The sequence below is a fragment of the Chamaea fasciata genome, unplaced genomic scaffold (assembly GCF_029207755.1).
Source record: "Chamaea fasciata isolate MVZ Bird 193981 ecotype frontalis unplaced genomic scaffold, bChaFas1.0.hap1 SCAF_2, whole genome shotgun sequence".
NCBI lineage: Eukaryota > Metazoa > Chordata > Aves > Passeriformes > Sylviidae > Chamaea > Chamaea fasciata.
Window position 1 is genome coordinate 24870218 of NW_027094087.1, and position 119424 is coordinate 24989641.

At 45.9% G+C, this 119424-nt stretch overlaps 2 protein-coding genes across 2 annotated transcripts; both read right to left on the reverse strand.

Moving 5' to 3' along the window:
- Nucleotides 1-3880: 3880 nt before the first annotated feature.
- Nucleotides 3881-37447, reverse strand: CASQ2 (calsequestrin 2). The gene is made up of 11 exons (XM_066177361.1): nt 37019-37447; nt 22883-22967; nt 21317-21417; nt 18973-19084; nt 17530-17603; nt 16924-17054; nt 12312-12357; nt 9525-9579; nt 8741-8841; nt 8280-8354; nt 3881-4553 (listed from the first exon to the last, which is right to left on the reverse strand). The coding sequence occupies exons 1-11, from the start codon at nt 37250-37252 to the stop codon at nt 4347-4349; spliced, it is 1221 nt and encodes a 406-aa protein (XP_066033458.1). The 5' UTR covers nt 37253-37447; the 3' UTR covers nt 3881-4346.
- A 33616-nt stretch (nt 37448-71063) lies between these two features.
- On the reverse strand, nt 71064-72755 carry NHLH2 (nescient helix-loop-helix 2). The gene has a single exon (XM_066177362.1). It carries the CDS (start codon nt 72678-72680, stop codon nt 72249-72251), a length of 432 nt encoding a protein of 143 aa, XP_066033459.1. The 5' UTR covers nt 72681-72755; the 3' UTR covers nt 71064-72248.
- Nucleotides 72756-119424: the final 46669 nt, after the last annotated feature.

Below are 119424 nucleotides of genomic sequence, written 5' to 3' on the forward strand. Positions count from 1 at the left end.
CCCCCCAAGTCCAGGCACCAGTGTGCAACCAGCTGCGTGTGGGATTTCCTCAAAGCCAAAGCTTTGCTGCAGTGGAGAGGAATCCAGGTGCAATCTTGGCCTCTTTTCACAAGACTGCAAGTCAGTGGCAGCTGGGAAGTGATATGTTCCTGTCTAATTAATTATTTTCCTGGGATTAAAAGGCGATGTTTTCTGTTTGGTGTCTGTAATGAATCAATCATTTCTTTAGGTATGATGTGCAGACAGACATGGAGAAGCAGCCGCTGTCCTTGGCTCTGTGTTCCCGCTGGTGTCTGGCTGAGCAGCTTCATTCTGGGATGGGAAGCAGCTGAGATCTCTGGTTTCACTGTGGGGACATTCCTCTCCCAAGAGAGACAGGAGACTCATCACTCCTCAGAAACATCACAAAAACTGCTGACCCTGAAACCATGGAGTAATCTGCGATTTCCAGAGTGCCTCCCTTGTCCTTTCCTCCTGCAGCTGTTTCCCAAAGAGTTCACATAAACTCAGAGCACTTTTGGATTTACAGAGCCTCTACATCAGCGACTGCTGAAAGGCAGAAATTTTCTCTTCCATACTGCAGAATGAGAGCTGGTGTGTTTCCTTCTGCCTTGATTGTTGCCCATGAGCAGCACAGGATGGGCTGTGGTACACATCCCAAACAAACCCCTTGGCTCTGCCTTCCAGCCCTGTGTCTGGGGACTGGGAGGAGGTGCTGTATAACTTGGTGCTCTTGCCACATATCACATGTTAGGAGGATCCTCACTGTCACTGGGGACAGATAAGACCAGGTTTTGGAGTACTTTGGGTATTAATTTGACAGTGGTGGGTTAATGGTCAGACTCAATGATCTTAGGGGTCTTTTCCAACACAAATGATTGGATTATTCTGTGAATAAACCGATCAGCTTGCAGCACTCGTGGTTGGATGAGAACAAAATACAATTCCTGTCTTTATAAAGACCTTTCCATTATGTCTAGTTAACATGTTGGAGCAAAAAAACTATTTGTGAAGAGAGATTTGCTTGTTAAGCACTTCGTGCTGCCCACGTACACAAATTTATATTTTTTTAACAAAGGGTTTTTTTGCAGGTTCCTCATCTAAATGTGCTGACCTTTTCTTCTCAGTGTATAGTGGGCAGGATTAGGCTGGCTTTGCTCCTCAGGGTCACCAGTGCCTTTCAAATGCCAGGTGCTCCTACGTGTGACAGAGGAACCCAGGAGCATCTGGGCCTGGCATTCTGTGTGTCATCCCCATACCACTGTCTTACCCCTCCCTGCAAGCAAAACACTCAAATTCAAGCTGCCATCTCCTTCACAAGGGGCATTGCATCATTCAGCAGTTTGGTTATTAGCATCTTGGGGTGTTAGGGGTAGATGGGAAAGGCTTTGCTGCCTATCCATCCTTATTGCTGCAATCCTTCCTCTGTGGCAATGCTTTCCTGGCTTTTTATGTGATTGTCCCAAAAGCTGGCAATAAACAGTTCCTGTTTGTGGGCAAGGACAATGATGAGAACTGTAATGGTGGACTGAGGGAAGAGAGAAAGGGCAGCCCCATCCCTGGCACCATGAAGGAGTGGCTGCTGTAGGATTAGCTCCTTCTTGCAAAACTCAAGGGAAACTTTCTGTAAACCGCTGGCACCACTCCCCAGTATGAGTTTAGCCTCTACACTTCTACATTAATGATTTCTTTTCTCCCTAGAGGTCTGTTGCTTTGAAGTGTTTAAGTGCCTGTGGAACACCTGTGCACTTGAACATGTCCCTGGTGCTGTTTGCAGGGTCTGCCTGCTCTGCTGGGGTAATCTGCGCCTCTCAGAGCATCTAGAGTGGGGCACTTCAGAACACAGGGGCATCCACAGTGGGAGAGGGGCGCACAGAAAGCACTCAGGCAATTGGCACGTCTGGAGATTGTGCCAGTTAGGAAAGACAGTAGAGGAACTTTTCATTATTCTTCATGTTTGGAGTGACTGATGAGGAGGTGCATGGCCAGTACAGGCCTTACCTTATGCAGGGTGAAACTGCATGTTTTGCTCCTGGGAAGAGCTCAAAGATAAAGATGAGCTAGTTCTTTTCTCAAGGTCAGTAGTTATCTCTTAATCACAGGCCAAGAGACTACCAGAGGGCTACTTCTGCCTCTTCTTGCTCCTTACCAGTACAGGTGAATGAGACCTTGAGTCCTGTCGCTCCCTCTCTGAGCTCCAGCAAACCTCTTGAGAGAAAAGCAGAAGGACAGTGCTGGGCACCCTGTCGGCCAGCAGAGAGTAGGGTGTGAGTGGAAGAGGAGGAGACCTCCATGCTGAAAGCACTCTGCATTTCAAAACTTTTGGAAGTTGTTCATCACTCCAGAGCAACCAGTTGATTGTTCCCCCTGAAAAAACTTGGTTCATCCTCCAGGCAACCACAAGGAAGCACGGAAGAGCAAATGGTTGAACTGGGGGCTTTGCTGCCTTGTCTACTCTTCTAATAGGCTGTATCTGAAAAGCACATGTTGAGGGTTTGATGCTCAACAAGGAACTAACTTGGCCTACAGTCATCTACCATGTTAGCACAGTATTCATTCAAGTGCACAGAGACAGAGACAAATCCAGCTCTGTGTTGCTCATGCTGACATTTTCCACCAAGGGGATATGGCACGCATGGGAACATATCAATACTTCAGCTCTTTTATACCAGTAGTTTCAAATTTCTATTTCAGCTAATATAGAGAGAAAGTCAAAGAAACTGATCAACAGGCTGGGAAAAAAATGTATAAAATCTTGCTTTGCAGTTCATCTGATAAAGGAAATATATAGTGTGTAAACCTTGTTCCTCATCAGACTGATTCACATTTGTATAACTCTGATTTTCCTGTCCCTCGCACTGTTATTTTGCCTTACATCACACACCTCTGTCCTAAGCCAGTATAAGGACAGTCACAACAATGTTTTTTTGTTTGTAGTAAGGGAGGAGATGCGTACACTACCTATGCTAGCAACTCTGAACAACTGGAGAACATCTTTATAAATGTATTTATAAAGATAAAACCACCTCCAAACTCTCCATTCATTGCACTATTGCCAAACAGAAGAAGCTAAGACAATTGAAATCTGCCAGCATGGCAAAGCAGGGAGACCTAATGCTGCCACAGGTGACCTGCACATGGTTGGTGCTGCACTCACCAGGGCCGTCGTACAGACCCTTGTACCCTTTGTGAGTGACCCCCTTGACTGCAAACTGGTACCCCGAGCTCCTCCTCAGCCTGCAGTCAAAAGAGGCTGCTCTCATGGGATATCTGAGTCTCTAAGCAGGGAGTAACTGTGCAACTAAATACTCAAAAGCCAAACAGCTTGAATCCCTCTGCTGTTCACACCCCAACGCACCTCATGCACTTTCTGTTTGCATGGATGTGTTCCCTCCCAACATCTTGACAACGGGAAAAGATGCAACACAGGCTTTGGGTGAAGAGTCAGCAAAAGCTGGAAGGTCATGGGGAGTAGGAATGCTTCAGGGTGGGCCCCTATGAATGTTTCTATTGGCTTGGCTCAGTGCCATGGTCTTCAGCCTCCAGTGGTTTGGACTCACCTTGGGCTCCGAGCTGGACCAGCCCATCCACCAGTTCGGGGACTCACAAGCTTTGTGTCTCACATCAGGCCCCCTGGAGTGACTCCAGTTGTGGCCTGAGCTTTCAAGAAGAAAGAGGTTCAGACAGGGGACCCGGTGTTTGGTTTTGCATTGCACTGCCAGACAAGAATATCCTGTCGTTATGTGGAATCACTGAAAACTTTAATAGCATCCCTAAAACCTCCCTCCCCTCCCAAAGCATTTTTCTGGCTCTTAGCATGTTAGGGAGTAGCTACAGACTCCCACAGCAGAACTTGCAGGATTGAGTGGTCTTGGCAGAGTAGCTGCAAAGGGCATTGTGTTTAATAAAAGGGCTAAACTTTACAGTTAGGGTTTTCCCTATGTCTTGAAGTGAGATTTGGTCTTTGGATGTTAAGTGCTGGGCTGATGAAGACAGAAAATACAAACCGGCTCCCTGCGTCCCTCTGGCAGCAAGCAGGCAGGCACTTTTCTCCTGCCCTGGGACACTCGGGGCAGATTCCCTGCAGTTTCCTACTGTCCTTACGAAGGAGGCATGATTGGCAGCGGTGCTGTGTGCCTGCAGGTGCTGCCCTCCACAGGGGCAGTCCCGGGGGCTCAGCACCGCTGGGAATCAGGCGAGGGGCTCCCGGCAAGGGCGAGGGCAGGGCGGGCGGGGGAAGGAGGAGCAGCGGTGCTTGCTGATGCTCAAACAGGTCTTCCAATGGAGGGACCTGCCGCAGGGCGAGGGCTCTCGGGCCCCACAAGTCAAACTGCACAGAGCCACAGTTAGTCATCATCATCGTCATCATCGTCGTCGTCGTCGTCGTCATCATCGTCATCATCGTCGTCATCGTCGTCGTCATCGTCATCTTCATCGTCGTCGTCATCTTCGGTATTTATCTTCCCAGAAAGCACATCCTCTATCCAGTCCTCCAGCTCCTCGGCTGTGGGCAGGTCGTCGTCGTCTCTGATGTCCATCCAGATGCTGTCAGCCTGTGGGGACAGGTGATGAGGGGTTAGCTGCCCTCAGGGACACGGGGAAGAGGCGGGGAATGCGGCTGCTGGGGGGCTGAGGGTTGGAGCACGGGTGGGATGCAGGGCATTGGCTCCCTCTTTCTACAGCCTGTGGAAGGCTCAGCCAGAGCGTCTCTGCCCACGCATCGGGATCACCACTTCCCCCTGGAGTGCTGCTGTGTCTGAGCAGGGGCAGCGGGACTGGTCAGCAGGTTTACAGGGGTGTGGTGCTGTGTGCCCTGATGAGATGCGTGCCTATACCTGTGAGCAGGAGCGTTGCCCACCCGATGCATTCCTCACTCTATCTGGACAGTTCTGTAGACTCCAAGTCTACGAAAAGAGATACCAAAGAGACCTCTGCCAACACCCACTGCATCACCCCAGTTTGCAGGACATCACAGTGTTTCCCTCCTTCCGTCCAGAGCCCTTCTGGGACCTCTTCCTCGGAGCCTTCACAAGCCCCTGTCAGCACCCTTTCTACCCAACCTCTTTAACAATCGCCTTTGCCTCAGGACCTCGCTCTGGACACTCCGTGTGTGATAATGGTTCCTGCTCTTGGAAGACCCTGCCCTGAGGTCACCTCAGCCATGCTCCCATGCATGGCTGAGATGGCACAGCATGTATCTCAGCTGAAGAGTGGTGAGAAACACTGATGCCCTGGGCTGCAGGTACTCTTTCCCTCCTTGTCATTACTTCCATAAACCAAAGGGGATGGGAGAATTCAGCAAGAAGACAACAACAAATTTGTGACTGCTACCCAGGGACAGCAAGCTTATTTGGTCTCTGAGGTCTAGAAATGAAAATTTTCCTCTCTGCTTTGCCATAGGTTCCTTGGGTAAATGCCTGGATAAGCTCCTTTCTGTTCACTGTCTCCCCTCCATAAAACAGGATCAGCCTCCTATTTTGCTGAGGCACTTTGAGGTTATCTCATTCAGCATTTGATGTTGCAGAAGCATCTTCACATATCAGAAGATAACTACCAGCTTTTGCAAATGCATCCAACTCCTTTCCCTGTCTGTCATACTTAATTCTTTTTGATTTATTTCTTGGTTAAAAGCCAGACCAATTTCTGCTCAAGGGAAGCTGTGTCTCCCATACATTATTTTCTTCCTAAATCACCAAAACTGTAATGAAAAAGAACCCTGGAGAGGCATGAAGCTCTTGCTTCACTCAAATGTTGATGTCCTTAACCTCAGGACTGTTCGTGCGGCAAAAAAATGACACTTTTAAATAATGGGAATAGGAGGGGCTCCATTTCACCTGGAGAAGGTGCTGTGCAAATAAAGCAGTGATATTTTGCAGGGCATCATGGCCCTGGTCCTGAGCCAGTCACCACAATGTGATGAGCCAGTTGGGGCTGCAGGGAGCTCTGGTGTTTGCATTGGCAGGTTTTTACAAAAGTGATGGGGTCATGAGGGTTATGTCCACTGAAGTCAACAGCAGTGTTTATTTTCACTCTGTTGTGTAAGCCCCACTTTGTACCTGTGTAACTTGGCTGAATGCAGTGGTATAACACTGAAATAACAAAATGAACTCAATGTTTGTTTTAGATATCACCCACCAAACTGGAACTTCCTTAAATCTCTCCCGAGAAATAAAAAAAAAGACTTAAGAGGAATGAAATAAAACCTGCAAATACTGTAATCAGCAACCTGAAATATTTACTATATCAAAGCCAAATAATGCATGAGTTTTTACAGGTCTCTGAGTGGCTGCTGAATAATAAGGCACATGTTCTCACCTAATTCTGCTTTCTATATGATTCTCATGCTGCTGACAATCCAACTTCAATGAATTCCCATTGACTGCTGTTTAATGTAGTTTTGACATGACTTAAACATGACCAGTCACAGTAAATATAATGAAGGGAGATACTGTATTAAGGGCATAAGACTGGAAGAATTGGGCTCTCTTTCTGGCTTGTCCATTCGTCTCATGATCTTAGGTGGCAGGTGCTATTTTGCCCCTTTTTTCTTTTGTCTCTCCCTTAACAATTCTGCTAAGAAACGTCAACTCACTGGGTCTTCACTCCCTAGGTGTCTTCCCCATGGTCTGGCGGAGTACTGCTCTATTACAGGTAAAAAGCTCACATGCAGCCAGGGCTGAAACTACTCTGTGACTCCCAAGTCAGCCTCTCATCTCCCTTGGTGACATTAGCAAGATACAGGGACTCTGCTTTCTTCATGACACCATTGCTTTGCCTTCCCCACCACGTCTCCCATCTGTAGTCTTGCAGCATCTGTTATAAAAGGAGGCACAACCATTGCTGTCCCTCTTTTTTCTGGGGTGATGCAGGAGACAGGATGTGGAAGGCTGGAAGCAAGGTCAGTGTTGACCCAAACCAGCAGCCAGCCCCACACACTTGTCTCAATTTTAAGTCCCTCACTGTTCTCTTCTGTTGAAACATCAAGTTCACTTATGACTCAAATTTCAAACATTAAGTCAAGCACCAATTTACAAACTCCACTTCTGCAGTGGAGAGACACTTACATACCCACACAGGCTCGTTTTAAAGAGATTAAAGCAAACACCCAGCACTTAAACATTAAAAATAAACTAAGGTAATAGGTGAGCCAGGCAGGAGCATGCTGCATTATGGGCTGTCTGATCATCTGGACTTTCAGAGTCAGGAAGAGGAAAGAAAGATTTTTCTCTGTGTCAGGGCTGTGAAGCATGGTACGTTGCACTCAGCAGCTCCCCTGAGATCTCTACTGGTGAGGGTCAGACAAGACCCTCTCCCATCTGCCTTAAAAGCTCAGAGTGTGTGGGCAACATGAGTCAGTCCCATGGCTTTCTGGCTTGAAGGCAACCACAGTGAAAACAGGAGCTGCTAGAAAGTTGTCCCAATAGCATAGCTGTGGCTGCTGTGGGTACTGTTGCTCACTCAGCTGTGCCAAAGTGCCACCTGCCTCTGCAGGTTTCCCTCTGCAGCTGCTGCCTGTGGGATGGTGTGGAAACCTTCACTGACACCAGGTGTGGGGCAGGCAGGTCTTCTCTTCCCACCCAAATCCCTCCAGCAGTACCAGCACAGGAGTGGCTGAAGGGGATGAGGGCCTCGATAAACTCCAGTGCACCCTCTTTACCACAGCAGGATCCCTTGATTACCAGTTTATGCTGTACTTCTGTTAAAGCTGTGTATTTATTTAGCTTTTTTTCAAGCTGTGCAGTTTCTCCCTGTCATCTGTTGGGGACAATCTTTCCCTCCTACACTCAAGCTGTGCCCTTTTGCTTCTGTAGAAAAACACAACCTCATTTTTCTCCTCTTCTTCCCTAAGCATGGCTTTCTTTCCCCCCTGCACACACTTTTTCTCCACAAAGCCACCATGCTGTCAGATGAGGGAATGGACAAAGCTGCGTGCTGTGAGTCGGGTGGAAATGCAAGACCTTGAAACCAAAACTGAGGAAAGCCCTGAATCCCAGGCCACAGAGGCTGGTGCTGTCCTCAGCAGATGTGGTTTGTGTGTGATTTGGCAGCAGAAACACACTCAGGCTAAAGCCCTCAAGCCCAACCATGGAGGTGTTAGAAACCCTGTGGCAGGTGTTTCAAACTCCTGGTGAGTTCTTCATATTTTTTCCCCAGGGAAAAAGTCTGTTCTACCTGCACTTAACAGTGGAAATCCAACTGATTCCAGTGTATCTCAGGACCCAACCTTTCCAGCACCCTAATTTTGGGGTCACTGAATTTTCTGGGCACGTGCTACTCACGTCTGTGACGTTCACCACCCCGATCTGTGGTCTGAACAGGTCGATCTTGAAGGTCTTCTCCCAGTAAGTGATGAGCTGCAGGAGTGAGACACAAGGCTCAGACAAGGGTGTTTGCAAGGCCCCATTGCATTAGTTCACTCAGCTGGGCTGTGGAGCGAGGATGTGCACCCATGTGTGCACTGGAGACAGGAGAGGCTGAACACAAGCTTGGGCTGCTGCACACGGCACAGGATAATGCCGACTCCGGCGCTGTTCCCAGGACAACGCCTCCTTGGGAGGCAGACCCAAACAAGCAGCTTCCAAGGGGATGGCCTGTGGTCCAGTTTCCCATTCTTCCCTGTCCCAGATTCCCTGGAGCAATTCCTGCACGCATGCGTGCACATGCACACCCCCACACACCCCCCCATCATCACCCCATCCATGAATTAAACCAAGAAAGTCAAAGAGCCTCTGCCACTCACCAGAGGAAAGTCGTCAGGGTCAATCCAGACAATGCTCAGGTCGGGATTATCGGTGTTGTCCCTGGCAACCTGCTTCAGGATTTCCAGGAACTCAAAACCATCTGAAATGATATATGAACCACTGCGACTCTCCTGCAAATGCACAGGCACTTTTTGCTTGTGGGGTTTCCAGCTTCCCCGGCTCCCCTATGCACACAGGAGTTGTTTATAGTTCTCATTAAAATGCTGTCTCCCAGCGCTTTCTTTTGATAATAAGGCTTTTAATTTCAAGCATCCTCCTCGGGTATTGAAATTAGTTACACATGAATTAAGCCCCATAATCCTTCCGTGGAGTGGAACAATGTCACTATTTTCTTGTGGTGAGAGAGGAACTGAACCCCAAGAGGCCAAAGCTTTCCAATTTGCTGATGGCTCTGAGAAGCACCGATGCCACAGCTTTTCAGGAGTTAGTGGCTTCGGGTTCCCTGCATGCTTATCCCACACCCAACCCTCAGCACTCTGCCAGAGCCACACAGCAAGATGGGTGCAGAATTAGGGAGCGAATCCTGGTACTGGGGTGGAGGGAATGACTTTTTTTGTCCCAGGCAATCATCCATTTCTATCCAAAATCTGAGTCCTGGCTAGCACACCTGCTAGCATAAACACCCAGAAGCATCCTGGCTCCCACTCCAGTAGGCTGGAGCTCCCCATCCTGGCCAGGGTGCTAGGCTCCACAGTCAAAGCACATGAAAATATGCTTTCTTGAAGGATGGAGAGTCACACAAGGAAGAAAATGGCCTCCTACCTGGGTCATCTTCTTCAGCAAAGGCTACAATGTGGATACCCTCCATGTCATCCTCCTGGAAACAACACAACAATTACTGATGGGCCAGGGAAGGAGGACAGAGTCTGGACGGCTCCTGAAGATGAGAAGCAGTGAGGTGCTTCAAAAAGGACCATTACAAAGGGAGGATTGACTAGAGCCCCACTGAGAAACCAGAAATGGGATCTGAGGTGAGGCTGACGCATGAAGGTATTTAGTGCTGAAGGGTAGCGTTAGGGTAGCGTAGGTAGTGCTGCTGAAACTCTTCAGATAAAAATGAGGTAGGCACCATGACGGCAATGGCAAGGGAGCTTCTGATGATGTAAGGCAAAAGCTTCTCTGCAGGAAAGGTCAAGGGCTCCCTAGCACAAGAATAGGGGCTCCCCCTTCATGCGTGAGGCCACCTACCCTCATAAATTTTCAGCTCCCACGGCATGGTTTGCCAGGAAACAAATACCTGCCACCATGCTCAGCCCCAAAACATGCTCCTTTGGGGCTCACAATTGCCTCACAATATGAGAGGCAAGGTGGCTCATTTGGGCCCCTTTTTGGAGGTGAAGGGTCTCTGCTTTAGGTGAGGGTCTCTGTGAGCAGTGAGGGAAATTGAGTGGAGGGGGTCATTTCAGGGCTCCAATGAGTGGAGGACAAAAATTACAGCTTGGTGGATTACTTTTCTCCATGAAACACATGAGGAATGGTATTGGCAAAGGCCAATGGATCTGCTGGCCAGTTCATCATCTGCCTGCTATGAATGTCATCTCTGAATTATTCCATGGATCGGTTTCGCCTTCCTCACCCGCTGTCGGTCCCAGTTTCCATTTCAATTGGTTTTAATGCAAGAAAAAATTCCCATCTAAATGCTAATTTCTTTTCCCTTCTGAGCCCAGAGGTGACAAAGCCACCATCAAATACTGAAAGGGAAAAAGCCCCCTGAAAGATTAAGTGGAAAACATTATCTTTAAAAACAATAGCGGATGCTCAGCCTTTGTGGACGTCTTCAGGGAATACATTTTCACCGGGACATTCTAGGCAGATTTACTTGGGATCCAGACCACATAGAACTGGCAAAATTTACACTGTTGCTTTTTCTTCGTATTTGCCAGCAGCATTGTCAGACAGCAAAATAAAGAGTATATATCTACATGCCATATGTAATCACATGCATATACCTATATAATGCAGCTCTATTCTGGCGTACAAGGCAGCGAACAAAACTGGACTAACTCCAGTGAAGGCAGTGAGGATGTTGTGAACTTGCAGTGAGATCAGAATCCAGCCCCTTGTCTTCTGTAGTTACGAGCCCACTGCTCGTAGTCGTGGCAAGCTCTGTATTCCCAGGCTGCTGGTTGAGCAAGCATTCCACCACTGGGAATTCACACTTTTCATGAGGCTATTTTAAAACATGGTCATTATGAAAGTGTAACCACTGCATGTGAAATTTGGGTCTCACTGAAGCTCCATTAAAAACCTTGGAGGGGTTTTGGTGGATCTTGGAAGCTGTGTTCTAAACAGAATCTGTATTTCAAAACAAAATGAAAAGCTATTTTACCTAAGTGACTCATAACTCTTGGTTCAGTTTTATTACCTCTTGCCTTGCTGTATTAAAGACTCCCAAGGCTTTTGCCACTTTGGAGTGCTGCGGCGTTTCATGTTACACAGCCAAGAAGGGGATATCTGAATGCTGTTATAAATGTGCTGAGCCTTTTGGAAGAATGACTGCATCTTTCTTAGTGTCTGTAAAGCACCTGTTCAGCTTTGTTTTTCAGCATTCATCTGGCACATGAGAGCCCCTGACTAGCTTTTAACACCATATTCACTCACAGTGAGGGGGTAATTTGTTATATACAATTTTTCTTTCATTTTCACCCTTTTCTTCTTCCTCACCCCTGCAGACCACAAGAGTCCTCTGTGTGTGATAGGGGCCAAAATGTGGGTTAGTTCTTCACAGTCACTGATTTGCATTTTGCTTGCTTGAGAAGTGCAGTCAATACATGGCCTGCTTTGAAATCTGTATAATTAACTGTGCTGCCTGCCTTCCCTTCCATTTTGAATTGTATAATTGCTCTGGTACCTTTACAAGGACATCCAGTGACAGGATGGGGGAGAATGGCTTTAAACTGAAAGAGGGTAGATTTGAACTGGATCTTAGGAAGCAATTCTTTACTGTGAGGGTAGTGAGGCACTAGGACAGGTTGTCCAGAGAAGCTGTGGTTGCCTCAGTCCCTAGAAGTGTGCAGGGTCAGGTTGGATGGGGCTTTGAGCAACCTGGTCTAGTGGAAGGTGTCCCCGCCACAGCAGGGGGTTGGAATCAGATCATCTTTAAGGTCCCTTTGAAGCCAAACCCCTCTATGATTCTGTGAGTTTCCATGAGACATCTGCACAATCTCCATAGCTCACCCAGCTTGCAGGCCACAGAAATCACCCCACCAGCAGCACTGATGTCCCTTAGCTGGGATGGAGCATCCTCAGGCAAGATCACTACACAGGCCCCACACCTGTCTGGCACACTGCTTAGCTTTCCCTCTCCTTTCTATGAAGCAAGGAGAAGCCAGCCCAGCTCTCCACTGCTGCTGCACAAGGCATTAGAGCACTCTGTTTGAACTGAGCCATTAGGCATCACAGCCAAGGCTTTCCCTTTTCCCCAGAAGTGAGGGAGTAACTTTGCAAGGAAGGGTAATGTTTTGCCCAGCCAGAAGCTGGAGCTCTTGAGCAGCAGTTTCTTGTTGGAAGCTGGCAGGGGACACAATGGTTCCCACCACATGTGCTTACCCATGTCTCAAACATGTCCTCTGGGCGCAGCTTCCTCAAGGTGGCCCTGAAAGAAAGACAGAAATGCTCTTTGAGGACATGCCCAGCACTGCCACACATGACACTGTCAGCATCACAGGAAAGGTCACCATGGCACGCTTGGCTGGTGGCTGGAGTCAGCCACCACATTTTGAATGCAAGAATGGGGGCACTGTAGGTCAATTTATGCCTTTATTTGTGGTGATAAAACCCTGCCCATAGCCCCATTGGAGTCACTGCAGCCACTATTTCTGCTTGGGAAGATGAGACACCTCTCTGTGCTGGGATGTGCTGACAAATTAGTCCCACACATAGCAGACTGTTCTGTCTGTGCTGAGAGCATGAGACAACAGTCACTTTTGTTTTGGAGTCCCTGGGACATGCCTAATGGGCTCTGCCCCCCCTTTCTCCTGGTTTCACCCCGGCATAATTTCAGAACAGAAATCCTTCCCACCTCTGCTGAAGCAAAGAAGACAGAATAAACTCTGGAAAGGAAATTGGGATCCTAACAACCACTGACAAGAAAATTTAAACCCTAAGACTGGTCAAAGCAAATTTTTTTGAGAAGTAGTTCATAGAGGAAAAAAGATTCATAGCAAATATATTCAGGCACATCTGTAGCAAGAAGCCTCTCAGAAAGCCTAGCAGGCTGAGAGTTGACTGGGGTGTTAAAGGGGCACCCCAAGGAACACAAAGCCACAGAAGACAAACACAAATCATCCTTTGCACATCTGCTTGCTGTTCGGGGAGGATGGCCCAGCAGAGCAGGTCTCCCAGGATGACCTAGGACCCAGGACCTGCTGCAGAGAGAAGTGTCAGTCTACGAGGTTTTAGAACAGATTGGTAGGAGTGGCAGCATGTTGCCAGAAGCAGGTGGAATAAGTGAGATGTGTAACCTGTCGCTTTGGTTTGCCTCACAAACAGAGCAATGGAAACAAGGGAACAGTTTTTAGAGGTTTCTAAAGGACCTGAAGAGCCACAGAATTGAGTTCCAGTTAGATCAGAGGAGGAGAATCTCCTGTGGATTAATAACATTGAATATCATGGAAATGAATGGCCAGTTTTCATGACAGAGGAAATTATCCAATTAAGATTCATAGCATATTCCTTGGCATGATCATATGCATAACATATCCTCACATAATCTGAAAAAGATGGGATATAGGAATATGGCAGCATTTGCTTATCATATCCAATTCTTTGGCAACCAGCAAAGGCCTGACTATGAGTTGGTACAGAGGATCTCCTGAGACTTGAATGTCTGCATGATAGACAGACACATAGCAAGTAACACACTTGCAGAAAACCAGCCCTGATTGTACAGGTGCAGCAATTGGTTCTAAATTAGCTGTAATTAAATTTTGCCTCTCAGGAAAGGGGCCCAGGTGTCACAAATTGAGAAAGAATCAGCTCCAAAGGAAAAAGGCCAAAAGAAGGTCACAAACAGTTGGGAAATGGCCAAGGAGTAAAATAGACCATCATGGCAGTGGACAGCTACACTGTGAGCCTCCACACTGAAGTTATGTGTAGTTCTGGTCATCCTATCCCATAAATGATATGGACAACTGAAAAAGGCACTTGGAAGCATGGGAGTGGTGAGTGAAGGTATGGAATGGCCTCTATTTGGTGAAGATTAAATAGATAAGAATTCTTTGTTTTGTGAAAGAGGTAACTGAAGAAGGTTTTGGCAGGTATGCTAAAAAATTTGGAATGGTAAAGAAAACATGAATAGCTTAGAACATGGCCAAGGTTCTCATACCATCAAGGTTGCAGGTTTGATTCCTGCACAAGTCATTCACTTAAGAGCTGGACTTGATGATCCTTATGGGTCCCTTCCAACTCAGAATATTCTGTGATTCTCTCCCCATAGATTACATTAAGTGTTAATTGGTGTTCCTCTTAAGACAAGAGTTAGTAGGTGCCCAGAGAAATTATTAGGTAGCAGGTATAAACTAAACAACTAAGAATGGCCTTTTGATACAATGCATATTTTAGCTGCTGAACTCATTACGATTTGGTACAGTCAGCATCAAAACAGAAGTAAGGTAAAAACGGCTATAGAAATTGAAGAAATAGCCACTAAACACAAGATCAGGGATACAATTTTTGAACCAGCAAGTCCTTTCATTGTTGACGGTCTAAAACCAGAGACTAAATCAGGTGAATACATATTATGTATTTAGGCAGACTTGTACTTGGCTTTTAAGACACTTTCCCTAGCTGTTCTCTGGGGGAAGCTCTTGGAGAAAGGAAACTCAGTGGGAAGGATCTGGCCACACCCACGTCTACTGATTGCTGTGCTGACTCTGGATATTTCCCTGTGTTGGAGGAGTAAGGCAAGTGGGGTTTGGGTAAGCAAGAGAGAGCAGAATTCAGCCCCCATGTCACTACACCACAATAGCAGAGAAGTGGGGGTCCAACCCCAGCATTTTGCATGTGAAAGAGGCATCAACCCAGAGGAGTGCACCTTGTAATTTTTATTTGTGCAACTGAGAGTGAAATCTGGGCTTAGACCTTGGAGTGGCAGTGACCACCAGGCCCAGATGGACACCCATCTGTGCAGCCATGGACGAGTCACCCCATGGTGCTGAGCAGCAGCTTCCTGACCTTCTGTGGAGAGGATGAACTTTCCCACCACAGCCTGCAGCTGCAAAGAGAAGCCTCAGCTGGGAGGCTGTGCATGAGCTCAGGTTCCTGCTTCAGCTCCTGTCTTAAGGCTGCAGTGAAAGCTCAGCAAATTCCAGTTTCTGTGCAGGGTTGGAGGAAGTGGTAGTGAACCCTGACTGAGCACAGTAGTGAGAAAGCTGGTTTTGGAAATGCTGTTTAAGGCATGCCAAAGAGTCTGGGTACAGCTGACCAGTGGTAGCTCTTCCCAGTGATGTGGCTCCTTCAGTAGGATGGAGAGATGGCAGTGGGGTTTTGCATGTCCAAGGAGGGATAGTCCATGTCTATGAAGAGAGAAAGTCTGCTGTGTGAGGAGGAGAGAGCCACTGGTTCTCTCTACCTTCCTGCAGGAAATATCCTGCTGAGCTGTCTATAGGGAACCAGCACATGGAAGCTGCTGAGGTTGCTTCATTTTAATCTATAGGTCATCTCCATGTCTGACTAATTCCAGCCTGTGGAATACCTTAGGTCCTTTACTGGTGGCAAGGCAGGATGGAGCACTTCTGCTCTGAGAAGCTCAGCATGAACTACTAGGAGCACATCACTGTCACTCCAGGCTTCTTCCCCTGCCGTGGCAGCACCTTGGCAGGTTTAGGATTTCAGACATATAGTTTTATGGAGTCCTTTTAATTATTTTCTGAGCTTTGGCACTTGCAAAATACATGGTGCACCCCCTTGCTTCTACCAAGCACCAAAAAACATCTAAGACTTGGGGGAAATCCACTGCAATTTTGTGCTGGTGAAGAATTTGCCTTATTAGGATAGCATTTAGATGGCTGTGTTTAATCAGCCTTCTGATGCTGTTGCTTGACAGAAAGAACTTGGGGAAAAGAAAATGGGAAGGACTAAGGCAAATAAGCCTAGAAGGTCAGCAAAGTAAATTGTGGGTACATAGAAGGTAGAGGAGCCCTTCATATTTCAGAAAATGCAGAGAACTGTTTCTGGTGAGTTTCAAATTCTGGAGATGATCTCCTGTCTGAGTGAACACAGATCTCCAGCTGAGCCTGATTTGAGATTTCCCCCCTCTACATATACGGCCCTGCTTTCTCAAACTCGTCTGGTCCCTTGACTGTCTGCTGAGAAATGCAGTTGTAGGAGCAGCAGGTAGCCAGTGTCACTCTCCTGAGAGGTTTTTCTAAGGTTATAAAAATACAGCATCTCCAGGAAGTTGTGCCCCTATTCTTAACCCTGTGATTTTACACAGGATCAACCTCTCTGGTGACTTACAGACTATTTCTGTAGCTGAGTCCCTAAACAACAGTGCAAGAAACCTGATTGCAAAAAGCATGAGCATCCACAGCTCCTGCTGAGTTGATCAAACACTGTAGGTGCTCAGCATTGTTCCCACACAAGATTCAACACAGCCATAACAGCTGTGCCGCCTTCTCTGTGCCTGTGGTCAGCAGGAGCCTCTTAGTCCCTTGTGGTTCCTCTGAGCTTGGTCTGAGCTCAGAGACTGCCTCCAGACATATTTGACATCAGGAAAGGGATACACCCATTAGTAAAGCTGTTTTTGGGAAGGAGGAGATAGGACAGGACTTGGATTTGGCTTGAGAGGCCTTGGAGAGGGTCATTTTCTGTACAGACCTAAATTAAAAGCATGGGCAATTAGGGCAACGATTTCACTCTCCACTGCCTTCCAGCCTCACTGCTTTTTGAGTGGACTAATCAGGGAGGAGGAAGAGCAGGAGGAGGGAAGCTGTGATATCACAGGTCCACTGTGGTGAACTATGACTGCTGTGCAGATACTTGCACCTTGGGGGAGTAGGAAAAAAACAGGAATTTCACAGTTTAAAACCTGGGTCAGAAAATCATCAAAAATGGTCATCATCTTAATTTTATTTAGAGAGATGCCCTAGAGAGGCAAGGTCACAATGACAGACACCTTAACCCACTTCCCTTGTCCAGGAGGATCCCGTGTGCTACATACCTTCTGTGCTCTCTCACAAAATCAACCAGCTCCTCTTCTGAGTAAGGCTTATCAGGGATATGAACAGGCTCATCCATAAAGGGTTCATAGAAGTCCACCTCATTCATCTTTAGGCCCAGCTTCTTGGCAACCTGTTGCAGTGCAGAGGTCACAGGTGAGAGAGCCTGTTGTGCCTTTTTGCCTGCCCAGAGTCTTTGCTGGTGGCAGAGCTGAGATCAAGGTGCTTGCTCTCTCTCTCTCTCAGAGCATGCGCTCCTAGGGGTGGCCCACAAAATAGAATGTATCCTTTCTTGTTTAAAAACCCACTGATGCCCCCTACACTACTGGTGTCAAGCGGTGAGGCAGAGCAAAGCCACAGCCCGGGGCCTGCAGACGTAGAGGGGCTGGGTTCCAAACTCACATCGGGACCTGCCTCCATGCTGCAGAAATGGCCTTTTATCTTGTGACAAGGCCAAAATATCAATGCAGACAACAACACCACAAAATCCAGGAACGCTGAAAATGAGAAGCTGAAACCAAACAATAAATCTGGGAACATTCTGAGCCCTCAGAAAACAGGTGGTGGCATATGTGAGCTACCACGAAGATGTGTGGATGCTTACTTACCCCTTTGTCAAAAGTGGCAAAGAACTTGATGTAGGGCTGGAATTGTTCAGCAGCTTCTTCAAATGCCTTGAAATCTAGAAGGAGAAAAGGGAAATGAAGAAGGTGTTTCACAGACAGCTGTCCACACTCTGATCAGCCCAGAAGGTATTGGGGAAGGACAAACACAAATTACTGCAAACTCCATCAGATGATGCTCAATGTTTCTTCCACCCTTCTGGAGTTTACAAAGAAGGATAATTTCATGTGCAGCAACATGCTGTGCAGTCCCACAGTGTTCAGGAATGCTGCAGATCCCAGAATGCCACACTAAATTGGGACTGAAATCAGCAGATCTGTGAAGCAGGTCCAGGGTTAGTTCAGACTGGGAACTACATGGAGCTGCTCCCGCATTAAGGATTGCTGCCATTCCCTAAACAATCACCAAATGAGATTAGGCATGCTTTTCCCACTGCAGGAGGATGGGGCAGGAAGCAGGTAGGCTTTTATTGTAACTGCTACCAGGTCCTCCTGCACCTCAGGGTTCAGGAAAAATGCTCTCAGCCTGGCAGGGGATTTTACAACAGCCATTTCCCACCTTTCTTCCAAGTAGTTATAACTGAACAGTGTTAGGGTCACAGAGCCCTGCCCAAGCTGCCCTGCAGCCCGATTTGAGAAAGATGAAGGGAGAGGTGAGTGGGCTGTTGCATTGCAGACCTGGTGATGAGTGGCTTGTGTATGTAGGAATGCCTGTCTTTCTGCTAAAGGCAGGACATGCCAGGGTGGGGTGCACACTGCCAGCACTGCTCGGATAGCAGGGAGATCACCTGGGGCTGCAGGGCTTGAAAGAGAAATTCTCATGTGAGGATTTTTCTAGGCTTGTGAAAGTTGGGTTTGCCCAGAATGGTCCCTGAGTTGCACATCCCTCAGGGCATGGGACCAGCCTCTTCTCAGTCTTGGGGGTCAGCAAGGAGGAACAGGTCAGTGCCTCTGCCAGGCTTCCCCAAAGGGCTCTTCTTACTGCTGCTGTATGTTTGCCACGCTAGTATTTAATACATCCCCCTTTCCCTTCCCCACCCCCTTCCCTCCATTCTTCTTTGATCCTTTGGGCTCGCTGCTCACACAAAGGGGCACTTTGCTCCTTTTAGTTGCTCTCTCAGTATAACTGTAACCTCAGCCGATTTTGGGGTGAGATAAACTCACTTTAATGCAGGAACCCCTGGATTATGGCCCTCTTCTCTTGCCAGAAGACACCTTCCAGAAGGGTCAGATGTTAGTGTAGGACTGGGCTTATGCATTACGCCAGCAGAAACTTGCCTGCAAATGCACTCACCCTCCAGCAATTTTCACTCTGTCACAGGCTGCCATATACCACAACACCCTTCATGTTCATGCAGAACAACCAGAGACTGGCCCCTACAGCTCCCAGGCAGGCTCCAAGGCCCATGAGGAACACATTTATCTTACGTTCTGAGTCTTCTCCCTTGAAGTAGCCAATGAGTTTGATTTCGTCGTCGATCTGGTCAAAGGCCTGAAGCTCCAGCTTGCTGTTTATGACCTCCACGGGGTCTTCTAGCAACTGCCATGACAAATGCATGTGGTAATGCAGTGATTTGCAGCACCGACCTATGCCTGGCAGGGTGTGTCACAAGCAGCCTAAGCAGGGAGAAAGAGGTCACCCAATTTCTCTCTGCTGTTGGAAACCCTGCTTTGTGCTCTCTGCCTTAGCATGAGGAGCTGAGAGAAGCAGGTCACCTTCAAAGGGAGATGTTAGTAGGTTCACTGCAGAGGTGGAAGTCTCGAGAGGGAGGCTTATAGAGGACTGCGTAACCCAAATGAGTGCTGAGGGACCTACTGTGATGAGGGATAAGGAGTAGCAATTGCAGCTGGCTTTAAGGAGGCCAAGAAGAAAGGAGAGCAGTTGAAAGGAGCTGGTACAATCATTGTGAACATCTGTAAATGATACCTGTGTATCTAAATCTATATAGACTTTTTTTCAAGTGTCATTTGCTGGAAAAGGTCATTGCAAGGATCTTGCTTTTGAAAAACATTAAAACCAGCATGCTGGAGGGTGGCCCAACAGTGGTTTGGAGCAGTAGAAAGTCTGAATGTGAATTTTGCTGGCTGATCCTCCTTGTATGCAAAATAGTTTAAACCTATTCTTTGGTCCTACACACATCACAGTGTTAATGAGGAAGTTGGAAGACCTGTCTGGTACTTTGGACTGTCATTGATCCAAACCTTTTTTCTCTTTTCTTAACTAGTCACTGCTGGTGAAAAGGTTCAGTCTGATTATTTTGCCCAGCAGTAGTGGTTTAAATCAAGTGTGTTTTCACTAGAAGGAAAAAAAAAGCAGGCAAGCCACTGCCTACAGAGGAGAACTTCTGGGTTTCTTTTACTTTTCAGATCAGGCTGATGAGGCACCACAGACGTGTCTGGTTTTATTTCCTTGCTTTGCCAGGTATTTTTCTTCCTGAGTGAAAAACGCAAAACCAGAAATCCTTGCTCTCTTTCTTTTTTCACAGAACATGGTTTTTCAGTGACACACCACATGGCACACCAGTGGCACCACATGGCATAGCAAGCAAAACCTCATGAAGTGTCTTACAGCATCCTTGAGAGCGATGCTCCGGTGTGAGGCTGTGCTTCTGCTGTGCCCGCAGCAGCTTGTGCAGTTTCCTGCTGCCATAGTGGCCTGAGCCATGGGAACCTGGGATCCCACTGCTGCAGGGTCATGGCAAAGCTCTGCCCTGTCTGTGGCCCTTATGGGACAGATGCCTATTTCTGTCCCTGAAGCCACTTGCGTGTGTTTTGGTCACAATACCCAAAGCACACAACCACAGACATTGTTATGGGAGAGCTGAAGTCCTAGGGATCTGTTTTAATTCCCTGGCCATGCCTCTCTTCACCAGCAGTCCTGAACTACAGGTGACCATGTAAGGCAACCTGCCACCCTGGGAAACAAACCCTGCCAGCTCTGCTGCTCACCTTACCTCCCTTATCTGCATTACTGCATGGCCACTTACAAAGAAAGCCTCACTTCAAAGGAAAGCCAAGCCACTGCAAAATGTTTTCATTTATAAAGCAAAGATCCTGGTTTTGGTCTGTTGCCTCTCCTAGAAATAAAATGTAAATAAAGAGAAGTGCAACATGTAGATGTGGGATTCAGCATCACTTTTGCATTAAGGCACAAAGGTGAGTACATCACTGTGCCCATGCACAAAATAACCCAAAACCGTTTAGTTCTAGGACCCTGACCTCCTCTCACTCATGGCAGTGCAATCTGGCAAGTTTACTGAAGAAATGTTATTTTGCTTGTGTCTAAAAATGGGCAAATAATTTGCAGCATAAGCCTTTTTCAAGGCACTAAGCTCTTTTAATTGCTCTATGAGAATCCTAGTTCTTCCTTTTGTTTGTTTTTTTTTTTTAAATAGCTCTTTTTAAAAAAAGAAAAAGTGTGAAAGATTTTGCAAATGGCAAAGTGTTTGCACACGAGCTTGCTAACTGAGGTGGGTGAACAGCAGTCAATTATACGGATTGTAGCTGACTTCCATTCAAATACTCTGCAAATAGGAAAGAGGGGAGGTTGTCTCTAAGACATAAAGTGTTTAGTGGCATATAAGGGTACCTACCACCTTTCATGGGAACTCATGGTCAGATAGGTATTGGGGAAAATGCCAAATGCCATCTCTACCAGTGAATAGCAGGGATGAGATTTCAAACAAAGGTACACTTGTTTTTTTAGCAAGCTAAGTGTTTGCAAGGTTTTCTCTGAGGGGTTTTATCTAGCTCTGAGCTCATCTGTGCTTACATCCAAGAGGAATTCCACCAAGACATCTGCAGACAGTTCTCCATCAAATTCAACCAACCGCTCATCCTTAAAGACATAGAGACTTCCCTCTTCAATCAAGCCTGGAAGACAAAGAGAGAAAACAATAAATGGTTAACATGCTGTTAAAAGCATGTTTTGTGCAGAGTGTCTTGCCTCTTATCTGAGCAATTCCTCCTGGGAAAATGCAATTGCCAGTTTTCTGTGTTGGTCTAGTTGGAAACAACCTAAGTAATTCCCTGGCTGATGTTTCATGACACAGGGAACAGACTTCAGCTACAACTAGTGCTAAATTCTTCCCAAATGTTGAACTTTTCATTCAGGTCACAGTTTGGTCTCAGCTGGAAAAATTCTGCACTAGGAACTTGTTTTAGCTTGGCTGTCTATCTTGCACTAAATACTGGGCTCTGACAGCTCAGATTTTAACAACTTGTCACTATATGGAAAATGGGTTTTTGGTTCGGGTTTTGCTCACTGTCCAGAGAAGGCTGAACTCTGTGAGCATCACCAGTGTCCTGAAAGTGAGCGTCAAACTGTCTGAGGCTTGGCTGGCCTAGGCAAAAGGGTTAGAAACCAATGATAGAGATACCACAGACCGCAGCGTGACAGATTTCAATGCTATGTCACTGGACTGAGCACTGAGTGCCACAGAACCTTGTTGGAGGCTCCAAAATCAGCAGCACTGGCGTCCTGCAATGTAGGTTGGCACCACTGGCCAAGGAGGTTGGTAGTTTGTTCCTTCTTGGAGAGGCAGAAGCTCTTGTCTTTAGTTTAGCTCCCATTAGCACCCACCAATGGGTCTAATTTAGGAAAGTCTCTAATTTAGGAAAGAAAATTACAGTTCAGCAGGATTAAACCTTAGGTTTAGTGGTATATTTGTGTACTGTTGTATTAATATGACATAGTATTTCCTTATTGCTTTGTGGGCTGAAATATGAAGGGACTGCCAGCCCCTGGAAGGCAGCTGTGTCCAAGGGTGGGTAATGCAGCAGCCTGCCACCTTTAGAGCAAATTTCCTCTTTCATTCGGGGGAACAAGCCAGAATGATTGGCACCTGACTGCCAAGCCATTGCAAGGCTGTGGCTGCCCCAGTTGTTGACAGGGGTCACTGTGTCATAGGGCTGATGACATTTGGGGGACTAAGTGTTTTCCCCATATGTTCTGGTTCTGCACTGCTGCGTTGGTCCTGTCTCTGTGTAGGAAGAGCAGGAAGGTACTCCATGGCACCTATTTACTATTTCTGCACAGAAAGCTGTGAACTTACACCGTTATCATTACAGCACGAATTGCCTTTCTTTTTCTCTTGGTTTGGTTTGGTTTGTTTTGGCGGACAGACCCTTTTTTCTGGAAGGGTCTTGGCTTGTGTCTCTCATCCTCACCCCCACCCCTGATCCTGCCCCTGTTGGGGTGGGCAGGTGGTCAGTGTGCAAGTGCCACCATCATCCTCCCCATCCCAGTAACAAGGATTTGGCTGTCCCCTATGGGGCTGCCTGTTGGACATCACTCCCAGAGATGTGACATTCCAGGGACGTCAGACCTGGGACTCACCTAACTTTTTGGCAAGCTTGGCATCCTTCTTGGAGTCCACCATCCCGAAGCCAATGCTCCTGGGCTCCAGGACCTGAGCTGCCAGCTGTGGGAGGAAGCAGAGAGCCCAACATTAGTAGTGTTAACACCACAGGGTAGCTAAAGGGCATCATGCCCTACTAGAATGACATGACAGACACAAGTGACCCATATTCTGCTGTTGAGCAGCACCAATGGGTGGGATGTGTCACATGCTGCCTCTCTGCTGAGATAACCCAGAGGTCACAAGGGTTGGGTTTCTTCCCATTGTGTTGCAGCAGGGAGTTTGCTGGCACCACCATGTGCTGTTCACTGCTGTTTGACACTGGCCTCAGGATAGGGCTCCTGAGTGAACTGGGGACATCAAAGCAGGGGGGATGGCTGGAAGAAAGTCCTGTACCACCAGCACAAAGCAAAACCTGTTTCCTCTGTGGTGCCTTGGTGGCCTCCTGCAGGGGAGTGTGATGTGGGCACCACAGACATTTTAACTCTGGAAGTGCATGGTGCCAGGCAGCAGTGAGTGCAGGACTCTGCAGCATCATGTTTTCTTCATGCATGCCATGGGGTGGCCAAAGCAGGTTCCTTTTCCTATGAAGAGCTTGAAGTCATGCCTCCTGTCCAGGCTTCAGTAAGCCCCCAGGTCCTGGTCCCCTGTTTTTACTAAAGAAATGCATCTAAGCCCAGCCATGCTCATGTTCACCTTCTCATAGCTATACAAAACCACTGCACCCTGTTCCCACCAACTTTGATGAAGGGGCCTCTTGAAGATATCAGGTTCCTGCCTGTTTTGTGAAAATAGATAATGTGAGGAAAGGAGAGACGCTCTGCAAGGGCCCTGTGGCGAGAGCGACCCTGGGTGAGACCCTGTGAATTCTAAATTGGCTCCTAGAGATGCAGTGACCCTGGTAAATGGATCCACTTATGCACTGGATGACTGACAGCCCCACCACAAGCACACTAGAGACCCTACAAGGTAGTAATGATGCTCTGAGAATGCAGCTATAAGAGCCTCCTCTCCCTCTCCCTTCCTGCTGCACAAATGCCTCTGATGCTGATGGTCTTCTTGCTGTTCCTCCTCCCAGCCCTGCCGGATGGCGGGGGGATGATGGAGATGAGGGGTCAGGAGCCTCTGGGGCAAGAATGTCCCTATTAGGGCACAGCTGTCAGTGCTTGGCAGCAGGAGGCTGGAGGGGGGCAGTGGAAAGCCATGGCTAGAGAGATGGTGGGTTGATTTATGAGGAAGCTCCCCCCCTGCCCCGGCTCAGTTTGGCTCCCTCCCCCAGACTCAAGCCAGTTTGAATGTCACCCAGCGGTGCTGCCACCATGGCCACGTGGCCCCTTGGCTCCCCTGCTATAAATAGCTTCTGCCTGTGCCAGGCCTCTGTGAGAGAGAGTGGTAATTAGAGGCACTGGGGAGAAAAAGTGGCGGGGCAGCCACCTTGACTGTGCAATGGGGTGTCACGGGGCCAGCCAGCTCCCTGTGCTGTCAGCACACAGCCTGTCCCTGAAATTCTGGGGGATGGTGGTAGGCACCCTGGTGATCAGGGCTCAGCAACCTTGCTTGAGCAAAAGGGAGAGGTGGAGAATGTAGTTGTTTTCTCCATTCCACCAATTACACATCCCCAGGCCTTTCCCAAAGCCCTCTAGGAGAACATAGACTCCACCAACCACCACAGCATTGCTGCAACTTTGATCCTCTTGCAGCCACCTGCCCTGCTGTCTTTAGGGGCAAATGCCACCATGGGAGGCAAAAGGGGTGCCTGTGTTACACAGGAAACAGGGGTGTCAATGCTCTTTCCTGGCTCTTTGCCAATGCTTTGAAGGAAAGGCTGCATGTTCAGGGCTAGTGCTTACAACGGACACAGCCTGAAAGGGGCAGAGCACTGGTTTGCATTTGCACATCCATTGATTAGGTTGATAAGGCATTGGTCTGGTTTGGTGTCCCACCCGGTGGCTCAGGCCACCTTGGAGCACCTGAGAGCAGCTGGAGCCCCATGTTTGCAATGAGAGATGGACACCTCTCATGAGCTCTCTAGACATCTGCAAGTGAGCGGTGCTAAGAGAAAAGATTTTCTGTTTCCCATTATGGGGACCTGCCCTGACTGGACAAAAGGATGGGGCTTGTAGGATCATCAGCTTTCTGGGACATTGTCAGGACATCCCTGCTTGCTGGTGGTTGTGTACACCAGCAAGAGGTTCCTGGGAATCACCGCTTGAGACTCTGGCTGCTCTGTGACCAGAGGAAAACACAGAATGGCTATGGGAAGAAGGCTTGTTCAGTCATGTCCAGTCTATCCATACTTGATTTAGTTACTTACAGTTATGTCAGCCATGTGCCAGGCAAAGTCAGGGCAGTTTAAGCCCAGTAGTTCTTGACTCCTGCACACAGGAGATGGTTAGAGTTTCTTGTGGGTGTTTGAAGGTCAGAAATATGCAGAAAAGCTGTGCCACCTGCTACAGACAAGTGGTTGGATGTGAGCAGGGATGTGTGCAAGAGAGGAGGCATTGATCAGGAGTCATGTGTATCAGCATGCGGCACACACAAGGTGGCTCTTCAGAGGGGTGTGGGTGCAGCTCTGTAGATGTGAGCATGGAAGCTTGCTGGGAAAGAGTAAAAGTGTCATGAAAACGTGGGTGATATGATGAAAGCCTCTTTTGTGTGAGACTGTGGGAGTGCTCAGTAGTCAAAAATTATCTCGGTAATGCTGGAGGTGTCCCTGTTTGTGTGGCAGGGCTTGTGTGACTGTGTCTAGCAAGACTGTCTCCTGGAGGTGTATGTACGGTGGGTGTGAGTGTTTGGAGGGTTCCTATGAAGAGGCTCATCCCCAGAGATGTGCAACAGTTTGGGCATGTAGGACAGTGCTTGTGTATGGTGTGTGAGTGTGCCTGAGGGGACAGAGCTGGGACCTCAGTGGGCAGCCTGCCTCCTCTGCTGGGACCTTCATGCCAATGAGACAATGAGGAGAACAGTACAGCCTGAGCTCCTCTCCAGAGCAGAGTCTCACAGCAGGGAGATCTTTGTGCAACATGAGACTTTCGGGAGCCATTCCCACTGTGGCAGAGGCTGGAGGGAGGAGAATTTGCACGATGTTTATGGTGGCTTTTGCAAGTGCAAGCTATGCATGGGCTGGGCATTGCTCCTGGCCTTGCCTTCCCTGCTTTCCACTGCAGCAGGTGAGTCTAACCTGTGCATAGGTGATGGTACACTCCCACATATATATTTGAACCCCAAAAGGCAGCAAAATATGGAGTATGCCAGAGGCACAGCAGTTTGGCTAATTGCCCCCTACTCATTACAGTATCAAGCATTTATATATCTCCTTACAGTATTTTCTGATTCCATAATGCTAGTGGGATTTGAATGCAGATAATGTTTCTAATCTTGACAATCCTCTTGGCTCAGGACCTTGGAACAGAGGCATCTGTAATCTAAGAGCACAGCCCCTCCTTCTCCTCCTGCTTTTAAATTCATATTGCTTGAAGTCCTGGCCAGCCAGAGCCCTTGCCTTTGTGTCAGCCTCTATCTCTATAGCATGTAATTTAGCTTCAACAGCTGCATGGAGACATGGAGGGTAGAAACTGCCCTGGAAGAACTGGACATAACAGACCATGCAGTTCCTGAGGTAGAGCAGGAGCTTTGGGCTGTCAGAGTTGGCTGAGAGCGTGAGCGAAGAGCACAGTAGGTTGTAAGTTCATGTCCCATGCACATTTTACAGACTTATTCTCACGTATGTAAGTCTTCACAATGCATACTTTCTACCCATAAGATCCCAAGCTGTGCCCTGTGCAGCGCTGTGAAAAGGAGGTGTAGGTTGGGCAGCATTCCTCCTTTCTCCCATATCCCTCAGCTAATAACCATACTTGAATTTGGGTGAGCATGAGAATGGCCCACTGGGATGTGTGAGAGGTCCAGCCCAAAGTGAAGTTAGAGTACTACCAAGTATCTAAGAACTCCCTCGTCCTGGATGGTGTCAGCAGTTACAGGCACTCAGAATAATGGATATAGAAAGGCACAACTCCCTGCCCAACATCTCAGCTTCACACCCACTATACCTATCTGAGCCTAGGTGTGATGCTGGGAAGTTTTGGGAAATTTAAGAAGTCCCATAAGATCATTCTGAAGTCCTAGGTTATACAGCAGCAGAAATGTCACTCTCTGCCTGACCATTCTCCTATTCCAGATGCAGGCAGCACTGATTGTGCCAAACCCTGCATTTGGTGTCAGTTTTGCCGCTAAATGGCAGACAAAATCCTCCAGAGAAGGTTAAAAATGGGGGTGGGAGGGATGGCTGTCTCAGCATGGTGAATTTTCATTGTGAAATAACATGGCATCCTGGCCTGGATTTTCTTCCCACTTCTCTAGCACCTGCCCAGAGCTCCCACAGACAGTAAGGCTCATCTTTCTCAGCTGCTCAGGCTGGGAGGAAGGGGGCTGGGGGCATTTGGATGTCTCTGAAAACCATCATGAATACACTTCTCTTAACCACAGGAAACTTTCTGTTTTGCTATTTAGCAGTGGAGGAAGAACAAAACTCCAGCAATGCAGGCAGAAGAGCAACAGGAGATGATAAAGAAAAGTCCTCCAAGCAATCTACAGTCCTCTGCTGCTTCCTTTCTACTCTCTTTAATGATGCAGTTGATGCTGATGGTCAGACCCTGGTTGATGAAATGATGATGACTGTATATCCCAAAATGTTAGGTTTTATTTTCAGAAACAGCAGGAGGAGATGGCAAGTTTTTAGTGTAATCCCCCAGAAGTTATGAATCCTTACTCAGGACTCCTTTTCTACACACTATAGTTGGCTACTCTGTTTGAAACATCGGGCAGTTTCTCAGAACAGAGGGCATTAATTTCTCTTTCCTAATGCTGTGCTGTCCTGACTAGCATCCCCTTGCATACCATGCTAGTAATGTCCTAGGCTTTTCCATAACTCAGGCTGTCCTGAAACACTGTGGTGATCAAAGAGAAGGGCCAGAAGCTTGCTGAGCAGCTGCCACTAGAAAAGTCACTTTGCTGGCAGTGGGGACTGGAGAGTATGTTGGTCCCACCTTACTACACTTTTCCACCACCTGAACTGCTTGGAGAGGCTGAACCTCACCTCCCAGGGATCACTGCTCCTTGGACTAAAAGGCAAGTCCCCAAATACGGAAAATGCAAAGGTCACTCCCTCAGAACTGGCTTTCACAGGTAATGCTTCAAAAATGCTGCCCTGGAGCTTTAATTGTTGCGCAGCCGCTCAGCGGGGTCAGACATACGGCAGTGTGCTCTTTGGCTGCCTCTCTAAAGGTTTCACATAGCTAGGGCTGTATTTTTATCTGCTCCTGGCATCCCTAATTTTAGCCAGCTGCAAGCCAAAGCACAGCCTCCCCAGCCGTGAGCTAACCGAGGCTGGTGCCCGTGCCACCGAGCACCCATGGGTGCAAGGGCCACCTGCCACTGCTCCCAGTCAGTCCCTGCTGGCACCACATCACAGATGTTTTGACAACTCAGCTGTGCAACTTACATGTCAAGGGCAGACAGGGATGTGTGTGTGTCTCTGTGTGTGTGTGTGCGCTGCCCCAGGGGTCTGGGGTGGGGCAGGGGCCACACCGCTAAGATGCCCTTTCCAAAACAGACACTGACGGTGTAGTTTGGGGGCTGTCCTTGACAAAAGTGAGGCTGTCACTTCCTGGTTTCCCTTTCTGGCCTCAGAAAAGCTGCTTTGAAACAGAAGGCTGGATGTTGCTGTGAAGCCCATGCAGGGCAGAAAGCTGAGTGCTTTTAGTGGGTGCTGGAGGAGGGAGGCATGCTTGGTATTAAGCCTGTTCACCTACACATGCCCATGTCATTCCTATGCTTCTGGCTCTCAGGAACAAGCCTGATTTCTCTGGTTTCTGACCCAAGTGAGTATAAGCCAGCACCTCTGAAATCCCAGAGAGTCCAGGATGCTGCAGGCGAGAGCTGAGAGCTCCCATTCTGCATCCAAAGGAAGGATCAGCGAGGCAGGGCCCTGGGGGAACAGAGTGGTCCTTGAGACAAGGAAGACCTTTTCCTCAAGGAGTGAGCAGAGAGAAATAAGAACTGATGAAAGCTTTAAATATACACAGCCTTTCTTGCACTGCGTTCGAGATGTCAGAGGTCTGCTAGCTGGCGGCAGTGTCTCCTGCCAGGGCCGGACAGGGTTCCCAGAAAAAGAACATATCATGTCCAGCAGCTGGCCTTCACCGGAGCTGTGTCAGAGAGCATGCAGGAATGAGCACCATCAGCACTGCTCAGCAGGGAGCGCTGACCCTCCGGGGTGCTGAGGAGGGAGGAGCGACCGCCTGGGAATTGAGTTCTTGGTTGCTGCTCGCTCTATTTCCTTGGGCAAGGTGGGGTTTTTTTGGTGGGGTTTTTTGGTTTTTTTTTTTTTTTTTCCTCATGTATGTAGGTAAATCCCAATGTGCAAAGGGAAAATGAAAAAAAAAAAAAAGGAGAACTTGGACCTTGCTAAGTCACTTCTTTCCTAGGCCATGGATTTCGTGCCTGGTTGCCTGTTATTTAGGGACAGAGGCTGCAAATGGACATCTTTGGTCATCAAGACTCAGAATCGTGTCATTCAATCTCTGTCACAAAGCAGTCAGTGTCCATTTAAAACTCATTGGACTGTTCTCCCCTTCCTCCTCTGGTGATTAGGGACTTTGTAGTTCCAGACTTGTTTTATTCATAGCCCATTTGTCCTTAGGCTTTGCGCTTAAATAGCTCTTCTCCCTCCCGGGTGTTTAAAAAGAATTACCATATCCCCTTTCCACTCTTCCCACAAATGAAGCTCAGGCATGAAGGAAGAACAGTCATGGGCTTTGATTAGTTTGGTTTTAGATGAAGGACACTGGCAGACCAGGCTCTGGAGTAAGGTCATGGTGGGCGAGCATGGTATGGCCACCCCTACCCAGTCTGGCTCACAGGGCAACAGCTGCCCCAGCCTCTGGTCAGCTCCTGAGAAATGTCAAGGCCCAGGGCAGAGAACTTGAAATGGTAACTATGAAACCACACATGTCTACTGAGTATATGAGTGTGAGCTCAAGCTAGTCCTTCTTGCACCCCTCACTCAGGATAAGGCCAAGAAAAAATTCTCCATTGTGAGCCTGGTGAAACACAGGAACAGGTTGCCCAGAGAAAACGTGAATGCTCCATCCCTGGAAGTGTTCAAGGCCAGGCTGGAAGGGCAACCTGGTGTGATGACCCACTCTGAAGAGGAAGTCACACCTCATCTAGTGGAAGATGTCCCTGCCCATGGCAGGAGGGTTGGAACTAGGTAATCTTTAAAGTCCTTCAAATCCAAACCATTCTGCATTTGTATGAAAGGCATCTCATTATACAAAATGAGACCCTGCCTCCTGAGAACCAGCCCAGCACAAAGACACTGGGAACCCTTGCTGGTACTTTTAGGGGAACCTGACTAGCATGGCAGGACAGCAAGACCAAAGAGGATAGGCTTTTCCATATTTTTCCTCAATTCCATTTCTGAAGGGAGGAGTGACTCAGAAATTTCTACGTCTCCATGCAGCTCAAGGTCTTGCATAGAAGTGGCCTCAAATTGTACCAGGGGAAGTTTAGGTTGGATATTAGGGAAAATTCGTCCTTTGAAAGGGTGGTCAAGCCCTGGGACAGCTGCTCTGGGAAGTGGAGGAGTCACCATCCCTGGAAGTATTTAAAAGACATGTAGATGTGGTGCTCAGAGATATGGTTTAGTGGTGGGCTGTGCTGGGTTAATGGTTAGACTCAATGATCTTTCACGTGTTTTCCAATCTAAATTATTCAATGATTCTGTCACACCTACAGAGATTGTCTGCAACAGCTGGACTTTGATAAGAGCTCCATACTTCAGGGCCAAGAAAGGCCACAAAACCTGAGCAGACTTGGTCTTGTACTCTGCCAGCAAAGCAAGGCCGAGCCCACAGGGGTCTGCCCTGTCTCCAGGAGACATTTGCATTCTTTAGATCCTGGGATTGCAGCTGGTTTCTGCTCATGTCAGAAGAACTCATGTCAGTAGAATCCTCTCCCCAATCATAATTTAGCCGGTGACAAATGTGCCTTTCAAAGCACAGTTATGGCTGTGAAAGTGGGGTCTTAGAAGAGCTGCTGCTCATGCAGCCAGTCCAAAGTCACTGCTGGGAACTGACTGAGGGACTTCAAAGAAAGAAACGTGGCAATAATAGATAATTCAGCCTTGGAAATTATTTTGTCCCACTTATACAGAAAGATCAAGGCACACAGTTGTCCCTAGATGTCAATGTGCTCATCTGTGAAATGGAGTTTTCTGTAACCTGTTTTTGTGACTGGCATAGCAGTGAGTGAAAACCCCCTGGGTGCTACTGCTAAAAACCAGTACTCTGCTGGCTGTTGATGAGTTGAGACCTACTTACATGGCCTCAAAGGAGAAGTAAACAATGCACACCTTTTCCTTCTCCTTTTCCTTCCTTTTTTCCTTGTTTTTTTACATTAACTTATCTGCAGTGGAAGCCACTTCTTTTGTAGGCATAGAAGCCAAAACACCTCTTTTATTATAGGCTCTGACACTGTAAGCTTCTGCAAATACCTATCCAGCCAGATGTCCCTCATCTCTCACCTTGAGGACTTGTTCTGTAGGGACCCAGAGAACTGAGTATTTCTGTGATGCTCACTGAACATGTCTTGTATATCCGTATTTATACTCATACCTCAGCATTAAATTATGTTGAGGCACTGTCCCATAAACATGGCCATTTTCAAAGAAAATGTCTGAAATCTGAGTAAGAGAAAGAAACAGAAAAGGGTGCTTAAAGAAAGGGCTTGGGTATATATTTCTACTTTTACTGATATTTTTATATATATTTTAAGATTTTATATTTATATACCTAGAGATGGTGATAAGGTAGAATCTCATCTCCTGGTTCCTATGGATTTTTGGGATAAAGTATACAGAGCTAAACTGGTAAAATGTTCTTCAGCGTTGCATCAGATGCGGAGAGAGACTTTTTGCTATGTATTACATGGCTCTAAACTCTTACGAGAATATCTGCTCTCAAGAGACTTCAAGAACACATGAGCTAAACTACCTCGAAACCAGCTGATCCTGTACTACTTTTTCCATCCTGAGCTGGAAGTTGCAGTAGTTTCAGCACTTGGAAATAAACGAATTACAAGGTGGAGCTTACACACAGTTTAATCCTTGCCTTTTGCTGGACTCAAATTCCTTCTTTCCCTTTTACACCACAGGGAGCTACTGGCTGTGTTTCCATATGTTACAGAATTGGCCAGATATGTTCAGGAATTTAACTTTGTTCTGCCATTTATTGCTCGAGGCAGGACTGATCCTAGGCCTCATCTGGAGAGGGGAGTACCACATCCCTCTTCTCTTTCCTCTTATCAGACTAATTTGTGCTAGGGCAGTTCACCACAACCTTTCAGTCCAGGGGCACTGTTGCATTGAAGGAACTGAAATATCTGGGCTTGATGAGCCTCTCATTTTAAAGGATATTACACATGCACACAGATGGCAAGGGAAGAATGGCAGGGAAACCAGGACTGAGGCAGTTTCAGCAGAAAGAGGATACCAGAGTGCATTGCAGGCAGCCTGCTCTGATAGTGAGAACACCTCAGCTGCTGGAGAGGGCTTCTCAAGTGCAAAAGGAAAGACCCTTACACCAGTGCTCATTTATTCCTGCTACATGATTCCTAGAGACAGGGGCTGGCCCATTGGAAGGCCAGACTCCCTATTTAGGAGATTCAGAGGTGAGAAGGGAGAAGGTCTCAGAAATGATGGTATGAGACAGGGTGAAACATGGTAGAGGAGATAGAGAAGAGAAGAAAAAGCAGAACAGGTATTTCTCAGCTTCATTGCTTTGATCCTTTCACCTTTCAACCCTTCGTCATTAAAGTTGAGATGATTTAGGACAAGTAGCTTTTTCTTTTACTTGTCTGTTAAACAATTACTGTGATTGCTTGGCTGTTTCATCTTCCTCATTGTGCCCACTTCATGGAGAGTGCAGAGTTCTCACAAACATCACCAGTAGAAATGGTGTAGAAATGGCTACTGTTATCTCTGGGACTGCTTGGATCAAACTCTGCATTGCCCTCTATGGAGGTTTTTCCCTACTCAAGGTGCAGGTGCTTTCCAGTAGCCAGTGGTGCAGAGTGGAGTCGGAGGAGAATGGTTCACAAAGGAAAGGAACCCTTTAACCTGAGCTGCAAAACAGCCTGTGCTCATGATATCTCTGTCCTGGGCTGTCTTCCCCAACTCCTTTCCATCCTAGCCAGAAAGCAATAGGTGTCTCAAATCATTCCTTTGGCTATTTTTCCTGACAGACCAAACCAACAGCCCCCATCTTTTCAATCCGGACCTGGGGGGATGACACTGCCACACTGGAGCTGTTGTCATGAACAAACGATGGTCCAAAGAAGCTGCTTTTGCTCCCAGAGGGGTTCAGTTGTCCCTGGACCCCGTTGTCACCAGGTGGCACCCAGCAGTGTAGGTCATAAGAGCCGTTAGGTCTGCTTCACAATGACCACCACTTTCATTCCCCTTCTAAACTGGAAAGTGACCCTGGGCTGCGTGGGAATTTGTTGATCCATATACCTGGATACAGGGAGCTGAACACCCCTGTGTGCTGAGCCAAATGCAATATCAGCTTGATGACATCATCCCTTTTCTGGTGATAGTGGGTGTACAACCTCAGCTTTCAACAGTGTCAGTCAGTCCTAAATGCTACTCTTTTTTCTTGGGAAGGAATTTTTTCTTATCACTTCTTGGTCTGCTGTACATAGTTATTGTTTAGTAAAGTCCTTAAATAAGTGCTTAACTTTACTTATGTGCTACCAGGTTGTCAATTTGATTTCCTAAGTAAATGAGAGCCTTGTGATTCTTTTCTCTCTCCCCTGTCTATCAGCTGGCTTCCCTAATAAATTTTCTAGCTATTTGCCCTTTTCAACCAAATTTTCCAGAGCAGTGATATCAGACATAATGAAGTTATTGCAAGTTTTGTGAAGAGCAGAGCCTTGGAAGGGAAAAAGCTCAGAAAGCGCCCTGAAAAGGAAAGTGCCCTGAAAGAAGGAAATGTTGCTATTTGTACTCAACCCCCATGGAATTTCAAAGGACCCAGTTAAGAGAGAGTGTTCTTCACTCCTGGGAGAGGTCACTGTCAGAGCTTGTTACTGACGAGCTACATATTTCAAGGAGCCGTGGTGGATCTCTCTTGCTCTGTTCATTGGCGTCTAAGGTAATTCTTTATGTCTTTGATCTTTGGAATTGTACATTTCTTACAAGGCACATGTGAGATAAGCAGAAAGAGTGGACTATTTGGAGGTTTTCTGGACATAAATTCATTAAGCCCATGTGCTCACCCACCCATGTCCATGAGACAATGTGATACAACAACCCTTAACCACCAGCTCAGACCTTTGCTTTGCCCCACACCTGGCTGTGTGTTGGATGGAGGCTCACTTTATTCCTAAGGACAGAGACTGATGACGTTGTATGGAAGGGGGCTAAAGACACGATGTGTTGCCAGGCTGTGAAAGCAGCATGGCCCAGTGTGAAACAGCAAGAAAATTGTCAATTAAATAAGATGGGAAAACATGAGGTGCTCTAGAAAGGACCATCTTATCACAGGCAGCACCCTGTGCTGGGAACCTCCCAAGCCAGCTGGTAGGGAATAGTGAGGGCTGGAGTATTTACCTCTTAGATACCTTATTTCAGGTGTAAAGGACCTTCAGCACTCAAAATTCTGATCCCTCTACTGAAATTAGATAAGTAGAGCTTTCCTGAGTGAACTTTTTCAGGTTTGGCTGGAAGAAGAGCCCTGCCACTGCTCCTGTGTCTACAGAGCCGCTCACTACTCTAAGACTTGCTCAAATTACAAGATAGCTGGGTCCAGCTGCTGACTGCTTCAAGGAATACTGATCCCAGGCAGCTCATCTCACAGGCGAACAGCTCCACATCTCACTAAAGGAGCTACTGCAGACATTTCTTTCCTTCTCCCTGTGCTGATGGAACATGCAGTGAAGTCCTGCAGCTGAATGAGCTCTGACAGGGAAAATTAAGTGTCCCCCCTATGGCACAACACATTATGGCCTGAACTGAGGGAGTTGACTGCTCTCACAAGAAGGGGGAGATTACAACCTGGCTTGCCCATTCCTTTCACGAGTGCTCCCATGGGGGAGTTAGTACAGAAATTGGGAGCAGTAGCACCATGCTGCCCTGTGTCCTATGCAGAATAAACATTTCTTCTCTGTTGCGTTCTGAGACCCTCTCCCCTTCTGATTCCATCTGGGTGACAGAAGCAAAGAAGTGCTCAGTCTGCAGATTTCTCTTGTGCTTGGGCTGTCAGATTGCTGCTGCTTCAGTTCCCAGTCCAGGGGAAGGACTGTCCTGAAACCGTGATACATGCACTGAATCAGCACTGCAAGCGCTTTGGAAATTTTGAGGTCAAAGCCACAAGTGCCAGTTGATGCATGGCACAATTAGCTAGAAGCTGAGAACTAGGGGACTGGAGCATTACCATTATGTAAAGTCTGCTGCAGGTCTAACCCTCAGTCTCTTGCCCAAGGTCACATAAGAAGTCCATAGCAGAGAGCAATTGGAAACCAAATAAATCACCAGAATCCTAAGCTAATGTACTCACGGCTGAATCCAATCCTGAAAAATAAAAGCTCAAAGCCAGATTGTCTTGCAGCTGTTGCACCCTTGACATTGGTCATTGTTAGCGAGGACTCAAACTGATGGTAGACATCAGACCATAGAATCATGGAAACATAGAATGGCCTGGTTGGAAGGGATCTTAAAGATAAACAGGTTCCAAGCCACTGCCATGGACAGGGATACTTTCCACTACGCCAGGTTGCCCAGTACTCCATACAATGTGGCCATGAACATTTCCAGGGATGGGACATGCTTCTGTCAGGTTTCTATAAATATGTATCTAGTAACTGTTTGACACCTATCAAGCACAAAATAGCTATCCTATTAAACAACAATGTGATTATACTATCAACAATACTCATTTCAGCTGGAGTTCAAGCATTTTTTTCTTTTCTTTGCCAAAATTTATTTGATAACTCACCTGCAGAAAGTAACTATTGCCTGACGCGTGAGTAAAACCCAGCTAGTTTTTGGATCTTTCTTTCGGGCAGTCATCAGGCTTGCTGAGGAGGTCAGCAGACCTTGAACTTGACAGTGGACTTCTTTGGGTCCTAGCCCTCAGCAAGCATATTTTCTTATTCACATTTCCTACACTCTCAGAAGTGCAATGCATTTTCTCTCTGGATCTGATAAAGATGAAGTGCTTCTTCTGCAATTCTGAATTGATTTTCTTTTCAAATATGTCTTTTAGTTAGGAGGGAATATTTGCAAGCCCCTGGTAAGAAACATGCACCTAACAATTGAGGCTTGCAGCTGTATGATTCCTTAGATTACAGCTACTCTACAAGAAAGAATGCTACAAATCTACATTGTCACTTTTACCATGATTTATTTTACTGAGGATTATTGAATCACTCGTTCACACAAGAATTAACAACACTCTTTTTCCAGCACAGAAGTGAATGGTTGCATTAACAAGCATCTATAGACTGATTCCAAGCAGGCAACCAAGTGTCAGAAAAACAAAAAGGGATTTAATGCTGTACCAACAGGGAGCTTTTGAGATGGGGAGCTAGGACACCCGCTTGCTGCACAGCTTGATAAGGTTTCTTGGCTGACTGTTCCTAGTGGGATAAAAAAATGGGACTCAATCCAGAATACAAGTGGGATACTGGCTTGAACAGAATGAGAAAGGATTGAAAAATTTCAAGCTATGGACTCAGGTGCTGAGATTTGGGAAAGCTCAGCTGAGCTGAGTTCATGTTTCTGAGGTTTGCAAGGTTACTTGCTATTGCCTGAGTTTCTGACAGACAATCCAGAAAAACTATTTCCCAGCAAACTGAGAAGAGCACAAAAGAGGCGTTTTCCTGGGATTTGCAGAATTCAGGCAGCAGCTAATTGAAATCCAACTAAACAAACCTTTTGATGCCCAACCTCCCTTGCATGAGACCACTCGACTGTCCTGTCTTTGTGGCTGCTCTCCATGACTCTGAGCAGTGCTGTGGTACTGACCCTGACTGGGACATGCAGCAGCACTTACCTCCAGGACCATCTCTGTCATCTGGAACTGCTTCTGAGAGACCTTGTCAGAGCTCACAGGCTCATGGAAGAGCAGGCAGAGCATGTCATACTTCTTCAGTGCCTGCTTGTAATTCTTCTCGTTCAGGTCGATCACTCGGTCTTTCCCATCGTAAGTAGGGAAGTTCAGTCCCTCTTCTGCCTTGCAGCAGAAAAGCAGGTAAAAACCTGCCAGGATCCAGCAAATTGCCTTCATAGGGGCACCCTTGGAGTGCAGCAAAGGGTTGGTAAACGTCCCCCTCTTTCTTAATTTGAAAAGAGAGGGAGACCAAAGGCTCCAGGTGAAGTTTGAACTAAGTTTCCCTTAGTTTCTCTAAGTTTCTCTTTGCTGCTTTCCTAGTGTTGAGCCCAAACTCTGCAAGGCTGGTGGGGAGCAGCAAACTTTGCTGTCCTGTACTCACAACAAAGAGAGAGACAGACGGGAGAAGCTGTCAGGCCAAGCCCTGGATACCTTACATAGCTGTGTCCAGCTCCCGTGTCATTAGGAACTCCATTTTTAGGAAGCAGTTGTTTCAGGCTAAAAATAAACCCTGCAATGAATAAAAAGGACAGATATGACACCATTGAGGGACTTGCTGGCACTCTGCATCATCTGAGACAGAGGGAGTGGGCAAGAGGGAGGGAGTGGAAGATGTCAGTCCTTGGGAATATGGAGGCAGGGTTTGAGAAGGGACAGACTTCACTCGTAAAGGGAACTAAGGCACAGGCTGTCCTACTAGGAATGGACAAAAATAGAAGGTATTTACTGCAATTTATAATAAGGGTATCTCTCTTTACATCCCTTTGGGCATCACAGTGATTAGACTTTTGATAACAGATTTCAGGTTAAACAGTTTCAGATCCTCATCTGCACCACTAGAGGAAAAGTCCTGTTTCCTCAGCAGCAAAGGAGGTGAACACTCCTGGGACTTCTTTCTCCTGCCCGGAGCACCATTTGGAGCTGCTAGCTGACATTGAAGGTGCTTTCTGAAGCACATTCTCAACCTGTGGGGCAGCAAAAGAATTACTGGTCCTTGGACCTGCAATCCAAAAGCAGAGGGAAGCTTATGTTGCAAAGCCTCCCAATTTCACAGCAGTTCCCAAGCCCCATACATGGCTGGCGAGTGGTTAAACCTTATCGTGCTAAGGGGGCTGATGGGTGGGAGGCATGTGCCCCAGTCAGTGTCTTGGGGAAGGAGGCAGGGCTCTCCTCAAGAGGATGGTCAGATGGCACCATCGCTGCCAGCTGCTCTTTCTGGGACCTGCCTGTGGGACTAGAGCAGGTTCTTAACTCTCTTGCATTTCCCAGCAAGCTGTCCTGCATACTCCTCCTTTTTCATGTCCCAGGGATGGTGGCCAGTTCCTCCTTCTGTGGGAGCTCAGCACCAGCTGCTGCTTTGCTGTATCACCTGCACAGCACTGCTGGGGGAGGGCGGTTCAGAAGCACAGTCCCCCCACTCTTTCCCTCCCCTGACCACGGTGTCACCTCTGACCCATGACTGGCAGCAACAGGCAGGTGGAGGCAGGCCAGCTGGCCACAAGCCAGCCCTAAGGCTGGCATGGATCCACTGGAAAAGGCCTGCTGAGGGGCTGGCAGAGTCATGGCTCCCTTCCCCCTGCCAAAGTGATGTGCAGACAAGTGGCCTTATCAGGTCTTTTCCTTGCATGCTGCTCCATCACAACTTTCCTCCATCCACGCCAGGGAAGAGACAATATCCCTTCTTAATGCAGTTGTTTCCATTTAACTGTATGTCTGGGATTATTTCAACATTTGGGGCAAAAGGTGAGCACCACTTAGCAATTACAGAATTATAGAATCATTTAGGTTGTAAAAGACTCTTAAGATCATTGAGTCCAGCCACTAATCAAACACTGCCAAGTCCACCACCACTAAACCATGTCCCTAAACATCACATCTACATGTCTTTTAAAAACCCCCAGGGATGGTGTCTGGAACACTTTCCTGGGCAGATTAAACACGTCTTCTGGGTGATTTAGGAGCACACATCCTTTCACTTCCATGTCAGCTTTCACTTCCCACCTGAACAGCCCACAACATAGCGACTGAAACCCTCTGGGTAATAGTTTCCAAATCTGTCTTATTTCCAAAGCCTTTTCAGAAGCTCAACATTTGCTGGCAAATTAAAGTCCTAATGACAAAGCCTGAGGAATCTGGGTAAAAGCCAAAGCAAGACAGCCTCCAAAATACACTTCTCAGAGGTAGCCTTCAGGGGCAGACATTTTTAGAGGGAGAGGTAAGTCTGAATCAGTCTGATTGCTTTCAGTGGGAGACACAAGACTTGTGTCACAGTAGGTGGCAATGGCTGGTTAGGTTTATGCTGAGTGTTTAGGATGTAAAACACAAAACCAAGTTTGTGGTTTTGTATGATTAGGCATACATTAGGCTGGTTGCTTGCCTTTGAAGGACCCCCATGGATCTGGGGTGCAGGAGCAGGCTTCACTGGTGTTACAATGAGTTTTAAAAGCAGGAGCAGATTAGACAGAGTGTGAAAATGAAACGTTCACAGCTGCTTCAAAAATTGGCTTATGAGGCTCCTGACCTCCTTTATTCTTGTAGATCTTCAGCAATTGCTCCACTTTGATATTGCTCAAGCTATTTTTGATGCGCTTTTTCTCAAGTCTGAATAACTTTTTAATCTGCCTAAAAATAGATACAATCCAATTTTCATTTTCTCCTCCTTTTTTCTATCAAAAAATGAACAAATATGCTTCTTATTCACAAAAATTGTTGCTTCATTAGCCCCACATGAATCCTGTTTATCTGCTTGTGGCATAAGTAGCAAATATTTGTGATTGTTAGGCATCACCTCTGCAAGGGAAAGGGAATTCTTCCAGCAGATCAACCCTAGGTGTCATGGTCACTAGAGAGTCCATCTCTGTGGCTCCACTCAGAACCTCAGTGGGGCTGCTAGGGCTAAATCTAGAGGACATTTTCTTGGTCTTCTAGCTATAGCTGCAGCTATATGAAATTCAAGACACCTTGTTCACCAAGACAGACGTAACAGTGAATTCCTCAAAGTCAGAAAGACTGCCTCAATCACCCAAAATTCCTAATTCAAATAAACTTTAGTTAAAGCAGATGTTCTCCTTGCAGCCCTGCCAATACACATCTGAAGTCCTGGATTCATGTGTTTTGGGATGTTCAGAACAGCAGTTAAATGCTTGAATCTGAGCAGAGCTGCACTGTTTTTTCCCTGGGGAATAGCAGAGCTGGGACTGAAGCAGATGCTCCCACAACCTGACAAAGGCCATAAGTATTGTGCCTCTCTCTTCATCATCTCTCTTGGTGCTAACTGCAGCAAACTGAAATGTGCTCATCTCAATCCCAGATGCAAAACTCCTTGGAATTTCAAAGCATGTCCATCCACTCTCAGATAATGTTTTAAATTTGGAATTTTGGGCCAGGCTCACTGTCAAGAAAAGTACAGTGTGCAGAGCCCATGCTTTTGGGCGACCTGGGTTTTGCTGAAGGCCCATTTCTACAGGACACTGTCATAAGTTTTCTCTGTGTGTCAGATCCTCTTTCATAGGGTAGGAGCAATAGCAGTTCCCCAAGGGAGGGAAGGGTGAGAGGAGAAAAGAAATGTCACGGGCTTCACTGTGAAACTTCAGATTTTGCACTCCTCTGTTCACTGCAAATACTTTGTGCTATCTTTGTGCATAGTCTAGTGTCTTTCTGATCCCATTTAACTGCCTGTGGTTTCAACACATATGTTTCTGTGGGCAGTGTCACACGAGGGAATGATATGGTCTGAGCTAAATCCTGGGACACTTGCCTTTCAGCTCAGATATCTCATTTCCTGGCAAAGCTGGCATCTGTTAGTCTCTGATATAAGCTGACTGCAAGGTTCAACCTCCCAGCTCTGATTACTTAACCATTGACTCCTTCATCCCCTCTGTTGCTGCATCTCTTAGCTCTGCCTCAAGAAACCAGTAAAATGCTTTCCCTCAGCTAACTATCCCAGAGATGTTTCCCTGGAAGCTTCCTGAGAAATGAGCTGGTAGGGCTCACTGCCTGTCCACCCTGACAGGTGCCCATGTTGTTCAAACGGCCTTCAGAACTGGCCCAAAACTTGAGGCAAAGAAAGAGGTAACACTTCCTTAAGTAACTTAAGAGGAAACACTTGCTGTTTGTTTATTCACTACTGTTGGCTTTCTGCATTTGTCCATCAAGCAAAATCCTAGCTCCAGGAATTTAGGTTGCAAAACCATCCCTGACATTCATTGAAGCAAGATTTTACTCTATTTCTTCCAATTTTGTGGGGATAGGTAGTCAGTAACAGGGCTCAAAACAGTACAACCTCGTCCCTTCAATTCAGGCTTGCAGAAATGCAGGGTGGGGACATAGGATAAATAAAAATCTCCTTGTTCTTGATTTTTTTTCCCTACATGCATTTTAAGTTAGGGATATACATTTGCCGTTCCTCCCTCCTGGCCTCTGCAGCCACACTCCATGCTGCTGTTCTCACCTTCATTGTCCTTTCTATCTCACACAATTAAAGATGTCCCCAGCCACTGCTGATCCAAATGCTTCAGTGAGCCTTTTTTTCCAGGGTTTCAGGATTTAGGGTTCTGCTTTAGCTAATCTCTTTTCAAGCTTCTAAGACCTTGTATGTTTTGCAAGATAGGAGTACTCAGAAAATATGCCTTTTGCCACCAGCTAGCCAAGCAAGGTCACAGTGGGTAATAACTTGCAGCATATTTCTATGACCAGGGTGGGAGCCTCAGAGACACGTTGAACCTTCCTAAAGAAACCGAGGGGAATGCTGTCATCCTGAGAAAAGCTCTGCAGTGGAAAAAAATCCTAGTTCTCTCTCCCTTCCCTTCAGCCCTGAAAGGTGTTAGGTCCTTCATGGTGCTTTACATTGCTTGTACTCCAATGCAGTCATGCCAGTGATGGCAGGCAAGTACAAGGCAGAGGAGCTGTATCATTGGCACTCCCTCCCTTTTTTACCTGTTACAAACTGCCAGAGATCTTTGTAGTACCTGACAGTACTTTGACTGAGGTGTCTTGAGACCTGCTGTGTGACAAGAAGATGCTATAAACCCTTTCTGACTCACAAGACACTGGTTTTGATGAGGAAAAACAAATACAGGACAGAAAAAAGCACTTCTGTAACATTATATAGAAGTTGTAAAGGGAAGGTCAAGAAGATAATCCAGGTGTCCTAACTCATTCTCACACACAGGCATTTTAAAAAAATCCTGTGTTTTTTAGGCATTGTGTCCCCCAGAGCAAAGTTGCCCTGTGCCACCTTAGGGGGATTATTGCACCTCTCTGCCTTTGGGGCCTTGTCTGGCACCTGTGACTTGTACATGTCAAAAAGTAATTTAGAAGGTCAAAACTGGGACTGTCCCAGAAGGACTGGGATAGTTACCTCTTAATGAGCTAATAATCCCTACACAGCAAGAAAGGATTTAACTAAGACATGACTGTGGCCAAATGGAAATGTGCCCATTGGCATGTATCGAAATGGGAGGGAAAAAGAAAGAAATTAATTGAAAATGAAAAGCGTTAAGAGAAATTCTGGAAGGAGACAAGGCTGCTGCTTCATGCAGAGGTCTGACAAGAGACACCTGAGGGCAACCTGTTGTGGTGGTTTGGGAACCCATCAAGTGCACAGGAAAAGGTGGCAGAGAGTTTGCAACAAGAAACAGAGGCAGTGACCTGCCCACCCCTCCCAGCTGGGCTGGGAGCTCTGCCAGCCTGTGGGAGCAGGGTTGTATTTGTCCACATGCAACTCACCCTGGAAAAGGTGGAGAGGCTCCCTGCAGGGCTTCCTGCACGTAGCAGCGGGATGGGAGAATTTTGTGCATTTGACAGCCATAGGCTGGTTAGTAAAATCTTCGCTTTGCTGGTAATCACAATGAGTTGGGGCCCTCCAGCTGTGACTCAGAACTATTCCAGTCATGCTGAACAAAACAGCCCACACAGAGCCCTGGCCACAGTGCTGCCTGCAGTGAGCTCCTGCCCATCTTCTCTTCTGCACGACCTGGGAGCAAGAAGGGGTCTGGCACACATCTGGTTCTGGGACCCTCAACTTTTGTTTGATGTATAAACTCCTAAAATATGCCTGTGTCAGTGCAGATCCCTGCACAACAATTTTAAGCTGACTGATGAGAGGTCATTTTTTCCCCCCCAGATACCTCTAATGCACCTACTTCAGAAAAACCACCACACCATTTCACTGCCACCCTGTCCCATTTAATGCCTATTTCTTCTGCTGAGATATGGGCTGACAACTGATGAGTAAAAGCAGTTTCCCCTGAGACAGTGGCATAATCTCCCCTCAAGGGGAAAGGTGTGGGTAGGTGCTTCACGAGGGACAGGAAGTGGCTGTGGGTAGGAGAGGGATGTTCGAGTTTTCCACAGTCACAGGCTTCCCACAGGGCTTTGGAAAAACCTTTCCATGCCTCAGTTCTCCATGTGAACTGTGCCAGCAGGGTCCAGGACTGATATGATAGATAGACTCATAGGGATTAGTGCTTTAGGCAGGCAGGGAGCCTGGGGCAGATCTGGACTCCTGAAGGTTTTGGCATCATGGAGAGCTGGAGAAGGAGATGCAACTGCTGCTGACCATGTTTTCAGGAGAGCTGGCTCAGAAATCAGGCCAAGTATGCTCCTGTGAGAGGTGCTGAGATCTCTGTGAAAGTCCAGTGATCCACAGCCAAGCTGTGAGCCAGTGTGAAACTTAGACCCAAAGACTGTGCCCCAAGAACTGGGGTGTGAATGGTGCAGATTGAGCTCTGACCCAGGGGCCTCAGCAATTACAAATAATATCATAATAAGTTAATCATTATTAATAAAGGAAATAAACCACATGATCTGATGCAGTATGTTCCGTTCTGAAAAACCTCAGGGCACATACAGCCTGGCCATTTCCATCAGTCCCCTGCCTTTTTTTTTTGGAGGAGATGGGATCACTGGACTCTTGCCCAGCCTTGGCCATGATCGGTATGTCCGAGCATGTGTCCATGTGTCTGTCCGCATGCACCCATGCACGCGTGCATTAACCACTGGCACTGCTTCCACCCAGCTCTGCGGGGCCAGACTCTAAAAGAAGGATCCCACACGGAGCACACCTATTTGGGGTGGACAGGTCTGGGGTGACACCTGCACCTCAGGTTTCTCCTAGCCATGAGAGCAGCAGCATATTTAATAACACCTTGATGATTGGAGGGGTGTTTAATTTAGTGGCGTGGCGCCTGCTGCTGCTGACGGAGCTGTTCCCAGCAGATTTACACCTGTTTCAGTGGAGTGGCTGCTCAGCTCTCCTCTGCTCCCGGCCTCTTGTGCTGCCCCTCAGAACCTTCCTCCTCCCCTGCCAGGACAGCGACGCCTGTGGGGGCACAGCTGAAGGGCTGGGAAGCACTGGGGTGAGCTCACTGTTCCACCAGGAACATCATTCCTTTTGAATGATGAGCCAGACAAGCTTAGCACGCCACTTAATTTTGTAAGGAGACAGAGAGGATTTGCTGCTCTTGAATTTCTGCTCCATTTTTACCTTCTGCTTCTCCTCTAACTGGGTTTTATTCAGTCTGGGATGGCCCTGAGTCTCTCTAAAAAATTAATTCATCAGGCAATTGCATTTATGGGGTGAATAAGTTCCCAGAGAGTCCATTCCGCATGCTTTGGGCATGTGGTGTTTTTTGGGGGGATGGTGGGCCTGTTTGTTTGTTTGGGGTTTTTTGGGTTTGTTTTGTTTTGTTTGGGTTTGTTTGTTTGTTTGTTTGTTTTGGGGGGGTTTTTTTGGGGGGTAGTTTGTGGGTTTGGTTTTTTTTTTGGTGTGTGGTGGGTTTTTTTCAGTGGTTTTTTGGTGGTGTTGGTTTTTTTGGTGGTTTTTTGTTGTTGGTTTTTTTTTTTTTTTTGAGGCAGGCAAGTTTTGCAAATTTTTCAAATTCTTCTAGATGAGTAAGTCCCACTGGCAACAAACCCACCATGGATATTGGTGTGTAGCTGGGGTACAGTTACACAGTGTTCCCAAGAATTCAGAGGTAATGACTCAAGCATCCCCTTCCCTTGAATCATTAAGTCAGCCTACAAATATGGACATCTTGCTTGTGAGATCTTTCTTTGGCAACTTTAGGGTGCCTCTGCTCAAGGTTTTGCCTGCAGTCACAGAAGAGAGAAAAGCTTCTCTACTAAAACATTTCTGTTTGAAAATCAAAGTGGGAATGTTTGGTGAATAGCATGAAACCTGCCATGAAGAGCCACAGAAGGATCTGAAAATCACAAACTGTAGGAGGATACGGTGGAACTTTAGCAAAAAGTTGGAGACCTTGCCCCCCTCCTTAGGCATGGCTGAAAACTGCTGCTGAAGCTGATGATGGGAAGAGACATTTAAAAGAATCACAGAGTCATAGAGTAGTTCGGGTTGGAAAGGACCTTAAAGACCACCTGGTTCCAAACTTCCTGCCACGGGCCAGGAATGTCTTCCACTAGACCAGGTTGCTCAGAGCCCCATCCAGCCTGGCTTCGAGCACTTCCAGAGATGGTGTATCTAGAACTTCTCTGGACACCCTGTCCCAGTACCTCACTACCCTCAGAGTAAAGAATTTCTTTCTAATATGTAATTTAAACCTACTCTCCTTCAGTTTAAAATCATTATCCCTTGTCCTATCACTACATGTTCTTATAAAAAATCTCTGCCTTATTGAAAAAATGTCTCTGCCATACTGAAAATCAGCCCCTACCCACAATTCATGTAGTTGGCAGAAACACTTGGGCAGCGGAAATATTTTGCAGCTTCTTCTGAATCTTTCTGCTCCCTCCTTAGAAATGGCCACCCACTCTTGAAGAAACGTTGGCTTGCCTTGGTGAAGAGTCTCTTCACCCTGGGACAGAGCACTGGCCCATTGGCTGTGTCTGCTGTGGAAGGCTGGGAAACAGAGGCTCCACCTGAGTAGGCTGGATGTTCAGATGAGCCCTGCTAGTAGGAAGAAACCTCAGCAGCAGCCTCCTGCACCAGCTCTGTGCTAAGAAAGAAAGAAAAAAAGGCCAAACACCCCAAAAACATTCAATCAATGATGTCCTGGAGGAAAAAGCAGTAACTGTGTCTCTCCAAGCCTGGGGCTAGCAGGGTGTTATGCCAGAGCATGGTTTGGCTTTTCTTTCTAACCTGAGGTTCCTAGTTAAGTACCACCTGGCAGCACCCCTGAGCTGCAGCCTGGGTTATGGTTTCCATAAAGGGCTGCTGGGTCCACTCATATTTATAACGCCTGCCCCTGGCACAGCGTGTCAGCTTGCAGAGGTCAGCTCTTCCCCGGGAGCGGGGAGTCATTCCAGAGGCTATGCTCCTGTTTCCATCCCCGCCTGCCAAGGGGCCTCCCACCCCCTGGCAGGTGGGACCTGGGGGTGGCTGGCTGAGGGGCATGGCAGAACAGTCTGAGGGGTAAAGAGCAGGAGGCAAGAGGGTGCACAGGAGATACAGTGCCTGGTTTCTAGTGTTAACTCTAGGAAGTAGGTGTGTGGCTTTCTCTAGTGCTCCAGGGAAAGTGGGAACCACTACATCCCTGTGGGAGACAGGTTGTCTGCAGGCAGGTGAAGAGTTTTCTTCAGGTGCATTTTAGTAGGTACTGTGGGTAAGGAGGATCACAAAAAACTAAGTCATGGCTCCAGCTTGGTCCCATCTCTGAGTTCATCAAAGATGCTTCAGACTGACTCTTAGAGCTGCCAGCTATCCCACATGGTACACTCCAAATGGAATTGTACCAAAGAGAAGATCAGAGCACCAGATGCCAGCCTGTGGCCAACATTCAGACATTCCTCTTGGCTTGGCAGCAAGCCATGACATTGTTCTCAACAGGTCCCTTGCTGGGTGCCATGGTCCTAATGAATGCTGAAGATCCCTGACTGAGGGATATTTTGATGGGCAAAAGGCAGCTTGGAGGATGTGACAGGTTTTAGAAGTCATGCTGTACTCTGATGGTGTTCTTCGTCTCAGAGCACGTGCGTGGGGTGAGGAACCAGCACTGCCAGCTTGGCTTTTCCGCCTCTCAGGAGCTGCACGTCACAGCTGTGTGTGGCACCCGCACGCTGACGGCTGCAACTAAGCTCCTACAAAGCTCCCTGGATTAGCAGGTGGGGATATACAGGGCAGGGATGCCGTAATTTGAGATGGAGTAGTTAGTGCAGTCAGGCAAATGTCACATGTAAAAAGAGTATCTAAAATGATCTTGCACAGCAGTTTCTGCTCAGTTCTTACTGGCCAGTAGCAGAAACCAAGATAGCTTTATTTTGGTAAATATAACTGATATCCGTTCATCCTTGGTCAATGTGTTTTTCTTGTTGGGTTGACTTTCCTTTTTTTCTATGTGTTTTTTCTTGTTTGTTTGGTTTTTTTGTTTGTTTTTTTTTCTCTTTCCATTTCAATCCAGTATAGAGGGAAAGATTTCCAGGAGGATTACAGAGTTTTCATTATGCTCTCTGGGATATTTTGACAAAGATACAAATACTCGCCTCACCATAAAGTGGTGTTTTCTGGACTACTTATATTACTATTTTGCCAGAGTACAGCCTGCAGATTTAAGAACACAATGTCCCTTTAAAGACCAATTTCAAGCTGCAGTCATTTCAGGAATATTATTTCATTTATAAGAAGCAGATTTTTGGGTTTTAAACAGCCAATTAGATGCTTAAGGCTAGTCCTGCAAAGATGTGAAACTGGGATTTTTTTTCTGCTCCTAGAGTTTGTTCTGATTGCTATTTGTCCAGATCAGACCCACAGAAGAGAAATTTAGGCAGCTAAATGAATCAGAACAGGGCCTGAGTCACTGATGCATTTAAAATTTTTCAAATCTGATGAAGACCCTGAGTATTTAAGACTTAAGTTAGTCCTTTTGACTTCCATGTGTTGTGATCATACACAGAACTATGTGGCTGAACAGCATCATTTATCCTGACAGTGTCAACCCAAATAACTGCACATGCTGAAAAGGGGAAGACTACCCAGCAATCATCTCAGGCAGGCTTTCAATGACACTAATTGAGGTGCTAATTGAAAAAAAAAACCCAGCTAAAACTCTCCAGTGGCAGACAGAATGGATCCTGCAACAGTAAGGACTTTAAAAGTGTGTTTTAATTCGACAGCATGGTTTGGAGTGAAAGTCTGTCTTTTGACATTTTGAACTGCAATATTTTCGTTTTTACCCAAAATTTCCTTCCTGTACCTAAACTGTGTCTCAGATGAGAGCTGGGAGACCACTGCTTGAGGATCAGACCCTAACACGTGTGTGCACATACACACACACGCACAGACACAGAGGAAACATTTTGAAGGAAACCTGGGGAGCCTGATACTCAGGAAGAGGTTGCAGGAGTGGCCAAACTTGCCCAGAGTTATCCAGCCCTGAGAGATTTCACTTATTAAACTCTAGTGAACCAAACACCAGCTGCTGTCTTATAGCTATCCAGTGACAGTAGCTTGGCTTTTTTTTTTGGCCTGTAAATTACTGTACACAGGTGGGGAATTTATTAGCATAAGTAAAATTAGGAAGCAGCACTCCATCTATCTCCCCACTGACACTGACAGGCTGTGAGATGTTGACCTTCTCTGAAGTGTTAGTCTGGATGGCCCTGAACCCAGCGAAAACACTTAGGCCTGCGCTTAATTTTGCATCCCATTAGGTCTGCCCTTGTGCTAGAAGTTAAGTATGTGGGTCACTGTTTTCCTGGATCAGAGCCCAAATCCTGAAGGTCCTTCAAGATTTAGCTAGACAGAGCATCTTAAATGATATGATACAATTAATGTAATGGGATTCTGCTATCTTTTCTGTTGGTGGCTGATTTGTGATGGGGAGGCTGGGCTGCACAGAAGTATACAGCCAGCCATCAACAGTTTCTCACAAACTATCAATTATAAACACATTAATAATTTTTAATTATCAATGTCTCTGGGAGATCAGTCTTTTTGTAGCTGATTAGGGCGGTCCCTCCTTGCAGACCCAGCATCCACATGCCAAGGTCTAAATTAAGAGCCAAAGTCTGAAGCTCAAAAGTGACTTTGCTTTAGCTAGGAGCTGTCAGAAGACTGAGAGCAGCTACTGCAGGATGGCCAGGTCTTCAGACTGAGCTGCTGGCTTTTGAGTCTCCTTGGTGGTGGGATATGGCCCCTGTATTCCATGTAGAGTGTTGTGCCTGGCATGGCAGGAGACAGGGACTGGTCTTTCTTTCTGTCTCCTCCAACAGAGGCAAAGGAGGCGACCATGACATAGAACCATAGAATCACAGAAGGTTTTGGGTTGGAAGAGATCATCTAGTTCTAGGCATCTGAGAAGCGTCTTGCTCATTATATTTCTCCAGCATGGCAGCTTCAGGGTGCCTCTGAACCTTTATACCTGCAGTCACAGAAGAGAAAAAAGCTTCTCTATTAAAGCATCTCTGCTCAAAAATGAAAGTGAAAATGTTTGGATAATAGCATGAAACCTGCCATGAAGAGCCACAGAAGGATCTGAAAATCACAAGCTGTAGGATGATACGGTGGAACTTTGACAAAAAGTTGGAGACCTTGCCCCCCTCCTTAGGCATGGCTGAAAACTGCTGCTGAAGCTGATGATGGGAAGAGGCATTTAAAAGAATCACAGAGTCATAGAGTAGTTCGGCTTGGAAAGGACCTTAAAGACCACCTGGTTCCAAACTCCCTGCCACGGGCCAGGAATGTCTTCCACTAGACCAGATTGCTCAGAGCCCCATCCAGCCTGGCTTTGAGCACTTCCAGAGACGGTGTATCTAGAACTTCTCTGGACACCCTCTTCCAGCGTCGTGTTTTCGAGACCCTCATCTTTTCCCCGGCTTTAGATACCTGCGCGCAGCCTGTCCCCGTTTTCCCCCTCCTCCTCCGCGGCCCCCGCCCGCGGCCGCCGCCGCACGGGGAGCCGCCAGGTGGCGCTGCCGGCCCGCGTGTGGGGCCGCGCGCCGCGCCCGCCTTGTCCCGGCGGCTGCGCGCGGGGCCTGAGGGCGGCCCGGGGGGACACGGGGACAGCCCGAGGGACCGGGGACGGCCCGAGGGACCGGGGACGGCCCGCCATGGGACAGCAGGGCAACCCGCGCCTCATGCCGCCTGTGCCGTGCCGCGGCCTGCCTCGCCCGGTCGGTGCTTCCTGACCCCTAGGCAGCCCCGTTCAGAGAGCGGGCCCGGTTTCCCTGATGGTGCCAGCAGTGTGCGCTTATGGCCAAGGAGTCCAGCAGTATCCTGGGGTGCTTTAGGAAGAGCAATGCCAGCAGGTCGAGGGTGAGGGTGATCCTATCCCTCTGCTCAGCCCTGGCGAGGCTGCATCTGCAGTGCCGTGTCCAGTTCTGGGCTCCTTAGGACAAGAGAGACAAGGACCTCCTGCAGCAGGTCCACTGGAGAGTTGATTAGATGATTAAGGGACTGGGAGCATCTGCCTTGTAAAGAATGGCTGAGGGAGCTGCACCTGTTCAGCCTCGAGAAGACAGAGAGAACGTAATCAATGTATTCAAATATCAGAAGGGGGGATGCCAAGAGGATGGAGCCAAACTCCTGTCGGTAGTGCCCAGCAACAGGACAAAGGGCAACGGGCAGAAACTGCAACACAGGAAGAACGCCTGAACACGAGGAAGAACTTTACTCAGGTTACTACTGAGCACTGGGACAGATTGCCCAGAGAGGATGTGGAATCTCCTTCCATGGAAATATTCAAGAACTGTCTGGACACGATCCTATCCAGTGTGCTCCCCACCCTGCTTGACTGGGGCGGTTGCACCAGATGATCCACAGAGATCCCTTCCAGCCTTACATATTATGGAATTCTATGTTTTAACCAGGATCTATACAGAGGTCTGGGCTCCAGAGTGTCCATGGACAGTGTTTGTGCAGCTGACAGAATGTCTGCAGTGTGAGAAGGAGTGGCAGGGAGTCACAGGACTTTGGAGGTAACTGCTCAAGTGAAATTCAGATTTTGGCTTTCCACTTTTAAATTCTGAGGCTCTGCCTGGCCCCCAAAGTTGCAGAGGGCAGCTTGAAGCCGTGACATATGGCAGGGTTTAAAGGGTCAGAAATCAAAATGTAAAAAAGCTCACTCCTTCCTTTACACACATAAAAGTCTGTTTATGTAAATTAAATCTTATGATTTAAAAATGGTCATGTAACTTTGACAGCTGTGATTTTTGAACAGGTTGAGATGGGTCTGCTGCGTTCTAGGGGTGTGATAAACCCTTCTCCCGAGGCTGAATCCAGCCCCAAGGCACACCCCCACCTTCCCCACGGTGGGGATGCTTTTTATGCGTTCTTCCGGCACTGATGGAAACAAAGCTACATGGCCAGTTGGGCTCAGGTTTAGCCTTGTCTGCTGGGGCCCCTTTTCACACCAATTCAGACAGCCTGGCATCAGTCTCCCTCTTTGTACACCGGAGAGAGGGGCAGGTCGGGGCACACGGCACAGCGAGGAGCGGCGGGGTCTCCAGGCAGCGCTCGGCGAGCGCTGGCGGGCACAGATGGTGTTATTTCCCCCCGAGGGCCGCGGGGTGCCCGCAGCGATGCTGGTGCGCGGCTGAGCAGGGCGCTGGGATTTGCATGTGCCCTTTGCACGCCAGGCGCCGGCTATTTAAATGACAATGGGGCGAGAGGCAGGTTAGGTATATATATAGACAGAGAGATATTTCTCTGTCTGCATGGGCTGCTGCTGGCAGCTGCAGTCCAGCAGCCATCCTCGCCTCCCCTATCAATATCCTTTCCCCTGAGCTGGAAGGACTAAGGGATAATTTAGTCTTTATGCTAGTTTGGACTTTGTCTGATTACCAGCTGAGCCTGATTACACAGGCCTTGCTGTCCCTTCTGGGAAATAGTCCAGACAGCACACAGGGGCCACTGCTCCTCCTGCCAGTTTTGCCACTGCCAATCTCTCTGATTTTATTTTGGATTGCAGGAGGGGTGGCTTGTTCTCTCTGCTGTCCTCCCTGTGCACCCACTGTCAGGGACCAAAGGACCTAATTTTTCTTGAGGACCATAAATCACATTCAAGCACAGGGCTTGAATACAAACATGTAGAGCCAGCTGGTGGGGAGCTGAGCTCTTTTGACTACTGATGACATGGAGCTGGGTCCTGCAGCAAGGAGCAAAGTGGGCCCATCTTCAAGTGGGCCTCCTCACCCACCCCAGTCTCTCTTTTCTTTCACAGTTTGGCACCTCAGGATGTGTCAGTGGGTGCCTTGGATATGTGTGTAACTGGGAGCAAGAGTGAGCTGTCACGTAAAAACCAGTCCAAGTAGCAAAGCTGAAGATCTGTTCCAGCTGAGCATCCCAACTCCAGCTATTTCACTGAGAACAGAGTGAGTGTCAGGCCAGGCAGTGTTAAAGTACTGGGAACTGACAGCAGCCAGCAGTTGCAGTCCAGCAGCCAGCCCATCCTCCCCCACCACTTACCACTTAGGAGCACTTGGATCAGCCAGACACAAGATTCAGATCTCCATCCATATCTACAGTTCTAACACAGTTCAGAGGAAGTGAAGTTTTGGCTTTGGACTAATGCAATTTTCAAAGCTAATGAACAGATGGTGTTTTACTTGCTGTCTCCAGCCCCTTTGTATTATCTGTGATCCAAGTCTAAACACCATAGATGAATTAGGATGGTCACGTTCCACATTCACTTGGAGAGGAATTATGTGGGGAGATGGAGGGACATAATGCAAAAAGTCCTAGAGCCAGGACCAGTTTAAAAACACCTCTGCACAGATGGAGCAGTGTGTGGTGCACAGAGGAGTTACCACAACTTCTGAAGCTCAATGAAAACACTTGACCCTTGACTTGACCTGAGACCTCTGGTTATTGATCCCAGGAAAACTTTAGCGAGAGGGCAGTTGCATTCTGGCTACAGCAGCTATGGCTCCTGAATGGCTCCTCCTGTTTTTGGAGCTGTCACGCTGAGCTCTCCCTTCAGCCTCTCTGCCCTGTCTCCACACCTTGTGGGTGACTAGAACTCTATGAGAGTTTGGCTCCATCATCTCTGTGCTCCCTTTGAAATAAGTGTAGGCTGCTCTTACATTGCCTGGTAGCTTCTCTTCACCAGAGTACAGGCTCAGCTCCTAGAACCTTTTCTCATAGGTTATGTGCTCCAGGCCCCTCAGTATCTCAGTTGATTCTTACAGGTTTTTCAACATCCTTCTGGAACCTGGGAGGTCCAAACAGAACAGAATATCTGGGCACAGTCTTATCAACCCTTAGGAGCAGATTAGGATAATTTCTCTCAATCTGCTGGCCACCTTCCTCCTGATGTAGTCTAGAATGTGGATGGCATTATTTGCAATGACAACACTCTCCTTGGCCTCCACCTGTAATTCCCTGGTCCTTTTCAGCTGGGTATAAACAGGTGTATCTTCACTGACAGATCATACAGGCCCAAGGACTGTTCCTGGTAGCATTGGTCATGGGTTTAGGTGGCATTTGGGATTTGACCCCCTGAGTCTCATTGGTGGTAGCACCCTGGCCATTTTTCTGTGTCCTGTTCCAGGAATCTGAGACAATATGAGAGCTTGGGGAACAGCTGGGTGCATCCAGCTGCTGAGAACTGATGCAAGCGTCAGAGGATGGAGCTCAAGCAGTGGTTTGTCTGGTGGCACCAGGGGTGCTGACCTCTCCCGAAGCACTGCAGGCTCAGGTAGCACAGTGCTGTCCTGAGCTCTTGAGGCACAGATGGTCTGAAAGAGACTCTCTTGTAGAGAGAAGAACAGAACAGGAGAGGTGGAGCAAAACATCACATGCAATGTTGTGACAACTCTATTGGAGCAAAGGGCTGTCTGTCAGCATCCTGTTTCCAAGCATGAATAGCAGCAGCTGTGTAGGGAAAAGGTTTAGCTACCAGGAGGAAGATCACTGTCAGGCCTATCTTTGTAGCTTTGGGACATTTTGGAAATATCCACAGAGAGGAATTTGATCAATCTTTCCCTGTCACAGCCTGAATGAAGCTGGATAACTCACAGCCCAAGACATTTGCTGATTTTGTAGTGGCACTCTGAGCCTCTTTTCATTGTACATAGGCACTTGCAGCCTCACAGGTAATTTAAAGGTGGAACATCTCCAAGTTACTGAAATGTTCTGTATTAATAGTTCATTTTCAAGCAGCTTCTTTCTTAGGCTTTATTTAAGGTGAAGCAAAATGTTTTCATGGATCTGAAACTCACTTCTTGGCAAAGATTATTTCTCAAGATGTGCAATTTCAAATTCCAGGCTGCTTTTCTGGTATGGGCAGAACACCAGAGTTGAATTTTCAAAACTGCCTCTGGTGAAGAGACAGAGGAAAACTATGAAACCTCGATACTCCTAGACTTCAGTTGACTCTTCTGTTAAGTTTGGGGGGGTGCATTTGTTGTTATAGTGGTCTGGGTGAAAGCCTTGCCATTTCTTGCTAAGAAGAGTGCAAGCTGCTGAGCTGTGTCATGTTTGACAAACCCAAACCTCAGCTGTTTAGCTTTGAAGAGCTTGGGGGCCTGTGTTCCTTAGTTGGCTAACTGGGATTTTAGGAATAGAATCTATTTTTGAGAAATGATGCCATATAGACATGCTAATGGGCAAAGTGTCAGCCTCCAGATAACAATATTGTTCTTACAAAACAATTGTTCTTACAGCCTGCTGAAAATGGTGCTTAGTGCTTTGGTCTCTCCTGCTAACCATTGCTTGCCTAAAGTGCAATTAAAGCTGTTGCGAAGTCCAGTCCTGGGCTGGGAACACTGCTAGGTGTGCTGCAGAGGTCTAGGGGTTTCTCCTGAACATTGCTGTGTTCCAAGTGATGTGTCCTGACTCCTTTTGCCATGCTATTTGTGCTGCCATCACTGAGGAGAGCTGTGCTACACCTGCTTGCTTCTGCTGGGCCCCTCCAGGTTCATTAGCTGTGCTCTGCACCATGCTGAAGTGATGCTGCTGCAGGACACAAGCTGTGCTGCAGCTGCTGAGAGCAGTTGTGCCTGAGGTGCTGTGCCATGGGGCTCGGTGCAGGGCCTCCACCTTCTTGGTGCAGCTCATGTGCAGCCTGGACCCACTGCCTGCAAACCTTTAGCTTGCTCTGTGCCAGTCTGTGGTTGGGTAGCAGGGGGCTGCATTTGGGCTCTGCCTCCGGCTGCTGTTATTTATGGAAACTGGGCAACTGTTCATGGAAAAAAGCTAGCAGAGGGTGCCTTGCCAACCGCCCTTCTGCTGGCAGTAACCTGCAGAGCACGTGTGTGTGCAGTGGTGTTCAAAGGAGGTGCGCGGCAATGGAAACCTGCCTCTGCATGCCCAGAGAGTGTGTGAGAGCCTGGGAACAGAGGTACTAATGCTCCTCTGCCTTGGCTCCCCTGTGATCTTCTGCAAACAGCCCTGCGGGGAAAACCACTTCATTTTCTGCTCTGCATTCCCTATGCTCACAATACCTGGGGAAAAAATGACAGCTCTCTTTTCTTGAGAGTACATGTCAAATGCCCGGGGCTGTAATGAAATATAGATCTACCTGATGCTGGACATAATACACGGGTGTTTCATTCTTACACTTGAGGAAAGAACCTGCCTTGTCTCCAGCTCACTGCAGCCTGCTGCAGCTGGAGGAGAGCCATTCTCTAGCTTCACTTTGCTACCAGACACCTAAAGTAATAATATGGTGCTCTTTAGGATGTAGTGAGGCTCCTTGAGAAATATGATCAACTACAAAGATCAGTCGGGGGCTTTAACCAAAGACCCTATTTGGGGAATTGGCTCCTGACTACTCATTTCACCAGTGCTTGTTTCAGAGCCACCTCATGTCTGTCATGCTTCTGATCTGGGAGACCCTTGTTAGGCAGCTGCTGACGTCTGGCACATCTTCCTTTCGGGCCTGACCCATTTAATGCTGGGGAGGACAAGCTGAGACAGAGCTGACCTGCAGAGGAAGGAAGAGGCAGGGAGACCTGAGTTGCCCAGAAATGCTTTTTGCACTGCAGTGATGGTCACCACTCAGAAAGAGAAGCAGAGGAAAGTCTGTATCTGGAGGAGCCTGCCATGCTCAGACAGCGACCCATTCTGCTGCAGCTCCAAGCATGATTTGAGGCCAGAGTGTGGCTGAGGTACAGCAGCTTAATGAGTTGCCACATGTCCGCCACACTGCGGTAGCCATCTGTGTGTGATGGATGTGTGGCATGCAGTGGGGTGCTGACAAAGCTATCTCACCTCCCCATCTTTGCTATTTCAAGTGTCTTTGGGTTTGTCACAGGCTATGGGCATTGATCTCTGCCCAGCTGCCATGGGGTGGTGAGTCACCAGGCTGCAGAGCTTGGAGCTGCTTGCCCTTTTCCAAAGTGAGGAGTCAAGCTTTGCTGGAAGGACACATTTCCTCACATACTGCCCATGAAGGCATTCACTGTGACAGGAGATCACTGAGGCCAATGACTATGCCCAATTCAAAAAAATCATCAAATATTTATTTAAGTGGGCCTTCCAAGTGATCTATCAGTAAATATGCAAAAATATGCAAGAGCCATGAGGGAAATGGAAGAACCCAGCTTTGAAGTGTTTCAGCCCACCCTGGCCACTGTGTTCATGAGATATTTTCAATGGACAGGTAGTCCGTTGTGGAGGACAGCAGGTTTTTGGGCACCTTTTCCAGATGAGGCAGCCTAGGCCCATGCCAGGAGACTGAGCTACACGAACCTTGTCCTTAGTCTGGCAAGTTCAGCCTGGAACCTCTTTACATAGCTCGCAGCAGACCAAGACAAAACAAATGCTCCCAGCTCAGGTGTTCAGCTGATTTAATGACAATCTTTCTTTTAAAGCAACCTCAACACCACATTAGTGAAGGTTGTTTTTTAAATTGGGTGGCTGAAAAAAAAAAGGAATGACCTGTAAGGCCTTCTATTAAAAAAATAATTTTTAAATAGTTGGTGAGGAGTCATCTTTGGTAAATGCCTAGTAGCTGGCTCGATGTGGGTCTTCTGTCTGCCTTTGTGTGCGGGTACATATGGTCTCAGTGGATATGTGTGGAGTGGAAGCAGTCCTGTTCTGTAGGTCCCCTGTGCTCAGGTTTGTGTTTGTGTACTGGGAGCGTTAATGAGAACAGACTGCCTTTCTTTCCCTTCGTTCCCCAATCCCATCTGTTCAAACAAAAGGCTGAAAGGGAGAGAGAGCTGAGACCCTGCTGGTCAAGAGGGGATGGATAATAACACATATCCTTGGGCTACATTTCAGCACATGCAACCCTTTCAAGCTGTGCTAAAGCTTTTATTCAGGCAAGAGAAAGAACAACCAATATAAAATAAGGATTTTTTTTCTTCTTTTAGAAAAGCTGCATCAGGCCTGAAGGATGCTACATTCCGTTCTGTCCCTCTAACGTTTTATAATGCTGAATTATCAAGAAAAAGGGTCTAAACCCATACTGATTATATATTTGTGTGTGTACAGACAGAGCATGATACTGGGCTAGAGCGAGTGACATATGCAGAGGGGCCAGGGATGGCTTAGAAAGTCAATTTTCACTCTGTTTGCACATGGTAACAGTTCCAGATTCGTGTAATTAACTATACATCAAAAGGGTGTGAAGGAAGATATATTCCTCTCCACCTTGGGGATTTGATAGGTACTTTGCAATTCATGGTTAACCCCCCATTCACATATTTGTCATTATGGTCGTGCCAAACAACTCATCTGAAGATCAAAACAGCTTTCTTGGGGGCTGTTACAGCGAGAGCAGCACAGGAGATGGCACCTCGAATCCCAGAGCGGGTGCGGAGTGGCAGAGAGGGATGCAGCCCTGGATGGCGGCGCTGGTGTTCAGCCCTCTGCCAGCCGTTCCAGGGACGTCATAATGGTTTACGGGAGAAAAATGGTCTCAAATGCCATTAGTTTAATGCTTCATAATGTCGTTGTGTCTGTTTTAAATGCAATCACCAAGCTCAGGGGACACCCAGGACTAAAATAAAAAAAAAGAGGAAAAGCGCTTCCAGAAATGTAACGATGGAAAAGGAGGGAGGGAAATCTTTGGTGAGTGAAGAAATGAGATTCACTGGTTCTTTTCCACTGAGCAGGTAGCACATGAGTAATTGGTATAGGACGGCTAAAGGGATATTCATCATGAGAACTGATTGCACCCAGGTTGTAATAAATACACCAAAGTAACATAATCAGTCTGGAGGCAGAGGAGAGTTTTGCAAAACCCAAGACCTGATCCTGGCCAAGATTTTCAGAAAGAGTAATTTCAAGTGAGATTTCTAGTTCTGTGTTACTGCCTTTGCCTCGTTTTCAGAAGTGGCACACAACAAATCCCACCAAATGCATCCATCATCCCCAACCCATCTAGCAAGTTTATTGATGTGCATGTGGGTGCCTAACTCCAGGGTGCACTGTCTCAAACAGAGGGAGCCAGAAAAAAAGGAGACCTATCAAAACCAGTGAACAAGCTGAATCTGATCTGTTCACACTAAGAGAAATGCAAATAAATAAATTGGAAAAGCAATTAATACACGCAGTGGTTATGCTCATGCAAGCCTTAGCAATCTTTCTAAGTGTTTCATATCTTACTTCAATCACATAGGTGGAACTGTTTCCTTTGGGATGAAATCCTCCCTTGTTGACATCTCCCACTCCAAGTGAGGCAGGTATATGTTCCTTTCAGACAGGAGCTGTTCAGTTTCAGCAGTCATCAGTTATTCTTCTCCAGGGAGGGATTAAACAAGGTGAAGGGATCATAGGACCATCTAGCACTGCTCCTTTGTGTCTTTTTTCTTTGGAATCCTATCAAATGGGAGCAACCTGCTCCTATGCATTGATGCTGGCAGCTAATCTTATGTAGAAAATTTACATGAGCAGCACATCCCCTCTCATCTCTACACCTCTTCTCACAGGGCATCCATCTCACACGTAGGCTGCACACTGCGGGTGCCCTCATGTCTATCATTAGAAAGCAGACCCTTGAGCCTGGCCTAACTGTGCACCATTGATGTATTGCAGGACAGGCCTCTGCTGAATTCATCCATCAAGCAACCGCAAGAAGTGATTTCTGCGGATTAATGTGCTGGTGGGTGCATGCAGAGGTTGAAAGAGGAAAGGTTCATGGTAGTAGCTGGCTTACTGAAAAGACAGAGAAATGAATGAGGCAGAAATAGAGTCCTTAGCATTGCAGATAGGTACAGATAAATAGGTCGTTGCTTTCAGCTCCTGTATTTGCTTTCTGCTATAGCTATTGGTAGAAAACAAGAAAAAGGAGTTTTTGACTATGCTTACTATAAGGCTGGTTTTAAGAGTCTGTTCCCAGAGTCTTACAAACCAGCTGAATGTAGCTGTGGAGGCTGAGATCCACCATGGTGGATGTCTCTGGTGGTTTGGGTTGAGGGAGCTGAGTTTAATCTTGGAAAGAGGTTAGAGAAAAAGAAACAGATGTATCTGTAGTTTAAAATTGACTAGCAGTGCCTTTCTTTGAGAAGATCTTAAGTTTCTGTGGAGCAGAGATTAGAAATTTGGCTTGAAAGGAGCTCCACTGCAGGGGATATGACTTCTGTCATACCCTGAAAAACTGTCCCAATTTGGCCAGATTGTGAGTCTCCAAAGAAAACCAGATTAAGTCTCATTGGCACTTGGCAATGGAGATTTGTCAGATTTTAACAGCTGAACTACTGGTCCATCCTTGGCATGTATGACCACAGTGCCCGACCCATCCCTGCAGAGCACAGCCCTTAGCTGCATTTTCCTTGGAATGCACTTAACCGTGTGGGACTGCCTTGGTGATGGGTACCACAACTGCAGACTGTGGGAATGCAGCTGAGAGGTGCACAAGAAAAGTTTATTTTGTATTTTACCAATGGCTAAAGGTGTAGCTAGATGGACTTAGAGCACCAGGAATCCCTGAGTAAGGAGAAAAGTCAATGAAGTAGCTATTTCCTGTAATAGATGAAATAGATAAAATTCTTCCATTAGTTCCTTATGTGAAACAAATAAACTAAGGGTAATGTTTTTCACTGCAGGCCATCAGAGACATTTTTTTGTTATCCTCAAATATATTCCCTGTATCAGCAGGCTTCTGGCACAAGCCTTTAGAAAAAAAGGAGTATTTGTTGGCAATGTGTTCACCACCCTTTCTAGGAAACGCCCTTTCCTTCTTCTGACATTCAGGTTGTGCTTCATATCTTACCCTGCTTCCTAAGAAAGTAACAGCAAGATTGGTAATATTAAGATACTTAGGTCTGCAGAGGTGGTATTTGGATATGGGAAAGATCATATGAATAGCATGACTGGTGACTTGGAGTAACTTTGGAAAAAGCTGGAGGTTCCAGATGAACTAGCAAAACTGTTTGTTTCTTATGATGGAAATGGCGTGCCTGAAAGAAAAGTTAGTACAGCCAGGTAGGCAAGAAAAATATGTTCAAAGTGTTACATCAGAGGTGTTCAAGAACTGAAAAAATTAAAGAGAGGAACAAAAGAAGTTTCATGCCGGCCTCAGAAGGTCAGTGGCATCAAGGAAGCTGATAAAGCTTGTCAGATATGAAAGGATAAGTAACAGAAATAGTAGGGTCACCATGAGTGAAATAGTAAGATTACTGTAAATGAAACATGAACAAAAATACTAGTTTATGTGAAACCACAAGAAGCAAAAAAATAGAGCAAGGGTTCTTAGGCTGGTCTGTATTGAGCATCAAGGTATGACTTCAGCAATCAAACTGTAGACACTGAGGAAGATGTTTATGTCAGGCCTGGACAGGGCCCCAGCACAGACAATTCCTCAGCAGGTACTGGCTCTGATAAACAGGAGGATGGTAGCAACGTTGCAGCACATTGAATGTGCCACTGTTCTTCCCATTATCCCAAAAGGAAGGCAGGCAAGTAACCGTGAGATGCACAAAATTAGAATTCAGAGGTGTTGTGTGCCAGCTGTGCCTAGGGTTTATGGAGGCTGAAGTGAACAAGACTGTGGAGCAAAATCTGCTCCCATAGATTCTGCTGACTCAGAAAAAGTATAAAGGACGCATTCCAAAACCAGGTAATTGTCAGCCGGTAAGAGGGTTCCAAATGCATGGCAGCAATTTCTTCTGGATACAATGTACCTGATACTAAAGTATCTGTACTCCACAATCTATCAGACTGGGTACTAAAGTACTTACTGAGGATGGACCCAGACCCAAATTCAGACAGATTAGCACTGCTACAGTTCAGAGTAGTACCTCAACAGTGTGGGTTGTCATATGGTCAGTAGGAAACTGAAGAACAAGAAAAATCCTGGCCAGAACACTGGGAATCAAAGCCCCTGGTGACTCTAACATAGAATAAACCAAGATAAAAAAAGCAATATGTGATTCATGGACCTAGGATTTGCTATTATGCATCCTTATGGTCAGAGGTAAAGTTGCAAATGGTGACTTTAGCCCTGCTACTATGGAAGATAGGTAAATACATCCAGTGAATAAATAAGGAGCAGCTTCTCACAACATGAGTGAAAATGAAGCAGGAATGATGTGCTCTCCGTTCTGGAAGGGCCTCAGACAAAGACATCAGGATCACGAGGAGACGGTTGATGTTATGTGACCACAAGCAGGCTTATTGCTGCTTGCCAGCCATGCCATTGCTCTCTCAAAGGAGACATTAAGACACAATAGACTCAGCATTGTTGAATCAGCTAATCCAGAGGTTCACTGGATATTTCTGCTTTTTGTAGGTATTTTTTTCAAAGTTCTGTGCTGCAGGGATGTCAAGCAGGGTTCCCATTATATAGTGAAGCACATCAATAACTGGCTTTTGTGACAATCAGCTGTGGTGCAGCACATATGGAGGCTAAGGTCATGCTGTACCAGTCCCTCCACGAGGAAATGATGATAACCTCCTTGCTTCTGAGTGCTTGCTGAAGGGTGCAACCTTTTACTCACACTCCGTAATTAGAGACAGTTTCTGCTCTCATAAAGCAGTAGCCAGCAATAGAGCAAGTATAACCCACAGCTCTGGATCAAAACAGCCTGGGATGTTGATCTGTTTGAAAGCTGGCTCCTAGTTTGGTGGATGAATCTAATGCTTTGACAAACTGGCTGACTGCAGATGGGCATACACAGCCTGCTCAGCTCCCTTTTTTATCTCTTTCAGATGTCACTACTAGGAACAGTGATTAAATCCCCATGTGACCACTCTCAATCAGTAAGAGCAGGTCTTGTTTCTCCAGAGGCCTGTATCAGAGTGGCTCAGTCACCTCATGGCACTCAGAGAGCACCTATGTTAGCCAAGGATTTAGATACTTCTCATGGTGGGATGAAGCTACATAGGACTGGTCAGCTTCACAGGCAGGGTGGGACTGGGCAGGTTGCAAATTCTCCTGCTGTGTGGGTCAGGTCCTTATCCTGCTGACAGAGCATTTGCAGTCTAAACACGTAAAGGGTGGAAAAGGGAAGCATTTGTTGTCTCCCAGGAGGATGTGAGACACAGAGAAATACCAGACTGGCTGTGAGATTCAGAGATGGAGAGAAATGGCTTTTCTGGTGTCAGTCAAGCCAGAAGCTGCAACTCTTAGAGAAACTCGAGGAGCCACCATGCAAAGGAAGAAGGAGCCAATCTGGTGTGGACATTCTCTGAGTGTGACAGTAGTGTAACTTCCACGTGACAGAAATTCCCCTGCTGAAGATGCTGTTGTTTTGAACACAATTATCTTTCACAAGGTTCTTCCAATCCACCTAATCATCGTCTTTATCTTAATGTGCTTTTCCTTTCTACATTGTAACGTAAAATCCATTTCCTTTCAATTTATTTCAGATCTATCTGCATCCAGATTACTGTAAGTTGGATGCATGGTAATTAAATGCGGTTTCTCTGACTAGACAGGCAGTGAATGCTATTACAGCTTGTTTATGCTAGCAAGCAATGCAGGTTTCTCTGTGCCATCACACCAGCATGGTTTAACCCTACCCTAGAGAGTCTGTGTGCTAGGCCATGTGCAAGCTTCACCATGCATTTGGTCCTTGGTTCATGGAGTGACTTTGGTGATTAATGCTCCTTGGGTTTCAGATTTTCAGATGCTGAGATTTCAAAATATTTGTCCCACTATGATCTGCCTCAATAATTCATCCTGTGTCAGCTGTCACTTGAACCTCACTTTCTGATGGGGGCATTTAAGAGACTGCTGACAATATCTGCATGTTTAAAGAAGGATACAAGGGTCCTACCCTTTGGCTCTACAATGCAGCCTCGTGCCAGAATCCCCATGCAACTGACAGGATTTGACCCTGGCCTTGGCCCCATATAACACTCTGTATTCTGGGAGCTCGTTAAATATGTACTCTGAATCCCATTTCATGTTGTACTTTCACCTTTTGGATGCTACTGAGAAGCAAATTGTGTGGTAGCAAGAGTCCTGGATGTCTTGAAATGATACAGAGGAGGTATTATGAGTGTCTGTAGTTCAAGCATGCCCTGTAAATGCACCACTGTGAGGTGCTTTAAGAATGATTCAAGAAAAGGTCAAGTGAGGTAAATTCACCTTTACTGAGTAAGGTTCAAATCGGTTAAAATCTCAGATACTGTTACAAGGTAAACGGAGTAGGAAAGTTTTGTGCTAATTTACTTTGCACATTGTCAGAAGATACTTCATGGGTCAAGAAAGCTGGGAGGTCTCCCCTAGAAATCCTTTGGCACTGATGAGCCTTGTGTGGTAGAGCCTGAACTAGATAGCATAGCCTTTGAGACAGTCATATGATTACATACAGCAAAGTGACTTTAGCATTTAAAGATAATTTCTGAATCTCTGGATCCTTTTTGTGTTTTGTGTCCCCATCAAGAAAACGGGGTGAGTGCCGCCAAACCACTTTTGAAGACTCCATTCCTAGCTGGTCAGCAAGACCTGGCTCATATTGGAGGTCACCGCTGGCCAGAAGATTTAAGCTGGTCTGTGCTGGGATTTCCTACATATGGGGTCTGAGACTGGTTGTTTGTCTGAGACACCTTTGATCACCCAAAAAATCCTCAGTGGGATGAGCTTAGAAGATGATTGTCCATTCCCCCCCCCCACAGTTCATGTAAACCACTATTTCCACTCCTCCTCTCTTTGTTATAATTTTACATTCCCGTTCGTTTTCCCTGTTTCTTCCTCATTTTTGAGGCTTGAATCTAAAGCATGTCAAAATTTACTAGGTTTTGATGACCACAATGTCTGAATCTAAATTCTTCAAGTCTCTCAGCAGTCCTTTCTTCTTTCAAACACTTACCTAGATCAATATTATGTAAGGTCTCCAGAGTTTAGATCTTCTTGGGGCAATTCAAGCAAGATAAGAAGTTGTGACCCTGACTAATAGGACCTACCTGTTCAGAAGGCAGTCCTGTCAAAGTAAAGTCTGCAAAATATGTCAGGACAAGGAGACTGGGGCCAAATTCAAGGCAGACCCCATCCTACATTTGACCATCCTACCATACCATGATTATCTTCAGGATCCTTCTTAGGATTGTTACTTTGGTGACAATCATAAGGAACTCCTTTGAGATCATGGAACTGCTGTAAGCTTACCTTTATGTGTTTGATATCAAACTCCAACTCTTTGACTTTCAGGAAACCCACATTTGTTATGCTTATTGCTTCAGGGAACAAGTCCTCCTCCCTCTCTATCTAAAAGATCATATTTATCTTGTCACATTGACCCACTGAGGACTCACCTTACAGAGAGCTTTTGTGTTCAGGTCCAAAGAGACCAAGGCTTGAAAGATGTTGGCATCTGTCATAGATTTATTTCCTTCAGATCGTGAAGATGTAGACCGAGTCAGGCTGAAAATCCACCTATTCCAGCATCCCAGTGCAAATGGGAGCCAAAGCAGGTGCCTGGAGAATATCACAATAGCAGAGGTATATATGACGCTTCCTGCTAAAGGCCTGCTGCCCTTCAGCCATTTGTGGTTTGAGGAGAGCCTGAGTTGGGAGGAACTTCCACACATTTAAAAATCCTCAGCAGATTTCTATTCTGTGTGCTTATGTCCTTGAACTTGTATAATATTTTTGCTTCCACAACATCCTGAGGAAGGAGTTCCACAGTTTTACTGCACATGGTGTGACAAGACACCTCCTTTTGTTTGTTTTGAGCCTGGCATCCAACAGTTTCATTTGATGCCTCCTGGTATCAAGTTATATTGGATGAGACAGGGAACAACTGATCCCTCTCCACCATCCCCTTGTTAACCGGGATATGATGGCTTTCTGTAAAATCACTGCTGCTTTGGTCCTTTTCACTTCATCATTTGCTGTATGGAAGCTATTCCATGCTTTGTATTACCCTTGCTGCCATTTTCAGATGCTTTTGGACTTTTACTTTGTTCTTATTGAGACTGAACTAGAAGAGCTGCACATGGAATTCAGGATACAGACTTACTTTGGTTTTATGCAATGGCATAATGATGCTCTCTGCCTTGCTCTCTACCTGTTCTGTTCTATTCTCTCAATGGTGATAGTAATATCTTACATTTCATTTTCTTTTTCCATGACACAAAGACCCAAGCTGATGTTATCATGAAGCAATATATCATAGCTACAAGATCTTGCTTCTGTGCTTGGCTTAGGACTGATCAGTTATATGTGAAGTTAGAAATGTTCTTCCCTGCATGCATCACCGTATCACTTTATTTAGATTGAATTTCTTGTGCTATTTTATCAGTCTCACACAGTCCTTCTGCAATTTTTCATGGTCAGTCCTTGTCTTTATTATCTTGAATAACAAAAGTCCAATACAGCTTTGTGGTTCTATCCCATAGGGATCATTTCTGGGATAGTCTTGAAGCCTGTCTTGAATCTTGAAATTGCTTAAATGGTCAGAAGACCCTTGGTATTGGCAATATTGGGTCTGATATGTGGGAAAGACTTGTCTTTGAATGCTGTGACTGCACACAGTGGAATTCTGCTTCTGCTCTGCTCTGTTCTGCATTTCTTTTCTTTCTTTGTTTTTACCTTGTCTGTGAGCCCTTGCTGAGCTCTAGCCCTAGGGTTTGCAAATCTTTCTGCCACTTCTGTGCATAGAATCATTTTGAGCAAGGAGACAGAGAATTTCTCTTGGAGGATAGATGTTATATGACAAACCCCTTGTCTTTTGGTCCTTGAAAAAATGTTACTGTGCCAGTCCACCCCTCTGGCCATGACTAAAATTGTGGTGATCTCTCCTGAGTAGTTTTGAATGTCTAGTTAACAGCTCCTTCCAGTTCCCTTCCTGCCCGGTTCCTGTCTGTTCCTGGACTGAACTCGATTTTAATCCCCAAGCAAGCTGCTCCTTCTGACTTTGCCGGAGCATCTTCTCCCCATCCACCCATACCAGCAGCTTTACCCAGCTGCTCACATCCTTCTCCTTCCTCACATTTCCTGCTGCCATCTTCTCCTGTGTTTGCTGACTACCTTTTCAGATGCCTTTTGTTCCTCATTATGCTCTGGTATAGACCCCAGGTTCATATGTGCACCCCACCACCCTCATGGAAAATCCTTCAGGTTATGCCCAGTTGCTGATTGATGAGGCCCCTCTACCTATGTGACCTGGCTTCTTCTGCTGTTCATTCACTCCATGCTGCTTTTGCTTTGATTTAAGCACTCCTAACGGCACCTTTTTTAATGCTTTCTTCCAAATCTCCTCTGAATTCTCCACAGATTTCTTCTCTGATCATCTTGTTGTTGTAGGGAGGAACAGCAGAACAACTGTTACCTGTTGCTTTCCAAGTGACTCTGTGCCCAGCCATTCAGAGAGCAATCATTGCATACATCAATGTGTGTGTGCACTCGTATCTAGGAAAGTTTGGGAGGAAAAAGCCAGCAAAAACAAGGCAGAGGGTGGGGTAGGGTAGTTGGGGGTCCTTTATTAACCTGCTAAGAATGCCTCTAGCAAATAAGTGGGCTTGAGAAGTGTAAGTTCTGTAACATCACCTTTCTCTGATCAGTTGAGTAGAAGTCTGCACGGATGAGAAGTGAGAGACCAGCCCTGCGCTGGAGCACCAAGAAGCTCCCTGTGAGAGCAACGACTGGCTGCACTGTAGGGCATGGGCTGGTGGGGTGGCAGAGGAGCAGAACCACCTTTGCACAGTTGTGCCACTCTCAGGGACCTTGAAGGGCAGGATGGCTGTGGGAAGGCCAGAAGGAGCAGCTGGAGGGAGGGGCACAGGAGCTGCTGTGAAAGCTGGGCTGTGAGGACTTGGTGGAGAGCAGTGGTGGGCAGAGAAGCCTGCTCTGAAAGGACAGAGGAGATGACATCAAAGAGCACAGTTGTAAGCTGAGAAAAAGAGCAACTTTGTGCCTGCACTTGTGTCTGAAAGTGGACAGGGTTTGAGCTCTCTTTCATTTTGAGCCTGAGTTATTCCAGCCCAGTGACTCTATTTCTGTCTCTGCTCCTGACATTTCTCTTTCAGGTGGCTGCTGCATGGTTTTGGGTGGGGCTGTGGGCTGGGGCGACTCGTGTTTTCAAGCTCTTATCGGCATCAGTATGATGTTCTGCTTTTCTTTTCTGTCATACGGCATCCCGCTCCCCTCCCCTTCCTCCCCTCCCTCTGCCGGCTCCCAGAGGAGGCGACAGACGGTCCTGTAATTTGGTTCCATTCGCTCGACTGGAGCAACACCTGCCCCCCTCTCTGGGGACAGGAGGGTCTCATCCCAAACCGTGCAAGGAGCCAAAGATGAATCTGAAGCTCACATGCAAATAGAGCCCAGGATAAAACAACACGGCCATTCTGGGCAGGAAAGGCAAAATCCGTCACCAGGGGAAGAGGCAGGAAAAACGAAATCAGCTCTGAAGAAATAAATAAGAAGCGCCAGGAGATTGCCTTTTCCTTTTGGGTCGGTTGCTATTGTGGTTATTGATCTGTCCCACCCTGGAGAATAAACTGAGAGTACAGAAAAATAATGGCTGATATTAGAACACATTTATTCACCCTAAAAGAACTGGGTTAATTGGGTTACAGGATGGCTAGATGGATAGATATGTGAAGAGATAGATAGAATGTCTCTGCTATTTCTTCACAGCTGTATAATGGAAAAGATCCATTTCTTTGTTGAGTTTCATACACAACATCCTCTTCAGCTTGCCACCCCCCATCTCTCTCTCAAACACACACACACTCCCTTTGCTAGAAATACAGCAAAGATATCAAATCACATCCAAGATCCTCAGAATTTATCTGCTGTAAGTATCAGTGGTCATATCCTACCTGGCTCACACACTTCTTAACACAAACAATAGGACACGACTTTGTGGCTGGGGAGTAATGTGATCCTGAATGCAGAGTACCACACACTTTGCTGGACAGTGATGGTCTATGCCTAGAAATCCTTCCTTTTGTATGTGCATATGTAATAACAGCATAAATTCAAGTCTATATTTTGGAATATTTTGTGCTCAAGATCTTTTAATCTCTTAGGAAACTGTATGATACTCAGATACAGCTCCCCCTTAGCTGTACAGTCCTGTCAAAACCATTATGTTTATTTGGAGGAGTTACTTTTGGCTTGCTGTCTGTCCTCGTTTGCTGTCTCAGGGTCAGGATCTGTTTCCAGGGTTCAGATGAATGCATTAGCTGCCCTGCTTCCTAATGATACCATGTGAGTGTGTATTGCACCGTGTCCCTGTGAGTCCATACAGGCCTGAAAATGTGTCTTAATACGTGTTATAACCTGATGTTAGCACGCATGGAATATCCCTTGTGCTGGGATATTCTAGGTTTATCCATCAGAACTACTTGCTCTCTGTGAATGCTGGAGGTTTCCATTCAATGTTTTATATATTTTATATAATGTTTTAAATATTTTATATATTGTTTTGAGTTCAGGTCTAAAGTCCCTCTTTTAGAGTCTGCTAAAGGTCCAGAGGTAGTGCTTTGCCTTTTCTGTCTCTGAGTGCACTTTCTTTCGTAGTTTGTAGGATGAGCTCCTCTTCAGTTGTGAAAGAAAGGTATCTGAAAGTAGCTAAAATACCAGGAAATATTAACTGTGTCTCTTCCCTACCCATTGTTGTAATGGCTGAGTGTGATATAAACTTCCATTCAGAACTTCCAACCCCATTCTTCCTATAGTATTGTCATTCAAGGTCATTCATTCCTTTATTGCTGAGGGAATATAGACATTGGCAAAATTTGATTATATAATTAGATTTTATTGCTATCTAACCCAAACTTGCAATGAGCTGAAGTTAAATTTGTTTACTCATCCTTCATAAATCCAGACTTCAGAGCCCTTAGCCATGCAGCTTTTTTTTTTTTTTTTTTTTTTTTTTTTTTTTTTTTTTTTTTGCATAGGCCTTTTAGCTTGTGCATACTACTCAGCTCCTTAAGAGTAAAAAAACGATGTGGAATGTGGGAGCAATTCTGTTTTCAAAGCTCATTAACTACTAGATGAGCATGAGTTTCCTTCTTGGTGCCAGCAGAAAAAATGGAAGTAGTTGGGGTGATGTTATTGTGGGGACAGGATTTAAACAAGATGGTGAGCGTATGGAAGTGAGACAGGACTTGTAGGAAAAAGCAATTTCTTCCATCAGATAAAACTTGGGAAGAAAAGGACATCTCTCCAGGTCAAGTGCCCTGACTCTTTTTTTGCGGGTTAAACTTGAGATTTGACCCTTTGGATACCACCAAAAGCAAAGCCCTTGCTGCTCTGCATCTGAGTGCAGACAGGCTTTCTCTTTTCTCAGGGATGGTAAGAAAGGAATAGCCCACAAGATTTTCTGACTTTCTGAGCTTGTTCCCACGCATCTCCACGCTGTACTCTTCTTTGCTCACAACACAGGAGCCTTTCTGGCTTATCACTTGGGCACAGACAGGATCACATGGCTGGGAACCTGAGACTCAAGCATTATCTCGACCTGTGCCTCTGACACGTGTGAGACCCCCAGAAGGGGAAGTGAGACCAGGGGGAATGTGGGGTTCACACTTAAAACTGCCGGTGACTACAGCTATCATACTTTGCAGTCGGATGTTGCAGAGCACTCTCTTCCCCTAAAAGATGCATTCCCAATGGTCAAGAAGGAAATAATATGTTTATCTTTTTATTAACAAATCCTCACAAATGCTTGTAACATGGACGCTTTTTGAATGGCAGGATTTTTAATATCACTCAGGCAATTACATCAAACTCAACACAGCGCCCTGATAATGAACTTAAGAAACAAAACTGTCCCAAAGGAAGCCAGCTCCAAAGTTGGTGAAGGTATTTCAGCCCTGAAATGCAGGATTTGATACCTGTGCATTGAACTACCAAACCAGTGTGTGTTCCCTTGGGACACAGTAAGCGTGTATTTGTAGGAAATGGAATTAACAGTCTCTCTGACAGGTTTTCTGCATGGAGCTTTTCAGCTGGTCAAGACCACACTTAATTAAATCACTAGGCAAAGTGTCAGCCATAAAAATGGGGTGGAGGGGAGGGTTTCATTTCTCCAGCAAGTAAGAACGGATGACCAAGCCACCAGAGTCAATGGCAGTATTCAAATTATAGATAAAATTAACCCCTTGTGGTAAACAAGAAAATGGTTTAATAAATTAGATAGTCTCACATTACTTGGGTAATAACCTGTCTGCCATTGAGTCTGTTCCATATTTAAAATTACAAAATTTGGCAATGAAGCCTTATATAAAAGATTATGGTTGAGGTTTTCTAAAGCAGGGAAAGGGCACAAGATTTTTTCCTTGGTTTCAGTAGAATAAGACCTGGCCATAGAGGGATCAAAGCTGAACTTAAACAAGAGAAAGAAAACCCAGTGCACTCAGACAGGACAAAACACATACATTTGGGTGGCAAAGCCAGACCTTTCAAAGAGTGCGGCAGCAAAACAGGTGCTTGCAAGCATCAGATTGGATTGTACAGCATGAACTTTGGAACATGTGACCAGATGCCAGTCATGATGAGACTGGGAGAAAGGGACAGCAAGGGTCCTGTGTCTCCTCTGCATTTGGGCAGGGCAGCCAGCCGAGAGCAGCTGGAGTAGGGGAGCTGTGGTGGAGGAACTGCAGTCCAAGTCTCCCTAGGAAGAGGCAGGTAACCTGTTGAAGCTTCCCATGCACGACTCGAGAAGCCTTTGCAATCCTTATTCATAAAGACATCTCATGTCTGTCTTACAGAAGGACCAAGAGGGAAAAATAATTAGGAAAAAACAGCTTTTATTTGATACTTTTATTTATATGCAAAACAGCTCACCATTCATGAGAGATATGAAAAACGCATCAGATAGAAACCAGATTTATCTATTTTCACTACAAAATATTGCATTATATAAAGCAACATAGACACACAAAAAAACCCTGAAAAAGACTAAAATCTTTGGATAGCAGATGTGTTTTTTTTTTCTTTTTCTCTTTCGTCCCTAAAATGCGCTTCTTGTTTTAAGAGATTCACAGCAAAGAACATGAAACATTTTCAGGTTATAGAATTTTTTTGGTTGTCACAAAGGAATGCAGTCCTGGATTTACTTTTCTTTCTTTTTTTTTTTTCTTTTTTTTTTTAGGAAAAAATGTCCTTTCCTAAAAATATACCACACACATACACACCCACGCTCACTCCCACACACATGCATGTATACGCACACGCACATATACACCCACAAAGAAACTACTTCCTTTATAAACGATTTGCAAAGTACTTTTCAGACGCAACTATAGATCAGAATAACAACAAGTTTTAAAAAAAAAAAACCTCTCCTAGTTAAGTGCTAGTGGTTGTTGATCCCACACAAGGAAAGAAAGAAAGAAAGAAAAAAGGTCAAGAGCAAACGCCTTGATATATATAAAATATACTTATAAACAGGGAGGGAGGGGAGGTTTGTGGTACACAAGTGCAATATAATTGGAGGGGGAAAATAAATTAAAAAGAAAATAAAATGAACACTGTATTGATCCCAACAAACACTCATAAAGTCAAACATAATATTCCACAGGAGAAAGTGTAAACACCCGACTATAGAAACCAATTGGCACGAAGTATCCAAAGTAAAATTGCCACCACTCTGAAAAATAAATAAATCTTGAAAAAAATAAATTGTCAACTCCTTCTACCATAAATAAAAAATAGTTATTTTTAACTGCACCCATGGGTCACACGTTTAAGGTCACAAGTAGATGTTTTTGGATATATATAAAGGGGCACTTGACAGCCTGAAGAGACAATCCGGTTTTATACTTCTCTTCGGAAAGCGGGCTCTCGATCAGTCGGGAGCCCTCCGGGGGGGAGCACAAGCAGCGGGGACCCCCCGCCCCGCCGCCCGCCCCGGGGAAGGCGCTGTCCGCCGCGGCCGGACCCGGGGCGGCGAGACTGGGGGTCCCGGGGCTCCGAGCGTCTGTCGGGCGCTACACGTCCAGCACGTGGTTGAGATAGGAGATGTAGCAGATGGCGAGGCGCAGGATCTCGATCTTGGAGAGCTTCTTGTCGGGGGGCAGGGTGGGCAGCAGCTTGCGCAGCTCGGCGAAGGCCAGGTTGAAGGCCTCCACGCGGATCCGCTCCCGCGTGGCGTGGGCCGAGCGGTACTTGGCCGTGGCGCGGCGCCGCCGGCGCTTCTCCTCCCGGCTCAGCGGCGGTGGGTGCAGCCCGGGCCGGCCCCCGCCGCGGCCCTCCCCGCCGCCGCCGCCGCCCCGGCCCTCGCCGCCGCCGCCTTCGGCGGGCTCCGGGTCGGAGACGCAGCAGCTGAGCGCCTGGGCGTCCGCGCCGCCTAGGGACTCCGGGTCGGAGGGCGCCGAGGAGGGGTGGTCGGAGTCGGCAGCTTGGTCCGGACTAAGCATCATCTTGGAGGGGGCGGAGGAGCCTTCCCGAGACAGAGAAGCAGAGAGAGCGGGTCAGCGCCCCGGCCCCGGGATACAGGGGCAAGGCGGGGAGCGGGGACACGGGCAGGGACATGAGGGACATGCCGGCCCCCGCGCCCTGCCCCCGGCGCCGGTACCGCCCGACCGGGGCGGGGGGAGAGCCGGGTGGATGAGTCCTGGCTCCTTCAGGGAGTACTAATGAGAGCAACATCGGGGATAAACGATACCCCGTCATTTAACCATCCCTTCTCTAGCGTTTGACGGCACCCTCAGCGGAATATACACTTCCTGCCGTTATTCCCAGCGCTTCCTTGGATGTTGAAAGAGGCCCAGAGAGCAACAGAGGATTTTTTTTTTTTTTTTTTTTTGCAAGCAAGCTAATATCCAGGGTTTCAATATTATGGTGATTCCCCCCGCCCCCCCCCCCCCCCCCCCATCCCCTTCCAGGCCCTCAATTTTAATATTGTCCTTTCTGGCCTGCCAGTTTCTGCTTAACCGTTTCTCTTTTGGCAACGCTCTACGGAATCCAGGCTACAGACATGATACTGTTATATACACAGCTCAAGGCTCCACAAATATAACAAGGCCAGTGGGGAGATTTATTTTCCCAATCCCTACGGGATCTGATGTATCTGCTAGGCTCTCCCCTCCGCTCTTTTCTCCGTGCTCCTTCTTTTTTTTTCTTTTTCTTTCTTTCCTTTCCTGCTGCTAATCGTGCAGATAGCGTTTTGCTAGGGATCAAATGGGAATGTTTGGAGAGTTTCCGTTTCCTAAGCGTGGGATTCAAAAAGAAACAAAACCCCAAAGCAGAGGCCGAACTTTTCCATCCCTTTAAATTTTCCCTCCTCTCCCCTCCCTGCGCGAAAAGAGGGGGAGGCTAAATAAATAAATAAATAAATGCGGACGTGCCTTTCAAAAGAAAATTGAATCGTATCTTCTTGCGGCCTCACAGAGCACCATCTGTCATGTAGACAGCAATACAAATCCGAGCGCGTCCGTGGACATGCCGGCATGTAATAAAACAATACATCAGGCAACTAGTGAATAACCTTGGACACAAATGTGTGTGTGTGTGTGTGTGTGTGTGTGTGCAGCTGGGGTGTCGAGCGAGGTGGGGAGCGAGCCCGACGGAGGAGGGAACATCGCATCCTCCCTGCCCCCGAATTAAGATTGCAAAGTATTTCCACATAAAGTTTCCAGGGAAAGTCCCAGTCGGGCCTCAGACCCGGTTGGGAAAAATAAACTATTATTATTGTTGTTGCTAACAATGATAATAATAACAATCACACGGGCAGGGGGATTCTTCCCAGGCAGGGCTAGAGCCAAGGCTCCCCCAGCGGGGCGAGACGCGGGGCACGCGTGGCGGACCAGAGGGGCTCCGCCGGGGGCCGAGGCTCAGCGCTGCCCGGGCTGCGCAGGGAGCCGCGACTGGGTAGTGGGAGAGAAGAGCGCTTCCTTCCCTGGGAAAGGGCCGTCTCTGGCCAGGGCCGTCGGAAACGCTTCCTCTTCGATTTTTAATAAGGAGTGTTAATCAGGCCCACAAGGCAGGGATAAGGAAAAAAAACCCATTAGCGCTCGAGTCAGGTATCAGTGATCTCGTGGGGCAAAAAGATAAAGAGGAAAGGTTTAAAATCACCTTTCAACTGGCATTCAAGCGAGGGGGCTTATGCAAAAAGCACGATAGAGTGGCAGGATTTGCAGGGCGGTTGTACAAAAACGGGCAATTAAAGAGGTGGTTCCTGAAGAAAGTTGCTTAGAGGTTTCTCTAAGGTGTATGTTGAATTTTTCGCTTTGATTTGGATTTATCTGTACGGTGGGGTTTGGCGAACTGATCCAGAAAGAGGCTTTTCCCTTCCCCCCTCTATTTTTAAAAAAATTATTATTATTATTAAACCCATGCCCCGTACTACCTGCAAAAGAAAGATATTGTTAAAGCTGCTTACCTCGGTGGAGTCGTTTGGAAAGCCTCTCTCTCCAGATCCCCTCGCCCCCTCGGCGATTCTTTTACAGTTCAAATGACCCTCCGGGAGCGGAGCATGGAAAAATTAAAAAATCAAAATCAAATGAAATTAATTACGAGCGAAAAAGTGTCCTGCTCGAATGGGGAAAGGCAGATCTCATCCCTCGCCGCGGCCTCCAGCGCTTCAGAGATGGGAGATGTTATGCTGTCGTGTTTGTTTGCGGAGTATTAATAACAACTTAAGTTACTTACGATGCATCAGGGGAGAAAAAGCGTTTCCCCATCAAAGTCCTCCTCCGCCCGCTTGTCCGGGGCAGCGGCTGTAGCGCACCGGCGGCTTCGGCCGGTCGGTTTTAGAGGAGGAAAGTGCTCTCTCCCCCTCTTTTCTTCCTCCTCTTCCCCGACCGCGATAAATAACAAAAGGGATGCGGCGACAGCACCGACACCGTCCGGGATTATTCCCTCTCTCCCGCCCCCTCAGCCTGTTCTTCCCTGCGGCAGCCCCGCCGCTCCCGGGCCGGGCCGGGCGCGGGGCCCGGGGCGCGGAGCCCGGAGCCCGGGACGCGGAGCCCGGCGCGGCGCTGCCGGCTTTGTTCCGCCGCGGCCCGACGCACAGGCACGCCGCGGGTCGGGGTAACAATGCGTCGCTCCCTCCTTTCTCCTCTATTCTTTTTTTTTTTTTTTTTGGGGGGGGAGGGGGGGGTTGTAACGTGAGGTTTTGTTAATTCACCGGTCCGGTGGAGAGGGGCAGGAGCGAGGGAGACGCCGTCGGAAAATGAGTGTTTGGTTTAGTTCTTCTTCTGGTCCTTCAAAAACTGGCGAGGGGAGAAAAAAAAGGATAAACGAAAACCCCATCCGTCCCTGAGCTTCCTAACTCCTCCTGCATCTTTCGAGTGAAAAAATAAAGGAAAATATGCGAGCGCTGAAAAAGAAAAACAAAACGAAATAAACGAAAATCTCGGCGCGGGTTCTGAGCGGCTGCGAGAGATAACGGCGGTGCAGGACAAGGTACGCTCACACACACAAAAAAGAAAGTGCAGTTCCTCCTCCCACCCCTCCCGGAGTGGCAAAGAAGCCAAGGAGGGGTGCGGAAGGTGGCAGGGGCGAGACAGACAGACGGAGCGGAGATGCGTGTGGATCCACTTCTGGTACCAAAGGCTTTCGCCTAGAGATGGTCGGAAGAGATAAAGGCTCGGAGAAAAGGGGGCGGCATTTTTTCCCTCTTAAATTGGTATTTAATGGGAAAGCCTATTGGACAGAAACCTGGACACGAGTCACTTAATTGGACTTGACATCTGTCACAGTGTGGGAGTTTTCACAGCCCAAATATTTTCAGCAGATCAGATTCTCGCTGAATCTGTGCCACAAATTATAACAGTCGAGAGCAGCCCATGATATAAACCCTAGCCTCTGGATATACAGTCTCTAGCCATGCTCGCTCCCACTGCCGTCGTCTCCCCCCGCCCAAATATTGGATACCCACTGATCTAGAAAAACACCGCTGGCATTTCACATGTAAGCTAATAAATAAGCTTTAAACATCAATTTGCATCATGTATACCAAGCTTGTGGAGAATCATCAGACTGGTTTCTTAGTTCATTTATTTTGGCGGTCCCCCTGCCCTGTCTCCCACCCACCCCCAATCCCAGTGTGTGGCAGGCATGGACCTGTCAGAGCCAGGGGAACAGAAAGTCTCCCCCACTCCCTCTGCCTCCTGCCCTCCCTGCTCCAGTGCACAGACAATGAGGCAAGGGAGTCAGCCATGAGTCTGTGGCTTTTCTGCTCTCAAGAGACTGGATGGAGGCAGGCCCCTTCGTGCCTGAGTCAGGGGATGCCTGTGACCAAAGTGACTCCTCTCGCTGTCACCCTGCTCCAGCCCCTGCCAGATGGCAGTGCTTTCTCTGCTCTGATCCGCATCATCCTCCCTGCAGATCCCTTCAAATGGGTGCCATAGTCACTTTTTTGGGTGTAATCATCTTCTTCCATGGGGACTTTTCTGTGCCAGGAGCCTGTACTGGTATGCTCCCTTTGGAGCCCCCAAAAAGGGACAGCAGGAGGGGTGGGTAAGACAGAGCAGAACTGATTCTGCTGCTCACCAGCAGCTCAGTGGATGGTTCTGGGTCCCATCAGCAGAAAGCTTGGGGGAGAGGTGGCAGGAAGACACTTGCAGGGATCCCTGAGGGTCATCCATATGCAACAGGCTGGAAGATCTCTGGAAGGGGAGGGATTCTGCACTTGATATGATTTACAAACCTTACCAAGAATAAGTAGCATGCCTCCGTAATTTGGGGGTTTGCCTTTTTTTTTTTTTTTTTTTTTTTTTTTTTTTTTTTTTTTTATGTTGGATACTGTTGCAAAGAATATAACCCCCCTACATGACACCTGGCCCACTAGGGAAGGAAATGCCTGAAAGTGGATCCTAATTAGCATGTCTCCCAGAGAAATTTGGGGACTTATCTCTCTTCCCCTACCCATAAGAAGTCTCCAAGGTAGCAGGAGGCTATCACTTGCCGGCACTGGTTCCATGGATATCCAACATGATCCAAGCAGGGCTTCTGGAGATGCTTGTTTAAGCTATCCTTTTCTGCAGTGGGACATGCCAGGAAGATTCAGATGCAAGTCACTGAGGCTGTGGCACATCCCCATTCAGTTCACCTTACTGATAACCTTCACAGGTGCTCTTTGGACATCTGAGCAGTCCAAGGTCACTGTGCTCCACATTCCAAGACCCAAGATCCCATTCCATCAAATGACTGGCATCCTAGACTTCAATGAGAAAGCTGCGGAGGAGACCTTCTCCAGCTCTTTTTTTACTGTGGCTCAGTGCTGGGGGCTTTGGCTTGCAGTGCTCCCCAAGGTGTAAGTCTGAGGCCTCAGCCCACAGAAGCTGCAGGTGATGGAATAAGTAGCTGGCTAAGGCTGCCACAGATAACAGCCAGGAAGCTGCTAATTCATGCAAGCCACCCTGCTCTCTGCTACAGATGCTGTCATCATATGGCTTGCTTTTTAGTTTTAATTTTCAGGAAAAGACCAAACAGTTGCTTCACAGTGCTGTTCAGTTATGATGGACATTTTTGACACCTCATCAAGCACTGGTTACTGCCCCTGGGATTCTATTACCCCACTGCTCCACTACCGGACGTGTTAAATCTAGAGGATCCCTGTTTGCCCTGGGCATGCCAGGTTTGGGGTGTCTACCCAAACCTCTCTGCTGGGATACTGCAAATCTTCCCACATCAACTGCAAGACAGAGTGTAGTGTCTGTATCTTTAGCCTTAAAAAGCCAGTCAGAAATGCTGGAGCTGACAGCCTGGTTCTTTGACCAAATAAAGCTCCAAAGCCCAGAAGTAGGGCCAAATTCTCCAAGCAGAGAGCTCTCCTGTCTCTCACCACTCATGCCTGGAGCAAGAGGCTGGTTTTGAGAGCTCGACATACATGAGGTCAACTGGCCCAAGTGTGGAAGTCACCAGAAACAATCAGAAATTGAGGGACAAAAGTGCATTTGGTGGAAACTAAAAGTTCCACTTTGACAAAGGAAGGATGACTAAACATCTCCCTGAAGCTCTTTTTGTCTTTTCCTTAGAAAATAGCTCACAGCAAGTGGAGACCTGCATGTTGGCAACCAGTATGGTCTCAAAAGAAGCTTCATAGATGCCAAAGCCACCTTGTGATTTATACCTCCAAATACACACAGAGCCAGCCACGAGTCTCTGGTTGGCCTCTTCACTAAGCAAGCACCTCACTGGCATCAAGGCAAGCTAAGATTCCCACACGGTTTCAAAGATGGCATGAACAGCATTGATCTGGCTTCTCCATAAAAGGTGAAACTGCAACTTACAAGCTGCAGAAGAGAAAGTGAATGGGAAGAACAGTGGCACAAGTAAGGTCTCCAGTCTGTACAATGGGCATCCAGGGGTATTGTATGGCTGTGGCCTTACTGCAGACTAAATCCAGGATAGCAAGCCTTGCAGCACAGGTGGACATGAATCTCCTGAAGAAGAAATTGGGATTTCATTTTGCCATGCTGAGGGCTGGAAGGGAGTCATAAACATCTCTTCTTCTTTACCTGGCTAGAGATGTTGCCTGGCTGGAGGTACAGGAGAAGGGGAGGTGGTTTCCTGTGGACAGCATTGCAGCTCACACTGCTCCTTCCCAGCGACCTCTTAAGTTTAATGAGAGTGAAAGGAGTCCAGAGAAAGACTCAGAATGAACAAAGCCACATCCCACCTTTGTTGGGGCCATCTCACTGAAAAGCAAGATAAAAATCATTCTATTTTGACTTCCAGGGCTTGCTGACAAGCCAATAAAACCTTTTGAACCCGACTGCTCCGTAGGTAAGTCCTAACACAGAACTAATATTACTTAATTCATTAATGATAGCCAATAAAAGTTGCCCACTCTTGTGAGACTGGAGTGTCACAGTGAAGTGACACGGTGAAGTGTCACAGGCCACCAAACAATACCAACTCATAGGTGGTACTGAATTTGTGACAGAGACTCACAAGTCAGGGTTTTTTCAGGCTTCAGTGGGATCAGACTTTGGAAAGGCAAAATTCAGAAGAGGATTGTCTTCAGGATGTAGTATGAAGAGACAAGACTGAAAACAGTGCTGCCCTGTGATGGTATTTTATGGAAAGAGGGCACTTTCTTGTGTGAACATCTCATATTCACATCACACTATGATTTGAAGGTGATGTTATTTGTGAGAATAGTCTGGGTTGGTGCGTAGCCCACAAGAGTCTAAAAGGGTGAAGCAGTAACACCCTGAGGTGGCCATATGTCCCAAGGAGATGTCCTTCTGGCCTGGAAAAGTAGAATAATGAAAGAATCCAACTGCTCTCTCCAACACTGGGTATTAGGTAATAATTTTTCACTTTCAGCTTGAGCAAATCTCTTAGGTCTGCTGTGAGGAGACATCAAACATGAGAATCCACAATGCTGCTTTTATGGTGTTGCTTGTCAGAGCAGAGCTGCATGTCCATTACCTTCATGTCCTCTGTCTGCCGAAAGGACAGCTTTCTAGGATACTTAAGAACATCCATTCTCTTTTATAGCACACGCCATTCACAGTGCTGGCATATGCTGCCCATTGAAATAAATGGAGCTTGTCACTCTTGGATGTGTTCCTTGGAAATAAACGGTCAAACAAATTAGAACATTGAGCCATGAAAATCCTTGTCCTTTTGAAAAATCTGTGCTGGATGTAGCTCATGGTTTCTTTAGACATTTGGGTGGTATTTTTTGTTTTTCCATTGGTCATGTTTACTTTCTCCGAGGCTGTTCTAATAACAGGTCAGGAGCTTTGAGTGCTGGCAGGAACAGCCTGCGACTGGGTAGGGGGAAAAATAGTGTCCCATGAACAGAGGTACTAGGGCCACCAGTTCTGGATGTGAGTTCACCCTGGCTAGGGTCTGCCAGTGTTTGTGGGACAGGCAGGAGCCTCAGCTGTTCCATTGCAAATATGAGTGTGACTTCCCTGGGAGTGGCTGCTATGTTTAAACCAGTAGTCTCCAGTTGAAATATATGGCTTTTGGACAAAATCCTGATTATTTTTTGTCTGATTGCAGCCTTTGGCATACAAACCTTGGTCTCCATTTCTAGTCTTTTCCTTTGCTTGTTGGACTAGAGGAGACATGGCATTAATATCCAGCTGCCACTATAAAGAACCAGGTGTGCTTATGAGGGTGGTCATGCCCCTTCTGCCACATTGTCTTGACCTCTCCAAAGATTGTCCTTGTGATGTGAGTATTCACAGCTCTCCTGAGAGAAGAGTACTTTAAGAAATGGAGGATGATGAGGAGTTTGTAAAGGCAGAAGGGACCACTGTGAGCATTTCCCTGGAGGCTGAAGGCCACAGGACTTCCCTCTTCATTTCCTTTATAGGCATTTTTCAGAAGTAATACCCATTCATGGTTTAAACATTGATGGTGGTGGAGTATTCCCACTGATTCCAAATGATAGCAAGTTACTCTACCAGTTGCTTCTCTCCACTGTTGAAAACACTGATGTGAAAAATGAGTATGCACACCTTCAGCATCCAGCTGTGGATTTGTTTTATTTCTTGGCCCCTGGATTAAGAATTCTCTTTTATACAGTTATCAAGTTTAGGTGGGATTTTGTAAATGGGTGTATGCATGTGTGCTGTACTGCTGATATGCCTGCATGCACCAGTTATTAGCTTGGACTTTCTGGTCATGCAGAGCACAGCTACAGCTATTGCTGCTGCTCAGGTCAAATGTCTGGAAATTTTGGACAAATGGGAAAATTCCACCTGGGCAAACATTTCAGACAGAAAGAGAAGACATGCCTGGGTAAACCCAGACATCGGTTGGTCCTTCCTAGGTCAGTATTCATTAGTAGTGGCCATATCAATTCTGCAGCGTTCTTTTTGTTTAACTAACAGGATTCAATGCCTTGTCATTATGCAGAAGATACCAAGTCTGTTTTATTTCTAAGGTTGTTCTGATCATGGGATATTTTCCATTCTTCCTGTCCATCTTCCTAGACCAGAAATGTGATGCTTAGCATGCTAAGCTCTGAATGTAGAAAAAGAAATACTTACTGTGCTCTACAGTGTGTCTGTAAGACCCCAGTGCAGCCTGGATGCTCCTGGAATGGGTTTATTAGGAAATCATATCACGCTAAAATTATGGAAAACGTGTAAAAAACCTAAGAATGTTCACAGTGGGTTAGACCAAAGGTATCTTGTTTTCAGCATTACCAAAAGAGGGAAACCTGTAAGAATAACATAAATCTACAGTGACACTGCCCATAAACATTCCCCTGACATCCAGTTAATTAAAATTTAATGCACTGGATGAATTTTCCTTTTCTGAATTTGTCAAGTTGTGGTTTGAATGCATGCGACTTTTCAGCATCCATAATTTCCCATGGAACAGACTTCTCTGTGAGCCATGTGATTAGGTAAGTGCATAAAGAGATGCTTGTAAACATGTTTGCAAATAAAATAGCCAGGTTTGCTGAATTACTGTGGCTTCTACTGCTGATGAGCACATGAAGTGTAGCATTGAGTATGTGGGCAGTAGGGCCTTATGTTTTCAATTAATGCATTTGGTTGAAAGCATAAACAGTGGGTGGATTAAAGCCAGCTAAGAAAAAGAGGAGGAATCTCCTGCACTCCGGGTAAGAGGAAGGAAGCAAGACCAAGACCTGTTCTTTGAAACTGATCACCTGTAATTGACTGGGCCAGGGTCTGAAAGTGAGACCAGTCATGCACAAGCACACACAATCATTGTATAGGTTGGAGCCATGGAAAATGTCCATGTGGATCAGGCACTAAAGGAGTTAACAAAATAAGCCAGAAACAGAGATGTGTTAACCTTTGCAAGGAACTCGATAGCAATCCCCACACATAAATGACTAGTGAGGAATTTGTGAATTAAGCAGGACAAACAGAAGGAACTTGGTGATTTTTATACAGGCCTGATGCACTAAATGGGGAGTGTGGGTTTATGTGGCTCCCAGACACACATGGCTGGCAGGCAGCAGTCAGTGAATTCAGGAGGAGGCAGATACCGTGTGCTTCGCCACTGAGGACCTTACCTGTGCACATGTGTGCAACTGCTGGCTGCCAGGGTGAGGAAAGAAAAAGTAGATGTCAAGTCTAGCTGGCAGCCAATGCATCTGTCTTCTGTCTTTCACTCACCCACAGTCGAGGTGGAACTTGGCTATTTTTAAATCTGATGTCTGTGTGTGTAGCCATGGGGAATGCTCTTCTCTATGAAAAAGAAAAAAAAATAGAAAAAGAAATAAATTAAGATTTTGCAGCCACCTGCATTCCATAAGCAGATGTTTCTCCCTCTATTGATGCCAAGCACCCCAGCCCACAGGCTTCCTTTCTTCACTAGGAAGTAGAACTTGTAAAACAAAACCCAGTCATCATTACTGGACTGCTTAGGCCAGTTGACCAGGGAAGAAAAGCTGCCATGCTTTTCTTACCTTTCATGCAGGGTAAGAATGGCCTCACAGGAGGTACCCGGCACTCTGCCCAGTTCAGTGTCTTTTCCCCAGCCATGGGCAGTATCAGCATCTCCTGGAATGAGCAGGAAGGTTTACACCAGCATGTGAACTGTTCAAGAGCATTTTATTTCTACTTGTATAGCTTAAGCCAGCTGTAACTGTCTTTATGTTGGCTTCTGTGAGTTGTATGGTCATTCTTAGTAAAGGAGGAAGCAAATTGATTTATTCCAAGAAGCCAATCAGGCCTAACAAATTGTTTCTCCTATCAAAATATTTCCAGGGAATACCATCAGGTGTCTGAAAAGCCATTACTTTCCCACAGCAGCATGCACCATATCCTAGGCTCCATCCCTGTGCAGGCTTAATATCCTCCAACAGCTGCTTCTCCCTCAACTTCCAGACCTCCAGTTCTCCATTCCTGAGCATGTGGAAGATGGTGTTGGGTCTTGTGTGTCTTCAGTCATTTCCATTGACCACCTTCTCCATTTCACTGAGGCTGTGTAGCACAGGTATCCTGATTTTTGAGATTCTCTCTGAACTTAAACCGGCTAGGTCACCAACTGCTGGATGTTCCTCTCCTATTCCCATAATTTTGAATTCTGTCTTCTAGTGCAGGCTCTAGAGTTGGTTTTGTATCCTCTTCTTGGACATGTTTCTTCATATCTTTCTCAATGTGAAATTTGTCCATTGGACACTGTAATCCTTCCTGCCTGGACCCCCTATTTTCCCTTTTGTTTTCTCATGCTGTTATTTGTTATTGTTCATCATAAACTGTTCTCAAACTATCTAGTTGGGTGATCCCTTGTTTGAAGGGGAGAAGTCTAAAGAAGACTGGCTGGTCAGGACTCAGTCCAAGTGAAAACACAGCCTCCCTGGAGGATAAAATAACCTCTGTTATCTTTTCAGGACTTTGTCATGAACTCAGACAATTTCTATTTGTATCTATGACAATGCTTGATGTTTATAGAAGCTCTACTGAAACATCCTAGGGCAGTAACTCCTCATATATATATATACACACAAATTCAAAGAGGGGCATTTGTAAGGCAGCTTCTTTAGATTCTTCTCAGGTTCCAGATTTTCTGCTTGTTTTCTCAAGAAAAGTCCACTTTAGGGCCACAATTAAAGATGAAATAAAAAAGCAAAGCAAATGCATGTCTAGGAAATTTCATGTTATAATTCACATTCTAATTTACTCCTTCTTCTGTGGCCCCTGTGTTCTTGTCTGCAGGGTTAGTATGAAACATTTGAGTCTGGATTTTTTTCTGGAGTCATGATTATGTAAAATTACAGCATCCCCTTACAAAAGTGCTTCTAGCCCTCATGGTGTTGAGATGAATTTGAAACTGTGCCTGGAGAGTGTCAGACACAGAGAAGTATGAATGTGTATGAAGAGTACTGAGGTCAAAATTCTATGAGATATGAACTATCTTGCATCATTTTGATGGGGCACAATTTCATCGTTCACAGTTACTGACAAGATTTTTAATAAGACTAGAGATGTAGTAGGATGCTGTAAAGCACTTGAAAGCCCATATGGCTTAGCAAGTGTATGAATTTCTAGGAGGTGAAGAGTCCCTGATGTTGAAGGCTGTGGGATGGAAGATGTTTCCATTTCTGTGTATTGTAGTTAAATGTTCAGCTCTGTGTAGCTCCACTTCAGCAGTCTTTCTTATCCCTGTCAGGGCTGTGCCTGTTGCCCCAAGAAACTCTCACTGAATGACTGGAAAGGGACTTTTTACAAGGGTGTGTAGTGACAGGGCAAGGGGGAATGGCTTCAAAATGAAAGAGAGTAAGTTTATTTTAGACATTAGTAAGCAATTCTTTACTCTGAGGGTGGTGAGGCACTGGCACAGGTTGTCCAGAGAAGTTGTGGATGCCCCATCCCTGGATATGTTCAGGGTCAGGCTGGATGAGGCTTTGAGGAACCCGGTCTAGTGGAAGGTGTTCCTATCCACGGTGGGGGCATTGGAACTAGGAGATCTTTAAGGTCTCTTCCAACCCACACCATTCTATGATTCTAGAGGCAATTCAAACCTTTCTTCACCAAGACTCGGATTATTTTTATAGGAGTTTTTATGCAGAAGAACAGTCCCCTGCCTATCTCCATGAAGTGGCTTAGGATAGAGTAGTAACTAATGGTGCTCTGCTCAACGAAATAAGCTCACACTCTCAGATCCGCTGATGCTATCATTCTCTGATCCCAGTGTTTGGAGGACATTCCCAAGGGATTTATTCCACAGACTGGTGGTAGCTATAGTCTCCATAGGGTCATTTACAAAGCATGGCATCTCTGAGTCTTTGGTTCCAGAAAAAATGAAACCTCTGAGCTGGTTTTAGACTGTGAACACTCTTGCTTGCTATTGACCATAGTTTGCTTGTATTCAGGGCCTAGGTTTAAAGAAATAAAGTTAAATGTTAGGCTGTCTTGAAGTATTTTTCTGGTTTTCTCAGGTAAGGTCTTTCCAGTGCTCACTTCCTCCACAGTCTCTTAGAATGAGGACTTGGTTGTGAGTTGTGCCCCTCTGCGTAGTGGGTATGAACTTCCTGACAGCTGCTGCTCTGCAGCATTGAGCAGAAGCTAATGCAGTTTGATTCACCGCTCAGTTAAGGCTGAGAGAAGAACTGGTCAGTCTTTTTGTGGCAGTTTAGGCTACTTTCATATCCAGCTGTCTGCCTCCTCCACCAGCCACAAGTTATTGCCCCTGTGACAGAAAGTCTCAGCAGCTCCAGTTCATCATCTGGTGTCTCAGTGCTTTTAAGCTAATGCACCAAACTTCACCATGGCAGAGCCACAGGAGGATGCACATTCCCATCTGCCAATTCTGCAAAGGGAGTAATGGGAGGAGGGTCACCAGGAAGTTCTTAAACTGCTGCTATGGGGCTCATCAAAGCTCATCTGTTGGAGCACTAGAGTGAATCAAGTTACTCATAATTGAGATCAGTATCACTGGTCTGTGCCTGAGCAGACTGCAGCTTGCAGTCCATGGAGTCTATGGAGGCTCCAGCCCAGCCCTGGGTCCTTAGAGCCTTAGGTCCTAAAAGGAAAAGTCTCTGGTTTTTCGATGGATTCAAGATTACATGACCATATCCATATTTTATATGCAATAGCTGGAAAATGAGTATGCTTTTCATTCAGAGCTTGTCATCTCAAGGAAAATGACAGGATGGGTCACAGAAGGAAGCAAATTATGGACTACAGCTAATAAATGGCCATTTACTAGGGCTGCAAAGACTCAGGAGATGGAGGGTCTTCCAAGGCCACAGTTTCACAAGCAAAATTAACATTTTGCTGCATGGAGCTTGACAAATATATTCAGTCTCTTTATGCAAATCCCTTAAGAGAAAAGAGATCTCCCTTTTTGTGAAATGGGGAGCATGGGCAGGTAGCTGGGGAGGAGAGAAATATTAAAGGCTACAGGTTTAGTCAGGCAAGGCTTGGTTTTGTCCCTGTTCAGAAAGTTTGGAGGGAGACTACTTTAAGGAATGTTGCCTGGCTCTGGAAACATGCCTTCCCGAAAAGCTCAGCCTGGCTCATGGTCCATTTGCAGGAAAGCAGGAGGTGGGCCTGCACCCACTGCAAGCATCAAGCAGGGGCACCAATGCGGCAGCTGGCTCCGGTCCCTCTTATGGCTGCTCAGGCATTTCCCTGTGGCATATCCCTGTAAAACCCGGAGCCTCAGTAGAGACTGAGACTTTGCCATGGTGCAGACATTGGTGCTGGGCTCCCCCTCACCAGCTGGACTGCTCTTCCAGCAGCCAGGAAAAGCAATCATTGGCAAAGGTAATGAGATGGAGTCAGGCACACTATGTAAATACTGTTTGGGCTACATTCATAATCCCACACCATGAGCCACGTTTCCATGAGAGAGGCAGTCTGGCCCCCTTGGATAATTTTAATCATTTCTGACATGAAGACTTCTTCTCCTATTTCATGACTTATTTCCCCAGTATCATTTAAATGTATTAAAACACTGTGAGTGTAGAAAGTAGGCATCATGTTAGCATAATATCTAATCAGAACTAGTCTGCCTGTCCCCGCAGGGTTTATTTATTTATTTATTTAGTGTCTGTTTGTGCTGTTTTCTTGTTAGATTGGAAAGCCCTTCCTTGACATACTCATTTGTTCTGCTGTGTAATAGAACAGGATCCTTCAGAGCTGCTGACATCTGCTTTATTTTTGAGATCTGCAACTCTCAGCCCACAAAGCAACAATGATAATAATAATAGAGATAATAATAATCATAGTGCAAGGAAGCCTGAGAAGTGAAGTTAAGCATGAAGAGAAGAAGACAAAAAATGGATGTGGAAAAAATGGGCTGGCAAAGAATGTTTTGATGACTGGGAGTGTATTTTTATCGACCCTGATTCTCCACTCATTTACTCATGCTTTATGATTGCACCGCCCTGTGGACTGCAATTAATTTCTTTGTGACTTGCAATATTGCAAGGGAGAAGGGATCAGGCACCGTGGTGTGTGTGATCAGGACACTTGTTCTTGGGTATATTCAGCTCTGGTCTCACTCAAGTACATTGCTTTGATTTCTCAATGGCATTGCAGTATTGATTTTGAAGGGAATTAGTTTCTTCAGAGCTCCTGAAGATCTGGCCACTGTGATTTCTCAGGGACTTATTCAGCCTCCTCCCCCACAACTTTATCCTCACATGTCCCAGCTGAAATAATTGGCATTTCACTATATCAAACTGGCAGGATGCAGTCCTGAAGGCTGGGGGGAATCAAATCCAGAGCAAGGCTTGACAAAAAGCTGCATGAGGAAGAGAGTTGTTGGGCTAAGCACTGTCTGAAATAGGCCTGGTAGTCATGACTGCCCACTCCAGGTCATCTTGTCTGAATCCTGCTCTGTACAGGGCTTTCTACTAAGGAGAGGAGACTGTACTGCAAGGAGGTAAATGGTAAGAAAAGGTGCGAAAAGGAAGGAAAGAAGAAAGGAGTAGGAAAAGAGGAAGGAGAAATTACTAAAAAAAGAAAAAAGGAAAATAAAAAAGGTTTCTAGCAGTAAGATCAGTAAGATCAGGTCGTGTTGAGCTTTGAGCATCCTTGAGGGTGGTGAACTTATTTGAGTGTGTTAATCTAAGTGGTTGCCACATCATCTGCTAATGTAAATTATTCACACTTAGGAATTCTGCATGATTTTTGACTTGAGATGGAAACAAAACTTAGGATTTGTGGTATTGAAAAGTTCGGTCCTGATGACAAGTTTCATAGCTGATCTTAATAGTTGTGGCCAGTCAATAGGCAAACCTAGAAGGGCTTGAAATTGGTGAATTTACCTCATCCTGAGCAGCTGAGAGCAAGTGGTTCTCTTGCTCTTTAGCCTAAGGCCTTCTGTAGTAAAAACAGGGTGGCAGAGCAAGTACAGAGACCTAAAGAAATCTAAATAGCTTCATTAGCAAAGGCACAAAACCACCCAGACCCAGAAGCAAAACTCAGGCTCCAGCATTTGTTACCCTACCCCTTTCAGAAGGACAGTCTGGGCTGAAGACTCTCACTCATAATGATTTTACCATGTCCCACTTCTTCTGGCCCAGAGTTTGGGTATCCTCAGAGCACCCAGTGCACACTATTACTAGCACTGGTGTCATTACTTTTTACACCAGACACAGGTGTGACATTTTAAAAATATTAGTAGGGTCACCATTCTGCCGAGTTCCTTATATATATGACATATGTATATGACATGGGGTAATACAAAATAGGAAATGGGCTTATGAAACTTGAGATGGAAAAGATTTATGAGGTCCTGTCTGCTCCCCTTTTCTCCTGTCATATGCTTATAAAGGATTGTACCTCTATTACTGTTTTGCCTGGTTTTAAATACTCTAGGCACAGGATTTCTGTGTCTCATGAAAGGCTTTTCCATCTACCACCAGCTCTCATATGCTCAAGAGATGCTTCAAGAGATCTCCTCCATCACCTCATCCTGGGTCAGATTCAGAGAAGATATGCATGTTCTACAGCTTGTCTGATTTGCCACTATTTGAGATCCATCAACCTATGGCATCCCTCAGACACTTAGAAGCATTTTAGTACCATTCCATTCCATTCCATTCCATTCCATTCCATTCCATTCCATTCCATTCCATTCCATTCCATTCCATTCCATTCCATGTGACCATTTTCTTTCAGGAAGCACTAGCAGGAGTGATTTTCCCAGGCAGCTAATGGATTCTTACACTTCTCATGAGTGACACTGCCACCAAGCTGTATGGGCCAGCAGAGTCCTTCTCTGGCATTGGACTGCGCTCACCACTCTTTCACACATCATGATTCAGGCCTGTGGGAGTGGCCACAGGCTCGTTGGCAAGCTCTGTCTTTGTAGGTCCAAATCACATTTTCCTTCTGCTATGTCCTGTCCTGTGTCTTTTTGTTTTGCTCCTTAATGCAGTCCCACAATACTTTCCTTGCTCTTGTGAATAATCGCTGTTTCTTCTCTCCACTGGTTGTTGCCAAGAACTGCTCTTCCCATGCTCTTTTCTCAAAATAAAACTGTTCTACCCAAATTTAGGGTGATTTCTACTTTCTTCAGTTTCTCCTTGTTGTTTGTTCTTGTGTCTGTGGAAATCAGGTATTTACAATTAGTTCACTAGGCAAAAAAAAAGTCATTTTGGATATATTAAAATTGTATCTGTGCTTGTACTCCTTAGTGAGCCAATGCTTTTGAGTTTGAGAGCCAGAGGATGAAGTAATAATACTTTTCTTGCCTTGTTGGTTAAATAAGACTTAGAAAAGCTCTGAGAAATTTGAATGTGCCAGTGGTTCTTGGCATAGGAGAGGCTGGAGTGGGCCACAGTCTCTTGAGGTAGGTGGGCTGAGCATGCAGACAGAAAATGAGCTGCAAGTTCAGGACGCAAATTTATGGGAAAACATTGAGTTCAGCTGAAATGAAAAAAAAAAAAGAAAAAAAAGAAATAGAGAAATAAAAGTGGAAGGTATATTAACTCCACTGAAGGGAGGAGAAGCCTTATGGCTTACAGGCTGGCTGATAGGACTCTTGGAAATGAGGGCAGGTGATAACAGGCTGTAGGGAAGTACTTTCTTGTGAGAGAAATCTGCTACCTTTCTCAGTTTAACCAATAGGAAAATGTTATCTAAAGAGCAAGAACAGTGAGCTCTGTTTGATGAGGGCCATCATGACTGTCATTTCAAGAAGAATCCTTACAAGCACTGTTAATTACCTATCCAAGCACAGTGGCTCATATTTTTATACCTGAGTGAATAAAATTAATCTCAGATCTTAACATCTAAATAAAAGTGTCATTTATCTCCCACAGCAGCTAAGGCTAGAGAATTTATGGATGTACAGGAGCTCTGAAGATGAGGCCCTATTTGTTTCCCTATTTTTGGGAACTTAACTATGGTCACCCAAACCAAGATGTTCTGTGCTCTGTTCCTATGGATATGATCACACAATCCACAGCAATTTAGCCAAAATAAAGAAATCAACTACTCAGAATTTCTCTCAGACACGAAAAATGCCAGTTTTCTTGTACTCCTGTGTCACCTCGTTATGGGATATTGATTTCCATTAATGTGTATTTCAGAAAATTCCCTGGGTAATGCTCTGGTGATTTGTTCCAAACAGGACACCTCAGTAATCTTTTGGCAGGCAGGAGAAACTGTCAACCAACAGACCAAATTCAGCCCACTGCCCAGTTCCTGTTCCTCTTGCAGTATCTCTGAGGTGGAATTGAGCCACTTTTCATATTTGTTCACGAATCAAGTAAGATTCAGGATCATTTGCTTAAAAATGCCCTATCACATGTTGCCACCTCTCAGCGTGATAGCCCAGTGAGAAAACACTGCAGTAATAATGTTGCCCTCTAGCCCTGAGGATAACAAATACCCAGTTCTGCTGGGAGATAGATGCATTGGTAATTAGCAAATGTTTGAACATGCTGAACTCTGCCAACTTATACCCAACCTGATGCTACGCTTCCCATTTACATTTTACATCTATCCTTGCTGCTGATGAGGAGTCCTTAAGCATCTCTTACTGTATGTCAGTAAAGCTGCGGTACTTCTCTTAAGCTGCATCAGTTGACACAATATGGGAAAGGTAGTGAAGAGCTAGGAAGTTTGATACGAGCTTCTGATGGACTCTTAACAGAACCAGAACCATCAATTCTGTCATAAGTTTTGGACTTGTTATCCTAGAAAAAAATGTCATGGGAGCTGGCCATGAGTACCAAACTTGTTTCAACACTAAACACTATTCAAACTCTTGCAGGAGAACAGGAAGACTGAAAAGTAGACAGAGACACTGATGTTTAGGGGGGTTGTCATTCTGGTCATATAAGGTCTTAGAACATTCTTAGGTTCAGAGGAATAACCAATGTGGTCAGGGAATTACATTAGACCTGATCAGACTGCCATGAGATGACTTCTTATGTTGCCTTTTCAGTTTCTTCATTGCAAACCAAAGCAACTTTATCATTGCAGAAATATTCTGTGTGACTTTTTACAAGGGTGGCTTAGAATACAAGATGACTTTGTGCCTCCATCTTCCTTAAAGGCATCTAGAAAAAAATACTTTCAGAGCTGTAGTTCACCATCTCCAGCATCTTCTTGGCTTTCTGATTTGCTTCGTTTCTATGCTTCCTTGAGGACAGGTAAATAAACCTTTCTTTTAAAAGCCTTTATGCAGAGAAGAAACCAGGAAATCTGACATTTCTGAAAATAAGGATTTGGGCTGTAGGCCACCTTCAGTATTTGCAGAACTATCCTCTGGTTATTTTTCTTCACTGAAGTTTGGATTGTTGTGTCAACTAGAGTAAGGGTCAATCTATGAAGTAACGTTAGGTATCAGTGGGGTCAATATCCTGTTATGAATGTTTCACAAAACTCCAGTAAAGAGAGATCACGCACATGACTAATCTTTATGGAGCATGATTGCAGATCTGGTCCTCTCTACCCACTCCTTAAAGTTGAGGCAGATTAACACCTTCTTGAGAGCTGGTCTCCAAGAAGCTCCACTTCAGACATCCATCAGTCCCCTGCCCTCTCCTGCCTCCCCCAACATCAGATAGGTACCATATTTAGGAAAGGATGACTGTCATTTTGCTATTTCAACTAGATTCAGTTAATTTCAGGTGCTGGCAGTTACCAAATTTTCAAGTTGTCCACTGTTCCTGAGAGCAATTTTCAAGGTCACCTGAGTCCCCGTGTTTTGACCATGAGCCATTTTCCTCACGTGACAGTGTCCTCACAATGAAGGTGCATCATCCTCACCATTCTTGACAAGCATCCTGGGAAGGGATCCCTAGGGACTAATTCCCATTTGCTGAGATGTGATTTCATGCGTGTCTGTAAAAAAACAATGGAAGGGATAAGGATGAGCTATTTAGCAGGAGTCTTGGTGCCATTGCCACGCCCAGAGGGGGATTTATCTCCATTAACTTCTTATATCCCCACTTCATCTGAGATAGTTCCTCCTGGCTCCCTTTACACTCACTGGAGAAAAGAAGGCATCATGATGATGTGACACATCTTGCCTATTTTAGATGTTTGTGGTAGAGGGAGGTGAAATACTCACCAGAAGGACCTGTTTCTCCCCAGTAAGATTAGTTCAGACTGATGACTGGAGAAGGAGATGCTCACCACTGACCACATAAATCCCACCCCCAGAAGAGGCCCATGCAAGTCACATACATGGGTCTGGCCTTCTCCCAAGCTGAGATTCTGCACTTTGCATGTTGCTTCTCCATGCTGGGCCTATGCATTTTCAAATCAGTTCATATTGAAAAGGAATTCCCATTTCTTCTACAATTGGCATCAGTACAAAAAAAGGACACCCTTGCTGTAAGATTTCAGACGAGGCTCTAACCTGTCTCATTTTGCTATCAGTATCTCCCTACCAAAGTCATGGTCCAAATACCAATTCTTTTTTGAGACGCTGTTGGGATCTTAATCCAATCATTTGTCATACAATTCCAAGATCCCTTTGTGATTTCTTTGATTATTTGGCATTTCCACAGTGGCCTTTAGCAGATGGAGAGACACAGTTTTTGTAAGTGTTGTGCAGACATAGGAGTTCCTGCTGTGAAGGATTTCAGCAGTTTTGCTTCTTTTGCCAGTCACCTCCAGGCTAGTGAGAATGTCCAGAAAATGCACAGGTCCTCAGAGGTAAACTGCAGGTGAGGCAGCTCCTCTGGCTCCATCTCTCACATCCCCATAGGATGTCCAGGGGGTAGCTGCAATCCTCTTGGTGGCATGGAGCTGGTGCTGGAGTTCTCAGATTGTACCCATTCTGGCCTGGGGTGGTGTGAGAAGCTCTGATCTCTGTTTAGAGCCCTTCTCATATCCTTCAGAGAGACCTTCTTGGGCCTGACTGATTGCAAGGAGGGGTTGGCTGTTGCAGGGGCAAAAGGGCACAAAGGCGCATTTACCGCAGTCTGTGGCCTTTCCTTTGGATTGGACCTGGTATTTTTATACTGCTCTTCACTGATCTCTCTCAGCCTCAATCTCCACCCTCAGAACAAGACAGACTTGCAGGCAGCGTAAATGGTCGCCGCTCCACCCAAGGCAGTCCCCCAGAAATCACAGCAGCTGTGGACCCTCTTCTCACCTCTCCCTCTTTTCTTTCTTTCTCCGGATCTCTTCACTTCTTTGTCTCCCTCCTCCCCACTTTTTCTGCCTTTGTTTTTTTTACCCTGTTCCCTCATGATCTCCCTCCGCCTGTGTCTCTCAGTCCCTCTCCCCAGCTCGCTCTCTCTGGAGACAGGTCTAGTGGCCTGGTTGCCATCTGCTGCCTGGGCTGTTTTTTGTGTGAGTGCGGACGCCTATGCGCGCGCGCGGGTGCACGTGGGGCTTTTTTTATGAGGTTGAGATCAGATGGCATCTAATCGATCGTCATGGTCTCCATGGTTACCTGGGTGACAGAGTAGTTGGGAGAGACACATACTCCAGCCTGGGGCTGTCAGACCATTCCTGAGAGAAATAATAAAAAAAAAAGAAAAAAAAAAAAAGAAAAAAAAAAAGAAAAGAGAAAGAAAAAAAAAGAAAGAAAGAATAAAAATCAAAGCTCTTCCATCACATTTTACACATTTACATCTTCCTTGGATCCAGGAAAACGTAGCCTGTGCTTCTGTTTTACATTGTCACCCTTTGACTTGGCTCGAGAAGGAACAAAGCAGACTTGTTTTTCTTTCTGCATGGCACAGGCACAAAAGTGAACCACATCTTTGGGAGAAGCTTCCTTTTCTCCTGCTTCTCTGAAAGGTTTGATTTTTTACCTTTTTTTTTTTTTTTTTTTTTTTTTTTTTTTTTTTTTTTTTTAAATCCCCCCTGGTCACTGTTGTAACTGTAATGATTATTTTTATTCTTCTAAATGGGTTAGTCTATTGAATTGACTAAAGGCAATTTCCCAGGTATTCTCTGGGAAAAGAATTACAGTTTATTAGTAGGAGCAGTATCTTTTTCTCCCTGGCCTAAGCCCCTAATACTAGACCATCTTCAGCTCTTCTTGTAAGAGATCAATCAATCTGTATATGATTCTATGTTTGGAAGCAAGTGGAGTGTGATCCTAAGGATGAATTATGGAATTAAATGAGTTTGTTGTCTTTAAAAGCAGATTGAGTTGGGCATGGCAACATCTCTGACCATGGCAATTAGTGTGCCAGGAGCATGGGAACTAAAACCACAGAGTGCAGAATTTGAACCTGCATGAATCAGGGGAGGAGAAGGATACTGCTGCATTTCAAACAATGTCGTTGTGGCAGACACCCCTCAATAATCCAAGAATTTCACAAAGTTTGCCTACAGTGCACCACCTAGGTACACCCTGTCTGGTTCCCTGATTGCTATATTCTGCCTGGTGCAACACAAATTTGTGTTTGATTTGACCTCAGCATGGCCCTCAGAAGGCAATCGGGTTACATCTTCTGTTGTCGGGCTGCAGCCAAGGCATTAGTGCTCATCAAAGCTCACCCATTGCAGTGCTGGGGCAGCTGCTGCCTGGCCATGTTCCTGCTCATGGAAGCACACAGGGCTTTGGAAATGGCAAATGTAAACACAGGCAAAGGGAGATAACTGCAAAGATGAGCACGGCTGGGATGGGCTGAGAGGCTGGTGACCCATCAGAGTTTTCCAGAGATCCAGAAGTGCTGACTTAATGCTGTTAAGTATGAAATACATCGGATCAGAGCACCCCTGGACAAGGGGTTTGAGAGCTGGATATGCCTTTGCTTTTCTCTTCCCTAGTTCTGAAACAAACTGACTTTTAGTGGGAACCTGTGGTCTTGCTTTGCTTTTTTGCCTTCCTAGTAGAAGCACAAAGTGACCAAGTTGGGTCGTTCAGTTCAGGCTGCAGATAGGCATTGAGGGTGGTATGAAGTTGTCTAAGGGTGTCATTGCAGGTGACATTCTATCCAGTGTGCATGCACCACCCCCAAAAGGCACAGGTCTGAAACTGTGCTTATGTGTGATCTGCCAAACTCCTTTGTTAAAAAAAAAAAAAAATCCATGATCACGCCTGTTTGAATTCTGATTCTGCTCCCTCCCAGCAGCATAACATCCCTGCTTATAACCAGCAGGGTGGGAAATCCTCTGCTCTTCAATATTCCCTAATGTTAAATAACATGGGCCTCCTAGATTTTCATACTGTACAAACACAAACTAATTAAGGTCGTACAAATACATCCCAGGCAGAGAATGAGAATCTGCTCACTTGAGGGAAGACCGTTGGCTTCCATGTCCCAGGGAAAGCTCCCTCACAGTTTACATTGTTCTTTTTGCAAGGGATAATTTATGGTAAAGCCAGTTTCCACTGAAACAGCAGACGTGCACAGAGAGGGGAAAAAAATGTAAACACAACAGCATCTTTGTGAATGCAGCAAGGTGCTGGTGCCTGCCTCTGCATGCTCCATAATATATTAATACACACTGGCTGGCCAATCCCACTGGAGCATTCAATCATGCCACATTATAATAGAATTTAATGGAGTTGACAGCTAAGACCTAGTTGCTGGAGACATGTGAAAGACCTTTGCAATGAGGATAACAATTAATAAAGGAAAGCGCCATAGATTTTTGGAGAACCTCATAAAAAAGTAAAATATCGACATTGATCATGGCATGCAAGGATATTAGACACGTAAATCGAGCTATTGCCTTTATTTATTTATTTGCACATCTTTAATATTATAGGCACAGGTTTCCCCAAGGCCAAAATGCAATTTCTCTCTCCATTTCTCAGCAGGAGCTTTTCATCTCCCTATTCACCAGGTTTTGAATTGCACATTTAATAAGCGATAAAGAATTCCTGTCTCTTTTCCTTGGGCTTTCAGCTCACAGTTTTTTCCTCCCTTCTGTCTTGTGATGGAAACAACAATCCCCTTTACCTGGCAGTAGGTTGCTTAGGGATGTGGGGGTGGTGTAAAAGGGGACCTGGAGCCCACAGGGAGTGTCTGGACTTCAGTGTCTCCTGATGTGCTTTGTATGCTAGGTTGCACTGGGTAAGGCAAAGAATGCATGGAATCAACATAAAAAGAGGGAGAAAGAATCTACAAACACTGTAAACCTGCATTTCCCTGTCTGCCTCACCAGATATTTTTGGTAGGAGGAATAGCTTATGTCTTCACTGTCTTCATCCCTGTCTGGGGAGACACACTCTTCATCCTTCATGGAATATTGTAGTCATTTTAAAGAATCAATCCTGTGGGTAAACTGCACCTAGCTCAATCCTCTCCCTGATGGAGGTGGCAAAAATTTCATCAGCCTGCAGCTGGGAGCATTGCTGGGCTCCCACAGGCTCAAATCTCTCTGGATTTCCTTGGCTGTGCTCAGTTAATGCACTCCTGAATCAGGGCTGGATCCTCGTCTCAGAGAAGTCCTGAACAGCATTTCCAAGAGCATTTAGGTGTGAATTGGTACCTGGTGGGATAGTTAGAAACACACAGGCTCCTCACTGCCCAGGTGCTGCCCAGGCCCCTGATGCTCAATCCCTGCATCTGTAAATGCCCGTGGTAGCGCTGGATAACTGCCCTAACAGAATGACAGGCTTCAGTTCCTTCTGGCTTCAACTTTACACCACTACAAGCCCACTCATCTCATTGGGCTTCCTCTTAACCTCCCCTGATGAACACCAAGGACAGGATCAGCCCCAAATGAACCCAAGCTTCTGGTAATGTAAAGGTCCAGCTTCCTTAAGTTAGACTCAGTGATCCTTGTGGGATCCTTCTACGAGTCCAGCTGTGCAACCTCAGCTGCCCTGCAGCTTGGGGCATTGAGCTCACATCAAAGCCATTTGGAGAAATCAGGAAAAAAACTGAGGGCTCAGATCCATCCCTGGTTTAGGACTGTAGAGACTGATGGTGCTATAAAAGGGATGACTTTAGCATTGTGTTTAGAAATTAAAAACAACTGAATGTATACTTGAATTGGCATGGTGCAATTGTAAAAAAGGGACTAAATAATTAGATACTTCCATTTCACAACCAGCTGCAGTAGGTTAATTTCTTGTCAGGTAAATCAACCTTGTTTTTCTTTCACTTACCTATGCACAGATGCACTTCCTTAGGACAGATGACGTCTTGCTTGGAACAAAAGAGGCCATTTGTCCATTTCACAGCAGCAGTGACTGCACCATGTCATCTCAGGCTCTCCTCCAGCAAATTGAGTTTGTCAGTGCTCAGCCACGCAGCTGAGTGGAGTGCTGCGTGATGCCTCACCTCTCCTGGGAGAGAGAAGTTGGCATAAGCCATATCGTAATGGGATCCAGAAACAAAGAAGCGTGAATGAAGTGCTAATTGCATTCATAAAGACATTAACAAAGGAATTAAAATGGCAGAAGCTTCCTTTCCCCCTCAAGATTCATATAAACAACCAAAAATATATTAATAATCACTGAGGTTTACACTACTTTGAAGGGATTAAACAGAGATAGGGCATCAGGGCTTAGACCATTTCAGTGATCTTTTTTATGGGATTCTGTATCAGAGATGAGACACTCCACTGCTTTCGTTTATCCAAGTTTGTTCTGTTCTTTCTGTCTTTTCTCTTGTCCTTATGCTCCCTTCAAAGAACAGTAAGACTGTTCATTTTCCCCTGAAACTTTTAATATGCTGTAAAAATAATGATACCATATTAAAACCCGTAAATTTTCCTAAAAATTCCCCAAAACAAAACCACCTGAGAAGTTTGGCCAATGGCAAAACGGAAGTTTCTTGTATAAAATGGCCTGAAACATCCTGCCTGGGTTTTTATCTCATTCAGTTCTGCTTACCTTTCTATGGAAAAGGGAAAAAAAGTCATGCTTTCTGCTTTTTTCTCAGTCAGTTTCTACATGATTTCATCCTTCCATTACCAAACTCTAGCACTCTGTTCTTATTTGCGTTGCTACTACTGAGAAAAAAACATTTCCTTTTAAAATTCTCTCCAAGCAATGGGGTCTTTTTCCCCCTCACAAGAATAGTACTATTAGTCTTAAACATGGAAAGAGCTCATTTCACAGATCCTAAATTCTGAGGCTACTTTAAATCGCTTGTATCAGCAAAATGATAGCTCTTGCTTTTTCAACTATTTAGCTGTATTTATCACACCTCTCCAACTCCTGCACTCACCTCCTTTCCACCTGCTCATGTGGGTGTTGTGCTACTGACAGGTACAGCTTAAGTCAGCTAAACAGTTTGTTCTGTTCACTAATCTTCAGTCACTCATAACTTTGTAAAATGTTTGTTCTGGAGGCTGCAATCTGCCAGTTTCTCATGACCACTCGAAGGCGGATTTCTCTAGGAAAGAAGAGTCCAAGCCATTCAGCAGTTCTGTAGAATGAGACACTTCTACCACCTTAGTGCTGAGGCTGAGGTGCCTGCAGAGGCACCATGCATGGAGAAGAGGACCCTGAACTGACACAGAGAGGTTGTCAACCCTGTGTCTCTATGTGTGCTCCATCCCCACCTGAGACTCGGGACTTGTGAGCTCCAGGATAGGTGTTTCCAGCTCTGGAGGGCAGAAGCCAGGGAGATATAGGGAGCACATCCAGGGAGATGAGATGGGATATGCCACAAACACCTGAAGGAATGAAGCTCAAGACCTTCATGCATGTGGGAGGTGTGTGGGAGCATGGGGATGGGGTGTAGGATGGGGTTTCTGACTGGAGAAGGTGAAAGGCAGTAACCAAGGAGGAGGGGTTGTGTAAGGTGGGACAGGGTAGGCTGAGAGAGCAGAGGGGCACAATCTCTCCAGTATTCTCTGCCCTCAGGAAGAGCATCTTCTCCAAGCAATATTGGGACATGAGCAAACAAGAGAAGCCTTACCCAAAACCATTATGCACCTGGCTAATACCCCAGCCCCTTTAAAGGATCTGAGCCATTCAGGGAAGTGTCCGTGTTTCAAGAGCATACCTCTTTCCATGGTGTGCACAGTCCCTTCCATGAAAGCCAGATTGGGGATCATTAGGACAATGAGGACTCTTGGAGCTAAAGCACAAACAATGGTGGGGTAGTTGGTATTAAATCCTAATTCTGAGGTGGATTTAAAGCCTGTAGATCCTACCACACTAACATGACATCTCCCACTCCTCACTTCTCCATCTTTGCTTCCCTTTTTTACCCCCAGACACAACAAAATCACTCAGAAATACACTCATAGCCCATCCTTTCTCCTTTGCCCCTGTCCTGTCTCCAAAAAGGTCCTGCCAACACCTCAGTGGAGCTCCATCTGTGGTGCTCTCCTGGCACTACTGCATTGCATCAAGAGCTCCTGAGGTCACGTGCTAAAAGCATCATGGAAGGAGTGATAAAAAGAGTTGGTGCTAGGATGAAAAATGAGCAGTTCTCCCACATTAAATGCAAAAACTGAAATGAAAGCAATTTTCCATGTTACAGACAGCTACAGGAAAACTGGTTAGCAGTTAGCAGCAGCAGGAATTTTCAGGAGGTGCAGGGAGTCAGGATGGGGCTTAACTATTCTTCTCATCTCAGTATCCCCAGTTCAGGAAGGAAACACCTCTGGCTGTGACTTCAGTGGAAGTGAATGGAGTGCAAGGGCAGCCTCAGCCCAAGTCTTGTTTCTGAGTAAATGAAATGTGTATCTTCCACGTTTTCAGCTGGGAGGGAGAAGCCTATCTCAGGAGTGATGGCAGGTGCTGCTGAGCTATTTCCATTTTCCAGCTCTGCAACCTCAGGAACCTCTTTAATCCAAACCACCCGCCAAGCTCCATTCACTGGCCCTGAAGATCAGCCAGTGGATTTGGATTCATTTTTAAGGCTGTCTTTAATTTTTTTGAGGTATCTTGCTGGCGGATTTTTGGTCTCACCTGTGACTCAAGAAGAGATTTGCAAATCTCATTCTCACATTTGCAGTCATTTAAAGGGGCACATCACACCAAGAATTTAGGTTCTGCTTTCAATAGAGGAAACAGAGGGGTAAAGGTATATGAAAAGAAAACCAGGAGGTACAGAAATGCTTTGACAGATTTGTTAGAGATGAAAACATTCTTTATTTGATTTCTGCATTCCCTGGGGCAGCAGTGAGGGAACCCATATGCAATTGCATTGAACTAAAGTATGAAAAAATCAGAGAGCGAATTTGACAAGAAGCTCCACCAAACCCACCCAGAAGCTCAGTGAAGTGCAAAATGTAAAGCTAACAGAGGAAAGAGTGGTGTAGCTCAGGGGCAGGATTTCGGTTACCGTGTTCTTAGGCATTGGTAACAGGAACGGAGATAAGAAAATACATACAAGGTACAACCCAGTGCGATCTTACTTGGGGGTTATGCTCCACAGTGCTGACAGCTATTGAGAGATGTCAAAGGTAGACAGTAATTTTTTAGTCACTCATACAATTTTCTAGTCAATTCTCAGAAGGAAGTATGCACACATGGACATGTGTGTGCTGCTACTGTCCAAGCGCCTTTTGGTGTCTAGCTTGCTGAAATGCTTTCAATTAGGGTTTGGAAATGGTTGCCTCAGTCAGCCTATGTGACACTTGCCAAAGACAAAATTAGTTTCAGTCATTGATGTTTTCCTTCCAAAAAACCAAAGCATCACTCTTCCTTTCTCTCTTTCCCTTTTATTGTGGAAGACTATTTCTCAGGTAGGTATTTAGAGGACTTTTAATGTCATGGAAACTTCATCTGAAAATTCGTTAGAAACTCTTTAGTAAAGCAGCCTAGTAAAACAGATGATTAATATTGGTAAGCTCCTCATTTGCATATTAATTAGTCTCTGTACTCAACTAATTAAAACAGGCCTGCCTGTTTGTAGACTTTCTGAATTCCAGATTGTTGCTATTGCTCCCATGTAAGTGCATTTAGTGCAGCTAAGGCGGGCCATTGATATTACAAACCAGGCACCCCAAGCAGCAGTAGCAATATTTTAAGGCATTTAAGTCTATAAGGGAAGTACTTTCAGTGTTTTCTTTAAAAAAAACAAACCCAAGACTGATACTTGAAATGGCAGGATGTGATGACTAAGCAGTGCTTCTCCTTCCCTGTGATGCTCTCGCAGAGCAGGACAATTCCAGAAACCAGACAAATCCAAGGCCAGAGGGAGAGCAGCACTGCAGAGCACAAAGAAGCCCAGGCTGAGCTGCCCTTAAGCCTTGCTATACTCACTTTTCTCCAGAGATGCTGCCTAAAATTAAGCTCAGACTGATGACTCAAGACACGAAAATTCGAGGTTAATTCTGACCTGTGTTGCTCTGGCAGAATTCTGTTCAGTCTTCCAAGGCCGGGGATGGAACTGGGTCTTGGAGTCCTTGCAAGTCAGCTGGCTTTGCCCTTGCAAGCCTAGTTCATGGCCCCCTGTGCTCTGCAGAGATACTGCAGTGGCCAGGCACTGGCTGAACTTTTATAGGTAAAGAGATGCATTTTCCCCATTCCACATTTCCCTGCTGGCTTTGTGGAAGAAACAACAAAGAAATTCCCCTCTTGATTCCTTGCCTTCAAGCTTTAGCATACAAAATGCAGCCCTCCCATCAGCCACAAAGTTCGCCTCCATCCCAGAGCCAGACAGTGCTGCCCTCTCCAACAGGATCTTGCCTCCTCCTCTCTTTGCCTGCCTTGAGTACACACCATTTTCCTCCTCTGCCATCCTGGCCAACAGGCAGCCCCCTTGTGTTTCTCAGCCAACACACCTGCTGGTGGCCATGACACTCCTCTGTCTTCCTACTATGCCTCTAACTCCTCCTGCTGCTCTTGCTTCTGGACTTTGGCTCTTCACCTTCTTCACCTTCTCATGCACCTGTTTTTTGTTCCTCCCAGCTGTTAACATCCCCCACTTTGCTATCCCCACAGTTGTGCTCAACCCCTGTAGAACTTCAGGGACTGAGGATAAAACACCACGGGCTGAGGGGCACTTCATGATGTATATTTACTGCCATAAAATATTTTGCATGGCAGTGACAAGTAGGTTTTCTCAAACTGTCTGTGCACTGAGACTTTTCCTCACCCTAGCTGCCAATAGCAGTTTGACAGGTTTTATTATACTCCATTATTCACAACAAGCCAGGTCGCTGTGCCATATGCTGTCCAGTCCTGCTAAAGCTAACCATGTGCCCATGTTGGCTGCAAACCAAGGCTGGTTAAAACCTGCTCCTTTTTTGCATGCTATTTGTTTTGAAAGAATTGGAGACCGGCTTCATGTCAGATGTTCCAGTGTGTCTTATCAGACCACTTTGCTCACCCTCAGCAGCCTAAACACCAAAACAATTGGAAAATCAGGGATCCTGGTATGGTTTGGACCTGGGGTTCTTCTAGAAACATGCGCTGTTCTGGAGCTGACCAAGTATAAGGCAGGAGAAGATCCTTAAATGTCTCTGGGGCCACTGGCAGTGTGTTCAGTTTGGGGTGTAGTTTTAGATACGGCTTCATGCACTGCTTAGTAGGACCTACAGCAAAGAAAAGTACAATGTTTCTAAGACAAAACATGTGCTTCACCAATAGCAGCTGTTTTAGAGGCATTGCAGCTACAGCAGTCATTGTGTCTGCATGTGGCTGGACAGACTTCCTAGTGCATTCTCCAAAGCCCAGCCTCCTCCAAGCCTGCACTCACAGCTCCATGGCCCACACAACTTGCTGTTTCTTGCTTTTTAGCTGCTTTTGTTGGTCTGTTTTGTTTGAATGTTTGCTGACTTGCCAAACCCTGAAGTTACCAACACACAGCCCCATCTAGAAACAACATTTATTGCTGCCTTTCAAGTCTGCCAGACTTTGGATCCCTCTCCTACTCATTGTTTGCACTGTTCCTGTTCTCAGATGGATGTTTTCCTTCCTCTTGCTGCATCCATTTAGCTGATCTTTCTTGCTGTTCCCACAGCTTTTTCTTCCCAGCTCTCCATCAAATAAGCTGATGGCAGAGGCTACTTACAAGTTCACCCATTTCTGGTCATAGCTCTTGTTTCTTTGGGTGTGCTGTCTGCTGGTTCTCTTACATTGCCTTTGATGGAGTTTTCCATTTTGGGAAATGAGCAAAAACTGAAAGTTTTTTGCAAAGTGGTGCATTCCTTTCACCCTGCTCCATGTCCATCACCAGCCTGTGATTTCTCTGATCACAAATACCAGGGACCCATGCGGTGTGTGGCATTTTAAGGACCAAACAGAGGTCTTATCTGCCCAACACTGTCCATGTGGTGTCACTGTGATAGCAGGTGTGAATCATGGTGGCAGCCTCAGGCTGGAAACTGTATCTCCCATTCCCCACAGTGAAGGTAAGACTTAGGTCTATACTGATGACATGAAGTATGTTTGATTTTAATTATAGACCCAGATTCGCACTTGAAACACAGTGTGAGGCCATGATTCTTGCATCTTCTCATAAGATCCTTTATTTCTATCACATCCCTAATGTAGCTCAGTTTCTAAGAGTCCAGCCATTTGCAGAAATTATCATTTTAATGCTGTGTAGAATCATGAATTGTAACAGACTGCATATTGCATTTTTGTTATACAGCCAGGGATCTTCTTGCCACTGTCTTTTTCTCTTCACGTTGTCAAAAAACATCTATAGATGTTCTTCATTGTTTTCTGGCTTTATAGTCAAGGCCAGCAAAACTCTCAGCTTCATTAGTCTCACAGATGGCACAAAGGGGTTACTATCTAACTTTTTCTTAGTCTTGAAGGGCTTTCATCTTCTTGAAGTATTTTGGTATACAGCTGGATAAGATCTACAAAACCTCTTCATCCTCACATATGACAAGGATGTTCTGGCACTCCACCGTGATCCTGTACAATAAACTGAGTACTAGAATCTCGCACAGCCTTTGTTAGGCTGTCTACCACAGGCCCAAGGTAAGCTCAGGGCACAGATGCCCAGATCTAGATTGGGCTGTACTTATCCTGCCTTATCCTGCCTTACTGGCTGCTTTTCCAGACCTGTGTTGTAACCAGCTTTGTCCTAGCTCTTACCCCATCTCCTACAGCTTATGATGGAGCTCTCTGACCTCACTTCTTGTCTAGGACAGTCAGTGGACTGTCATTGCTCTGCCTGCTCCAGAACTGTGAGACCATGTGACTGAAGGTGCTGTTCTGCCTATGTTGAGGTCATCCCCAGCTTTCTGCCTGCCCTCCTTAGCAGAGTAGCCGTCATGCTGCTCCTGGACAGGTATTGTGTTGGTGCTGTCAGGCACGCTGTGTTTGGTCAACTCCATAGCAATAAAAAGCAGCCAGCTTTCCAGTTGTTATCAGGAGAAATGGCCCAACGTTGTTGTGGTAGATCTCGAGAGACAATTAAGTCGTGATGTCTATAACCTTCAGGGAGATGTTGGCACCCAGGTAACCTTGCTTTGGTACACTGCACACATTAGTACTGAAATTCTGCCTCCTATTGTGGGTCTGCTCTTGACTCTTCTACATCATGTTTGTTGCTTTCTTTGAATCTTTCCTGAGATCAGGATGTGTTTATCTGTTTCAGGCACATAATAGGTTGCTGTTTCTTGTACAGAATAATGCATTTTCTACTATGAATTGCATTTACCTTCCACTGGCCAATGCATAATCAGCACACGGATGTATTTCTCCCAGCTTATTTTCCCGCTTATCATTTTTGTTGGTATTGCATGGCAGCTGGGTCAGCAGTCCAGCAGGAATCAAATTGGTCATTGATCTTAGAGCAGAGTTACTACAATGGTAGCTGAATGGCAGCCTTCAGAGAGGTGCCTCACATATGTGAATCTCCCTGGCTCTGTTGTCACATTGCAGAAATCCTTTGCACTGGAAGTCTGTGTCATGTACCTTACCATCCATTACACAGCTGTGCTTTCCTTCTGCAGAAGAGATCCCACTGGGAAGTGAAATGGTGCTGTTTCTCTAGCATCTTCCACACCTGCTCATGACCTGTATGTTATCCACCTTGTCTCTTGAATTGTTTCTGTGGGATGTGTCCTGGGTTATGATTTATTATTTGGCTTTCCTCCTTCATGAAAACTGTTAGCTCAGGCAAATGCACATGTTCTTCTACATCAGCCATTGTTTTGATGCTGCTTTTTGTTCAGTTCAGCAGCCCATGCTATTCTTTCCCTGAGTTTTCCTTGGGTTTGTGTCCTTGGGCAAGCAGGAGTTCTGTCAGTCCACAGGTAGGATCACTTGCAGGAATTTTTAGTGAGGCTCACTGAGTTTTATTGTTGTTGATGTTTCTTCTCTGGCCATGTTTATAATGCATGGTGTGTTTGTATAAGCACCAATATGTTGTAACTTCCCTAAAAGCAGTTCTCTCAACTCTTAGGACACTGGGGTTACTGTGCTCACCAAACACATTGCAGGCTTCCTCCTATCATGGGGGTATGGGAGTGTTTACCCACAACAAGTGTATCTCGCTCACTACTTAACCTTTTACTCCAGTCATATGAGAAAGGGATAGCTTTGACTTCTGTGTCCATGTGCCCCATAACCAAAGATGATAAAAAAATCAAAGCAGGAACACTTCCTTGCAAGCTAGGGCACATAATTTAGAGACTTGAAGCAGACTACCCCTGCACCATTTCTGCAAGTTGCTTTCTTTCCATGTAGTCTCATTCTTGCTGTAGATCTTACAGGACTGCAGGCAGTCATGCTCTTCTATATACAAGCTCACTGGGTAAGAACCAGAAAGGTTCCAGCTTAAAAAAAAAAAAAAAAAAAGTCTCCTTAGGGATGAAGATGTCTTTTTACAAATAGCATTAAAATACATGTGCAAACTGACTTAGCAGTTCCTCCAATATTTCCTTCCCACTTCGACACAGACTGCTACATCAGAAAACATGTCTTTTGCTGGATCCTCAATATCACTCCAAATGCTGCCCAAGGAACTGTGAGCCCTCAGCCCCAAACAACAGATGGATAGGTTTCAAAGGCTGGAGCCTCCACTTTGTCTAGCAGCTATTTTATTAGTGCCAAACAGATGTGTGTGCAAATGCCTCCTGCTGGAAGCAATGCCTTTGATCCCTGATATCTAAACTATTCACTGGTGGAAGGAGTCAACAGCCCAGGTTTAATAATGAGTTATTGTTACCCATTTCTTTCTTATTCCCTGGATTCTCTCCAAGATGAACCGATGGCTTTGGTAGATCACTTGACAGACAGAAATAAGACATTGGCAGCTTCTGCAAAATATCCCAGGCTACAGAAACCGAAATCTTCAACCTCTGCCCTTCAACCCTCAAGGAAGAATGATGCAACATGCTATTATAAAAGGATGAGAAGATGATCTTGCTTATTAACAGAACACACAAATGTGCCCTATACCCAATTGATTTCTGAACTTTATCTGACCATAAATGCTGACCCTCTTGCCCAGCCCAGGGAAACGTCTTGAGGAGTGGCATGATTGACCTTCTCTGCTTATCCACCTGACACAGTGCACTTGCATGAGCTTACAGAGGATTCCCTGCACGTGACACCACTTCTAGGCCAGAAAGAAATGTTTGCTGTGTATTGTGTGACTCCAGAGTGGCAATTCAGACTTGGGAACTCCTACCTCTGTCTTGCTTTGACAAGCAATATTACAGGGTGAGCGATCCAAAGAGCTTGCTGAGTCTCACATACAGGTCAGTGCTTTTGTTTAAACATTCAACACACTTCTTCCAACTGCCTGGCAAAAGGAATGTGTTTGGAGGTGTAAATGATTTTGACAATTCAAGTGTTGTGTGTTAATACACTGATCAAAACGCTGAGAATTTTCAGGTCAGGGCACATCTGTTCATCTCGGCGATCTTGTTAAGAGGTAAACCCTTATAGCCTGGGAGACACCGAGGAAGCATTGCAGGATTTCTCTGTCTGCCGGGATTCCTTTCCAGTATTAACTAGTGCTGGATCTTCACCACAGAAAGATTCCTGTCAGGGCCTTAAGCACTAAACAGAGACCTCAGCAGATGAGTGTTAAACCAAATGGGACCGAAAAGGCCAGAAGCGCCTCCACGCTGTTTCCCAGCCCTAGCACTGATGAATGGGGAAAGTCGACAACCATTCATCAACATGGCTAAATGAATGCAAGGAGTTTAGACAATGCTAAAAGAAGGAGCAGAGTCATGGGGCCAATCTGCAGAGCTATTCTTGCTCATGTGAGCTTTGGGTCAGTTCCCTGCCTGTGCTCCCGATTCATTAGATAAATCTGGGCACTTTTGAGGCTAACGGGAGGTTTCCTGTTGTCTGACAGGAGTTTGGCTTTAAACTGTCATTGCCTTCCCTGCTTAGGAAATATGGATACTTCTGCTCACTAGGGAAGCTCCCTTTCAGTTTGCACTGCCGAGGATGTAACAAAAAGCTAAATCTCCCCGCCTGGGTGCAGTGCAGCTTGTCTATCAAGAAATATCCCTGAGAATAAACACTTCTGTTGAGTTGCTGCACTTCATTCCTAACAAAGCAGAACAATTTGCATTACAACTCAGTTGTTTTAGAAGACAATGGGTGAAATCTGGAGCTTGACACTTGGCTTTCACTCAGTCTGTCTTCTGTGGGACTATCGACAGCTAAAGAAGGGACAGAAGACAGTGTAAGATGCAGTAGTACCAGTGGTGCACTTTTATAGTGCTATTTGTCCAAAGGCTGCAGAGTGAGCATATCTATAAAGTCAGGAAAAGCTCAAGGAAGTCAGCTGAAATCTTTGCATTGACCTTAAGTAGTTTTTGGATCAGTGACAAAATAAGGAAAACATGCAGGCTCGGGAAAATCCTGGCATGTAGGCAAGAAGAATACTCTGGTTCCTCTTGGAGGGAGAAATGGAGGCACAGAGGTGAAATGGCTTGTCTGTGCCGCTTGGGTAATCTGAGACTGACACTAGATAAATGCATAGATCTTAGAAGTACTGAGCATGGCATGAGGATGTTCAGTTGATGCGAAATGGGATAAACTTCAAAATGCAAATTCAAATTGCTTCAAGAGACTTTTCAATCTAAAAAAATCCCAATGTCTCATATGGATTTGGTGTAGCATGAATTAAGAAAAAATTTCTTCTAATTGAATCTAAAAATCTCCCTTGACTATTCTCTCTTCCATTTCTGCCTTTCCCCTCCTTTGGTGTCTTTGTAGCTGTTATATTTTATTTACAGATAACTGGAAACGGAACATAAATGATCCCAACTGGAACTCCAAAGAAATCAGCAATTTATGAGTGTATTTAAAATATTCTTGCTTAGAGGCATTAATGATGGATGGACGGATGCATGGGGTGGCAAAAGGTACGTTCTGACATGTGGGGTGAAAATATCTTATAGATAGCACCAGATTTTCCTGGTTTAGAGAAAAAACTGAATCCCCAGACCTAAAATCTAGGAACTGACTTCCTTGAATGTTTTAGTTTCTGTATAAGATTGACCTACCTCTGATCACAGCTCTCAATTGACTCAATTGACAAGTCTTTATTGACTTCAAATAGCTGAAAATACAGATCCTTGTCTGAATTATCAAGTGTGGTTCCTTTTTTGGTATTAGGAATATAACTTAACTGATCACATATAATGTAACTGGTAATATAATTTAAGTGGTCATAATGGGCCAGAACATGACAGAGGAGAACATAGGACTCTGGCCAGATGACTAAAATTACAGCAAGTTTTGAAGAAGGGGGTGGTGCGTTTTACCTCAAGTGTTGCATTCCCTTTCCTGGGAGGTGTTTCATCCATGCTGGCTGATTGCTAGGTTTCCTGTCCTCCCCATGGGCAAATCTGTGGTTCTCACCTCTTGACTATTTGCTTGTAGGTTTAGCAGTGCATCTCTGCCAAAAAAACCCGTCCCAATTTCCATTTTTGCTTTTTCCCTTTCAGTCTACATAGACATACATGTAACTTTTCTCACTTAACTTCTTTCTGTTGATTTCTTTATTAGCAAGTATTAAACTATAGAGAAGTTTGTATTGAAGTCCATATGGCACATATGATAAAGTTGTTTCAAGTGGCACTGTGGACTAATCGCTTCCCAACTGTTCTCCACTCACGAAGAGCAAAAGCAGCTCTGCCTGTATTCTTAGCAAATCTTTCCTTGCTTTTATTGGCAATGCTTCTGTTTTGGCAGCAACCTGTCAAGTTTAGAGCTGGCAACCACAGTTTTTTCGCATTCTCAGATGAAACGTAGGCAACATGTTTTCTATGAAAACACCCTTCCTACTCTTCATTAGTGCTTCCAACATTATTGTTCTTGGTACAGAAAGCAAACATTGGTAGCTTTCCCTCTCCCAACACTGCAACTTGAATGGAACAGGGCTGAACTGACATGAAGTTTTTGACTGAGAAAAAATGTTCAGTGAAGAAACAACAATCAAAGTCCCGCTAAGCAAGGCCAGAATGGCTGAGTCTGTTATGCAAGTGCATACCAAGTCTAAGAGTTGTAAACTGGTTTTAAATGAACTGCCAGGTCCACACTGTGCCATGCAGAGATACTTGATTGAGAGTACTGGAAATGTTACAGTGTGTTATCTTCACTGCACCACATTCCATTCATGTCCCCTGCATCTCTTTCAGCTCCACAAACTGATCCTCAGAAACACATTTCACAGGAAGCAAAGCAAGTCAAGTCCAAGAAGTGGGGTTTTCTTTTCCCACTTGGTTTAAAAAACATGGCACACATCTGAAGCATCAACACGATCAGGATAGTCTTTGATTGAGAAATGAGCTTGTCCTTTCAATCTTTGTTTAAAACCCATCTGGCTCCCAGTGCATCTCACAAATTATTTAAAATCCAAATCCCTGTAGGGGCTTTATTTTATCCTCCTAGATCTGTGTTGTCCTAATGTGTCTACCCTTACTGTGAGTTTTCTACCTTTGGTCCCCTCCTTGCAGGAATGTTGCCAGCTCAGTCTTTGCAAAAAGACCTGGGATAGTGGCAGTCCACTTCACAGCTGTATCTGGGAAAAGATCTCATAACATCTTCCAGTACTGCTGACTCCCTTTGCATCTCACAGAGCTTACAAAAAATCAGCTTTGCTCACAGCTTCCATTTCCTTAAGACTCCTAAAACTCACATTTGAATTCTTGCTCCACTGTAGGGCATCTGGTAATTTAGGGTGGGATTCAGTTCCCCATACTCACACATGAGGACTTAAAAAATAAACTGGGAGGCAGTGAGGAAGTTAATCTCTGCTGAGAAGCTTGGAGCCCTTTCTCTTGCCCACCCTGGGGTTACGATGGATGTCCCAGCCCCAGTGCAGAGTAACGCAGCTGTTCACACTTGTGCTTCCTTTATCCCTCCAAATGGAGCCTTTGCCCCCTCGACACAATGCACTTCAGTGACTACAATCATTAGAGGCGTTGGAAATAGGGTCTGAGACTTATGCAAACTCCTGCCTCAGGTGTTGTGACCAACGAACCGATCAAAAATGCCAGCTCCTCTTAGAATGCCATCCCTGAATTCATACCCCACGGCAGATCTGTCACACAGTAGCCAAACATGTTAATACAGCTGAAGCCTTTAGGTACACTTGTACCCTCAAAACTCAGTGGAGTTGCTGTCATTCTCCAACTGTTCAGTGGCCTAGATGAAATTAGTTAGAAGTCTAAGTGCAGCTGCTAATAAAGACACTGTATTTCCACCTCAGAAAAAGCATCAACTCCCTTTGCTACCAGATGTGCTCCTTGGCAGTTTGAGTCAATGAGGAGCTAAGTGACAGAGAATGAACCCAGTCTGCAAGAGGAGTCCTCAGGCCCTGAATGTCAGTCGTGGAAACTGAAGAAGGGAAGTTCTCTATTGCTGCTCACTACTGGGGCTTGGAGTTGATGTCAGTTCCTATTGATGTTGTTTGTCACCAGAATCTAATATAGTTGCTTGTGTGAACTGTCCCCTGCTCAGGAAACTTCTTTCCTTAGCTCCACACAGGTCTCCTGGAGATCAGTCTGGGGGTGGATCAGCAGAGCAATTCCATCAAAAATTGCAGGGTCTGAGGCCAACTGACAAGTATGGCTTGTGGATAACTAGATTTTGGGGAGAAGAAATGTGTATCCTACCTTCTCTCCCTGCTTGTTACTACTGGAAAGAATTAGACTGGGAGACCCAACTCAGCTGGATGGATTGTTCTCACAGGCCAGAGTTCCCACAGAGGAAGGAAATCAAGCAGGAGCGTTGCCTGCAACATTTTCTGAGTAGTCTGTAGATAAGAACTCTGCATAGCTTGAATTCAGCACCACTGCCACTTTGGGTAGCAAAAGTGCTCTCCAGCTTTTACTTAATTTGTATCAACAGTCCTAAAACAGATTGCTCCAAATGGCCAGCTCTGGACTGGAAGAAGTGCTTTGGGAGCTGGTTACAGAAAATCACACAACTGAGAACCTTTTATGCACTTTCCCCCTCACTTCCAGCTGAGGAGCTTTCCCAGGTAGGTGTTCCTCTGTGCACTGTCCCAAAAGAAGAGGTGACGTAACAAAGTAAACAGTCTCAGAGAGTTGAGGCTGCTCAGCCTGGAGAGGAAAATGTTTTGGAGAGACCTTAGAACACCTTCCAGTACCAGATGACAGGAGCCTAAAAGAGAGCTGGAGAGGGACTTTTCACAAGGGCATGCAGTGAAAAGTCAAGGGAGAATGGCTTTAGAATGAAAGATTTAGATTGGATATTAGGAAGAAATTCTTTACTCTCAGAGTGGTGAGGCACAGGAACAGCTTGCCCAGGGAAGCTGTGGATGCCCCATCCCTGGAAGTTTTCAAGGTCAGGCTGGGTGAAGCTCTGAGTACCCTGGTCTAGTGGAAGACCATGATGAGGGGGTTGGAACTAGGTGATCTCTAAGGTCCTTTCCAACCCAAAACATTCTGTGATTCTGTGAAAGTTTACAGAACTACAAGTGGCATGGAAGATGCAAAATCTCCTCCAATTTCAAGAAATGAAGAACAAGGCATTGGCAGGTGGGGGGTGTCAGGATAACAACAGAAAGTCCTCTTTCAAAGAACATGCAGTTACACAGTGGAAATCCTTGCTACAAGACACAGTGAACAAAAGAGTGGACAGGACTTCCAAAGGGGACTGGACAATGGAAGGGAACCTATCCAGACCTACTAACCACGAAGGAATCAGCTGTGGCTGAACCAGCTACATATTGCAAGAAGGCTGAGAAAGGGGCCTGGGAAATCTTGGAGTATACTTTCCACCTTCCCCATAGCCTTCCCTTGATATCTGCAACTTGTCAATGGTTGAAACATGACTGATCTTTGTTGAGACACACTACAGCTACTTCTATAGGAGCTGCGTACTAATGATACTGGCAAGTGTCAATGGGACTAGTCAGGTCTTAGAACGAGCTCATTTCAAAGTCAGACAGCCCACCCTGGCCAGCATAGGTAGAGTGGGCTTTCCCTGTGGCCATACAACACTTATAGGAACTGAAGTGCAGACATCCATGGCCTTTGACTCTGGATTGAAGAAGACATTCAAACCCGCCCCCACAGAGCTGTGTAACAACTTTTACTGAAATCCACCCAGAACAGCAACATGATGTTTTGGAGAGGCATCCACATTTCCAACAGACCTGCAGAGTACAGAAGCTGTCCTGGAATGAATGCAGCAGAGTCACCAAGTTTGTTCAGGGAATCACCCAAATTTTTTCAGGATAGAAATACTAGTGAAAATAAGATCTCCCTTTCCTTTATAACACAAATCCAGAAAGACTGGAAATGTGGTTGCCTCTTGCTGAATGTATTTTGAATTCCTCTAGAACGTGTTGATTCAGAAGATCATGTATTTTTAATGTGGAGAAATCCTTCTCTATTTGGAAGACAAGGAAGACTCTCAGATTTTAGCATCATCCAGATTTTCTAAAAAGTCTCTGAGTTTGCTGCATAAGACTCAGATTCTACCATTTCAGTTTTCTAAAAGGATTTCTCCCATTCAGCCTACGCTAACTCAAGACAAATTTGCTTCTGTGCAGTAGCCCAGAGACTTAAAAATGTATAAAACTGCCACATGCATTTACCTCCAGGAATTCAGCTATGTGATTTAGACTTGGCAAGGGTCTCATTCTGCCCTTCTCCTAGGTTTGCCAACATAAACAAATTTTGCAGCTACTCTTTACCTGTTATGGCAATTTAAAACACCCTAGCAGTCTGGAAAATGTGACCATCATGGCCAAGAGACAATACACTGGTAAGACTGGTACTTATCATTGCCATGTTGAGGAAGTCAACCCTTTGTAGAGCAGCTGCTGCTCTCACCTCTGGTAGAAAAATGTTCTTTGGCTTTTGTTGTATTTTACAGCTCCATGCTGGTATAGTGTGATGTAGTGATGGGCACGGTGACTAATAGTCATAGCAATTAAGAACTAGATCTTTACAAGTCTGAATGGCAAATTTGCATATCTTTTGCCAGAAACATCCGACGAGACCGCTTTCATATTCTGACAAAGATTAATCCAGGCTACAGCATCCAACCCCAGATTTCAGCCGTGCCTTATTTAAATAGCACATTTAAGCAGCAAGATGTGCAAGTTGCTGTCATGCCCTATGCTTCAGGAGACACGCCAAGCGGGCTGATGCTCGAGTGCCGCCCGGCATAAGCGGCTTGCGGGGAACTAATTAGCCGCGATGCGAAGCCCCGCGCAGCGCCCCGCGGCCCCTCCGCGCCCCTCCGCGCCTCCTCCCGGCGCGGCGGCGGCGCTCGGCCGCCCCCTGCGGGCCCCCGCCGGCGCCGCAGCCGCTCTTTGTTCCCGGCGCGAAGGGAACCCCCGCCAGCTGTTCATTTATTGACGGGTTTTGTCCTGTCCTGAAAAGAGATTTAGGCATCTTCCTCGGTTCCTGCCTTCTGTTGGGTGGAAGGGTTCCGCCCTCCCGTTTGTTACACTCGCGTCTGGCCAGAACTGGGGGCCGGGAGGGAGCATCTGAATACAGAGGGGCTTGCTTTTGCCTTCTTCCCACCCTGCGCTTTTTTCCTAAGGGCCAGTTGCCGAGGGTGCCCAGCAGAAACATGAGAAACGTGGCACCAGGGTAGGTTTAGATTGGATATTAGGAAAAAATTCTTCACTGAAAGGGTGGTCAGACATTGGAACAGGCTGCCCAGGGACCTGGAAGTGTACAAAACCATCTAGAAGTGGCACTTGGGGACATGGCTTTGTGGTGAAGACGGCGGTGTTGGGCTAATGGATGAACTCAATGATCTTAGAGGTCTTTTCCAACCTTAACAATTCTATGATGCTATGAAAGTGTGCCCTGTGTGTCTTTTTTTTTTTTTTTTTTACCCATAAATGAACTGCGATGTGAGAACACAAGGATGACTTTAAACCTCCTTTCCTTGGGTAATGGGAAGCACCTGGGATTCTCTTTTTCTACAGCCTAGCTGCATAAGTTTCAAAAGTGTTCTTTGCTGCAAAGGCTAGATTGTGTCACTGTCCCTTCCTGGTATTATTGAGTGAGGGTCTTCCCTTGCAGACATCTTTTGTATATGCTCTACAAGATCACTTTGAAAACTACACTTCTTTGGAGAAACAAAGTCCTCAAGACCTTTGTATCTTTGGAACTCTCCAAAGAAGGAAGGAAGGAAGGAAGGAAGGAAGGAAGGAAGGAAGGAAGGAAGGAAGGAAGGAAGGAAGGAAGGAAGGAAGGAAGGAAGGAAGGAAGGGAGGAAGGGAGGAAGGGAGGAAGGGAGGAAGGGAGGAAGGGAGGAAGGGAGGAAGGGAGGAAGGGAGGAAGGGAGGAAGGGAGGAAGGGAGGAAGGGAGGAAGGGAGGAAGGGAGGAAGGAGGACCTTTTTGTCTTTGGAAGGTGCAAATCTGTTTGCTGGAGAAATGCCCTACTACTACCACCTATAAAAAAACCTCTTTGTGGAATTCTGGTTATTCACATAATGAGTATCTCCCACTTCCCACGTCTAGAGCTAAATATACAGAATCCCATCATCCATGGCTGCTTCTTCTGTTTTGTGCAGAAGCTTAAGGTTTATCTACACAGTTCCTTAGATCATACTTTGGATAGCTCTGAGTTAGTGCCAGCCAGAGCCTGGCAGTCCATATAGCACAGTCTGTGCCTGCCCATCAGGTCCAAAAAGTACGGCCTCATCAGACTTTCCATGGTGCTGCCACAGTGCTCCTAGGTCTCCAAACTTCAGATAATTTTGACTATGAGCTTCTACCTTATACTCAGCAGCACTTGCCTGGTGTCGGGCTGTTTTCACACCTTCACCCTTTTGGAGGGGTGTTCCTAAATTATCACACTTCTTTTGCAGAAGCAGGACAGGAACAAAAGTCTTATTTTCCAGTTTGGAGTTGCTGTTGAAAGATAAGTTACTATTGTGATAACCTGAAGCAGTGGTGCTTAAGAAATTTAATGGGGGGGTCAAACATACTGAGCAGAATACCAGTACTGCACTACATGGCACACCTGGGATAGAAATAACTGCTGAAATCCATGAGGTTATCCTTACTTTTTGCATTTTGAGGAAACTGTGAAAAAGCTATCACTTATCAAATGACCCCTCTGCCTCCAAATCCAGAGTGCTGTTGCCTCTGCCAGACAAACCACCTGTAAGTGCTTCTGCTTACTTCTGTGGGATCTTCACCAGTCTCCAGAGCAAGAGACATGGTCCAAACAAGTCTTTTGCATGCTGGTGATATGGCAGAGAATGAATGGTGTAAATGTCAAGATTATGAGCAGTACTGCAGCCAGATGATGACTGCTTGGAAAGAAAAGAGCCTACAGAGAACACATGGGTTCTCTCAAAGGCAGTGTGGCTCAACAATTCAAGAGAGCCATTTAGAGGTACAAGCATTCACCTTTATGCTCAACATTATTATTTCTGTCCCAGTCACTGCTGGGAGGCCACAGAGGCAAATCCTGCTTCTTTACGGCTACCCTGTTTTGTTTGTTTGTTTGTTTGTTTGTTTTGGGGTTTTTTTTTTTTATGTCTAAGATTTTAGTATGTTTAAGCACAGAGGTGTGCTTCATAAACTCCTTTGCTCAACCTGAAATCCCTGACAGTGTTTGTGATTAAAGCAGAGCTCTCACCCCAGGATGGACACGGCAGGCCATGTCTAAGTGATGGGAAACTGAGCAGGATTGAGAGTTACAGAGGCTGCTGGCCAAGAAGGTGTTGGTCACAGATGTGCACTTTGGGGCATGAACAGGGGAGACATCCTGAGAGCAACTATCCACTGCCAGAGATACATGATGTGTGAGCAAGCTCAGATTTCTCAGAAACCTGAACTGGATCTGTTTTGCAACAGACAACTGTCCATCTAGGAAGGGATAGGGAATCAGCTTTTAACATCATTCACAGTTCAGGCAGAAATTCAGTATCCCCTAGCCTCATCTAAAATTGAAAAGTGCCTCCAAAGGAATTGTTTGTTGCTTTGTTTGCAAAAAGTGCAAACAACACATCAGAGAAGCAAAAATGCCTTGGTGGATTGTTTGGCTGCACACTTAGTCAGGGTATATTGTAATGAGCCATATGCTAGCTTTGCATAGTATTATGGGGTAAGCCAGCTGCAACGAGCAGCTGATTAGTCTGGTTGGAAAAAATCTTCATTTTCCGTAACAGGGGGCCAGGAAAGGCAGGCATTCTGGCAGATAGTGTCAACCCTCTGCTCCTGTCATCGTGCTGTGGGCCAGATGAAGTTAAGAGATCAAGAGAATCTCTGCTTTATTTTCATCCTAAAGGAGGGACCCCTTCTTAGCCCTGGGCTTGTTTAATAGTAATGGGTTTTATGAACCTTTTTATATCCTTGTGGAAGAGATTTCCACCACTCTTCCCACAGCTGCCATTCTCACTGTTGCAGCCAGACCTCAGACTTGCCATTAAGCGTTCAGCATTCAGCTCAGCTGATGCAGTGGAAACCTCCTTTGAGGTAGGGGGGTGGAGGCCACGAGGGGATAGGAACCTGATGAAGTGTAAGATCACAAAAGTGGCAACAGGACAGCAAATGTCCTTTCTGGCCCAAATGCCATCTCTTGCTATGGCCAAAAGCTAACGCCTACACAGGAGTACCACAAGAGAGGGTAAGTATTTCCTTCAGATATCAGCTTTGAACAATTTGTCTCCTGGGGACTTTTCAGAGTCAGAGGTGTTTCCTTTTTAAGATACACCTCAGAGGAATTTAGTACTTGTTGGTCCTTCACTTGAACCCACTTATCTTGTGTCATCTACAGCTGCCTGGCTACAGAGTTTCATATCTAACTCACAATATCCACTCATGGATGATTTGAAACTTCCTCCATCAGGAACAGAACTTCTTCAGATCTCATCTGTGCCAAGTGCTGAATCAACAATTTGTGTGGACACTTTTCAATGGGTAAGAAATCCCCAGCCAGAAGGTAGGAACATCAAAAGTTCTTTTAAGGTCTTTTTTAAAACTACTATTGCTTGTGCTTCCAAAGAAAAATTATTGGCCATTATCAGAATCTACTACAAATGAATATAGAAAATCTGAAAACACAACATCAGTGAATCAGAATCAGTTTTTAGCTCTAAAGCTCTAAGATAGCTGATTTCACCTTTTTTTGGTTTGTTTGGGTTTTTGTTTTGTTTTTGCTTTAGATGGTTTGTTTGTTTGTTTCCCAGATAGGAACATAGCTTAGGGTTATCCCTTTGAACTTACATATATCTAGTATTTTGAATGCTCTAGGTCATCATTACATACAGACAGAAAAGGGCAGGATGTATCTGGAACTAGTATTTCAGACAGGCTGAAAAAGAAGCCAGGCAGCTGTCTCAGTTTTGGGTTGCCCAGATTAATTTAATGTGTAAGCCATGAAGCAGTAGTAACACAGCAAGGGTTGGGAGCGACGTGGAAAAACCTAGGGGGCACCACATTTATGGCTGAGTAAGAAGCGTGATTTTCTCTCATTAAAAGAAAAAATCCCCACAGACAGGATTATTAAGAGTATTCTTATTTGACATGGTTATTAATAAGGAGGAGGAGGGCAAATTGTACATTAATGAACTTCACAGACAATAATTCTGTGGGAAGATCTGAGGGTTCCAGCAAGGACAGATCATTGGCTAAGTGGAGTGCAGTGCTATTATTGACTGAAACCTTGAAACATTGCATCCAATCCTTTCCAGAAACACTGACCTCCAAAGGCACTGGGACAGTGGCTTTTCATTGCCAGTGAGGTTTTTTTTTTAACTTGTCCCCATTGCATCTTGCCCTGTTGGAAGGCAGCACTGAGAAGAGCCTGGGCTCCTCCTTTCTTTTCTATCGGGTTATTTACACATATTGTGAAGTTCTTCCCTGAGGCTTCTTAGCTTTAGGCTAGACAGTCCCAGTTCTTAGCCTTTCCTCACACAACAGATGCTCCAGTCCCTTAATCACCTTCATGGTTCTCTGCTGGGCTCAGTTTGGGAAGCAGCACAAGGGGAGCCAGCTCCCTGACAGCTGTTTTCCCCAGGCACGGGGCATTGTTGCACGGTGTTGATGTGTAAGGCCAATGCTGTAACTTCACTACGGTCGGGACTGGAAGCTGTGGGAGTCAGAGGTGTTATCTCAGCAGAGGCGTGGCAGGAGCAGAGCAGAAGCATCATCTGGAAGGCAGCACCCCTTGGAGGTGAATACAGAAAGCTGACAGTTCTTAATTGCTGCCCATACAGCAGGCAGAGCCTGGGGCTTGGGGGGCTGTAAGCAAGCAAGCAGGGAGCATAGGAAGGAAAACCCCTCGGCAGGAGCACTGAAAGTCCCAAGTGAGACAGAGGTGAGGAGTGCCTGGGGAATGCAGGGTGCACACAGCAATTCGGGAGGCAGTACAACCCTGGCAGGGAGCCACGCACCACCTCCTTCCCTTGGGTCTGTTCACCTTTGCTCAAGAGTCAAGGAGGAGCTGGGTGTCGATGGTAAAGCTCCCTGTGGCTGGACAAGCTGGGATAAAGCTGTGGTTGCCACAGAGTGTGGCTGAACGGGCGAGAGTGGGAAGGATGCAGGGGAGATGAGTGCAGAGCTCCCAAACACAAGGACATGTCCTCCACATCTTAGCTGAGCAATAAAATGAGACAAGTGCAGTTGGGTGAACGGCAGAAAGGTCCTGACATTTCAGAAATCCTTTGCTGTTTTGCCTTTAATCAATCTGTACTAAGCCTCAAATATGAAAAGAAGTGCTTAGGGCAAAGGTGAATTTAATTTTAAGAGTAAATTGCTTTGATGATTGTCGATTTGCCAAGATTTTTTTCAGCACAGAAATGGTATTATTTCCCAGGCTCCTGGCATGGTCCTAAAGGTCACAGCTCACAACAACTCTCTTCCTTTCTATTGTTCATACAATAAAAGCAACAAGCATAAAGATGTTGCTGCTGCTTCTTGGTATACCACTAGGTAAAAGAAGTCTCAACAATCTAAGTTGTTTCATGTTCCTGGAGCTTTATTGTAAAGGTGTAATGAAAGTGGACCGTGAAAAGCTCATTGCCATTTTGGAAGACGATTATTTCACTTGTATTTATCTCCCTTCCTTTCTCTATGCAGTAGAGT

Excerpts from the sequence above, each read along its gene's own strand:
- NHLH2 (XM_066177362.1), bottom strand. The coding sequence starts at position 72,680 with ATGATGCTTAGTCCGGACCAAGCTGCCGACTCCGACCACCCCTCCTCG.
- CASQ2 (XM_066177361.1), bottom strand. The coding sequence starts at position 37,252 with ATGAAGGCAATTTGCTGGATCCTGGCAGGTTTTTACCTGCTTTTCTGC. Across the intron at positions 17,055-17,529 it reads TTGCCACTTTTGACAAAGGG|GTTGCCAAGAAGCTGGGCCT; the intron begins GTAAGTAAGCAT and ends GCACTGCAACAG. Across the intron at positions 9,580-12,311 it reads AGGACATGTTTGAGACATGG|GAGGATGACATGGAGGGTAT; the intron begins GTAAGCACATGT and ends TGTTGTTTCCAG.